Here is a 129188-nt window from a genome sequence, read left to right on the forward strand (position 1 = left end):
GGATTCTTGAATAATACGAAACATCAGCAATGATTTTGCAGAGGTAAGGTGTGGCTGCTGAGAAAGCTATCTTTAAAGTATAGATCTGGAGTGGTTACTAACACTTCCTTGTAATATCCTTCAAAAAGCCAGGAGTTGTTGCTCCGGTCATATTAAGATAGGAAGGATTTGTCAATGCAGTTATCTGGCATAAGATGGGTACCTAATTAATTGACTAGTTTCCAAAACTATATTTTCTCTTTGCCTGCAGATCCTACAGATATAATTATTTCCAAATGTATATATTCTATGTAGCTGGACTCTTAAGTCGGTATTCAACAGTTGTATAAGCTCCTTTTTATTAATATATAAAAAAACTTTCAGTGGCAAAGCAAAGCTCTTTGAGTGAGATGGGCAGTGATGAAATCTGAAAAATAAATAAATAAATAAAGCACCTTATGTATGCATATGTATATTTGTGAGTCAATGTACCCAAAGATGTACAGACATGTTATTTTCACATACAGTAGATTCTTAGAACAGAATAAAAGCAGAACCACACTCAGTGGGATTGAACTGCTGGGATAATTGGACTAGTCAATTACAACACATGTGGCAAACATATTATCCTCCAGATCCTGACCTGCAAATGACAGTAACTTCAGGATATCAGAGTGGGGAATACTAAAAGTTGTAATTCAGCAACATCTGGAGGACCACAGATTCCTCAATCCTGACTTCCTAAGATACAAAATATCAAATTAGATACTGCAATAGCTTATTTACAGATGCATCCAGGGATTTTACTTCAACCCTTGCTCTCATTTGCTGCAATGACCATTTTATCCTCCTAGTGTATCCCAGTGTCCATTCTGAAAAGACCAGAGTTTGCACATGAAATGCTAAGTTCCCTTTTATTCAAATTTAAATGTATTTGCATCTGAACCACAAGGCCTTTGGCTGGCTCCTGTTCATTGATAGCTTCCAGTGTGTCAGCTGTCCTGCCCACACATGAAGCTTATGTCTAAATACTTTGTTTACCAAGATTGAAGAGTGACTGCTAAATATAATTCTGCATACTTATGCATTGATTGCCACCATCTATTTCTAGGAGAAAATAAGATTGCTGTAATAATTATGCCTTATATCACTGTTCTATCAAACACTGAGCGATTAGAAACTGCAAACTCTATCGGGGCAAAATGTAAACATCTCTGTCATTATAAGAACTCCCAGTGCTGTTCACACAAATGAGTCACTTTTTTTGCAGATAAATACCAGGCATGTTTGCTGCTATTAAAAATGTTGCCTCCTTCAATTTTACAAAAACAAAAAACAAAATGGAGGATATGAAATGTTCTATTAAACACAGGAGAAAAAAGCAACACACAATCTTTTTCTACAAGTCAGGTGAATGAGGCATCTTTTTTGCTATGGCCAGTTTCTAAAATGAGATATCAACTAAATTTAGGAAATTAACATAGAGAGCTTGTTTACAAGTTCTTGATGATTTTTCAGCTTTCCTCAGTAAATCCTCTCCTCAAAACTCCAACTCTATTAAGTGCTAAAGTTATGAAACTGCTATCTTGTGGAAGTTGCCATGATCCCCCCAACAGATGTATACGTTATGCTAAGAAACAGTGGATAATCTTTTTCAGACTGACAGCAGGACTTTGCCTTTGTGTCCTGTCTCTGGGATGCAACTGGGGGCAGCATAACATCATTAGAATGAATAGGGACAAAGTTCTCAGTTCATTTTTTTCACATTTGGGGGATTTTAATAATTGAAATGGATACATCAAGCAGAATTAGTGCTTTGCTGTTTGGAATCCCTAAAGCATATAATATCAGTGAACACTTCACAAGGCATCCAGAGATTTTAAAGGGAAAAGTAGCACTAGGAAAGGGGTGGAATGGAATCCCTTAATTCCTCCCAACCTTCCATAAACAAAAAGCCAAAAAGTCAGCTTCACCCGATCGTTGGAGCTCTGAATGCTGCAAATGGAGTGCTAGATGAAAGACAAAAGCATCATTGTTCATTGCCCACCCTTAATGGATATTATTATTAGTTTATTCCATATTTATCTATTTATCTATTTATTTCAACTCCTGGTGGTGAACATAGGAGTACTCCTGCCTCCTATTTTCCCCACAACAACTCTGTGAAGTGGGTTGGGCTGAGAGTGATTGGCTCAGAATTACCCAGATGGCTTTCATGTACTATACTTTACTATACTTTCATATACTATGGTTTGCTTAGCTTTGGCTTAGTATGCTTTAAGGATGTCATCAATTATGGTTTATCAAATAAAACATGGTTAGAAAAATCACAATATATTGTGATATGGAAACTTAATCTATACAGGTACTGATGAATAAGTTTCCCTTGGCTTCCCTTTAGAATGATATGACAGTAGTCTTTCCCCAAGCTTAAATGATCCTTAGTTTGTTCTGACACTGTTGAAGGGCAGCATCAATATACGTAAAATCTGTCAAGCTTTGTCACTCAGTTCATTAGAAGGAAGATTGCAGTGGCAAGCAAGGCAGTAGAAACAGGATAAAGATCAAGAACAGGGCAGCATGTTTCAGGCTGATACGGTTCACTGCTAATTTAATGACTGATGGCAAGAACTTCAGCTCAGGAGTGAAGAAAGATCCAGACTGAAAGAACCATGTATACCCTATCCTGTCTGTACTCTACACCTGCTCTAGATAAAGACTTTTAAACAAGGAAAGAAAAAGATTATATTCAGTGGAGAGACAGAATTGTCTTCCTCCCTCCTTCTTTGGAATCATCTTAAAAGGAAAAATGCACCCGACCACGCTAAATAGCAAAACTTGGCCAGGAATGTAAGTTTTGTAGTTTTCTGTGCTTCCTGATTCTGTTAGTAGAGGGTTGAGAGTAAATACAAATCCCATGTTTTCAAATATTTGAATTTCCCTAATATATGAGTTCATCATTGCAGGTGTTATAACATGAGAAAACAGAGTCTTTTATACATAGTAAACTATCTCTGATTCATCCCATCATAGAATAGGTTAATATGTTGTGTGAAAACAGAAGTTACGGTCTACAAACCATAATGGCTAGATTCATGCAATATACTACAGTACATACTTCAAACTATGGCTTAGTGTGGTTTGTGAATTAGCTCTTCCTTTTCATTCACTTTGTATATAGGTGTTATTACAGCAAAATTGCATGTGTGCAGTGATGACACTGTGGAAATTCTGTCACAACATCTGGGACAAGAACATAGGTTGTGATTTTTACATCATACAATGAACTCATACACTGAATAATTTTGGCTCCCTATATTACAGCCTTGTGCATATCTCTTTAGAAGTAGTGTTTTGGGGGGTGGGTTACTTTAATAATTGGATTTCATGCTTATACAAAATTATTTCTTTATTTTTTGGTTAAAGGTAAAGGTTTCCCCTGCACAGTTGTGTCTGACTCTAGGGGGCGGTGCTCATCTCCATTTCTTAGCCGAAGAGCCAGCATTGTCTGAAGATGCTTCCACAGTCAAGTGGCTGGCATGACAGGCATGGAACACTGTTACCATCCCACTGAAGTGGCACCTATTTATCTACTTGCATTTGCATGCTTTTGAATTGCTAGCTTGGCAAGAGCTGGGGCGAGGGCAGGAGCTCACTCTGTCACGCAGGGCTAGGGTCTCGAACCGCCAAACTTGCGACCTTCCAATCAACAAGCCTGGTGTCTTAATCATTGAGCCATCGTGCCCCCTATTTTTTGGTTATTCCAGCACAAATAGCAAATGGATTTTCTCCCTATTAGTTGAATATTTACCAATTGCCACTAATTTTACCCAGATTCTAGTAGATTTTTAAAAATGTAATAGCAAGTATTACTTGCATAACATTTAAATAAAAGAAAAATATATGAAACCACTATCTGCTTTCTACAACTTTCTATATTTACATCTATAGTTAAATGAATGTAAATACTCTATAGCAGTGTTTTTCAACCTTGGGAACTTTAAGATGTGTGGACTTCAACTCCCAGAATTCTCCAGCCAGCATGTTGAAGTCACACATCATAAAGTTCCCAAGGTTGAGAAACATTGGTCTATAGTACAAACATGTGCTATATATTTTCATTAAGACAGGATAGGACCGTGTGTAGGCCTTAGCCAGAACCTCCACCACTTCTAGATTTGATTCTTCCTACTGCTGTGGACTTTGCTAGTTTCCTATTCTACATTAATAAGTTGCTAATGTGTATGAAGAAAGTACTACTTCTTTTCAGGTATTACCTTTGCATGTTCTATCTAATATTTGAAGAACCCTGAATGGCCCAATTATAATCATGCTGGTGGAGTGACTAAAGAGGTTGTGCCCATGTTTTCAGTTCAGTTGTTAGCAGAGGGTAACGGATCTCTGCACACAATTGTTTCCTGTAATGTAAGAGTTCCTGTACACGCACTCTAAGCAGGGAGACTCTTTAATTACTATTGTCACTAGCGTAACTTGTAGGCAGTAGGGGTTGCTGGTTGCTCCCACACTGAAACTGCAAGCATAATGCCTGAACAGGACTCTGGTGGAAATGATCTTCCAAGAGAGATTTTGTGGCCTTATGTGGTACTGATTTATTTACCATTCCCTTCCCTTGATTTTATCAGCACATTTAATTATTACCTATGTATTTTGAAATGTTTATTTGCATGGCTTTTTCACAGTTTCAACGTTTTATATTTTTTATTATAGTAAAATACTATTGTTTAATGAGCTTAATGGAGTTTAATGAGTTTAACTGAAAGGTTGTACAATCTCTTTCAGACAAGAACTTCTTCCTCTCAAGTGAGCATCATAGGGAAACTTTCTATACTTTGAACGCAGCTTTCATGGCTCATCTTTTTCCCCACATAGGTAACTAAAGAAGAGTAGTAATGAAGCAGCTGGGGCCATGATCACATTGTATAGACAATGCACACAATGACTGAATTTATGAAGAAAGTTCTATGCTATTTTCTAATCTGCTGACATTGGTTTCACGTCTTTCAAGAAGAACAGTACATTGTTTTTTGTTTATCTGGAAAGATATCAGTATGCATAAGTCTGGACTTTCATTTAGTTTTAGATCTGTCTGGGGTCCAATGATGAATAGTTAATTGACTTAATATAATATTACATCATACAAGGGTCTCTTGAAGGATTCATTACCCACAGATGCTCAATAACTGCCTTCCTGTAATTTATTATGGAAAACTGGGAAATGATATTAGGAATTAAAATCCATTTACAAATTGATATTATACCTAAAGCCCATCATACATTTCTATGCCTAAAAGTAAACAGGTTCCTTGCATGGGCTTCAGCTGTAACCTTAGGGGAAAAATGAAGCCCTCTGTAGTCTTCCCTGTTGGCTGTTTTGCTGATAATCTATGTAAAGAGTGCTGTATTATTATTTCCCTAACATGCTATTTGAAGAGAAAATGCAACAGATAATAAAACAGTGGATGTTTACCTATCCTTTAGATCAAACTATTCATTTGGTAACTGAGAAGTATTTAATTTCAGATGTTCCACTAATCTATTTAGTTTAAGATGATTTCCTTTTAATCTACCAGCATTACAATCCTGCAATCCAGGGAGATGTCTGTTAATACTGTAGAGGTTCAAAAGAAATACACTGAATCTGAATAATACAGCCTATAAATTGTGTGAGGGTGATGGTGGTGGTAGGAATTCTGCAATGCAGTTAAGAGCACAAATACTACTGCTCTTAAACAAGGTTGGTGGGTTGATCCCAATACAAGTGTTTATCCTCATAATGGCATTCTTATTGACTGTCCCTTCAGTAAAAAACAAATATGTTTTTATTCTGTCACATATTTTAATCAACTAGTGTGTTTATTTTTAAAATACTGCTGTTTCGAAACTTCTTTCCCCCCCGACTATTTAGGTGTTATATTTTAATTACTAGTTTTATAGTATACTTAATTGATTTTCTTCAGTTCCAAACCTCTCTGGAAAAATATTTTAAAGGATGGTATACAATTTTTATTTTAAAAAAAGTTTTTTTATATGAATTCTGTTGTTCTGTTTTGATATGAATTCTGTTATTAATACTGCTATTCATTTCTTCAGTCAAAGCATCTGTGCTAAGCAGGTTCATAAAACTGTGTTTCATAATCTATCTCACATGTTTTTTAGAACTTTCTGAAATTTCACTGGTCACTATTGCAGATACAGGAATTCTCATAGCACTAACCTGATTATTCTTTCTCCACTTTATTTTACCCATTTAAAGTTCCGGCAGCTTTCCAACAGTGCTGAATTCTTTTATTTTTTTCCCTTGCATTTTCAGGAATAACCATAAAACCACACAGCACTGTTAAATCACATTGTCACTCCAGGAACACCTAGAAACAATCTTCTTTTCTTCAAAAAGCCCAATTCCATTAAGAGAAAAAAAAAATAGTGCAGCTATTCCTATTGGCTGGATGCCTTGACTAGACATCCCAATTTATGCAGGTGTGAGTGGTCTATATATTTGCTGGCCTTATCACTGACACAAACAGTACAGAAATTTTTAAAATTAAAGTTAATTTAAAAAAAAACAATTTATGCTGTAATGCTCTATGCAAAGCTATACCTATGTTCCTGAGCTTTATAGAGTCATGGTAGCTATTTGGGTTGCAAGTTTTTGCGGAGTCCAGTAAATACTGCGATTTCTGCAGATGCCAGTACTTAGTTTACAGATAAATTGCTCCCTGTCTACAGGTAGGAAGAGAAGAACCTGAAGTCTGATAGTATTCAACCTACTTTCTCTTTCCACTGAGCACAAGAAAATTGCAGCCTACCAAAGGCAGAAAGATTATGCAGTAGTTATGCCAAGGCACACAGAGCCATTATTGACCAAAAGGTACCAATTAACTTGCAACCTTTACTCTTCCAAGTAGGAATGATATCACTATTATCACTATTATTATTTATTAATTTATAGTCCAAGATCACACCAACAAACACTAAATCATATACAACAATTAAAATGTATACATAAAAAAATTACATGAAAGCCCAAAACAATGAAAACTCTGAGGAAGGCACTAGTTGATTTCTATAAACTAAAGCTATAGACAGAAAATTTACAACTGCCCTAGCTACTTCAGAATTATCACTTAAAAGTAACCTAATAATCTCATCATGAGGCAGATTGAAATTTCTGATAACTAGACTTATGAATTCTGATCACAATTGCGTATATAGTGGACACTTAATAGAAAATAAGATACAGATTCAACCACTGTATTTGACAACCTGTCAGTTGTTGCCTTGATGGGTAACACATCAATATGGGTCAGAAAAAAAGCCTTTTATGCAGAACATAGAAACATATAAAACATATAAAAAATAATAGGGAGAATCCAGGAGGAGGAAGCAATTCTACTATAATAAAGATGAGAAATTTTGGCCCTAACTGCATATGTTTGAATTCTGTTAAGGTTTTATTAAGGCCTAAATAAAACTGGTACTGACAGATCACAATATGTCAGATCTTGGTCAATTTGCCTTTGTAAAATAGATGCAAATCTATCATTCAAGGTCCCCAAAAGAATTTGCTCCACCCAAGACCTTAAGTGACATAGTCTTGCACAGGCATCAAAAGAGATGCAACTGAATTCTAATTGCATTAGAGCATTGGAGAACGAGTGAGAAATGTGTGCTAATGTGTTTTTAGAAATTTAGATAGTATAGAATCAAAGACTGAGATCTTCTTTTAGATACACAACTGCATTCCATAGAGCATACCCAGACCTTTGGCCTTGAATAGCTTAATGGCAGTTGGGTGTCAGCTTTACAAGGTAGACCAGACTAGGATACCAAAGTCATGCATGCTAATACTACTATTATTATAAGGTTATAGTAACTGAATTGTGCAGGTCTGAATCTGCCTCCTCCCCTCTCTTTATTTTTGTGAGACTTTGGGAGGGTCTTGTCTGAGATGCTTATTCATATGCTTATTTATATTTCTGCCCAGATTCAGATGTTTTAATCTGACCATTTTCTTGGTTGTGGCTCTTCCTCCTGGTAATCAAAGTTATTCCTTCTGCCCATTAAATCAGGACCACATCGGGGTATTCAAAGGTAGCCAAGGGTTCCATGCCAACTTATGCTAAGCAAAGTGTTTGTTAGGCTCTCTAATGGTTTATTTCCAGAGAAAGATTCCCCAAATTCTCTGTCAAAACAGTTGAATGGAAAATACTGTGCTCATCTAGTGTCTACAAACAAAGACAGGTCCCTCAATTATAGAGGTAGAAAACCCAACAGCATTTCAATGCCCTGAGAACTCAAGTTCTGTAAAATTTCATTGCAGGTGTGTATGATCTAATAAACTACAAGCTTGCTGTTCAATATGAAATGGTGCTTCCAATAGCCATGATGATTATATGCACTTCCTGGACTAGAAGCAGCATTCTTCAGTTGTGTGGAAAAACAGCAGGGTATATCCACTCCACATCCTGCTTGTAGATCTATATAGTGAAATGAACTTACAGCAGCAGTTTGAGATGGGAGACTCTTTTTGTTTGTAGAATCTGGCTGAGAAACATACCAGTTGCTAGAGGTTGAGAGTTGGAAGCCTAAGGCAGACTGAAGAGCTTATCAAACCTAACTCTACTGAAAAATCTACACCTATTTACGTTTGCAGCTGGAGAGAGAAAAACTTTTTAAAGATTGTACAGTAATATGGGTATTACTTGTAAAAAGAGAAATATTGCTTTATTTGCAGAAGATCTGTGTCATATGTTTTCTATTTTAATTTAATTACCTGAAAATATATTTGGTATAATTGGTTATTTGGTTAATGTTCAAGTACTTCCTGGGACTTGGAGGGCAGTTGTAAGAGTTTCCCACTGACATTTTGCTAGCTGCTGGTAGAAAAAGAATGCTCCTCTAGCTAAGATTTTTTGCTGATCTAGCAGAGCTGGTTTTAGTATAGTATACCTGGGAGGCATTTTTAGTTCTTAGATTTTAACATACTGTAGCTAAGGGCAATCAAATGTGGTATAGTGGTTAAGATGTCATAGTTCTAAGAATTTTCAGATAGTACTATAATGGAACACGGACTGTAGGTGAGAGCCAGTTTGGTGTAAGGCAGCAGGTTAGAAATTGGGAGACCGTGAGTTCTAGTCCCACCTTAGGCACAAAGCCAGCAGAGTGACCTTGGGCCAGTCACTCTCTCTCAGCCCTAGGAAGCAGGAAATGGCAAACCACTTCTGAAATCTTGCCAAGAAAACTGCAGGGACTTGTCCAGGCAGGCACAATACACATACACACACATAAACACATACACACACATAAACACTCGAAGGCACAATACACATACACACACATAAACACGTACCCTGTAGATAGCAGAAATATAGGGAAACAGATTGAGAAAAGTTCATCTAAATGATATTGAACTAGGTAAATTGGCCTAAGGCTACTTCTTATGCCTTATTTTCAAGAGAGATGTATTATGTGAGATAACAAAATAAGTTACTATATATATACTGTAAAGATGGACCAATAAAATTCATAATTACATTAATACAGTCTAAACTTCACCCAACTCTTATTGTATAATTTCTAATGCCAACACTGTAGACAAGAACTATTACACATTTACAGTTTTATTTATGTTTACTTTAGTTTGTTAAAAATGCACTCCATGAGTATACGAAGCTTTTAAATAGGTAGGTCTATGTATTCATGGGATATAAAGATACATGTTGAACCATTTCAGGATAAGAGGCATTGCAATCTAAAATTAGTCCATTCTAATCCAAAAACTTTGGGCAGGGTACAACTAAGCAAGTATATAAAAAGCATTATTAAAATGAATCAACCCCCCCCCCCAATCAGCATTCACAATTAAATATGGTTAAAAGCACAATGCAATAAAGTTCTTTTAATTGCTTTATGGAACTCCAAGAAGCAGGACACTGCTCAAACCTCTGAGGAAAGCTTGGGTATGACTACAGAAAAGTCATACCCCATGTACTTCCTGCATGGCAGGGGGAATCTCACTAGGGTAGGCCCTCTTCAGATGTTCATCCCACACTGGGCATATTCCATTTTAGCAAGCAATGCCTGGTATATCTCTGTGCTATGTGGTATAAGGCTGTGTTGTTGTTGTGCTAGCAAAAGTGCTTTCTCCAAAGCTATTTTTAGCAAATCCATTGAACTTGGACTATGTTTCATTTGTGGATACAAAAGAGGTGGATGGATGATGTACTGCTGAAAAAAGTGAGGCTCTACCCACTGTGTGCCTGTTCTGCACCTGCTGGCTAAAGCTCTTGATTAGTGGTCCTAATGGAGGCAAGCTGGTGCTGGCATGACACCCACTTAACTTCCTTCCACATTCAATAGTCAAAGGTCTAGGAGCACTAGGAGGCTTTGGGATGGTCAGCTACAGTGCATGCTATGGGATACCCAGCCTTGTTCAGCCTGTGATGCAGGAGAATGCTTGGTTTGACCTTTTCTCTCAACACTTGCTGAAGAAAGCTCCTCCCAGCCTTTTTCATAGTGTGAGCTCTGCAAGGGAAAGCTAAGAGGGACTTTAAAGCAAACTGAAGTAACACGAAGTTTCACAAAGTAGCTCAAAGGTGGTGTTTCAGTTGACCAGACCTTCCAAGACTTTTGACAATTGTGGAATTTAGCTAGAATTTTGGCATCATCATGAAAGAATCCAAATAACAAGTACTTCAGTTGACTAAACCATCAAGAAGCATTTTAAGTGAATCAAACTTGATTTCAGGCTTTACAAAAGAAATAACAAAGTCAACTAATCTAGTCCAGAATGAGAGTATGATCATATTTAATTTTAAATAAGTATGATCATATTTAATTTTTTCTGAGTGCCATATCGAAGTATCTGCTAATAACATTACCTAGTACATGCCACCCCAGCCTGCATGTACTAGGTAATGTTATTAGCAGATACTTAGATATGACACTCAGGAAAAAAAATCTATATAATGTAAAATCAAGAATTTCTTCCCTTTTGTCTTAAGAGGATTTTCTACTCTGGGGATAGCCAACAGTAATTTTATTAGCAGTGCTTTGCAGACAGTGCATATATTTTCATGAATTAACTGTATGGTTAGCTGTTTTCAGTTTGTATCTTTTAGCTATCACTGTCTAGAAGTGAAAATAGGGCCTACTTACTACCACTGTGAAATCTATAGTAGAAAGTTCTTCAGTTCATAAGAGTGTTCCTGGGTCAGAAAAGATTTATTCAGTGTTCGATTTCTACAACTGCCAAGAGGCTGCCTTAAGTAGGACATGAGAAATAGGACACAGCAGCCTTCTGCTATTGGAAGTGAGACTGGATTCAGTATAGCACCATCCTCACCTGCTCATAGGTAACTTTTCACATGACCAATGATAATGACCAGTCTTTGGAAGTCTGCCAATTCAGTTCATCCTGAAATTTTTAGAAAAGCCAATTTTGCTCTGGGAATATTAATTTAGTGACATGGAGCTAATCATATCAGTAGCTCAGTGAACTCAGAGAGAATTTAATAAACCATGAATTAAGGCTTTTTAGTCTCTAGCTATTCTCCTTTTCCTCCTTTGGATCTTCAGAGATCTGGAATTTAATTTTTAGACAACTCTATATGCTAGGGAGAAGGGAGGCCTTACTGTGTGAATAGAATGTGTTTTTATATAGCAAGTCCCTGGAATAGTAAAAGAAATGAAAAAACAAAACTATACCTTAGTTTGAGATGTCATTGACTAGCTGTCAGTCACAGTATTGGACTAGGAGATCATTAAAGTTACTATCTAAATTTTTATCAGGCAGTAATCACAGTACAGATATTTCAAAATTTCTGAATAAAATAGAACAGTCCATTAAAGACAAATATCTAAAAATAATATCTATGCAGAAAAATGCATGCAGAGAGCATAAATGTTCATTGCTCTGTGAATCACGCAGCAAAAATTATGACTGTCTTTCTGTTTATCTGTCATAAATGATGCCCTCCAAGCTTTGGAGAGCAATGATGCATAGCAGGAACTCTAATCAAGCAGGGATTTTCCCATACAGCTTTTGTCAGATGTGTATTTGGCTTTCCTTGACAAGAATGAAAAAAAAAAAAAAAGAGCAGTGCCTAGACTAAAGCTTCTGCACTGATATGGGTTGATTAAAGATAGAACTTGTTGGATATATTTTTGAAATAGTATGCAGAGAGTATAATTCAGGAAGAGTACTTTTTTTTTTTTTTACTAAATTAAGTACAATTTAGTTTTGTGAAAAAAGTAACCAACAGAATTCTTGGTTTGGATGAAATGCAATAGTTGAATTAAAGTACTTTTGTGCTGCATCTATTTGTTTCTTTTGAATTCATCAATCACATATGCAGATGCTTCTGAGAGTTTTCTGGTAGAGGGACTTTTGGCTTTATTCTTATCAGTCCTATGACACTATTTCATTCACAAACTGACTTGGAACAGTGACCACCTTCAGTAGTGGCATTTTGTGAAACAATGAAAATGTGTTATAGTCTGGAAGCATATCATAATACCAGTGCTGCTCCTCCCAGCTAAAAAAAGCACAATCTTGCAAATATATAACCATTTAAATCCATATGAAAGTTCATAGCAATAAACCCTCTATGTACAAGGCTTCTTTTAATCCCTGCCAATATTTGTAAAGTGGCATCATACTGAGGTGTTATCTATTTTAGAAGTTTACGATGATCATGTTCTTCATGTAAAGATGTATTTGACCCTACCAATGATTTTTATTTTCTGTATGCAGAAATAAAACCAGGACGTTGACAGATAAATTGGATGGATTTCAAACATATTAACAGTGCAACGTAAGTTGAATGTATTTAAAACCTGTGTGCTTCTTTGAATTTTGAATTATTTTCTTGAAAAGCTTCTTGGTATTATGTGAATTATATACGTTTCTCTAAACATGTAATCACCGCTTTAAATTTTTTCCCTTAAGAAAAAGGAAATCTTGCTTCTGAAGAGGACAAATTGTAAGCAAAGCCATCACTCTTCAGAAAAAGAAGAGTCATTTGGGGAGTTGCAGTCAAAACAAGCAAAGAGAGGGCAAGCAGAAATGAAAAGTTTCATCAGAGGGTTTAGCTAGGGAGAAGAGCAGGGTCAGGAGCACACCAGCCAAAGACTAAAGCTGAAGTGAGCTTAGCTATTGGTGAGGAATCCAGTTCTCCAAGTTTTATGAAAGTATAACATGAGCTGTCTTTTAGGTCAAACTGTTTCTAAGATTACTTGGTTACAAACAATAGCTGGTATGATGATATAAAATGAATAAGGTAGAAGACAGTTTCCAGTTTATTATATAGTGTCAAATGTAAAACTATGGCCATAAGTCATGGGTTTTGTTCAGTGTCAATAGATCCTGGATTTCAGGGAGCAAGCCCATTTCCATGAAACCAAGGTGGCTGAATTAAAGATGCTTGGACAGCCAAAGACATACATTGATGAGGCAGTCCAGGGGGTGATGATTCATCCCACCCCCAGATTGACAGCCTCTTTACTGTCAGGGAGATCCTTAGGAAAGAAAGACATTATTTGGAAGATAAAATTGATGTTCTTGTGGGAGGGACTCATACTGAGAATATACTTCTGAGATAAAAAATGCTTTTGGCTGTGGTGAGTCTTTTGGCAGACAAGTAGGCCTGTGATGGGTGTGTAGACTGCATAGCAACTTGCTTGCCTGGTCTGAACTTTGTAGATATACTCCTAGATAGTGCTGGGATGAGATAGTAGTCATGGTCCATGCTGGCACCCATGATATTAAGGAATATAATAAGCTAGGTCTAGAAGCCAGAGTTATGCAAACAGATTGGCAACCAGGGCTGAAAAGGTAGTGTTCTAAGAAATATTGCCTGTTCCATGAATAGGGCTAGCTAAACATGCAAAGTGCAGGAGGTTCTCAATGTGTGGATGAGGCAGTGGTGTTAGGTGGATGGCCTTAGATCTGTCAGGAATCGGGGAACATTTTGGGACAAGCTAAACTTATAAACAAGAGATGGGGCTTCACTGAACTAAAATGGAATAAGTCTGCTGGTGCATAATAACAAGGAAGTGTCAGATTAGCTTTCAGACTGATCCTTGGGAAAAATCTGACATGTGCTGGAAAGAAAGAGGAGGAGGAAGAGGAGGAGAAGCAGAAGCAGCAGCTTTGATTTCACCTTGTTGTATATATAAGAATATAACATTATTCTAAATATCCTTATGCAGATAGAAGAAATGCAGTACAGGTTTACAACCACAATGATGCAAACACTGGCATTCTTCTACCTTGGCTCTCTTCTGTCTTCTCAGGCTGGTTAGTTGAATTACCAAGGAACTTGGTAACCATCTGATGATGTGCTTTGACTACATTTAAAACATTTATTAAAAACATATCTTATAAGGTGACTGCTACTACTTTATTAAGTAAAAGTGGATGAATTCATTAACCAAAGATCTTCCATCTTAGAAATTAGAAGCTCTGTATAAGGAAATGAAAATTTTTATGCATAAGGATAACAAAAAGGCACAAAGAACTGATTTTTGATGAGCTCTCTGACAAACTTTAAGCTCACTACCAAACTTAAGTGAACTTAAGCACTGTTGATGCTGTCTTTGTTTTACAAGTTTTCTTTGGTGAATGGAATGTCATAATCCAAACATCTTTCAACCACTCATAGGCATCTCTAGTGCACATGTGCATCATGCGCACACATAAAAATGAATCCAGGACAATTTTGGGAATTCTTATTTCGGTATATGGACCAGTTTCTATCATTTATAGCTGTATTACTTTCTGTTATTTATTATATGTTTATTAAATTTATACTCTGCCTTTCCTTCTGTAAAAATTTAGGTTAGCATACAGTATATCATAGCCATGCAATTTATCCTCACAATAACAACAATCCTGTGAGCTTCAAAAGTAGTTGACATTCCTAAGTTCTAGACCTTACTGGTTTTATTTGCCTATCACTCTTCGAAACAAAAGTAGTCCTGGGGCAGCTTACAAATACTTGAAAATCATGAACAAAGAATTTCAACTAAATGCAGTTAAGAATATTGTAATAGGTACTTAAAATAAATGTAGATTTCTAGATCATTATATTTGCTAATTGATAAGGCAATACTCAGCCATCATCCTTTGCATTAGTTGCCCACCTTGTTCTTCCTCTATCCATTTCCCCTTTAATTCTCTGTATTTACAGACCTGTAAGAGCAAACCTACCCTGTCCATCTGGTGAAGTGAGCTGCTGTTTGTAGAAGCTGATGCCCCAAAAAGGTGGATGGTCTTGATAGTGCTGCTTGTTTCCATGTCTAAAGATAATTAACATGCAGTCCATAATCATTTTTAAGCAGCACATGATAAGTAACAAAAATGAAAGTAATTAAAAGGCTCCATTTTTGTTAAAAAATTAATACCATATAAACCTACTAATGAACTAGAGAATAAAAATATCTGCCTAACACCAAAAAGACATTGAAATATTGAAAATAGGTTTACTCCCAGAAAATAACCAACTTACATAGGGTAAGTATGGCAACCATAACAGGGTTTTTGAAGATGATCTTACAGCTGAAGTAGCAACATACCAACATAATCCCCAAATTGTTAAGAACATTAAATGTATCAGCATCTTGAACTCAAATGAGAACAGTTATCACCCTTGTCAGACCTTCATTCTCTAACCATTGGAACAAGAAAAATTAGCACACTTTTCATTGTCATAATTTCAAGGAAAAGATGAAGAGGGCTAAATTTTCAGCGATCATGTAATTTTTAAAAAAATTATACATCTCAGCATGCACAAATATAAAAAAATCTGAAATTAATGTTGCTATTCAAGTTCAGATGTGAAGATTATTTCAGCTACTGATTTTTTTTAGCAGTACTTAAGTGACATTCAAGCAAGCATGAAAAACTGATTACAGTGATTGTAATCAGTGCTAATATGTGGTCTATTATGACAATGTTATATATTATAACCGATATCTCTTTGCACATCTATTTCTTCCAAGTGATTATATGCTTTTGGAAACCCAGTTTGGATTCTAAAACTTGTAGCTCTTGGTTAGGTTGCTGTAGAACAGACAGGGATGTTATCTAGCCAGTTAGGTCTAGTTGTAAATAATTAGTTAGAAAAAGTTAGCTTGAGGACATTTAACAGCCATGATGGGAAAAGTCAATCAAGAAAGACATCACACCATCCTTAAAGGGGGAGAGCAGTCTATAGTGGCAACTTCATCAGCATTCAGGGCTGAGTCATGCACCCCTGGCCAATATATTAATATACAGTAATAGCTTCCATTCTCACTTGTGGATGTGGCTTTGGCTGGTATGTTGCCTCATGTTTCCTTGTTTTGCCTGATGCTCTGTGAAGTGATGCACATTGGACTTAAATGGGGAGAAGTGATCGGAATTGTGGGTGCAGATGGGGGTTGGGGGAGAAGGACTAAATCAAGTGTCCAGGAGTCATGCAGAAAAGTGATGGTGAGAAGTCTGGGTGTCAAGACCTCCAGTGACAGAAGAACTGGGTACCCTCTGCTCTGTCTGAAATCCTATTTATGTTTTTCTGGGAGTAAATCCCATGACGCATCATGGGCTCTTTGAGTCAGAATTATCATTGGAATCCATTTTTGCCTAATTTAAATGATATGCTTGGGGAAAGGGCTGTGAAGCACTTTGGATCTGATTTGAAAAAGTGGCCAAATGCAGTACCTGTCTGCAGCTCTTTAAAGCAGCTGTGTCTGATGACAATTTAACACCCAAATAACTAGATATTTCTTTTAATTTGGACTGAACTCAGAACTAATTTTACTGAAGATTCTGCATGCATACAAATACAGCTATTAACTAAGCTCATTTCCTATCAGTGCTGATTACCACATCTGTTACAGAGTTAGTCTTTCATTTTATTTTTTACGTCCATCAGGCATTTGTAAATATAATCTGCTAAATCTTTCAGTAAGAAGTTCATCAGATTTGCTTTCCCCCTTTATCAAGGTATTTCTTCAGCAACCCACTAAATAATTTATACCACCTACTGAGCTGCTGAAGATGTGCAATTTGTTCTGCAATTTCATCACAATGACTTTCTGTGGAATCCTTCTCATTACCTTAGTATGGAGTGTATACGTCTCTTAATTATCTAAAGGACTTTAGGCTGAAGAGAACAACTTCTTGCTCCTCTCAGTGCTATGAGACCCTAAAATGTATTATAATTTGTTTTGATTTGATTCATCCCATACCTTTTCTTACCATTGTTTTAATGGTGTACCTATGTTTTCATTGTCTTCCAGTCAGAAAACAGGAAGCTGTGCATTGCATCCAAGCAGAGTACACTCAACCGACCAGGTCATATCCTAAACTGCAAACAACTTTAAAAGAATCACCAGCTTTAACAGATGGAGAAGACTATTAATGAATAATAAAGTTGCACTATTTCGTCAGACCCCTCTCCTTGAGGAATTAACAGTACATGCAAATCTAATCCTTTTAGATATGTCTCCATATTTAAGATTACAGATAAATAGTACTATTTCCAGCGGCTATGATTGCATTAGTTTCTTACTATTTTTTTCCTAATGGTTTATATATTTCGAAGTATATGATATAATACTGTTCTCAATCAAATCCATAGTTCTTTATTCACCTTCACCAGTCTCTGACAAAACCCCTTTTCAAAGATTTAGAAAGCCATTAAATACCTTTCTCTTTTTTATTAACCTTTTTAAAAAAAACTTGACAGGCTGGAGAACAGACAAGGTGAACACAAGTTTTGAAAACTGGTGAGAAAAAATGTAAAAGGGCAAATTCTGCAATTCATGAGTGCAAGCTTTATAAAACATTTCAAAAGTCAATTGGCTAAAATGGCACTTTTAAAGGCAGAATATAAATTATGAAAATTTTATCTTTGGTACTTGGTGCTGGAAAACCAGCCAGTTTTCTTGATTTCTGATTGCAAAGGACGTGTTACTAAAGTAAGAGTTTCACCCCTTCTCCCCAAACCCTTACTGAATATTAAAATGGTTGCAAAGATAGATGAAAAGCACTCATTTTTTCCCCAAAAGTACTTTAAAGAAATCTGTATATAAAACTCTGTGTCTAGAAAGATGAATATATTACACATGTTAAAACATTTTAGGATGAAGAGAAATTCCAATTTTTCAGTGGTTCTTTTTTTTACAAAAATAAGTAGTAAGGAAGTTTATTGTTGTAACCACAGGTCATAACATAATGCAATAAAATACGGTAGAATATAATAACAATAAAACAATAAAATGATGGAATTATAAAATTATAAAATAACAAAAGAAGCACTAAATATAATATAGGTTACAACAAAATAGAGCCAGAGCTACAACTAAGAACTTAAATATTTCTTCCTACAGTGAGAGCAGAGCAAAAGTAGCAACTTGGTTGCTAACAGTTGGAAACACATCTTCAAGAAGATAAATCAGTTTTTCAAGGTCAGAGCCCGTGAGTTCATCTGCCATTAATAATTTGGCCCTGATCTCATTGTAAATGGGGCAGTGGTGGACATAATGGATAACATCCTCCACTTGACCAATGCCACAAGGACAAAGGTATTGTTCGACAGGGAGCTTACAAAACCTCCCTTCGAGATATGTGGAGGACATGGTCTGCAGGCGAAGGGATGTTAAAGCCCTTCTCAGTGACACACTGGTTATGTTAACAGGTACTGGGAGAGGCTTCTGTGTTTTTTATAATGATGGTACCAGGATGAAAATTTGGATGATTATAGCGCAGTCTTTATTAGCATCCCTTTCAAAAAGCCAATATTTTCTCTATTCCAAGATCTAAGTTCTCCCAAAGACAGCAGGGAATACATTTGTAAAATGAGTGACAAAAGTTTAGTCCACTGATTTCCAGCTGTGTAATGGAGAAAACAGAGTTTGGCAAGATGGAATTCTTGAAGGCTTTCTAATTTCTTTAAGTGGCCCAACAATGCAAAGTCCCTTCCCTTCCTTATATTATTTCTTCTAGGATAACAGGTAGTAGTAAGTTGGGAGCTTAGCTCACTATTAATTGAACTAAAAATATGATATACTGTACATTGGAGTTGATTGCAATGCGAGATGCCTTTGATTCAGCATCTGTGGAGTATTTAAAAAAACAGTGATTTTCTCACTGAGATTAGGGCTCCATTTGAGATAATATTTAGCCTGGGTGATGCCATCAAAATTATAGTGCCTCACAGGGGATGGGGCCTTATAAGCCAGAAGGGTCAAAACCAAGGGTAGATGTTCTGTCTCTCTGTTCTATTGTGGACATCAAAGGAGCTAATCTGGGGAAGAAGTGCAGAAGAAACCAAGATGTAATCAATGACACTGGCTCCAAATTAGCTTAGAAAAGTACAATGCCCATTAGAACTGTCAAAATTGGAGCCATGGAAACTGTACAGCCTATATTTAAAGGCCAGATTAAGTAAGGAAACCCCTTTTTTGTTTTATAATTTGTCCATAGAGGACCAGGGCAAATACCATTCATCCTCTGGACTAAATTGCATCTTCCTAACATAACTGCTTATATCTTTGCAAATTCTGGCATGTCTGTCAGAAACATTTTTTTTTCAGTGGATCTCACTGCAAAGAAGAAGATTGGACTTGACCCTGGAAGCCTTTCATGGTCCTATTACTAGAATGTACAATACTGAAGTTAATAATTCTCTCTTTTTCTGAGAGTTCATTCTGCCTCTGCATGAATAGTTCTGACTAATGGGTCAATAGCTAGCAAGAACAATATGGAAAAAAATGATTGAAAAAAAATAAATGCTGTTGAATGATATTGTGATTTCCTAATTATCTCCAGGGGTTTTATATTCAAGTAAGGAGCATTACTTCAGCCAAAACATTAATATTCCATTAAACTATCAGGTGTCACTCAATACTGCATCCTGCTATTCTATTTCCCTACAAATCAGTTCCAGCTCCAAAACTACCATTATCTCCTTTGGGAAGATGTTTTGTTATTTAATTTATAAATAATTATAATTGTGATGGCCACTTACAGGTCTTAACAGGTGATGAAGTTCAGATAGGCAAACCCTCTTTTGTTTGTTTTCTTCTACTAGCATTCATTATTTTAGCCTTCCAAAATTCTTGTGAAATTAGCCAAGTAGAGAAACAACCACTCACTCAAAAATATTGTTTATGAGTGAGGAGGGATATGAAGCCAGATCTTCCTAGGTCCATCACTCTATGCACTGTATAACATAGGCTTAAACCAAAGATTCCTAAACATTGGAGAAAGTTAAATTCCCTAATGAATCCACTAGGTTTACTGTAAATTGCACCAAGATGCAACTGTAATTATAATGCGTACATAGCTTAATAAGAATACTAATCATGGATCCATTAATAATTTACAGTTTCTGATATAAACTCCAAAATTAGAATTCAGATTTTAGTGAAAAATAGTTAATGAAATACAAAGCATTTTATTTATATACCTGCTGGGCTATATTTAAGTAGAGGTATATAGTTTGAAGAACTATGACTAATATGTAAGCGTTCTATTCTTGGGCATTTAATTAAATGCTTTCATTAGAGAAGCTCTCAAATATACTTCTCTGACATACTTGCACACCTTTATCTAATGTTTTTTCATGTTCAATTTTTTCAGTAACTATGAAAAAGAACCATACTCAAAATTGGAAGTATTTTACTCTGGTTCTTTTCACCTTTTTTAAAATGACTCATTTTAATAAAATATAATGCTAATTTTAATCTTCAGTTGAGCACTAGTTTCCCACAATTTGTTGGTTGTTGTAGAGAAGTATGGAGATAGCCTTGAGGAATGAATTCAAGAGCAGTAAATAAACATCAGCTCAGCCCTGAGAAAGAGAAAGTGTGAGAAAGATTACCATCTTGATTCTGTCTGGTAGAACAAGGACCAGGGGGATACTCTGCCAGACTCTCAACTTTTTTTTAATATACCCTACAACAATAAAATTCCAGTAATCTCTGTGGTGTCTGTTTCCTGACCTGGCCTAGCTCAAAGGGCTGATAGTTCTGGCCATTTAGAAAGTTCACTAGTAACTAGTAGTTTACTATTTGGCAGTAATGAAATACTATAATTTTAGTAACCTGATGGAAAGGTAAAGATCACAGTTAACAGGTAAAACATTGCAAATACATGTATATGTGTATGTACAAATACCTGGTTTACAAAGTAGCATGAAAAAATAGAAAACAGTGGCATCTCATAGAACCTATCCATCAACCATTGAATGCTTCTTATTTATAACAGTTCTAAAAACAAAACAAAACTGATTTTAGGAAATGTGCTGGTAAATTCTGATGTTCCCAAAATAGGACAAGGAATGGCAGGGAATCAGATTTCAACTAAATATCAGGAAAAAAACTCTTAATGAAAGAGAAGTTTACTGAAACAGTGGATTATTTTTTAAATTGGCTTAATTGGCCATTTATCCAGAACACTACATTCCATCATCCTGTTTCGTAGATCTACATGGTGCAGTTAGTTAAATTATATGATTCTACAGTCTCTTTGAACTCAAGCACTAATATACAGTTACACAGAAATGTGAAGATGTTGCCGCAGCTTTATTTTCTCTTATTTTTAAATAAGTGCAGGCAATAGTATGGGTCCTCATGTGGAACATAGGGAACATTGTCTCCACTTCATTATAAATCTGGACTGAGATTTGGGATTCCAGTTTAGAGGGCTAAGAAATGATGTATTAAAACAAATAAATTACCTTTTGTCAAGTAAGTTGGAGTTACTGCATCCTTCCTCTGGACACTGCAGGTCCTTCCCTTAAAAGTTGCCATCTTGCAGGACCTAGAAAGTGTGCCTTTTCCATTGCAGCCCCTGCCCTATGGAACACCCTTCCCCTTGAGGTCCCGGAAGTCACTACCCTTTTAACCTTCCAGAAAGCATTAAGAGATGGCTTTCCACCAAGTGTTGAAGATAACGTGGAATCAGAGCGTTATGGCTGCACTGGGGATGTTTTGTTGTGGCACCAGGTTTTTCTGATCTTGTTTTTATTGGATTTTGTCTTTACCATTTGTACATATTGTTTTATCTTTTGGTTGTAAGCTGCCTAGGATTTGGTTTTAACATGGGTGGACATACAAATCTTTTAAATAAGTAAATAAATGGGTCATAATGGGAGGCACATTTAAAGCCTCTTCTCCTTGCTAGGTTTCCGGGCCACAGAAAGTGCTTTCACTAACTTCAGGTTTAAAAGGATACAATGCACACAATACAAACACACTAAGAGAAAGAGAGGGAGGTGTGGCCGCTCATCAAAATATTATAGTGTTTGAATCTGTGCCTCCATGAAATTAACATAAAATATGTGTGTGTAAGAGAGACAGAGAGAAAGAGAGGAGAGAGAGAGAGAACATGTTACCTACTGAGTGCTACTAATTGGGGAAACAGTAGAACCAGAACCCAGTGTCAGTTTAATTCAAATTCAGATATACAACATAGCATCTCCTTAAACACTCAGCTATGGGCAATCGTAACAATTAATAACAGTTACTGCTACTCACATTTTTTTACATTTTTGTCTCAAATCTGGCATTTTTTATTGCATAGATTATTTAATTATAACAAATTATAACAATTAAGTTCTTCCTTTCTTCGAGAAGACAATCACTATGCAGAGTAGGAGACAGGGATCCAAGAGGAACCATTCTACCTGCTTTCTTGTGTTGAAATCCTTACTGTATGTGTGTGGGTGACCTGGGGCAAGAGCTGTGTCCCATGTTTCAGGATAGATGGAAGCGTAATCGCACATAGAATTATATGAAACTCCCTTTCTCAAGCAACATTGAACCAAGTTACTTTACTATTTTGATGTAAATAGATTCATAGCTGCTCAAGGACATTTTGACATAGGTGTTCATTTTCTAATAAACATAAGCATTTAGCTATTTGGCTCTGTACAGATGTACTTTAATTTTTATAAAGCAGTTGATAGTGACTAGATGAATGGGTGCTATTTATTCATAAAAATGCTGCCGGATGCTGCATAATTATGAATAGCTATAGTGTTTATTTTAAAATGTTTGTAATGGAGCAAACCTTTAAAATAACTACTGCATATCTCTTTAATTATTTCAACAGTTCATAATTCAGAATCCTGAATCTGATACTTCCAATAGCATTTTTCTTATAATATGCAGCAGCTAACCTTTGTTTTAATAAAAAATCTCAAAGGGGAAAAAAAAAGACTGTAACTGCCCAGAGAATGCTGTGACTAGGCAATATAAAATTAAAATAAATGAACAAGTACTATTAAAAAAAAAAAAGTTAAGAGCCAGGCTGTAATGTGGACCTATTACTTCTGTTTCAACTGATAACATTACTTCTAATGAAATAGAGTCTCTTCTATCTATGACTGTCACAAACAGCAAATATTTGAATAATTTATACTTTATGTGCTTTAGTTAATTATTCATATTTATATATGAGAAAACTGACATATCGACGATGTCTTTGTTCTAATATTTAAATTCATACTTTGAACATTTTGGCAGATTAACTATGCCAAAATGATGATGGCGACCCTTGTTTGAGGTCTAGTATGTCTCTCAAGTTACATATTATCTGAATGCTATTTATTAAGCACCTGAAATCATTTGGAGAGATAATTGGATGATTGTATTTATTTCTCTATTTCATCTAAATCTAAGAAGCTGTTCAAGCTCCAGATCAATGACTAGATGAAGATTAGAAAGCTGAAGATTAGAAAGTTTATTCCAGACAAGATGTCAGTTGAAAAGGAGATAAAAGAACCAATATTCATCTTGTGCTAGATGTGATAATAATATTCTCCTTGAAGGCTCAGGTTTACAGTTTGGATGTGGGTCTTTATTGGCCAACATCTATCAGTGTTGGCCAGGAATGTATTCTTTGCAACTATGTTTAATATGTCAACTATAACCACTCCTGGAGATTACAGGCACCATGACATCTCATTAGGACTATTAATAACTGTTATATTGAAAAGAATGTTCAGAAGCATTATGCTGCAACCAGACAATTGATCAGTACATTAGTGCACTATTCCAATAATACAGCTTTTGATAGTGCTAGCATATCAGGCACTTTTATTTATTGATAGAATAAGTCTCAAAACTTGAGACATGTTAATCATTATTCATAAACAGTTCACAAATTCATCTTAAGTTGCAGCTAATATATGATAAAGAGTTATGGACAAACATTTTACTCTAATTTCATTGCTTTGGATTACAATATAAACTCTTCGTCTTCATTTGCAGTGACAAATTTCAATCCCTTCCCAATACATATCCCATTAAATAAGATTTCCCAATGCTCTTGATGTCTGTTACCAACCTATGTCAGGAACATGGATGTGTGAAATAACAAAAAAAGAGAGTTCTTTCCTTTCATATTTATGTGAAAACAATCTAAGAAACAAGGAGGTAAGGCTTGCAGGAAAGACAGAATGGCAGGCTGGGTCATTCCACAGCATAGATACAAGTCAGAGCTGAATAAGGTAGTCGTTTTCATGATCTATTGCTTTTATTAAAAATAAAGCATATTACAAACCATTAAATTACAAAATACAACTTTTCTATGGACTGCCACGCATTTCAACGTTTTTCTATGTTTGGGAAGCTGTCTAGAGCATTAAGGAGCAATGGCCCATGATAAACAGTGATATACTTCAAAGCACTCATTCTGCATTCAATATATCCTTGGGTTGGCTAATAATATTTACATGCAATTGTCTTACTACTCCATAATGTTGGTTTTGACATTGAGCTTGGCTCGGGTAAATCATTCTTCCATCAAATGGGAAACTGTTTTTCTTGTTAGAGACATATTGCACTGCAGTGAATAAATAGATTTTTTTTTAAAAAAAGAGCTTTCTCTAAATTTCAGCTCTGTTTCAGTATGTGATGAAAACTACAACTGAATATATATTCTAGAAAATTTTAGGATGAGTATGCATGAGCATTTGACAGCTTTTTTTTTTCTTGAAAGAGAAGCTCCATGTCCTATATTAAAAAGCTGCTTTTAAGAATTCCACTTTAAAAAAAAAGATGGTACTCCAGTTCAGCCTACTGTTTGAAGATAGCAGCAGTCTAGTAAGTCATCTTACTTGTATGTATGTAGAATTTAGGCTCTACCAATTATAGGAATGTATGATTAAGATGCATGAAAAAAAAGTAACAGAACACAGATAGTTGCACAATATAGAACAATTTTACATCAGAATTTTACATCTGACATACTTCTCTTTCATGAAGTGCTTCATTTCCTTGCATGCTTAACTTAACATCTCAAACCAAAATGATTAAAGTATATTGTAAAGCCTTGTTTTGTTCAAAGAGATTTTTTTTTTCATCTGCAGTGGATATTTTTAATCCTTCATTATCTGTTTAGTGTTACATGCTTAAAAAGAAAAGCAATCAGTACACCAAATCAAAATATGTGAAATGAAGCCAAGAATAAAATGAATTACTACTTATAGCACAGTTTCTAACACAGTATTTGGGGACTGCTGAATAATGCATATATAATGCAACACTACTTCTACAAAATAGAACCTCATTGTGTTTACATTAGAAATGCCATCATATGAGTTTTAAGTAATACTATGAAAAGTATCACTGAACACATTAGTCTGTTAGGAAAACAAGACAAATTAAATAGTTTTTTTTAAGTGTATAAAAGTTATCCAAATATGCTTTCACCTTTATTGTACTATGTGATTAAAAGTAGTAATAGTACTAATTTAATTTAGGTGGAATTTGTGGGTTTATACTTAAGTAATAGTTGATGGTTTCTTTAAAAATGATGTTTATATGTAAAAATAATGTTTACCTTATGTACTAATAGAGTGAAATTATAACTGGGATGCCATTTACAATATTATTCTAACAGTGGCTGCTTCACATTCAACCCTGAAGCAGTGCATAGGAAAAGGCATGCTCATTTTGTCATTTAGCTGACTCACCTGTGTGTGTGTGTGTGTGTGTGTGTGTGTGTGCAGGTAGATAAATAAAATAGAATATGCATCCTCAGAGAAGGCCATTTATGCTGCTTTATTGCTAGAGTAGTTATACTAATAATTTATTACTGAAAGCTTTACCATCTCCAGTGCATTCACAGAAAGAGAGGGAGGGAGACAGATAAAAAAGGGATACAATCCCCTTCTCTCCCAAAGTCTTTCAGTGACACTAAACACTGATGACAATTCTTCTCCTATGGCGCTCTAAGATCACACATCCCTTAGCCCCAAGATAGAGTTGCCTCACCACAGATTTCTTTCAGGCTTATATATCTAAACCTTTGATATAAACTTCGAGACAAATGGTTCTCAGAGTAACCAGTTTCTATATCTGCATATTAGCCATGAACATCTTCTATCCCTGAAAACTGAAAAGCTATCTCTTTCAGAAGTCTTTCTTCCCACAGGCTCTTTGTCCCTTTTGGTAGTTCTGTTCTTCCTCTAATCCAACTCTTTGACGAGACTTCTCTGTCTCCTCTTTTTTGCTAAAGGATACCCCTTTTGCGGGGATCCCTGTCCGTCAGTACCCATTTTGCCCCTCCCCCGCCCTCACTTTTGCATGTCTCTCTCTTGCTCTTCAGTAAAACAGCTCTGGCTCAGCCTTCTGTCAGTCTGGGAACTCCCCGACTGGCTGGGGGAAGTCCACTGTTTTGATTCTGTCTCCGCCTCCTTCCCTTCCCTTTCTAGCCTTGCTGTTGCCAGTGTTCAGGAATGTGGCGAATTGGCTTCTGGACAGAGAAGGAAAGAAGGGACAGAGGAAAACCTCAAAGTAGGTCTACTTTGCTGCGGCTTGCCTTTTCCCGATGCCCTTCTTCGGCTGCCTGGTCTTGCCCTCTGGGATTAGCCTCTCTCTTTAAATGCACAGTACAAACCTTGGCGAGCTGGTTGCCAACAACAACCCCAAAATGCACGACATCCCAGACGCCGGCGAATAGACCACCCTGGGAAAAGACGTCCTCGGTTTATACAGGTGCTGTCGATTGTCAGGGAGCTCTCCAGGGTTCTGAAAACTCGGCAGCTTCTCCAGCCGGAGTTCTCTTTCCGAACTCTCCAATCCTTCAGGAGATCCCCCCCTCCCCGTTTTTTGGATTCGCTTATGACTCGGACACGTTCTTTTGGGAGGAGGTTGTAAATACCTCTCCATACCATGGCCCAGATTAGATACCTGCGTGCTGCTGTCTCAGGATTCTATCTCTGGGAAGCTGCGGTGCTGCTCAGGTGAGTCTCCTTAATATCACCAGGTATGCTTTGGCTGATGTAAATGCTTGAGAAAAAAAGTAGGATGGTAGACTGAGCTGTAAAAATGCTTCTTTAATCCAATATCCCATAGACATTGTTTAGCAGAATGACTTGGTAGACACTGCAATACTGTTTTGTCTTAATCTCTTGCCCTAATATTTGGTTTGTTTGTTGGTAGTCCAATTGTTCTATCCTTGATTCAGATACCCTTATCTTTCCTGCATAAAACTCTCTATTCTCTTAAGGATCACTGCTTCACATTGTGTGTGTGTGTGGTGGTAGGGGGACCAACCCAAATGGAGCAAGGCATGACAAATATTCAAAAGAGACATAACTTTCATTCTCATATTCTTAGTCAGTATAACAAAAATATGAGTGTCAATCAGTACTCAAGGACTGATATTTGATACCAATGTCTAAATATTGTATATCCTGCAGTTTAAACTACATGATATACTGTTTTGATGAATATATAAGAATTACGGTGTCTCCCCCTAGACTGCCCTTCAAATTTACTTCACATAGAATAAATAAAACAAGAATAATTTTAATAAAAATATTTTGGGACATAAGACAATAATAACAAAATACAATTGAAGTTTCCCCATAAATCTTTTTTTTCCTATAAATATCTTCCCCAAACTGAGACATGATAGAACATAATACAAAAGCTTCCTTTTCATATTTGAATATATTATTAACTCTATTAGGTATCTTTAAATTTCTTGTGACTGACACCACAGTCATTTTAAACTAAGGTGTTTGGATTTAATTTTATTAAAATGAAATGGGACAAATTGGATTTTTTTAAAGGTTACCTTAAGTAATTTATGGAGGTATTACTGACCAATACAGCTCAAACATTACATTGTAAATGTTCAGTGATACGTAGGGTTTACAAATCATGCAGTATAAGGAATATCTTCCATGAAAATTATGTGCCATGCTGAGTTCTAGTTATTATTAATAATTTTACCAAGATACATGAAATATGAGTCTGTTGTGATGCTTTGTTTTCAAGAACTGATATATCTTGCATAACATATATGCATGGGTTACTGAAAGGAACATAATGGAAACTAAATAATAGTCTCTAACATGTACAAAAAATATAAATCGTGGCCAGTGGTAAGCCCTTTTAACAGGTACTCTTAACACTGAAAATTATTAGATTTTCACATACTGGGAGAGAAAAAACCTTCACATATGCTAATGCAAACAATGCAAATTATATACTTCTGTTAAAAAACCTGAACTGAAAAGTGTGTATTTAAATGTTTTCAGTCAAAAAGTTAAAAGTATAGTAATGATATCTGTAAAAGTGTTTCTGATTGCAAAAAGACTCCTCTGGTTGGATAGATGATTCTGTCCCTGAATGACAGCCAAAAATAAGAGAGTATGTCTCAAAGTGAGCATGTAATGATTTAGTTTCCTTGTATGGACTATGCAATGGTTTTTACTTTGATACATCTGTTGTCATTTAAACACTTCTACAACCAATTGACTTGTGTTTTATGTAAAAATGAGAAGGAAATAATATATTCTAAAAACAGTCCTGTTTATACTGTTTATTTGCATAGTGAAATAATCTTGTGGCTGTTTACCAAACATTACTAATCCTTATTGATGTCTTTAGATCCAGAAGTGTTCATTCTATATATTCTGATATTTAAGCAATAATTATATAGAACAAAATAAGATAAAACATGGCCCGTATATATAGTGGGGAGGAGCGGGAACAGTTTATACAAAACTGCAACAACAGCAACAACAAAAAATCAAGTGATAGCATTGGGTATACATAAGCAAGCCTTAGGGATGGAAATGTTATGAGCTTTTCCCTCTTATAATTTGGGAGCTTAATTGAAATAGTTATTTTTTAATCTTTGGCACTAAATTGTGTGGTATTATTTTTATTATAGCTATTATAAGTTTTAATATAATTTATCCAAATGGGGTATGCAACCTGCTCAGAGTAAGTTTCCATACCCATAGCCCTGTAAGTAAACAAATAAAATAAATGTTTATACAGAAATATCTAATGGCTTATTCACTCAACTAGTGTGTGGTAACTTGATAGTGCTCAATAAAAGATACTTGAAAAACAACATCAGCATCATCAAAGCATGCAGAAGTGAAGGAAATATCATAGTACTGCATTACAAGGTTTTTGTAAATCACTACAGTAAAAGATTGTTAAGACAAATAAGAACCCACAATGAAATGTTTTCAGTCAAAAATTTAAAAATATAGTACATGTTGCTTCTGTGCAGGATTCCAGCTACTCTGCAATCTTTCCACTCTGTTATGTTTTGTTTTGAATTCTATTTTAAAGGCTTTTTAGTAATTAGGATAGACAGTCATGCCCAATATCTGTTATATTAATAGTATTGATATTTCTATTGATTCTTTGCATTTTTTTCTTCTCAGAAAATATCATGGGGAGGGCATCAAAAGGTATGGATACAAGTCTATTTTAGTGCACTCAGAGCTTCTAAAGAGCTCGTCTATAGCAATCCAGACAATCAGATAAAACATTCCTCCACAGTGATATGTGGGACCACAGGTTAATGTTCAGAGTAATTTTCAGGTTCTTCTAACTGTTGCACCGCTCCATATGTTGCTGAATTGCACTTATAGAATGCATCATCACTAGTCATGCTGGTTGTAGTTGTAGTTCGAGCTGTAGTTCAGCAATATCTGTAGTGTCACAGGTTCCTTGCCTCTAGTTTGTGGAAGAGAAGTTTCTTAACCTTATATTTCTACCTAGAATCCTAAATCCCCTCTCCCTATGATGTTCAGACTGTTTTGGACTTCAGGGATTTAATAGCTCCTCCTGTATAGCTGCCCTTAATATGTGAATACGCTAGCAATTATGCAGGAATGACTGGTTTTCTCTGACTGGTCTGTTTCACTACTGGGCTAAAATAGACAACATACTGAATTAATCTATTGGATGAGATCCTAAACTACATTAGTCACCCATTAATTTCATCAAAATTGATATAATTAATTAGTTATGTTTAACTTTATTTCAATGGAACCAAAAGTGTGAGTAACATTATTTAAATACAATCTGTACTATATATGTTAAGAATTTCTAATCAGTGGTTTTTGAATGAAGAACAGGCTGGTACATCACAGTAAAAATGCTGGTATTGCCAATATTCTTCATATAAATATATTATTCCCCTTATCTTACCCACAATATTTGTATGGGTGTTATAGAATACAATAATATTGTCATTTAACATGCAATGCTGCTTTCTTATCATGACTTGACAATGCCTTTCCTGTGTGTTGCAGTAAATAATCATCATTTTTTCTCTGCTCAAAACTGTCAGGCTAGAGCTATTTTTTGATCCTGAAGCCAAGAGTCAAGAAACGATGTACAAAACCTCTTTATTCATTTCATGTTCTATTCATTTTGATGTTTTTTTTTAGATTGCATTCTTTTCTCTGAAGGTTGGCATCCTAAAAAAACATAGATGATAGTATAACTGATTTCATGATAGAATGGTGCTGCTCTGTGTCCATACATGAATGCGAAGATCTCTGTTCAAACTGATGAGTACTATAGATCAAAGAAGATATATTCATGTTCATAGAGAGAACTGACTCTGTTAAACTTTTGTGTCAAACACTTGATATTTTCACTTTCCATGCCACTCTAAAGGTCTTATGACATTAATAGTTATATGGTGTATTTTCATTCATAGCATGCACAAAACCTGTCTTTCTGCTTGTTTACTTGTGGGAATAAATGGATCATTTAAAAAATTGACCTTCCTATATTGCATAGATTATAAGAGCATGTAGCCCATTATTATCCACCCTGACTGACTCACCTAAAGTGATTCACCTTAATAGGGACTGGTGGGACTACAGTAGGAATGTGGAGAGCATTTCATAGATGCTTTCTCAAAATATCTGCCCTGCGGGGAAGAACTTGAATGATGCTGGTCACACAATATTTATGTACCAGAAAGCAAACTTGTATGGACTTTCTACTCATCCTTCATCTCCTGTTTATCCCTACAATAAAGATGACATCAGAAATTGATGCTAGCTCCCTGCCTTTTCTCTGGGCACATTGGTACTCAGATATCATATTGCCACTCCTTTTGCAGCATTTCAAGGAGAAGCCTTTTGTAGGCCCTCTGTTCCATTTAGCATGAGCTGACTAACTCCATTTTTCAGGCAAGATGTATGTTGCCAACAACTTCCAGTATCTTTGTAAGGTATAAGAAATACATTTTTTTCTGTCAGTCATTTTTGAATCACCAGGCAACAATGAATATCCTCTAGATAATAAAGTAATCTTTAAAATATATTAATTGAACAAAAAAAGAGCCAGAGCCAGGCATGGGGGTTTCCTAAAACAGAGCATCTTTTTGCATGAAATGCCAAAGAAAACTATAAAATACCTCCAGATCCTCTGTATTATGAAATCAAGCATAAAAATGTAGAAATAACTTTTGAAGTCTTCTTTCCTTGAGGTTTAGAAAGCAGGAGTGATCATTCTTCTCCATTCGTCATGGTAATATCCTAATAAATTCTTTATGACTATTTGTATTGGTTTGTTTCATGTTCTGTTAAAATGATTCAAAAGGGATGCCTGCCTGCCTGATATTTGCATGTGCTGCTTTTGTATTTAAAGGAACTAGCTGGTTTAACCATTATAGGTGGCAGCTGTATTTCTATACATAGATTATTTACTGCCGGAGTTTCCAGATACAGACTCTCTGTCAATCATTACTACTGAAACTAAGGATCTGTAAAATCTGTAAAATGAGGAACATGGTCTCCCATAATATGCTATAGTCATGCAATTTTCTACTTGTAATTACTATATGTAAACAGCCTCTTACTCACTTTGAAAGTCTCTTAGGTTTTTTGAATAACCCCGTTCAAAACTTTCATGGATTGTAAAACTTGTTTGATACAATTTGTCCTCCACTTTCTACCTCTTTTTCATTACCCTGTAGGAGGAACTCAGGATAGCAGTCAGTGGGAAGCTCCAGTGAACACAGGAAAGCTTAGTGGGCCTTTATGTGCATTATGTTCCAAGCATCTATCCCAACAGGATTCTAAAAAGCCCAGAAACTCAGCACTATGTACTAATACTGTTGATGAAAGTAGAAGTTTCTTGCTGACTGGGTCTTAAGATTTCCAGACAGTTCTTTTCTATGCCCTGCCAATATTTGAGCTGCATTAATAGCCTGGGGAAAATAGTATTCTTGAGAACACATATATCCTTTGGAACTCTTCCTGTCTAAGGACCCATCTAACCTCCTTAATCTTGATCTTTGTTAATAGGCAAAAATGTACCATATAACTCATTCATTGATTTCATTTATTGAGCTTCCCAATTTGGTCTTATATTGGACTATGAGAAAGGGCCAATAGAGGCAGGATGAGTCAGGATTTCCAAATTCTAAATTTACAAGTACAATTTGTCTTTACTTAAAATAAAGTTTTAGGTGTAGAATTTCAAATGAAAAAATAAGCAAGGTATTTTTATAAGAAACTATAATGAAGCCTATAAAGTTATTTCTAGAAGACAAATTAAAATTGGCTTTCTATTTATACTTCACACCCCATGCTTATTTTCTCACTGCCAGCCACACATAATATGCCAATCAAACTGAGGTGAACAACAAGTAGAAGGAAGTCATACTGGGGATATTAATGTTACTCTGCACAAAGTCTATCTACAAGTTAAACCAAATAACAAGAACTGGAAGCTGAGAACTCCCAGCTTTTCTTAATTGTTACTGGATTTTGGAATTGTTAGTTATCCTTTTTTTAAAAAAAAATGCAAATTAAGTAATTGAGTCAGGTGTGCATACATATCACTATAGTATATATGCTTTAATAGAAAATACATACAACAGTGAAATAATCATATACAGGGTTTTTTATTCCATTATTAATTATTCTAAAAATGTCTGTTTTAACACTAGAATGTATGCAGAAGGGATACGCTATGTGCCTTTGATAACTGTACCATTATCAATTATCTGTATAATTATCTCATAGTCCACTTTATGAATAATTCAATACAGTTTAGGAATTGAAAAACATATATCCCACATATGTAAAAGTAAATTGTTATTTCAAATTCAGAAAGGTAATAATAAAGTGGCAGCAAAGAAGAACAGTATTCCGTTTTGCAAAAGGTTATTCAGCCATAGATTTGTAAAATATAACCTGCCCACCTTACAACATAGGCAACCAGGAATGTCGTTAAGATAATGAAATCTACATTGTGATGTCATAATGCAAGTTCTACTCATGGAACACATATGTGTCCTGACGTAGGTACAACATGATGAACCATTTGTTATTTGTCTCCATCCCCATTAAAGTTCAAGGACAGATACAAATATATATTCAGCCTCAGAACTGACATACTCTTTAATATGCATTCGTCCCATTCTTAAGTCAACAGAAAATTATTATGACATCAATCACACTGTCCTAACAGCCAGGAACCACGTTGAGACAAGGAACTGGTCTCTAATGTTTTATTGCTTGTACATAACAGGAATCCTAACAAACTGAAGAAGTGTGGGAAAAACCCAGACATATAAACCCCAAAGGGTTAAGGCGGTCCCGATCTGTGTCTCTTTGAATGGCTGCCCAATTCCTCAGTGCTACGCATGCGCTTAACAGTCTGGATGGGAGCCTCCTGCTCGCCATCCTTACTCATGACACACACTTTCTCCAGAACCAAACTTTACTGTACCAGCAATGAAGCCAAGCAGTGGTGTTGTCATTACTATTTTTAAGGTAAGACACAATTGGGCAGTGATTGGTGGATTCTATGCCACCTTTTCTCCTACCACCCAGCATTACCTATCAGCAGGATCAACACCTATCACTCTCCAGAATTTGTGGTGGAATAGGGCTTGAAGAATTCTGGATTCTGTTATTTTGTGGGGAGGGTTATGCCACAGAATTTTCAGTAATTTGAGATCAAAAATCTTATTGTGGGAAACCAATAACCCAAATCACAATTACAACACACCCACCTACCCACTCCCACAACCAAGTAATAAAGTCCTTCTCAGGATCCCCACTTTGACATTGAACAAACAAACAAAAGTTCTTCAGAGTATTGGATTATAAAAACAAACAAATAAATACACAAAAGAGGTTTTGCAAGCCAGGTGACTGGCACTGGTTTTGTTTATAGCCAGATTTAGAATGAGAACAGAATGGCTGTTGCTTAGTCTCGGGCTTAATTCCTGGCCTGCCCAGTGATGCCTGGGAAAATCTCCTGGCTAAAACTTACTTAGGGAGGGACCAGGGGTCTAGCTCACTAGAAGTCCACATCCTTTTCTCCAATTCTAGCAAAGAGGATCCTTTTCCTGACCAGGAACTTTCCAGTCTTGTTTTTTCTTGCATGCAAACACACACACACACACACACCGTTTGAGTTTTCTGTTAATTGAGTCATGGCCACTGAAGACAAGATAAATATGATGGTCACCTATGAGGATGATTAGAATGGTAAGAGACCTAAAGATAAGTTTGTGTAGGCAGGAGATAGAGCAGACTTTTTCCCAGTAATGTCAAAAGACCAGGTTGGAAATTGCAAAGAAATATGGGCTCAATATTAAGAAACATTTTATGATGGCAATAAAAGAGACTATTTGGGGAAATGATGAACAATCCCGACAGTCTTTAAGCAGAGATTAGCAATCTGTCTGTCAGGAACACTGCATTTATATCTTAACTTCTCTTGTGCTGATTGGGTTACCTTATTCCCTCCCCCAACCTAAAGTGGGAAAAAAGGATAGCTGCCTCAGAGCAGTTCTCTTGACCTTTAACCTTTCTTAAAGCTGCACTGAACAGTAGTAGATCCCTGATATTGCCTGCAGACTCTGTGAAAGGAAATGCCTTCATCATCTTGATGAGGAAAAGATCTATTTTATGTTAGACCAGTGATTACCACTTCTCCAAGGTCTAGCAAGATGCTTGTTTAACTTAATGTTTGTAGAAGAGAAAGGTTCCCACTTATACTTCACTGTCCAATGGTTTAATATCTATTCTGAAAAACTCTTTGATTATAAATATTTTGACTTGTTCATATAAGATGCAGGAGAGCTTACAAGCTTTGCAGTATACATTTTACAATAATTACAAACAGCTTAAGTACTACCAAATAAAAATATTTTGTGCATGGCTTTGTTTTACCATTTCTTTCAGTAAGATGTCTAGGGAACAAAAGTGGCAAATATGATGAATATCTTTATAAATGGGAATGTCTGACTTAAAAATACATATATGCCATTTTGTTTTTCCAGTAAATAAGGTATTTCCCCAGTTTTTTTATATACTACCATAATGACATAAAAGCCGTTTCTACCTTTAATACAGTAAAATATACTGTAGATGTTGAAGTATTTTCACATGATAAATAAATAATTATGTCTAATTTTGCACAGGCAGCCCAACTCCATAACTCTCCTATCATAAACATCAATTACATGGAACCATTCAGGCCATTGATTTTAAATGCATGTATAGTGCAAGAATCCCAGTTAAAGGATTGCAGACCAAAAGCAATTTAGCCTCTGCTTGAACACATCCACTGACAAGGAACCCATCACCACTCTGGCTCATTGGTTTTACTATTAAAATACACACTGATTTCTGGTAATTTTCCCATCATTTTCAAGGTCCTTACAAATTTATTTATGATTTGCTCCAGAATCTTTCCCAGTCTTAATATCAGACTGATTAGTCTGTAATTTGCTGGAACTTCCCTTTTTGCAAATAGGGGCAACGTTTGTTGTCCTCCGCTACAAAATAGTGCTTTTTTCCACCTTTTGACATAGAAAGTAATAGGATCATGTTGTAACTAGAAGTTTGTGGATTATGTGGTAGAATACTGGGTTCCAACACAATTAAATACAGCTCAACCAAACATGTTAATTCTCCTCACATATATTTGTTAACCTGAAAATGTAATTGAGCTAGAATAAATTGTATAGCAATTGCGCACTAAGGTGTTTTTATTGCACCAAGTAGTTAGCCAAGTAGTTAACATAACCTGGTAAGACAGTCTTGTGTGAAAAAGAATATTTTTCCAGTAGCATGATTTTCAGATTCAATACAAGAATATTTAGATTAAGAAAAAGAAGCCTCCTAAGTACTACAAAAAGATATAGAATCAAAGCATGGAATCCTTGGGTTTGGATTTAAATAGAAGTTAAAGGGACATTGACTTTACTGGGAATGTTAGACAGCAAAAAGCAGATGTTACAAATGTGTGTCTCAAAATGTGAGGATCAGTACGATTCCCTTCAGCATCTCAAAGAAACAAAGTATGGTTCCTTGATGTTAAGTTCTACACAGAGACATGTGGTACTTAAATCATTACATTTAAAATAAAATACAATAGCTTTACAGAGATCATGTAGTGTCTACTCTAAATGCTTATTCTAATGGTAAGGAGGGAGAGAGAGACAGAGAGTGTGTATTAATGTAAAAACTTAATCCATAAAGAGATCATAAATAGGTATAGAGGCCATAGGTTTCATGTTTTGGGATAAGAATACACTGGCCATATAATTGATTCAAATGAGTGAGACCATGTTTCAGGGAGGTGGTTGTTTATATTTCTGGAGGTTGGTTCTTTTTTTAAAAAAAAAAGTCTATGTAAGATATTCAGGGATCATAGAACAGCTTTTACTGAGTTTCCTATGTCAAATTGTAGAAAAGTGCCTTGAGAACCACATGTGGTCTAAGATTGTCTCCCTGTAATATACAGTGGATAAATTCCTATATTCACATTTTTTTAAAAAAGTGGCATAATAAGTTTTACTGTTAATTTGTTTATGAATAATGGTGATTGCTTACTAAAAATAATCCCAAAGTTAAAGTACATAAAAACAAAAACAATAAAACCAAATAAAAAGAATAACAGCAGCACTGAAAGAATGCAAAAAATATCTCACTTTGAATTGAAAAACTTACCTGGATAAACAAATTAGTTTTTGGTGGTGCTGGAATCTGTCAGGCTCAGTGTTGACTATAACTGAACAGGGAGGAAGTCTATACTGGAAAAACTCTTTTGGATTGCTGCATAACAAATTGCTTCCACATGTGCCACCATCAAGATGGGGCATCTAGTCGATCTTGATGGGAAAAATCCAATTATTGTTATTAAAACAAAGGAAAAATAGCTTTAGTTCAAATAGTCTAAAATTCTAGAATCAAATTCCATCAATCTTTTATTTCATAAGATTTATGTCTTGCTCTGCATTTCAAAATATTCAGTCCCATTCCATCATGGTTTCTGGAGTTTTTCAAGCAGTCTATACCATTTCCCAAATCTATAGATTTCTTTTCCTTTAAAAATATCAGATATACTTGGTTCTTAGTACTGCTGAATCCATTACATTTGTCCTACACTTACGATAATATAGCAAAGTCTACAATATGTGAATTTATTTCTTTATAGATACTGTTATATCATTATGTGTTCTACATGTGTGGCCTTGTATTTTTATTATTTCAAATGAAAATAACATTGTATAAGGAGAAAGTGCTCACTATTCCCACTCCAAGAATAGAGATTTTTCTTAGGCTTCCAGAAAGTTATAAAGCTTTCTCTCTATGTATCTCTGTATGTAGAAGTATTGGTATTCTGCTTTTCTGTTGATGAGGCTTTGAAACAGTTATACATAAAAAAAATTACATGCTCAGTGTAAATCCTGTTTACTGCACACGGGTTCCTCTAGCTGCTCTTGGCCACTACAAAGTAGTATACTGCTGGATTTACATGCCTTTTCTCTGAGCCAACATGCTTCTTCATCTTAAAGCTACCAGATCTGTGCTGCAAAACTCCAGACAGCCATTAAATGTCAATAAAAAAGCTGTAGATCTGGTAGCTTATTGCTTACATTTTTATTATTCAGTCACACTAAAGCTCCAAGCTAGGGGCTAGAATTGTACTAAATTTAATATTTAGTTTTTATTAGCTGTTTGTGCTTTAATGAACAATATTTAAATTTGTTGAAAGGACTAATTAAGCACAAATCATTCCATGCTGCTCAGGGAATAGGCATCTAGTACATACTGTGATGATGGGAAAAGTAAGAAAACATGCATTGCAGTGTCACAAGGCAAACCTTGGCCATTTGTACTTTCACTCCACTGTTACGTATACATACCTAAGTGATAGGTTTTGTATCATGACAAACTTTTACATATTTCATCATTGCTTCCCCATGTCCTCTGGATGCTTGTTATGTATGATGGAGAACAACTGGTTGAACCAAAACTAAATATGTTTACTTTTGTTAGTTCCTAGATGTTTTCTTCTGAAAGGAGTCTGGTTTATATGATTCAGTCCTTTTATTGGACTCAGGGACTTTTTCTTGTTGAGCCCCATATGTTCACTTGCTTTCTGTTCTAACTTTGGTAAATATTTTTAAACATTTCAGTAAAGCTTGTAAAACTTGGCAGCTTTTTCCTATTTGCATCTAACTATGGCATGAATAGGCCAAGTAATGTGTTTTTCTTTCATGTCCCCATGATATTGTCTTCATCTCATCTCCACTCATACCTGAGGCAACTTAAAGTCATACATAGTTGTTCTGGTGTTAAAGTAGTGTTCTCCCTTTAAAAAGACAAAAAGTCATGGGTGCAATCACAGTCAGGTGACCCCTAGGAAGTAGGATCATCCTGACACCTACTGGCCGGATACGGTATGGGCAGATCCCTCCTCTTCCTGGAATTGTCATACAGGGTCTTCTGCTTTGGGCAGCGGGAAAGTACCTGTTTTCCCATTCCTGCCAGATCACCAAGCCGATCCCAGGATCAGGATCAACCTGAATATCAGCTGACCAGCAGTAGCAATGGGAGACTTTTATAACAGAACTCTCCCTGTGTATGTCAAAAGTTGTTAGGGATGCTTTTGGAAACAGATTTATCATCTTCTGGAATAGCACAAAACCTTTTCTAAAGAGCCCAACTATGTGAACAAATAGAGAACAAAATTGCTTGTCCTAGAGATGGCACCAATACATTAAGCTTTGCTTAAGAATTTGCAAAGATGCAGGAAGACTTCTGGTGAGGACATGGTAAGATGGATATCTCTGACAGAGTGGAGATGGCATTGCAATGAGATCAGCAGCCAATGTCATTTTTTTTGGCTGGCCAAACTTCTCCAGATAAAGGAAAGATCATGAGATCACCTACATGTACTCCAGACAACTGGTCCTCATGAGTAAACTGCAGGAACTGAGGTTCCTCATGAGTGGAGTGGCTGGGAGTTGAGGGATTTCCATCTAAGTTAACACAACCTCAGTGTAGCCTTATGGACAAAACTCTGCTGATCCTCATTTCTTAATCACTTTTGGAAATTTGTTTTTAACTGCTTTTCAACTATTAAGAACCTTCCAATTGAGAAGTTTGATAACATGCACAGGATGACTTCACTTTAATCCTTAGTGAAAGAAGTTTTAAAGAGAAGTTTAAGGACATAAAAAATTCATAAGCGACAAAAGGGTGATTAGAATGTTGATTTTGGAAAGTTATAAACAGATTAAGGGTTCTGATAGATTTGAAACAAGATTTTGAAATTGATTGTGGGAATCTTACCCATGGGAAAATGCTGTTGTTTGGACTTTTTGAAAGAAAACATGGTAAGATGGGAATTTGAATATCAGTCACTAGAGGGAGCCAGAGCAATTAAAGATTACAATTAAAAGAGAAGAACATTTAATTTGACTTATTAATACAGAATGGAGCAAAATACATAGACATTAGATGCATTTGAAGTTATTTGTGAGCAGTGGACATAGAAGTTAATTTTAAAAATATCTCCATTATAGATAAATGGTTTTTAAGAGATGTTGTGAAAAAGGAACAAGTTTTGCTGGATGGGACTGGGTCTGATTTGAAAGTGGATCTGAAAATGTCAGGCTGCAAAAGAAAAAGAAGGATAGAAAAAGAAGCTATATTGGATATACAAATGAAACCAGCTGGTATCTTAATAACTGAAAGGGATTTACAAGTGGCAACCCAAAAGAGTGACTTGGATAATTTTCTTGTATTGGATTTACAAAAAAACATCTGTCAGAGTTTTGAAGGATGTTGTGAGAAGGGACAAAGAAAAAAGAAAAAGAAAACAAGCTCCAGGACATTATTCAAAGGGATTAAAGATTAAGATTGTAAAAAATAAAAGGAAGGAATCTAAAGTGGGTTTATTTGATCAAGGTTAAAGTAGATATGTTGGCCATTTCTGATAACCCTTAATGGACTTTTGCTGACCAAGACTAAATGACAAGGTTAGAAGGATCTGTTTATAGATATGAGATGAGATACAGGATAAAGAGATTTTTCATTGCATTTTAAGAGAAGGTGATAACTTGTTAAAATTGTTTGTTTGCTTGTTTATCATATTTATATAACCACCCATCTCACATAAAAATGACTCTGGGTGCCATACATCACTTAATCAGAAAACAATAAATACATAACAAACAGTCAGTCACAATTTAAAAAATAACCAGAAAAAGGGCCACAAAACAAGAGGGGATGATATTAACCACCGTAAGGGAGCCATCACAAAATTGCCCCAGCCCCCTGGGGCCCCCCAGGCCCGATGACATAGACAGATCTTGAGAGACTTGTGGAATGTCAAGAGGGATGGAGATAATCTCACTTCTGGGGGAAGAAGATACCACAAGGCAGGCACCACAGCAGAGAAGGCCTACCTCCTGGGACCCGCCAAATGTAATTCCCTGGCAGATGGGAGCCACAGCAGGCCTTCTCTGCCAGACCTGATGGGACACACAGATGTAATCGGGAGAGGCAGGCCCTCAGATAACCTTAAAGGTCAAAACCAACACCTTGAATTGGGCCAGGAAGCAAACTGGCAACCAGTGCAGCTCACAGAGCAGAGGTATATAACATGTACCACTCTAGGAGCACAGATATTGTGATGAAGGGGGAAGTTACTTCTTTATATATTTCTTTTCTTTTTCCTTGTTATATTTTTACCTGTTTTCTCTTTTTTTTTCACTTTCTCTTTTTTGTATTCTTTATTATTTTCTTATTTTCTGTAGTTTGTCTTAATTTTTATCTCTTTAACTATAATGCTAAATAAAATTATTATAAAAAAAAGAACTTGCAAAGATGAATATAACCATGCAAGGAACAAAAAATGCCAAACAAACAGGCAGGTTATGGAAAAGGCAGAGGGACATGAAATCAGATAGTTAATATAATGTAAAATTGCTGGGAGGAGCAAGAGAGTTTAAGAAGAGTTATATTTTTCTTTATTGATTATAACAAGGTCTTTGTGTAGATCATGCCTGAATGTGGACTATATAATGATGATCATGCTAGAACATCTTACTTTTCTTTTGAGAAACCTTTACAATGAATTAGAAGCTAAATAAGACTTGCATTTGGAGAAACAGAGAATTCAAAATAGAAAAAAGAGTGAAACAATGTTGTCTATTGTCACCATATCTGTGTAACTTTGTTTGTTTATTATTAGCAAGTAGAAACAGGCTTATGCAATGTGAGGAGAAGGTAGACTAGAAGTTTGAGGGAAGTAGATAAAGGGAAAAACAATGGAAAGGGACAGGACTTCCATCCACCTTCAGCAAAATAGCGGATATCGAGGATGAGTGAGATGGAAGGCATTTTACAATGGAAGCACCAGGAGCTGCACCTATGACATTTAGTTTACTAATTGTGTCAACTACACATAGTCACAGTTGCTAAAGAAGCATACACTTGCTAATGAGCAAGTTTCAAATTCCACAGTTCTAAGTTGCTAAGAGCTGCTCAGAAGTTTATTGCTGACTTTCTTTTAGCCCCTATATCCAGCTTCCATAGTCTTTGGTCATAGGTCTAGTTATTGATGATTTTTGCTTTGTATGTTACAGACAGTTTTCTGTTTGGGATTTCCTTTTCTTTTTATAATATATAGCATACTTTTGTTGGAATTATCAGGGGTCAACTCAGCATTGTCTCACAAGCATAGTAAGAGGGTTTATCTGGTAGGTGTGTCTCTATTGTGCTTGTAGGATGTCATGTGAGTCACCTGATTTCCTCTTCCTCCTCCTCCTTGAGTCTGTGGGATTCACAGTCTCCATTTTTACCTCGTGGGCAGACATGCAAGCAGGAAGGCTTGCAGCCCCCCCCCCCCTTTACCATCTTGCTTGCACACAGACTTTCTATTCCACATAGAAAGCCAAGAACCAGTGATGATTAAGTGCTTTCTACTATGAACCTGCCTGTATCCAGATCTACTGAATAAAGTAAGCTATCTCTATCTTTTCTCCATATAACTACAGTGTAAAGACTGAATTTATTTCTGAATGTAATTAAGCTTAATGTGCAAGTTCTCTTTTTGGTTCACGCTTCTACTCTGCAAGATTGCTGTTAGCTGCTTGGAGTTCTTTTATTAACATTTAAAAACTCCATCAACATTTCCCTTTTACTTTCTTACATAGGCACTTTGCATAGTTACACAAGGCTAATAGAAGATGAACAAGCTAAGGCTGTTAGATCTGAGCTGTAAAAATATAGAAGGATTACTAGATGGCAGCTAAAAATGACAACCTTCCTGTTAAGGTTAAAGGTGTATAGTGGCCGACTGAATTTTCATAAATATTAGGTTTATTTTTGTAATTTTGGTACTTTATGACAATGTTGAATATGGCAATCTTTAATATGTTATGATTGAATTCAAGCCATTTCACATTTTGCTGTATCCATTTATTCCTAAAATAAATGGAACTTGTGAAGAGCCAAATCCACACTGTAACTGAGTGTGTGTAGTGTAGTGGGAATTAAAAAACAAACTTTTTTTTTAAAGAATAGCTTTTTAAAACTAGTTAAAAAATAACATTATTCATGTTCTTTTCTATACATGTATATTTTCTGCACATAACTGCAACCACTCATCAAGAATAACCACAAAAAATTGATCTGTAAGAAGAATGCAGGTTGAATTGTTAGCTGTTAAATCTGCTACAGACATTTCAAATATCTCTACATCTTTCTGATGCCTTGATCTAAATTGGTATTTTTCAACTGTCTCATTATACTTAAGAATGCAATACTTGAACTTACTACTAATGCTTCATAATTATTTTCTCTCCAGCAACTCAAATAATTTTACAGGTTCAGAATACCAGACCCTGCCACATTAAAAAAATCTGCTGTTTTCTGAATCTATTAATCAACTGACTTCTTACATAAATATATGTAATTCTTGCTTAAAGCTTTTATAGACCTCAGCAGCTCTATGTAAGAGAAACATGAAACGCATGCCATTAGAGTTAATAGAACAAAATCTCATTTTACATATTAAAAACTATAAGATTAAAAGATTTATTTTTATAATGTAGATTCCTAAGGCCACCTAACTCAACAGTGATGCTGGGCAGAGTACGAATTAAAAAAAAAGAGTAGGTGAAACCAGAAAAGGTAAAAGATTTTCATAATGAGGAGAACAGACATAAACTAACTCAACATGGTTCAGCCCAGATAGACATTCAAAACCTGAGGAAAACTTCAGGTTTTCAAGATGTGTTTAAAGGACAGCAGAGCCAAGGATGTTCAAATCTCAGATGACCTAGGCACAAGTGACAACCTGCCCCTTGAATTGCACCTGAAAACTCATTGGTAACCTAAAAGTGTTACAGGGACATTTTTTTTTTCACAAAACAAGAATGAAAATGGTCAAAAAATACAGAAGAAAAATCCAGCACATGATAATTGTGGCTCTTTGGGGTTAGCTTTGAACCTGATACTGAACTGAAATGATAAAACCTTAAACTTGGCTTACAAAGATACAATTTCTGAGACCTGGAAATGTTGGTATGATTACACTATGATGAAAATTTTGCTTGCTTTTAGTTTGGTGGCCACCAAGGAAACTGACAGTGCAAGATCCCGTAGTATGCCAATGTCTCCTTCAGATTTTCTGGATAAATTAATGGGAAGAATGTCTGGCTATGATGCAAGAATCAGACCAAACTTCAAAGGTAATTTAACCTTCTGGGTTATTTATTTAATTCTAATGTTTTCATTTGTGCCAAAAGTTGCTTCTAAATTACTTTCTTAGAGAGTAAGTTTAGCTAATAATTTAGATTATTGCCTTGATTCTTCACATTTGACTAAAAAACTATTTCTATCCTTACTGAAATTGGGAAAGAATTTGCAAGGGAGAGGTTTAATTGAACAGGAAGCATATTTTTTATATTTTTTAAAGGAATACAGCTAATACTGAATTCAAAAAAAATGCTTAAGAAATTGTTTTTGAAAGGAGGGTTTGGATACATATGAAACTAGGATTTTTAAAACTATGTTAAATAAGCCATCATTTTTGTTCATCAATAAGACTAACTTGCTGAGGTAGGAACACACATTCTGTTAATCCAGCAACAATTTAATAACCAACATATTATTACAGTGTAAGCTGGGGCCCTTTGCAGCTATTAAAATCTATTTTTATAATTAAATTAACAACTTTTTTATATATTAGTAGTATGTAACACAACCAAAACGATGAATAGATATACAATGAAAACAAATGCATCATACTGAAATTAAAAATGAAATGTCTTTTATTTCTTTATTCCTTTTATAGACTCCAGGTGAATTCCTTTTTTTAAAAAAAATTCCTATGCATTTTTTTTTTATTTTCATTTTATTGACAACCATATTGTATTTTTCTAGAATTTCACATCCATTTTGTGAATTTATACGGTATTTATACCCATTATTATTATTGCTTTGATCTTTATCCTTATTGTGCTGGGTTCTATGTTGGTTTATAAAAAATCTAGATAAATAGATAAACTCTATAAATTTATTACATTTTGACTGATATGTACACTATCCAGAAAGCTGCATTATTGTTCAAAGCTGGAAGTACAATCTGTCATGGAAGGTCAAGATTGCATGGCATTTAAATCAAAAAAGGAAAGGTATTCCTAAAACTGATGCTAGAATAAGAAAATACAAGATTCCTTTGCATCCTGTAATCTCTGACAAAAAAATAAAATAACTTTCACATTGTTCTATGAATCATGTTCCAAACTGGTTTCAATCAGAATGGTCAAGTGTCCAAAAGCAGACTTATTGGGGCTAAGACCCCTGCTGCTAAAGAATGGAAATAAATCATGGTTTTTAAAATTAATTGTGGTAGAAAGGAAACTGGCAATTTTCTCTAACCAGCAAAGGGTATAAATTATTTAATAATCTAGTCCTTATATATGCAAGTGTGTTTATCATGCTAACTCTGGGGTTCCAATTTTTAATAGCTACATAGCAGGCAGTTAAATCATGCTTCCCTTTATGTTGAGAATGTAGTGTGGATGTGTGGATGAGAAGTGCTTCTATTGTTTAAAATATATAAGAGATGGAATACAAATAACATGAGTTTTTTCAGGATTTTTGGTTTCTTCGCACAAATCAAATCAAGTTTATTACAGCCCTAAGTGTCATGAGTAAGGATGGCGAGCAGGGGGCTCCCTTCCAGACTGTTAAGCGCATGCGTAGCACTGAGGAATTGGTGAGCCATTCCAAGAGGCACAGATTGGGACCGCCTTAACCTGCGGGGTTTATATGGCTGGGTTTTCCCACGTTTGTTCAGTTTATTAGGATTACTGTTATGTATTAGCAATAAAACATTAGAGACCAGTTCCCTGTCTCAGAGTGTTTCCTGGGAGTCAGGACACTAAGGCTAGATACAATCAAAGTATCTAGTAATAACAGTAATATATACAGTATATGTGCACACACACAATACACACACACACACACCACACACACACACACACACACACACACCCCACTGGTCTAGTGGTTAATGCGCTGGGCTATAAACCAGGAGACTTGTGAGTTCTAGTCCTGTCTTAGACATGAAAGACAGCTGGGTGACCTTGGGCCAGTCACTCTCTCTCAGCCCAACCCACCTCACGGGGTTGTTGTTGTTGGAAAAATAGGAGGAGGAAGGAGTATTAGGTATGCTCACCACCTTGTGTTATTTATAAAAAATAATAAAGGTGGGATTAAAATAAAATAAAATAATAAAATAAAATAAATACCCTCTATATACTCTATATGTACCATATATACAGTATATAACAGAAAAACAATAAGTATAAGATCTAAAAATAATTAAGAATAAAAATACTAAAATAAATCAAAATAAAATACTTTTTAAAGAAAGCCTAAACCTAAGCAATGGTGCACAAAACTGGGCAATGTGGGAGGATATTTTCGAGTCCTTGTAGCATTAAATAGAAATCACACTCCCTACCTGGAAATTTCTTCAAAATCGGATATATAAGGGTCTGTCTAGTGTCTTATATAGGGAACAGTATAACAACATATGGCTTAGATTTTCTATTGAGCCCTTACCACATGGACATAACCAAAGGTGCAAGAATACCCTTAAGACGTCCAAAAAGGGACGTCTGAGGGCAGACAGTCCAGCCTGGCTAAGGTTTTCTCCCTCATACTTGCTTTTACTGTGCTGTCGTTAGTGGATAAAGTAAAATGGAGAAAAAGAATTGCATAGACCCAGAATGCAATAGGAGAAATTATGTGGAGGTACTTAAGGGCCTTAAAGGAATGCTCCAAGCCTATTGGAGTCTCATAAAGACTTTGATAGAATCAACATCAAATATGAGAAGGTGGAAATAATTTAACTAAGACTATACATTTGTGGGCAGGCTGATCTACTTCAGCATGCTTCCTTACATATAAATCCTAATTACAAAGAGAATATAGCTTTCCAAATACACTAGAAGAGAAAAGAAGAATAGGGAAGAGAAATATAGGAAAACAATATTTTGAAATCTTCACACAGAAGAAAGCAGAAGTTAGAAATACCTAAGGCGACCGAATATTTTTACTGTGTGTCTACAGTTCAGATAACAAATAACTATTTGACTTAAGCAGTGTGGTCTAGCATGCCAAAATGATTTTAAATTTCTTTAAACAATTCCTTATGATGATTAGATCATAAGGCTTAGAATTGAACTAAACTGCTTCATATGAAGACCAACTCAGCAAATCACACAATTACTGTGGATACACGATACGTAACAATGGGAGTACCCATGTGCTGCTGTAGTGATCCTCAGACTATTAGATAATAAGTTGGGATGCACATGAACTTCCACAATTACTTAAGATGAAAGATACTTCTAATATTGCTTTATAATTTCAGATCTGTATTATCTTCTTAACTACTTTTATTTCCCTACACTGCCTCTGCCATGACATAAGCTGTTATTTATTTATCATTGTTATCTCATCAGCACATAAACTTCCAAACCAATCTAATGTAAACCTGAACAGAAGATTATTTCGAGCAAATAATTTCCCCTACATTTCTTTGTGCTTTTAAAAACATCTCAGAGAGGAGGATATTAACAGAAAGCTTAAGTCTTAGTGATTCATTTAGTGATTGGATTCTGGAGCTTAGAATATACACCGTACAATCACCCCAATCTACTATATTACAATGTGGAATGGGACAGACATTTACCCATTAGTGGATTTTGCAACATCAAAAAAGTCAGGACATTGTTCGATTTTTGGGGGGTGATTTTTTTTTAAAAAATTATTCTAATTTGAAAATTCTGTGTCCCTATTCTTGTGGCACAATTGGCCAATATTCCAATTGGTTACGGAGTTTGATCTATAAAATTCTATTCAAATTAGCCAACTACAAAGGGCAAGCTTCTTGTTGAAGGTTTGTGCTGGTTTGCAATTACCATAAGAGCTAGTATTGCCAAATATCTTTGGGGGCTGTACAGCAAAACAAACTTTCAAAAGATAAATCTAGGAAGTCTTCCTGCTTTTCAAATTTAGAAACAAATATATGTTATATGTAAAAGATGTCTGTTGCATGTATCCCACGTACTGAAGTAATATTTGGATTTCATCACTCTAAATCCCTCTCAAGTTTATCAAGGGCCTTAGAAGCTTTGTAAATTCTTCACAGATTCTGAAATATAGGGGTGGAAAAATTCAAAAATCCCCTGACTTTTCATGTAAGAAAACACCAGAGTGAATGGATAAAAAGGAAGGTTTACTTTGTGAGTAATAACCATCACTTCCAAACAGAAAGAGGATTTTTTTCTGGGTTTCCAGTTGCAAATTAAATAAAATAATGACATGTTTCATTCCCTTTTCTCTTCTCCTTCCTAGTTCTTTTTGTTTTGGACCATCACTGCTAACCATGTATTCTGAAGGTTTGGGACTTTTCTTATTTTTAGCAGTAGTGGATGTGTATATGTAATTTGGATCAGAGTTCTTTGGAATTGAGTGGCTAATACATTTACAACAACAACAGCAACAACAACGACAGCATATACTACTACTTACAGGCAAACACCACAAACGAAGTAATGTACAGAATATATCATGCTCCAGTATATACTGTGGATTCATGTATCAATATCATGGTGCTGTACTTTCAGTAAAGCAAAATCAAAAATACTTTGAAAACATTTCAAACTGTTTTTGATTATTCTGCAAATTAAAAATCATGTTTTCTTTCTTGCCTAGAGAAAATTATTTTCTTTCCTTTTTTACATGTACACAGACACACACACAGCAGGGGAGGAAGTATAGAATTGTGAAATAGAAACTGTAGATGTACAATCCCCTTATACCTATTTAACTAGATTTTCCTAATTTTGCATCTCCAGAAAATGGACAAACATGCCAGTTAACTGTATTTAATTCTACTTCCAAATCATTCATTCATTAATATCTATAGCACATTTTGACAGAAAATGGGGGGGGGAGGAATAAATATCCTCCCATCTCTCTCTCTCTCTCTTTCTCTCTGTTGCCTTCGAGTCAGTTTTGACTCCTGCCGACTGCCAGGACAGGTCCTTGCAGTTTTCTTGGCAGGATTTTGGGAGTGGTTTGTCATTGGCTCCTTCCTAGGGCTAATTGGGAATAACTGGTGCAAGGTTATCCAGCTAGCTTCATGCCTAAAGCAGAACTTCCAGTCTCCCAGATTCTAGCCTGATGCCTTAATCACTACACCAAACTGGCTCACAAAAATATCCCCTCTATTCCTGTAAATGTTCAAATTATATTGATTTTTTGAAATAAATAAAAACATGAAAATTATGGCAATTTCTTTTTTTCCCAGTTGTAGTTAGTGGTATTTCACAAGTACTTTGGTGCCAGTTAAGCAGAAAGCAGAAAACAAATAAGCAAAGTGTTACAGTTACAGTATATATCCATAGTGTTAAAAATCTGTAATAGAAAAAAATTGTTGCGGGAATTATATATATGCAGCTAATTAAATTAACTCTAGTTTTTAATTTTGTTTAAGTTTAATCAAAATTAAAAAGGAAGTCACCATGTTGCAAAATAAAACATCAGCCTTCAGATTTTTTTTAAAATTTACAATAGGCCCCAAGGCTATTAGATTTTATTTTTTAAAAAAAGAATGGCTACAGCATTTTTTATTAGTATGTACCATTTATCACCACAAAAGAGGAAAAAGGCTGTAGGCTGATAGCAGGTATCCTGTAAGGATGGAGAAAATGGCAGAAAGCAAGGTTTCTTTCTAGTGAATTAGTGTTTTGTGACTGGCCATATCAATTGGGCAAATATTTCAGCAATGGGATATGCTCATGCACACATAAAACATGAAATAAATACTAAGAAAGGCAACAAATGATTAGATGATTATCTTCATTTCTCTAAGACACAATGAAGCATTTGGGAAGATTTAGACATCAGAACAGAATAATGGATTTAACTACAAGGAGGCATGTTTCAATTGAATATTAAATAACAATTTATCACTAAAACAATTACCCAGAAAAGTGGTGAATTCCCTTTCACTGGTATGTTCAAATCATTTGTTGGGAATATTTTAATTTTTATTTGTGCACTGAACAAACTATGATATAATCAGCTTTTCAACAGAAGAGTTTTTGCCTCTCTAAATATTTGCTGTTACAGAATAAAGCTTGTGTGGATCATGATACCAACATGAAAATCCCCTCATAACTTGTCAGAATTATACAATATGATTAGATTAACTAAAGGAATAGCTTTGTTGAAATAATGTCACTTTTAGTCATTGTGCTGTAAGATTGCATTGTCCATTGTATCTCTGAAAGTGACAATCAACTACTGAACATTGTAAGTTGCATAAAATTATATTTTCTGAAAGCATCCAAATATTTGATTCAGCTCTCATGAATTCTTTATTGTTTATAAACAATATTTTCTAGCAGTTTGGACAATTGCTAATGGAAGTCAAGAATTATCAGCATCAACCAAATAGACATACCACCAAGCCAGTATAATATTCTATATTCAAATAGTACCCCTGTTCCTCAAAATACTTTTATTTTCCATTGAAATTTAACCTGTTAATATATTTTGAAAATAGCACAAACTTTCATTTCATGTAGACATTAATTTCTTTATGCCTTACTGTTTTGTAGGGCCTCCAGTAAATGTTACATGCAACATCTTCATTAATAGTTTTGGATCCATTGCAGAAACAACGATGGTAAGATGCTCTTTACTGAAAACATTTAAAATTCAACATATCTGAACTGCAATTGTGCACCTAGTTTGTTTTCTATTCTTTTCTTTACCTGATCATCAATCATTCCTAGAAGCATATCGCTTTTTGTACAACACTAATATAAAACTATACCTTCTCTTCTTCTGTAGCTGTCTTCTATTTATTGTTAAATCTGAACTTATTTATTTATTTATTCTATTTTATACTATTTCCTATTATTGTTAATCTAACCCTTGATATCTTCAATTCTGTCTGTCCATTCCATGTCTGATTCTATTGCTTGTTTTTATATATACGTAACACTTCCCTCCAAGGTCTGAAATAATCCCATGGTTTAAAATGAGTAAGTGTGGCAGTTAAGTTAGATTCCTCCCCCAATCTGAATGCTTCAGAATAATGGATTTCTGGCTGTATGCAGTGTTCTGTTGATCTTTTCCCATCCTCTCCTTGGGGCCTCCTACTGTCCCTTTCCATAAGCTTTATTTATTCAAGATTACCATCTCACCTGACCTGAATCTCCTGCTTTAATTAAGGTTCCTCTGTGTATATTTATTGTTTGCTATCATGTCCATATACTTTCTAAGTCTCTCTGTTCTTTCATAGATATCCTGGGTTTTTTTTTCCTTCCCTATTTGTTTGTGTCATTATTTATTTATTTTGTGGGCCACCAAATCCAGATGACTCTGGGTGGCCTACAAAATAAATAAATAAAAATTAAATGAACAATTCCAGAAAAAGAATAACTCCATAAGCAACTTGCCTGAAGGAACAAAACCATTCTTCCATACACCCCTCTAGCTTAAAGTAGCCCATCCAACCATCTTAACCCAAGACCTAGCAGAAGCGCTAGTTTTTTAAAGAACACTGGGAAGTGGGCAAAATCTCCAAAGGGATGTTATTCCAAAAGGCAGACACAGCAACATTGATTAAGCAACATGACATTGCTTAATCAATGGGTCCTAAAGCAAGTTGACTCTGTTGGGAGTGCACAGACAGGCAAACGCTATGGGAAACAGATAGCTAGGCCCTATGTCTTGTAGGGTTTTATAGGTAATAACCAGGACTTCGAATTGCCCCAGAAGCCAACTGGTAAAGTGTGTGCTTACATAGCAGGAATTTTATATGGGCATAGCGAGGCTTGCCCATCCAGTAGTGATTGAAACAATAGCCAAATCCATAGATAAAAGTATACTTGTAGTTCTTATTCATTCATTCGTTTTAATGCTGAAAAAGAGCAAATCTAAACTCATTGATTTTCAAATCTAAACACATTGATTTGCTTCTGTCACATAAATAAATGAAGAAATCTTTTAAGAAGAATCGTATTTGAACTCTACATCCATTGGATCTGGCACCGTATGGAACCTATTTGGGGAAAGTTTATACAGGGTCATTGCTGACCTATAAGGCACCTTTATGCAAAATGTTTTGCTCCCCTCCCCTTAATAATTTTGTTTGCTAATTTTTTTATTGAGGAACAGCACAGCAGTTAAGATTAGAAGGGAAGTTTGGAATAAGCTTTAACTTAGAGAACCAATGGAAAGATGGATGGTGTTGTTTTGTCGCTGCATAGAAGCAGACTTGGTGCAGCTTGGCACAGCAAATGGTACTATTTTCTACCCTGTACCCACTTAATTTGGTAGTTAAGCCCCACTGTGTATATATGCACTGGACTGAATTTTTAAATACAATAAACAGATCACACTTTTCAATAATAAGGTGCTGTTACTTTATTTACTTTAGTTAAACAGCAAAGTTGGCATATGCCTTTTTGTGAATGTTTAAAGGCTTAGAATATGAATTCTCCAAATGCATGTTTGGAGCAGACACAGAGCTGGCATCATTTTTCTTGATTAATAAATTATGCCACAAGACTTTGTAGAGCAGACACAAACAGGCTTTAAAACATGCAGGTTTTCCTAGACTGAGCAATGTTAAATGTTTCTTTTTCTTTCCTTTTAAAAAATTTCCAGTTACTTGTTCGCATCAGGAAAAACTGGCAATGATAAATTGTCCTGAAAAAGGTTGTATTGCTATTATCATTCAGAATTTGTAAAAATAAAGGAACTTTAGTATTGATACCATCTGAAACTATTGTAGTTTAGACTAAAAAAATAGGCTCCAATAGTTTCAGATCATATCAGTACTAAAGTTCCTTTTTTACAAATTCTGAATGATAATAGCAGTACAAAGCAATATAATACAGTCAAGGATTAGTACACAATTTGTTCAGTCTTTGTACAATAGCCCTTCTGCATGCATCTCTTTAAAAATAAAGTCATATATAGTAGCACCTATTTATTCCTGTATTGATTATTGACAATATAAATGTATAAAACACCATATTTGATGATAACCACACAGAGGCTGCACTAAGTACTATGTGTAAGAACCAGCTCAAGGCCTTTGCAAACATATTGACTGAAAACTAATTTATAACCCCATTTGAATTTAGAATTTCCACTTAGCATAGGTTTCCCATTCACTCCAGGAGAGGAGCAATTTTCAATCTGCATTCTTTTGTCTAGAGTGAACCTTAGTGAAATGAACTGAGATAATTTTTTTTCAACAAGTTTTAATGAGAGACATATTCAGAATACTATTACATAGATAAAAGAGAAGAGAAGCTGCAAGGAGGACTCACATTTTAAATTTAGTAGATTGGGGGGAAAAGTCTTTCCTATATGGGAAAGGTATTCCTTTTGAAATAGTCAAAATTGTCCATGCAGAGTGGAAGTAATTAGAGCAATACACTGGCAGGAAATAATCCTTGTGTTTGTTTAAGGTAGCAACGAACTCAAAGAAAGCTTTCTTTTTAAAATTTGATTAGATCTGTAGCATTACATTATCCCAGTCACTACATGGTTTCTAGAATTTTCAAGGAATCAATAATAATAATAATAATAATAATTTATTAAACTGAAATGCTGCCCATCTCTCAGTGACTCTTGGTGGTTTACAGTAAACAAAGATATTACAATAAAATCAATAAAAGATAAAAGATACAGTAAAGATAATTGATGACAAGTGCAATAGACCAGATGGAATGAAGTGAGGGGTCTCAGTCTTCCTTGACAAAGAACTGGGTGAAGATCCAGGTCTTCATGGCTCTTCTAAAGAACAGCAGACCAGGGCCATCCTGATCTCAGAAGGAACCTTGTTCCAAAGGCAAGTGCTGCTTCAGAGAGGGCACACTTCTGGGGTCCCTATAGAAGACATTATTTAATTGAATGAACCCAGAGTGCACCAACCCTGCAGGATCAAATCGGCCAAGCAGATGTTATGGGAGATAGGTGGTCTGTCAAGTAATGAGGCCCTATGTTATGTATGGCTTTGTAGGTAACAACCAACACCTTGAATTACACCCAGAAGCAAACTGGCAACCAGTGCAGCTTGCAAAGCAGAGATGTCACATGAGCATACCAATGCTTATTATTATTGCTGTTATTATTATTTAAAACACTACTGCCTGCAGTCCCACATTCTGGACCACTTGATGATTCTGGATGGTCTTCAAGGACACCCCATGTATAGTGTGTTGCAGTAGTCAAGTCATGAGGTGACAAGGGCATAAGTGACCATTGTAAAGTTCTCCTGATCTAGGAAAAGGTGCAGCTGGCACACCAGATGGAATTGTGTAGAGGCCTTTCTGGCCATAGAATAAAAGGACAAAGAAAGTATAGTCAGATAAAATGGACTTAAGCAATGATGCACAGAATTTAAGAGAAGAATAGCAGTAAAAAGCCTTAAAGAAGGTAGTAAAAAGCCTTAAAGATTAGGCTGCCATATTTAGCCTGCAAAAATCTGGAAAACCACCTAATGGCAGCAAAGAAATATAGAAAGCTGTATCAAATATTATTTATTTATTTAATTTATATGGCCACCCAACTCAGAGACACACAGGGATTCCAGGTGCCTTACAAAATTAAAATCCACAATATAAAAAACCCACTGACCCTCTCCTCCCCACAGCAGATGCAAACACAATCAATATTTATTTATTAAGGAAGACTCTGTATGTACAGCTAATTCAATGGAGCACCCTCAGGCTCTGAATGACTCTTTCCTAGAGAAGGGGGCATTTCTATCCTCTCCTGGAATGTTGCAGGATGGAAGGCAAAGATGTCAGATGTTGCATTTCTGGAATATATTTCTTCCTTTGATATTCTTTTGTTTCAGGAAACATGGGCTAGGGAGGACCTGTTACTACCTGGATATACCCCTTTTCTTTGAATGCAATTCCCAGTATAAAAAAGGATAGACCATTAGGTGGCCTGAGTTCTATGGTTTCTGTTAAACTCAATGTCCCAATATGTATGCTGGAGTCTTGTTCAAATATGGCTCTAACACTCCTGCTTAGATTTAAACTGTACACTGTACTACTTGTTAATGTATACTTCCCCCCCAGTTTGTGGGCATAGGGAAATACATAATTTGTGGGATCAGTTTGATACTTATGTAAACTGGTTATCATGTCAATAGCCAGATTGCTGGTGATTTTAATGCACGTATTGGCCAGTCTGATGCTTCCCTGAAAACTCATTTTAAGTGGCCAATGCCCCCTAAAATTGATGCAGGCTATTTATCAGCCAGACAATCTAAAGACCAAAAATGTAATATTGCAGGATTTCATTTGGCTCAATTTGTGGACAGTTTAGATCTATTATACTTAATGGCACTGTCAGGGATGACGTAAAAGGGGAGTTTACTTTCTGGTGCCCAAACGGGGCCAGTGTAGTTGATTATATTATGATTTCCTGGAACTTTGTACATCATATAACTTACTTTTATATTGGTACTCGCCCTGATAGTGACCACTTTCCACTAATTCATCTTTTTGATTTTAAAATAAAACTTGAACCATTAGAAGTAGCCTATTGCCCCATTGACATTACAATGAAGGGGCAAGTACAAAATAAATGGTCTCAAGATTTGGCTAAAATTATGACTGTAATTTTGACCTCAGAGCCCCTGTTACAAATGCATACCCAAATTTGCTCATCTGATCATACGAACAGGCAATATTACTGTGGCAATCAATTATTGTTAACCTTCAAGCCTCCTTGGCAAGACTCACAACAGCAAATTGTGTTTATGCACATAAAAAAATCTAAATCTTGGTATGATAATGACTGCATTAAAGCTAAAAAGGCTCTCTTAAATGCAATAACTACCTTTTGCCATGAGAATTCTACAAATGCCTTAAAATTACTTAAGACTCAAAAAAAAGTATAAAGATCTCCTAAAGATAAAAAAAATGACAGGCTATAAGACAGAATTGGAGTAATTTAATTTTAGCAGCGAAGCTTAAGAATTCCACCTGATTCTGGTGTTTAATAAATCAGGCACTTACAGATAGACATTATGGCCCTATTACACAAATATCTGGGACGCGGTGGCGCTGCGGGTTAAACCGCTGAGCTGTCGATCGGAAGGTCGGCGGTTCGAAACCGCGCGGCGGGGTGAGCTCCCGTTGCTCGTCCCAGCTTCTGCACACCAAGCAGTTCGAAAACATGCAAATGTGAGTAGATTAATTGGTACCGCTTCGGCGGGAAGGTAACGGCGTTCCGTGAGTCATGCTGGCCACATGACCCGGAAGTGTCCTATGGACAACGCCGGCTCCAAGGCTTTGAAACGGAGATGAGCACCGCCCCCTAGAGTCGGACACGACTGGACTTTACGTCAAGGGAAACCTTTACCTTTACCTACACAAATATCTGCAGATAAATGGGATGATCATTTTAAGAACATATTTAAAAGGGAATCTGCTGTAATTGCAGATGTGATCCCCTCCTGTAACGACCTCCCGGATTGGCCGCCAGTATCCATAGCTGAGGTTAAAGATCTCATTGCCCAACTAAAACCAGGTAAAGCATCTGGAGGTGATTTTATCCCCCCAGAATTAATAAGGGAAAATAAAGACTGGTGGGCCCCAGTTCTGGCCACCTTGTTCAAACACATTAATAACACAGGACATTTCCCATTGGACTGGAATCAGGCCATCGTTGTACCAATATACAAAAATAAAGGAAATAGACTTGACCCTACAGATTATAGGGTCCCTATCAGTTTATTAAACACAATAAATAAACTTTATGCCAGATTTTTATATTCAAAGTTAGTGGATTGGGTACAAAATGAAAATATTATTGCAGGCCAGATTTAGAGAGGAACGTTCAACGCTAGACCATTGTTTGGTCCTTCACCATCTGGCAGAAAAATATTCCTCCCCCTCTCATGGTTCCCTTTTTGCAATCTTTGTTGATTTTAAGTCAGCTTTTGACCTAATATCAAGAGAGAGATTGTGGGATATCCTGAGACATTCCACGATTGATAAAAGGCTGCTAGCTCTTATTCAGTTGCTTTATTCAAATACCTCCCTGAAAATTAGATGCACCCCCTGGGGACATTTATCTAAAGCTGTCCAAACTTATGGAGGTGTAAAACAAGGTTGCATATTAGCTCCATTGCTTTTCAATTTGTATCTAAATCCAATAATTCAAGCACTTGCTGTTCCAGCCCATCATCCACCTATTTTAGCTGATTGTGCAATTCCAGCGTTATTGCATGCCGATGATGTAGTCATTATGTCTACCTCATAAGTGGGAATGAGAAAAGCACTTAGGGCACTAGCTTTATTTTGCACAGATCAAAAACTTTCAATAAATTATGAGAAAACGAAAGTTTTAGTTTTTGCCCAACATCAATATAAGGTTCACAAATGGCAAATAAATGGGACTCCAACTGAATAGGTGCACACCTATAAATACCTTGGAGTGCAGTTCCATGCTTCCTTTCCTGGAACGCTCATTTTCTATACTGGGCAAGTGTTGCACAGCATACTGCATCAGCTATTATAAGATTCTATTATTCCAAAGGAGCCATTATATTCCTGCAGCTTGCAAGGTCTTTCAGGCTAAGGTAGTCCCTCAGCTTCTCTGTGGCTCTCAGATCAGCTCCTTTGCTAAGCTCAATTCTATTGAAACTATCCAGAATAAGTTTATTAGAATCTTATTGATGGCACCAAAATGTATTAAAAATGCTATCCTTAGGGAAGAAATAGGTATAGTCTCATTGGATGGTAGAGCATGGTTCTTTCTTTTGTTCTTCTGGTTAAAGCTAATTAGCCCCACTAATATTTAGAGATCATTTGAAGTCATCTTGGCTAAAAAAAGCCTTAGACAAAATTAAATTGTTGGGCTTCTCTAGAGAAAGTCTGTGCTCATTAGGATATGACAACGCTAGAACCACCCTGAAACAACGAATTTGGGATATAGATCTACAAACAAATTTAAGTAAGGTGCTATACCCCAATATCTGCCAATTGCTTCTGGAAGGGTTCATTCCAGCTTCTTATCTATCATCTATCATAATTTTGAAGTTTCGTAAAGCTTTTACTTTAGCCAAGCTGGTGCATTACCCTCAGCAGTCCTTTTTGGACATTTTAAGGGTACTCCCATGCACCTTCGGCTATGTCCATGTGGAGACGGTTCAATAGAAACCCTAAGCCATATGCTATTATACTGATCCCTATATAAGGACTCTAGACAGAGCCTTATATATATCCATTACTGAAGAAATTTCCAGGTAGGGAGAGTGATTTCTACCTAATGCTACTTCTTTCAGATAAGGACCTGAAAATATCCCAGGTTGCCCAGTTTTGTGCTACCATTTGCACAATACACCACACCATCACTTAGATTTGAAATTTTTAACACAGTATTTTATTTCAATTCATTTAGTATTTTTATTTTAAACAAATTTTGGATCATAGTATATTGATTGCTTTTGTTTTTTACATACATATATGTATTAATGTAAGATTGTTATTATGTATAGTTTATTGTGTCTGGCCTTAGGGCTGTAATAACTGTGATTGATTGATATTTATTTATTTAAATAAAAATTTAATTATGGTCTTAGAAAAGGTATCTGTTGAGATTCTGGTGTTTGGTAATAAAATCAAAATGTTTGAACATTTTATTCTATTAGAAAATTTAAAAAATGTCACTAATAACATTTTGATATTGTGGAAAAGATCTATACATTAGAGAATATGTTCCCTATCTACCCAATATTGTTATATTCAGTATATAATAGCAAAGAACAATTTAACACTGCACACATTTAAGCAAAAGTGCTAAGACTTCCTTGTACAGTACTCAGCCTCCTTGCTTCCTCTGTTTTCCTTTTATAGGCAATTCTTCAAGGGATACAAATGGATTATTTATAACTAAGGAATATTAACTTTCCCTTCTTATGTAATTAAATGCAGTACACTTTCATATCCTTCAGACTATTTTAATTGAAAAGCAACATTTGTGTTCCATTATTTTCAAGGGCCTATAATTTTTTTTTCTGCCAGCAATGTGAGTTTTACCAATGACACTGGAGAAATAAACATTCTCCTGCCTGAGACTATTCTAACTGCATAAAAAAAAAGTTTTAAATTCATGAAACACAGAATTCCATTATTATTATTATTATTATTATTATCTCCATTTACTACTTGGACAGTGGACATCAGCAAAGTTAACAAAGGGAGTAAATGGCCATTGTATCTATTGTGCATTTTTCAGGTCCTAATTTGTTTAGCTTCAACCTGAAATAGAAACTGCACTTTTCCTTTGGAGTTCTACTAGCCTGAACAATTTACATAGGAAATATTATTTAAATGCTTGTTATTATTGTTTCTTTTTTTCTCTATGTACAAGTTTCAAATAGGCAGAATATAAATGTTTTAAATAAATAAAGCATACTACTAAAGTCTGATGTTTCATATGAAGAATCCTCCAGATATAAAATAAGTGTCTCCTATCCCATCTACCACTTAGCCATTTTTGGCTAATCTCCAAAAGCTAAGCAGGATCAGACCTGGTTAGTGATTAGGTAGGACAACACCAAGAAATCTCAGGGCTCTAACTAAACTGGGATGAAAAACATTTCCCAGAAGAATGCAATGAGAAACCACTTCTATATTGTTTCTTGTTTCCAAGAAAACTGTCTTGGAAACGACTTCATGTCCATGCAGTTACCAGAAATTGCATTCAACTTGACTGCCCCTCTTTTTTTCAAGCAACTATGTCTCATGTGGTTATGAATTCACTATGTTTTTAATCATAGTGGCCAGTTCTTCCAAATTCAGTTTTAATAGTTACTTTTTTAAAAAAAAAATGGAGATCAGTATGTGTTTACCCAATTCTGAACAACAGTAATAAACTTGGAAATCCAGGGGATGTTGGTAATTGTGCTTAAGTAGCTAAAATTCTGTTTTGAAAAAAAAATCAAAATCAAATAAAAATCAAATAAAAAATTATCACAACCAAATCTGTGATAACTGTGAGACAAAAGTGGAAAGAGAAAATATGGGAAAGGGGCAGAAAAGGTTAATTTAAGAGTCAACTCAGCAGCAAAACTTATTGTTTGATGCATGGAAATCCAATTTTCCCTGAAAATGAAATAAGGCAAGAACTTTTTGTTTTGTGAGTTTGACCAAATTAATATAGTTATTATGAATTACCCTATATTATCCAAACCTATCTCGCCAGCTTTAGCTATGCTCACTAGGAATTTATGGAAATGAAAAATATCTTCAGAGAGATTTTGTTTTCAAGTGAGAACAGACACAATTTTACAATAGAACTGAATATAAAAAGTGAGCAATTAGCAGGCCTGTAATGCTGAATGGCTTAAAGGTGCATACCTAATCTTGAATAGGTCACTGAACATATATTGTCAAGAACAGCAGGTCATATCTAAACTCTTAAATGTTCAACTGTCAATGAACATCATTAGAGACTTTATTTCAGAAAGTGCCAACATTGCCAGAAGGATTTTGATTCTGCCTTCATGACTCACTAAGCAGTCTCTATGGTTAGAGAGGCTGTCAGAATTTATCAGGTGAATGATCTCTCTAATATAGAGAAGAAAATTGAGGGCTGGAGAAGAAAGGACTTTTTGTTTTTAAAGTCTTAAAATATATATATTTAAATGGAATATCTAAATATAGCTATTACATTAACACCTGCTTTAAGACATATTCCTCAATTTTTTTTTAAACAGTGGATAACAGCAATAGCTTCATATACTACCTTGAGACAAACATGTTGTTCTTGTACTTCACCATCAGTATTTCATCTATCTACATAATTATTGCTATATGAACTTACAAATATATGTTCATGCATATACACAATCTCATTCTCTTTCTCCAATATATACTGTATGTGTGTGAGTTTATATGTCTGTCTGTCTGTCTATCATATATAATGGGTTTGACTTACTCACAAATACTTTTTTAAAGTACTTGTATATCTCATATATACTTGCAGATAAGCTCATTGCTGATAAGCTGACCCTTGAATTTTTAACCAAAATACCATGAAAACCGCATCTTCCACATATAACCCAATTGCAAAAATTAAAACATACAGAAATTTTGAGGGTGGCTTATTCACAGGTGGTTCATTTTTCATCATATGTTGGTTAAAAATTTGAGGGTCAGCTTGTCTGCAGATGGATTCTGGATTTACCTGTGTTTCACGGTAGCACATGTTGCCTCTGAGTTTTGTTCTGCTAAGTTTTATTTTGCCAACCTCTGGAGCCCACTCTGACCTAATGGCTGAAAAAATGTGCTTATAATTCTGCCATTTTGAGCAGGAACTAACCAAGAGCAGCATTAAACCTAAACTAGGCATAGGCATAAAGGAACTTTAAAAGCAAAGAGACATTCTCTCCCCACCTCTCAAGAAATGAAAAAACAAAAATCTCAGCCTTTGCATTTCCATCACAGTTTTGTCCACTGCATTCCTTTGGCTCTTCTCAAATCTCAAGTGCAGACTCAACTTCCAAAATGTTGCCCACCCCTGTAGTAAAAACCAAAAGGTTGAAAGCATTTGTGGAAAAGATACATTTATATACCCTTTACAAAAAGTAATGGTAAAGTCTGTGTAGAGTCAAAGTCAACTCCTGATGACTACATAGACATATTCATGTTGTTTTCTGGTGAACAGGATGGAAGTGACTTTCATATTACTTTCTCCTGGGATTCTGTTTTTTCTTCCTGAATTCCCAGTCTAATCCACAGCATGAGATTTCCTGGTGGTCTCCATTCCAAGTACTGCCACTGATCTGATTCTGCCTAGCTTTTTTTCCCCAGAGCAGCTAAGTTCAGATGCCACCTTAACAAGCAAATGTATAAATTATCTCCACCAATCAAGAACAATGAATAAAACTGTGGACACAAAACTAGACCCCTGCCATATGTCCTGATCCCTTTTTTTGCACAGGGTCATAATCTACAAACAATTCTTTACATTCCAAAGTTATGGAAACAGAGAAAGCCAGCTTGTTCTAACTAGACTATTTCTTTTGCACAAGGCCAAAAAATACTAGCTGCCCAATAGGAAGAAGCTGGATGATGCTATTTTATCTTATATGTTGATTGATTATATGCCATCAAGTCAGTGCGTCACTTAGTGACTAAATAAATTTTATCTATGATTGATTATATTAAGATATAATAATTAAAAGCAAGTTATGAATTAATATGAATGTCTATAATAATTTATACAATAAGGAAACACAGTTGAAAAGGTTTTGCAAATGGACAACCAATTATATATGCAATGTTTAAAATAGCCTATTCTGCTTAATTTGGAAAAAAAAGTTATTGGTTCATTTCATTTTAACCTGTTTTTCTTCCAAGCAGCTTCCCCTACTGCACACACTCATGCGTTCACATTTTGAGGTAGGTTATGATTCTAAGTGGCTTAAAGTGGCAAATTTCTGAAATCAGTCAGTGTAACTTCTCCTTCTCTTTACACTCCTCCTTCTCCTCCCTTGACATGATATTCCAAAAAAACAAACAAACAGTGAAATAGTTGATAGCTGTTGTAATTTGAACCTAGAGCTCTGCACTCCTAGTCACTTATTATATCACTGGAAATCATATCCATGATTTTCACCCTTGAAGAAAACCCAGCAACTGTCCAGCTATCAAGCATATTTTTGTTACCTGTCCAAAATTTATTTCCAAAGTCTTCATTAAGAACTTCATACACACCCAAACATACACACACATATATAAAAAGAGAATGGACTTATAACTAAACTAAAATTAGGCTTGCCTGATTGTAGCTTTGTGTGTTGCATGAACCCAGAAAAATCTAGTTATTTTAGTAAATGATGGTTAAGCAAATTAATGGCTTGGAACAATATCTGAACCTAATCAACTTCTCTATTAATTTAAGAAGGTAGACTTTACTTCTTTCTGATAAATGCAAAGTGAGTACAGAAGAGAAGAGTGAATGTAAAGTTTATTTAATAATCTCTTTACAGGAACATGAAATTACTGTAAATATTCTGCTCTGTGTTTATACAAAACAATTCATTTGTAAAACATTTAGACAATATGTTCTCTAGCATTTGAGAAGTTGCTTCTGTACAGATTCCTGGGGAAAATGGAGATCAGTATGTGCTCATTCAGTGTGGTTAGATTTCATACAGTAATATGCTAAATAATTTGGTTTCAGTAATCAGACAAAGCTAATGAAATATATATTGTTCTCTTAAATGAATCAATAAAAATTGCTATCCAGTTTTCATTTTTTGCTTTTTCTTTAGGATTATCGAGTGAACATCTTTCTTCGTCAGAACTGGAATGATCCACGCCTTGCTTATAGTGAATATCCAGATGACTCTTTAGATTTAGATCCATCCATGCTAGATTCAATCTGGAAACCTGATTTATTTTTTGCCAATGAAAAGGGTGCCAACTTTCATGAAGTAACAACTGACAACAAATTGCTACGGATTTTTAAAAATGGAAATGTTCTTTATTCTATCAGGTAAATTGCTTAGTGCAGGAATATGAAGTTATGGCACAGTTTCTGGATAATCTAAATTCCATTTAAGCATAATGATTGCTGCTTTTATAGATTGTAGATTGTTCACATTGATGGATATAAGAATAAAACTTGTTCTATAAGATATAAAATGATCTGTGCAATTAATGAAGATTGATTCAAATGCCATAAGTTATATGAAAACTGTAATTGACCCCAAAAATCTTATTGCCAATTTTAGTTTTGAAAGCAAAAAGGCAGAGCTTTGCTCAAGATAAAAAATTTACTGATTCCACCTTTCAGCTAACAGAGTAAAACTTAGGTATAGGAGGAATATCTTGTGATAATAAAAGTAATAGTTCTTATACTGTTGTTCTTGGAAAAATGGGACAGTTTTTCTTCATTAACTTGTGTAATCATGCTATAAACAAGAATCACACATGTGTATCCCAGCAACCATCAGCATTTCTTTTATACCACCACAATACCCTATAGTGGGTGCAGCCACAGTATTCAGAATTTTCTACATTTTTTTGGAAGGGGGTGATAAGGGGCAAAAGCCTTGGTAGGCAAAAGCCTTAGTAGGGGTTTTTAAAGTCTCAAAATTCCCTCAGCTCTTCCCTTAAAGAGTTCCTGTCTTTCAGTTGTCATACAAAACCAATTTGCATACTCCTGCAGTAAGCCATCTATATTTGTGGCTAAACAGCCTGCAATTTAACTACATACAATATTTAAAAGTTCTTTCTTTTCCCTAAATATTCCATAGCTTCACTGGATACATGAAGTTATAATTTATTATCATACAAGACCTTGAAGAATACACATGTTGTAGATTGGGTTGTAGTGTAAAACCCACATTGACTCTGAATAAAGGTTTAATACTCCTGTGCCTGTTCAAAGATATTTATTTTTTCAAAATGTATCTGGATTTGACTTTCTAATCATTTGTTCTTTATACTGTATTTACTCTATTCTCTGTCAAAATTCTTCCAGATTTTTAAGTCTACAGTGAACAGAGGATAACAATGCAACTCTTATTTGAAATGAAGAATTGATTTTCTTTATAGCAGAAATGGTTCAGATGGCTTTTATTTGAAAGACTGAATAAGTTGTTTTAGTAATAATTTCACAAACCTCTAAGAGAGATACAGAGAAAAAAAATGAATTTGAACAATTGTAGTATCATGCTGCAACATAACAAAATTGAAAAAAGAAAGTCTGACTACTTTCCAAATGCACTGTATATAGGATTAGGTTATAATGTACGATATTGCTTAACATATACACAAATCATTTACAGTATGATAATACTGTAAAAATATAATAGCCCAGGCATGTTTATTCATAAATAAGCTTCACTGATTTCATGAGGTTTGTTTCCAAGAAAAGTTGATAGAATTGCAGTTTTAAAATCAGTTCCAAGCACTTAGAGACTAATATAAACTCCACTTTTTATTATTCTTTGAGCACCTAAATGAATTTTAGCTTATTATTTTATATTCATTATACACATATGCTGGATTTTCCACTTTTCCTGTTAATGGTAGATAAGGAAATGTATGTGAGAAAAATATTCTTTTTGCCCTATTTGCTTTGCATTCTTTCAGGCTGACTTTAATACTTTCCTGTCCAATGGATCTCAAAAATTTTCCAATGGATGTCCAAACCTGTATAATGCAACTGGAAAGTTGTAAGTATAAAATTAATACATTCATAGAAAAAACTTACGTGATGCAGCATCTACTATTATTTGTGATAATATGAACTTTCACGTGCAGGAAATTTCTTTTTCCATGTTCAAATTATCCTCCTACAACTCCCAGGATTCCAAGCCAGGGAGGTAAGGAATTGGGTAAGTTGAAGTCTCAGTGCATTTAGTGGTCACTCAATTGGGGAATAATGACTAGAAAGACCAAACGTTAGAGATTACATAATACAAATTATTCCGGCTGTTAATCCTATTTATAAGCTACTATCTAGATGTATTGCCTTATACATCAGTGCAGTACATCTTGATTATGATCACTAACCAGAGTAGCATACAATTTTGTAGTAGGATCTATAAATTAGAAATGGAAATATATAAACATCACTGATTAAATTAGGAGGGGAAATAGTAAGAAAGAGAACTAAAAAGTGAAATATTTAAGATTAAATCACTACATTATAAAATTACTTCACAAAGGTATGAAACTGGCCAAATAGCACCACATGATTCACAACTTCTACTGATCTAGAATGGCAGGGACAACACGTCTCTGTGAAGTGAATACACCAATATCTCCTTCCCAGTAAGGCTGAAGACAATGTATTAAAACATGGTATGCATTATTTTCTGTTTGGCAACTTCATTGGCAAAGCTAATGAACGCAAGGCTGTTATAGATGGCCTAATATTTTGGCCCTTCACCTTTAAAATCTTCTTCCAAGTTGAGTAACTGCTATCTAATAGTGTCAATGGTCTGAGACTTCATGGAATAATGCCAGTTTAAGCCAGTATGTGCTCTTATCCAAACTCATGCTTATGCTGAACTATTTCTTGGCCTTTTTGCTAAGACGAAGTATAGCATCTCTTGATAATTTAAAACTTGTGGAGAAGGGTGACATGAGATGTTCATATAAACCCAATTAATGAAATTTTAGCACACCTGTTTTGCAGCAATGCCGACAGAAGAATGTTATGCCTAGCTTTAAAGAATGCTTTTCTCAGCTTGGGAAGAGCAGGGCCACAACTGGTGGGGGGGCAACCGGGGCATGTGCCCCAGGTGCTGTGCTGGTGGGACACCAAAATGAGTGCTGGAGGGGTGCCAAAATGAGTGCTTGGGGGTGCCAAAATGAGTGCAGAATCCATGTTTGCCCTGGGTGACACAGACCCTAGTTGCGGCCCTGAATAAGAGTGCATAAAGAATGTGCTGGTTCCCATATAATTTAACAACCCAAATTCACTTATTCTGGGCCAACCTATTTACCTTAGCCTGATGCTCCATATCATTCAGTCTTTGGCTCAGTGTTTTCATAGCCTAATCGTATTCTAATAGCATCAGAAATGGTGGCTAAAAGCCATATGATGCAAGCGTCTGCTGTACCAGCAATTTCCAACTAGAGGGAACGGTGGCAAGCCTATTGGGAAAATCAGTATTTTCAGCCAATAATTTGCCATCAAACTCCAAATTCATACCTGAATTTTAAGCATTCCTGTCTCCAGACTAAACTCGGGTAATGTCTGTCTTATTAGGAAAGCAAGCATGGCTCTCAAGAATTTTGTTTGCACTAACTCCAGTTTGTCCTTCTTGGTGTAAATTGCCATCTGCACCCCAGATTTTGGATTTGGGCCAAAAATTTGGTCTCAGAAAGGTTTAATGCAGTTGGTATTAGTTGTCCACCTTTAGTATAGAAGAAGCACTTAATAGCAGTTCTTGATCTGGAGGCTAGCTGTTCTGCATAATCAGGATGTAAGCTCAAGGTCCCTTTGGAGTAGAAAATCAGCCCAAGACAGTTGAAGGTCAATCCTATTTTCCTCTATTTCCTCCAGTTTTGCTGTTTTGCCCTCCTGGAAAAAAACCAGGATTTTTTAAATTTGGATTTTGCTTGCTATAATGAAGTATTGCTGTTATTGTTCTTTTAATTCCAATAGGAGTTTGTGATATAATATAGCAACTGTAGCATCTGTGTAAGCAAGTATGGGGACCTTATACCCTGTGTCATGTTCACCGTTCCGGTGTTTGTCTACATCGTAACGGTTCGCTTGCCAAGGTGCTGATACGTGTCCAGGCTGGGAGGGTGCTGCTGAGAGCCTTGTACAGGAGACGTGCTGGACTGTGCCAGGAGGAATGTGTTTAGGCTATCTTTGAAATGTCAAGGTCTTTTTTGCCCGTTGATCAGCAGAGCTCGTTAGGAGCACCTGGGAATGTGGGGCGAACTGTATGTGAGGGAGGGGGTGGGTTGCTGTTTGCAAAGACGCTATTTAGCTTGAGTTTAGGCGCGCTTTTCTCATTCTCAGCTTTTTACCTGTTTGCACTCTTTTCTAAATAAATCCAGAACCTGAATTGCCATTTTAAGTCTGAGAGTTTTATTTAGAGTAAGGCAATCATCACACCCTGTTATTTTGGAAGCATGAAAAATAGGATGATATAGAATATTCACCATAGAATTAACACATTAAACAAAGACTGCGCTAGGATATATCCCTGATGAATTCCGTTTTGCATGGATATGGTGCCAGAGGGGGACTCAGGTGAGTTACACCTAACTCATAGAAAAGTGGTTGAAAATAAATTCTGTAGAAAAAGGAGGCACCTATCAATAAATGTGTTTCTAAGTTTTTCCTAAAGGACAATTCTAGATATTGAATGAAAGGTAGATTTAAAATCTTAAAAGACTACATACAGGGAGGATTTCATTTTCTGAGCATAGTTTTGTATATGTTGGTAAAAAATGAAAATATGATCTTTCGTTGACCTCCATTCTCTAAAACCTGGTTGTTTATGCCCAGTTATATTTTCTATTCAATCTTGTAAGTTGTGATTCAAGTGTTTATAGTTTGCTAACCATACTCAAAATGCTAATGGGTGTATAATTCATCAGGCATTCTTGTTGGTATGATTATTGTGAGCCCCTAGTCTTTTGGAAAATGGTGAGTTTGATCAATAAATGTAAATAGGGATGTGAGGAGAGACACCCACAAGTTTGAATTTATTTTTATTGTCTAAGGTAGGACATAGTCAAAACATGGGACCTTATCATCCTCTAAGGACTTAATTAATTGAGTTACCTCTGACACTGGAACTGGAGTGTCAGAGACTGGAGACTGGAGTGTCAGAGTCATATGCATGTGTGAGAATCTTAATGTTGCATGAAGATGAATGAACAAATGAATGAATATTAATTAATGTTGTCCAAACAGACTGAAACAAGCAAACTGGTTTCAAAAACAACAACAGCAACAACCCTACTCTTAACCCTAACATCCACTTGTTTTTCATTTATTCACAGTGTAATTAAGGTCATACTTAAAGAATCTAGAATAGAGTTAGTTTAAGGACTGTTAACCTTTAGACAGAACATCACGTTTTTGCTTCTCCTAAAGGCATGCTGTTAAGTTGCGGTGCTGGGCGGTAGTATAAGTAGTATGGTCAACAAAGTGGTGATATTTTTAAACACAGCAGGATGCCTGGAGATTCACTTAGTTTCAGTCATAAAACAAACTACTTTGGAACATGTGCCTAAATAGTAAATTGTAAAAAATTAAATAGAAGAGAAGCAGAACTTAAATAAGGGATTGTGAATTAGAGAACTATAGAGCAAGAATTTAATCAAATTGAGTTTTTTGTGAATAATTGCTTACAGTATAAAAACACTATATTATCTCTCATTATATACTTGGTGTACATGACTAAGCAAAGTCAAAGAGATGATATATAGTTATTTAAAAGAAATGTTGGCAAGCCTGAATGCTGTAGAAACATAAAGAATTAAAAAATAAAGCTAAAAACAAAAATCTAAAAAAACTCTAAAATAAAAAAATAGAAAAATAAAAAAAAATATCCATCTTGGCTAGTATCTTAGATCTCTCCCCAACAAATAAGATCTGCACCACTTGGATTTTATATTTTATATCTATTTTATCTTGTTATTTATCTATTTATATTGTAATTTATATGTTTTAATTTTGATCTTATTGTAAACCTCCCAGAGTCCCCTTTTCAGGAGAAATGGGCAGTGATAGAAATTTGAAAATTAATTAATTAAATAAATAAAACAAAACAAAACAAAACAAAAAACAGCCCAGACACATAGAGCTAGACATACATGTTTAGTGATTCCTGCTACCCTACAGATCAGACTGATCCCGAAATATATTTGCAGTCTTTATGGGATTCTAGTTGCCAAAGGCAACTGCACTGAACCCTCCATTACATACAGTGTGGTGGAAAACTCATCCAAGAATTTCTGGACAGAATCCAAACAATTGTTTATTCCCCAGAATAGAAGGTTACAGTAAGTCACTGGTTTCTTCCAGACAAAAAGCCTCAAGGTTTCATGGATCTTATATGGACTATTGAGCAAAGACAATTCAAGCATGTGAAAAGCTAGTAAGACTTCTCATCCCAAAGAAAAATTACTTTTCAATTGATACAGCTATATGTTAAGAAAAAGAGGCATAAGCATTCATCAAAGTGTGAGGACAAAGCAGTAGAATATAAAATAATACACAGAATCATTAGAGTCTATCATTAGAATCTCATACAATTCATATATTATTTAAGTCCTGCCTCCACATCCCACCCCATTTTTATTTGTTCAATGGAGAACATGTGGTATATTGGGACATCATGGTAGCATGGTGACCATTCACCTTTTGGGACAGACAGGAAATACATACATATACATATACATATACATGTATATATATATATATATATTTATACATATATTTATATTTTAATGGTAAATTATATGATAATTATATGATATAATTATAAATTATAATACATATAAATAAATACATATTTTAATGATAAATTAGGTGGATATGTTTTTAGTGTCATTTTATTGTAAACCACCCAGAGTCCCCCATTGGGAGAGATGGGCGGTGACATAAATTTAATAATAAATAAATAAATATAGCAACAAGTGAATAGCAGTGCTACCAGATGTAACATTCACACAGATATGTGTTAATGAGAACCATTTTTTCCCCAGGTTCTTCACTTAGGAATGGAGAAATAAATCACCTTCCCTTTGCAACTTGTACACAGAAAAAAAATTAAAAAAAAAAAACAAGAAAAAAGCCTAGACTTTTTTTGAGTCAACAAGATGCTTCAAAGAAGAGCTCTTGGCAAGCTTTTCCCCATCGCTCTTAATGCCCAGGATGACTTCATAGTTCTGACAACATCACCTTAGGCCAATATTTTTTGGCTACATATGCCACTGTTTTACCAAGAGCCAGTGATCAGCAATGTAAATGGGGCAGATGTAAACACAATCTTAGGTGAAAAGGTCAGCCTTGGGCCCTTTTTAATATTATTTTTATTCCACATTGCTACTAGAATTGCTATGCACAGGATGTAATTAAAGGCACCATTGAAGGCACTCATTTATTCCTGCAAAGTGGGATCCTTTTCCAGCTAGACATGCCTGCTAGATTCCTTCTAGTGCATAATGCCATCAGCTTTATTACATAAGGCAACTTTTTCATGTAATCAATGTTTCTGACTTCCTAACTTGATCACAGTTTAAGTTTGCACAAACCTTGATCCAAACTGAGGGTGCAATTTAGAGAGTGGGGCAGCAAATCATATAACAGCAGATATGCTCTGTTCTCTCAACCTGACCCACACTCGGTTAACATTCACACTACTGATGGCAAATTCTTACAATCAGGGCTCAGGGGTATGCTGAACATCTACAACTCACCATGAGAAATTATTTAATTTTCTCATTACATTTTCCAATAGTCTTGGGAATGGACTGGCTATAGATTCTTAAGCCTTGTATTCATTGGGACGAGGGAGACATCACTTTTGATTCCCTTAGCTTCAAATTTCCATCATCCATAAATGTCAGCTTTTATTACATAGGCAAGAATGAACCACTTAAGCAAGCTCACAAGAAATCCAAGAACTATAGATAAGAAAGACTTATAAAAGAAAGCAAAACCTCCATTATTATATAAACTACCAAGACAAATGGCCTAATCTGTGGTTGAGTTTACTATAATCATGTCTCGATTTAGATGTTGTCACTTCAGTTTACCCAGGGATATTTATTTGTCTGCTTCTGGGTCCAATTGTTCAATACATGTCTGCTTCCAGGTCCAATTCAAGGTGTTGGTTATCACCTTTAAAGCCCTACATGGCATGGGACCAGGTTACCTGCAGGACCGCCTCTTCCCCATCACATCAGCCTGCCCCACCCGATCATGCAGAGAGGGCATGTTACAGACCCTGTCTGTAAGAGAACTTTGTTTAGCGGGGTCCAGGAAGTGGGCCTTCTCTGCAGTAGCGCCCACCCTGTGGAACATGCTGCCCCTGGAGGTGAGATTAGCCCCATTGCTCCTGGCCTTCTGGAGAAGCCTGAAGACTTGGCTCTGTCGCCTTGCTTGGGGTGGAGAGGGAAGTAGTTCCACATGGGGATGGCTGGTATCTTAGACCACTCCTCCCACATAAGGACTGCATCAGATTCTTCTGCCACTTGGATTATACTCTGATTTTTATTTTTACCCTTATTTTTATATCTATTTATTAAGAGTAATGATATATTTATATATTGTATTTTATATTGTATGTTTGTTGTTTTAACTGATTATTTATTGTAAACCGCCCAGAGTCCCCTGATGGGAGGAGATGGGCGGGGACAAATTTAATAAATAGATAAATAAATCTTACACCTGCTGTCAAACACTTCCTAGCCATCCTCAAATCAAATCAAGTTGTAAGTTCTTCCCGCTCTGCTGAGTCATGCTGGAGTTTCATTTCTCTGATTTCAGCACAGTAAGTTTCCAATTCCTCCTCTGACTCGGAAATAGTTTCACTTTCTGGGTCAGAGGCAAGCTTGGTTCTGACAGTGCTTAGCATTAAAAAAAACTCTTCTTAATGCAGCCCTCTCCCATTCTAGAGAACTTCCATTTTGTCCAGTAATTTCAATCTACTAGATATGTCCTTAAGAATTGCCTGCATCATGACATATCCTCCTAGAGGTATTCTGTTGATTATCATCATCAGTAAGTCCCAGTTATCATTATGGGAGTTCATGTCTAGCTTCCTACGAGTTTTCACCCATCCACATAACTGTCCACCAAACAACAACTTTACGGTCTGAAGGTTCAATTTTTTTTTTCCTCTCCTCCTTCTGTTGTAGGTATCCTTCATTTTATAGTTTGGGAGATACAGTTAGTAGTAATTCTGTGGCCTAGGCATATTTCCTCTGAGAGTTTCTGTAGAAATTATTTTATTTTTTTAGTTCATTTTCTCTATTTTTTCATACTCTTTCACTTTTATAACTAAATTTTGTACTAATTATTTCTGAATGACTATGACTCCAGCTATAGTCATAATATACAGTATATATATAAAAAATCCCTTCTCACCCCAATGGGTGGTATGTGTCTTCCTCAATCTCAGGTCCTCTACCAAAAGCCTGGGGATTTGAGGGTTCTATGCAGTATCCTAGCTGTTCCTAGCACTGCACTCTTCTGGACACAACTTGCTCTCACAACTTCATATATCTTATGTCTTCATAATTTATTTCTGAATTATGGGTTTTTCTTGTGTTTGGAGAAAAAAGCCATTGCTGTTAATTTGTTCGCTATCTGATATAACAACAATTATTTGCATTTGTAATCAATGACTTATTTTAAGTAAACTGAATTAAAGAAAATCAGTGTAACTCAGGGGTTACTGAGTATCTTTGAATAGCAGCTCAGCCTTAAAGTTCTGGTATGGCTTACTTGTTCTGTGCTTTCCTTTTCTGGTTCTTTGGATGGCCTGGAACTATCAACTCAAAACACTGCAGCTATTCTACACACTACTGATGCCTTAATAAACTGAAATAGGAAATGAACATGACTTTTCACTATTATAACATACAAATGCCACTTTTCCTTGCCACTCCTCCTAGATAAGCTTACAAGTATTCCATAAATTTTAAAGTCAGTTTTGCTGACTTCCTTTCCATATACTTTTGCTTTCTACCACTTTAAGTAGCTTAGTGTCATCCATAAACTTGGCCAGCTCACTGCTTACTCTTAAGGCAAGTTGATTAATGAACAAGCTAAAAAACACCAGTTTCAAGACAAATCCTTATGAAATTCCACTTCTTACTTCTTTCCATTGACAAAATTGTCCATTAATTCCTACTCTGTGTGTTCTGCTTTTAACCAGTTAATAATCCATCAAGTGATAGGCCCCATTATTCCATAACTTCTAAGTTTACTCAAGAGCCTTTGATAAAGAAGGTTGTCCAAAAGGCTTTTTGAAAATCCAAGTTTACATTGTTGATAAGGTCAACTGCAACATTTCTGTTGATCTTTTGAAAAAAACAAAACTCATCTTCAAAAAGATTGGTAAGGAAGGATTTACCTTTGTAGAATTCATGCTGCTTTTCCTTCAGCAAGATTTGTTGCTCTTTGTGCCTAGTGTTTTTTTCTTCTTTGAGTGCCAGTTCTACCCTTTTGTCTGGAACAAACATCAAGCTGACTGGCTCATGATTACCTGGATTCCCTTGGAACCCCTTTGAGATGAATATAAGTGCATTTCTCACAAAGCTGTCCATATAATGAAAATTCAGGGAGGAGGGAGAGTAGGAAAGCTGTAGCTTTGTAACGAAAAGTTATTCTAACCAGAATGAGTAGATTCACAAGTACTTTCTAATTGCAATGAGGGTGGGGGTGGAGGTGGAGGTGGGGGGAAGAGATGTTGAACCAGGGTACTACATAACTCTTCCATTATGTAGTATTCTTTGGAATTTTTTTATAGGAGCAGAAATGTTAAAGTATGTTGATGGAGTCAGATGAATGAAAATTGTATGGTTTTTGTTGCTGTTGCAACAACAAAAGCTGAAGCATGTAAAGCATTATGAAACTTTACTTGCTTCATCCTTAATAGAATACTTAATACATTCTTAATAGAATACTATTAAGTACTAGAGAAAAGAAAACCAGACAACTCACTGGAAGCACTAATAACAAAATTAAAATTTAATTATTTTGTACATATAATGTGAAGTCAAGAGATATTGAAAATACCCTGATGCTTGGAAAATGGTAAGCAACTGAAAGAAAGGCTGACAGAAGATGAAGTGGCCAGAAGAGGTGTTTGCAAGAAGATGTGAAAGGCATTTCTAGGACATTTTTAAAGCAAATTCTGTTTTCCCTTTTGTGGTTGTTTTGCAACATAGTTTGCTGTGTACTTGTATTATATGTACATCAATGCAAAACCCAACCAGCTGGTAAAGTTTTTGTCTTGTTCCACATATTCTTTCAGAAGAACAGGGCAATTTCTTCTGTCTCTTTATATCTGAGGAAAACATCTAGCTTATCACTGGGCTTCATACAAAATAAGGAAATAGGAGCGATCTGAATGGCAGCTGTTGTCATCCAGTTCTTTCTGACTCAGTGGAATCATTTCTCCAGGACTGTCTGTCAGTAACTGTTTCACTGAGCACTTTCAGGCTTATACTTGTGAGATTATCTGGCCACTTCATCTTCTGTCAGCCTTTCTTTCAGTTGCTTACCATTTTCCAAGCATCAGGGTATTTTCAATATCTCTTGACTTCACATTATATGTACAAAATAATTAAGCTTTAATTTTGTTATTAGTGCTTCCAGTGAGTTGTCTGGTTTTCTTTTCTCTAGTACTGATTTTTTTTTCTGCTATTCAAGTTATTCTCAACAATTTTCTCCAGCACCACAATTCAAACACATCATTTTTTTTTGTTCAGACTTTCTGATGATCCAATTTTCACAACTATATATTATAACTGATAAAATCATAGCTTTGAAAATACATATCATTTTTGTCAGTATGATGTCTTTGCACTTTAATATTTTGTTTAGATTGATCATAGCCTTTTTTTTCCCCATGAAGCAGAGACTCTTTTTCAGCTACAGTCACCATCCCCCTATGAATTTTTAAGCCTAGCAAGAGAAAGTTTAGGAAGATTCTTCAACTTTTCCTTTGTCTCTTTACTGGGTTGGCATTCCTTCTTGACAAAGTCTTAGTTATTTTATAATACTGAGCAGCAGACCCAGCTTTTGTACTTGCTTCTTCCACCTTCAACAAGAAATTTCTTGAGTCTTCCTCACTCCCAGTTATCACTGCAGTACAATTAACATATCTGAGGTTGTGTTGTTTCTTGCAGCAATTTTAATTTCAATTTTTCCTAATCCAGCATTTTGATATATGTTGCATGTAAGTTAAATAAATAAGGTGATTATATCCAGATTGATACAATCCTTTCCCAATTTTGAACACATTAGTTGCTCCATAGCCCTTTCTAATAATTGCTTTCTAGCCATTATACAAATTCTTCAACAGACAGATGGCCAGGTACACCCACATTTCTAAGGGATATCTACAATGTGTTGTGGTCTGTACCTTCCAAAGCCTCTGTATAAGTATTAAAGTAAAAATGGGCATCTTTCTGAAGCTTCCTTGGGTTTACTATTGTCCATTGGAAGTTAGCAAAAATATTGGAAGCCCCTACCTGCTCTCACTTCAGCTCGTACAACTGGCTGTTTTGGTTCCATTTATTGCTGAGATCTAGACTGCAAAACCTTGAGCATTATCTTACTACCACATGTGACAAGTGCAATCATTTGGTAGTTTCATCCTTCCTTAGCACTGCCTTTTTTTTTGGTTTTGGAATATAAATTGATCCTTTCTAGTCTTGGAGGCATTGCTACAATTTTCATACTTGCCTACAAACTGCAGGTAGTACTTTAATTGCATCATTGGTACTATGTTTGCTTTTTTTGCCACAGTCATTCTACTTCTATTTGCAGGCCTTTGTATTTTGTTATTTTCTTCAGTTCTTTCTCTTCTAGTCTGCTGTTTCCGTGTATTACAATGTCCACTCTCCAGACTTTTTTGTCTTTCTTATCAACAATTGTTAAGTCTGGGGTGTTGTGTAACAGATGCTTGTTTATTTGAATTCTAAAATCCCAGAGCATTTCAGCATCTTCATTTTCTATTACTTTGTCTATTTTGTGATCCCACCAGTTCTTGCCTGCAGGCAAGTGGTGTTTCTTGCAGATATTCCAATGCACCATTGCTTCTACTTCATCATGCCATTGTTTCTAATCAATCTGTATGCTCTTGCAGCAGCTAACTAGGTGGACCACTGTTTCTTCAGCTTCTTTGCAGAGATGGCATTTGCTATCTGTTGCTGTCTTCTCAGTTCTGGCTTTATATGCATTTGTTCTTAAGTCTTGGTCTTGTGCAGCCAGAATTAGCCCCTCTGTCCCTTTATTCAACTTTCCTGCCCTTAGCCATTGCCAGGTCTTACTGTTACCTGTTTTACCTGCTAGTTTTTTTGTTTTTTTTAATGTACTGACCATATAATACTTTGTCTTGCCATGTCTCTTTTCAATTCTTCATTTGGTCTTTATAATTTATTTATTTATTTATTCATCAAATTTTGTCACTGCCCATCTCCCCGCAAAGACTCTGGGTGGTTTACAATAAACCTTTCTTATAGGCCAGTGTGGTTTCTTTGGTATTCTGTAAACCTTCATGGTTTACTAGCTTCAGTGCATCTTCTTCACTGTCCTTCAGGAATTCTTCTAGTGCTCTTTTTCCTTTTTCAATTGTCTGGTGTACTTGCAACATTCCACGCCCACCTATACGCCTTGGTAAATAGAGTCTGTCAATATTGCTTTGGGGATGAAGGGCATGATTCCTTATCATTATTTTCTTGGTCATCCTATCCAAGGCTTCTAGTACAGCTTGAGTCCAGTCCACTATTCGAGCTGTATATCTAGTGACTGGAATTGCCCAGGTGTTCATGACCTTGATGGTATTTCTGCCACTGAGTTAGGACTTTAAGATCTTCTTCAGTCTTCTGATGTATTCATTACTAATCTTCTTCTTGACTTCAGTGTGCTTGATGTTGTCAGCCTGAAGGATACCCAGGTATTTGTAGTGATCTTTTTCATCCAGACTCTTGATGTTATTTCCATAGGGCATCTTGATTCCTTCAGGTTTCACTGTTTTTCCCCTGTTGATGATAAGGATGGCACATCTGTCCAGTCCAAACTCTACTGCAATATCTTGGCTGTATATTTGGACAATGTTGAGCAGCGATTCCATTTCAGATGGTGTTTCTCCATATAGCTTCATATCATCCATGTAAAGGAGGTGGGATAGCCTGGCAGATGTTTTTGATTTTGGATAGGCATGGCCTGATTTGTTCAGTATTGTTGACAGAGGAATCAATGAAATGACAAACAATAGTGGTGATAGTAAGTCTGCTTGAAAGATTCCTCTCTTGAGGTTAACCTCTCCCAGTCTATCACCACTGATTGGCAACTGTGTCTTCCATTGTACCATTGATCTTAGCACAAAGTTTCTGATGTTCTATTGACTCCTGTTATTTCTAGGCCCTTGATTATCCAGTCATGTGTTAGGGAGTTGAATGCCTTATTGTAACCAATCCAAGCTACATTCAAGTTGGTCTTCCTTCTCTTGGAGTTTCCAAGACCATCTTATCAATTAGGAGCTGATCTTTTACCCCTCTGCTGTTTAGGCAGTTTCCTTTCTGGTCAGATGAAAATAGTTTTTTTTCAACTAAATGCTGTTGGACTGCATCAGCTACCACACCAGTTAGCAATTTGAAAATTGTTAATAAGCAAGTAATTGGCCTGTATGGTGCTGCCCCTTTTGTTGGATTTTTCATTATCAGGTAGGTTTTGCCAGATGTTAACCGATCTTCAATTTTACCTCCTTGAAGTATGGTGTTAAACTGTTTGGCAATAAGTGGGTGCAAACCAGTCAGATGTTCCAAACAAAAACCATGCAGTTCATCTTCACCTGGTGCTGACCAAGTCTTGATCTTCCTTGCCCTTGTCTCCACCAATTCTACTGTTATTACAAGTTTTTTTTTCATTTCAACTTCTTTTTTTTTCTCCACTCCTATATGCAGGCTGCATTCTTGTTGTATTTCTTTGAGTTGTCCCATTGCTGTGCCCAGAACTTCACTGTTTCTTATCAGGTGGTGGCTGGTCCATTGTAGTCTCTCCATTGATGGATTGGTAGAAATGTTTCTGATTTGACTGAAATTGGAGATTCTTTTTTTTTTTAACAAGAATTTTATTAAGTTTGAAGCAAAGACAAAAACTACAAAAAAGTAAAAAAAACACTAAAAAAACTAAAAAAGAGTGAAACACAAGAAAAAGAATTTTTAAAGATTACATAAAGAAGTGATTTCTGACTTTCAACAACAAGAATATACAGCAATTTCCATAATCAATCTTTCTGTTCATTACAATAAAAATCATTTTTTTATATTTTATATTATATATATATATATATATATATATATATATGCAATATATGTAAATAAAAACATATAAATTGTCTACTTTTATAATTAATAATACTTCAATGATCTTAACCCTTTTAAACCTAAAAAACAACAATTATTGTTATACCTTATAGATACCTTATAAATCTTAAAAATCAAACAAACCATTAAAAAAGTCCAATAAATCTTAATCCAAATCATTAAAGAGAAATGAAATCATAAAAGCCTCATTGTCAATCCAATTAAACATTCTTAATTTTTACCCCACTTTGAAATATACCAAGACATTTACATATCTCCATATTACACACTGTTGGAGGAAAATTCTGAGAGTGCCTTGGACTGCAAGAAGATCAAACCAGTCCATCCTCCAGGAAATAAAGCCAGACTGCTCACTTGAGGGAATGATATTAAAGGCAAAACTGAAATACTTTGGCCACATCATGAGAAGACAGGACACCCTGGAGAAGATGCTGATGCTAGGGAGAGTGGAGGGCAAAAGGAAGAGGGGCCGACCAAGGGCAAGATGGATAGATGATATTCTAGAGGTGACGGACTTGTCCCTTGGGGAGCTGGGGGTGTTGACAACTGACAGGAAGCTCTGGCATGGGCTGGTCCGTGAAGTCACGAAGAGTCGGAAGCGACTAAATGAATAAACAACAACATATTACACACAAGGAATTTTTCATACAGAAATCAAACCACCCAAGTGCCCCCCTTAGAAGCTCAGATTTCTCAGCAAAAAACCTCCAACAAAACACAAGTTCTTTCCCATAACATTCCCTTAAAAAAAAAAAAAAAAACTCCCTTTGTGGTTTGCAGTTCGGGCTGTTCTTTTAACTCCTTCACCAACCAGAATGTAGTCTTCATCTGGCATTTCAACAAAGGCATCAATCTCACTATCAGTAAAATCATCACTTCCATCTTCTTACATAACTTTCTCAGCAAGATGGCACATTTTAAAGCAAATATTTTTGACAATGTCCCAAATATCTTGCAAAATAGCTTGACAGGAATCTGACAAAATCTGTTTGCAGATCTGCTTAAGCTCATAATGGAACTCTGAGAAGATCTCCTTGAAATCCTGCATGTTTCAGGCAGTAGATTATGGTGCCCCCTAGATACTTGACTCCCAAAGATAGGAGTTAATGAGTTAATGGAAATTTTCTGAATGAAATTGAGACAAGGGAAAGTGTGCTAACAAGCAGCTCTTAGGGAAAATGAACAGAGGCTGGAGATTCAAAACAGCAGATTCAACATGTAGGAAAATATTAAATCCTTCAAATTCAGTACAAAAATAATAGCAGGGAGGCAATTATTTATTCTCAATACTCCTTGATCTTTAAATGGGGAAACAAGTCAAAACTTTAAAAGATTTTTAAAATTTAATCCAGAAATAACAATAAGCATTAAGAGAGTCCACTACTTCTTGCTGTAGAAAGCCTCTCTTAGGGTACATAAGCTTAAAAAATATATAAATTAGGTGGTTTAGAAATGGGGTGACTCGACCTAATGTCCATTTAAGGCTGCAGTGTGGCATGGAAATGGTGACGTCCCCACCTTCCATTGTCTCTTACTAGATCGTCATGAATACTGTTTGTGATTCTCTGATGGTGTTCTGGAGGGCAAATGGGATGATTCTGAGCTTTTTCTTTATTCAGGAAAAAGCCTACCTGAGCCCCAAAAAAAGCCTCCACTGTCAGTTCTGTCTGCAAACCCCACGGACAGTTGTTTAGTCAGCCACGTTCCCACCGGAAGTCCCCTGAAATTGGAGATTCTGCCTGTAGTGTGTAATTCAAGCTTTGTATCTGCTGATTTTCTTGGCTAGGCTGCTATTTGCTGCTTTATTATTTCCAGTGCTTCCTTGATCTTCCTTGTCTCTAGGTGGTATTTCTGGATCAGGTATTCTTTGGTCTACTTCTTCAGCTTCTTTTCTTTCATCTGCTCAGTGATAGCTGCAGCTGTGCTGTACATCAGTTGGTTTGTTTCTTGCAGTGAGATGGTGCTTGTATTTGATATTACAGTATTGGCATCTTTTAATACTTGTGCTACCTGTTTTTTTGTAACAAGCTTAAATGCAGGTAACCTTATTCTGTTGTTTTTGTGCTGTTCTAGATACTCAGTAATTCTTCATTTCAGTTCCTCTTGTTTTTCAGTTAGAGGACTTTGTTCTTTCTGAGGAGAAGGTAGAGGAGAGGGTGCCTGGTTTGGGAATGAGAACAGTTCAATAGCAATGCTGGCTTCCTCCCCTACTGACTCCCCCTGGTTTGTCTCTGCTGTCTGAGCTACCTCTGGCAAGGCTTCGATTTCTTTGCCCTGGGTAGACCTTTGCAGTTCTTCCAATTCTACTTCTGTGAATAATTTATTTTGTATTATAAATCAACAGTGATCTCTAGCCTCTGTTCTGTTATTTCTGATTCTGGATGTTGTTCTTTCCAGAACTGATGCATTCTTTTCAGATAGTCTCTTCTCATTGGACTTGATTTGTAATAGCAAATCATTATTTGTTTTCAGTCTTTGCATATTTGCGATGGGTAAGCAACTTTTCTTCCAGTAGTCCTGCAGTTGCTGGCCCTGGTTGCTCAGCCAACTGTCCTGAGTCCTGTGGCCCACTTGTCACCAGATGTCCAGGAACTCCAACACCTAGTGCAGCCCTTGACCCAGGCAACCAATCCAGTATATGTTTCTGTAAGTTACATCTCACCATATTGTTTATGGGAGAGACACTCTTCATCTGGCTCCTCTGATGAGACCTGTCCAGTATGGTTGAACCTCTGGCCTAGTTCTCATCTTCCTCAGAGCATGCAAGCCGCACAACCATGTCAAGGTACTGTCTCGCTGGGGGTTGTTGTAGTAGTTGTTGTTGCTTCTATCTATCTATCTATCTATCTATCTATCCCCACAACAACCCTGTGAGGTATATTGGGCTGAGAGAAAGGGACTGCCCCACAACTGGCTTTCATGCCTTAGGAAGGCTTAGAACTCCTGGTTTCTAGGCCAGCATCTTCACCACTACACCAAACTGGCCCTCTGCAATTCCTGCAGCTTTTGTTGTTAGCAATATTTTATAGAGCCCATTTAATGTCACTTTCAGAATACCAGGTCTAGTTCAGTGATTTAGAACTTTGTCTTCTACTTTTAGGGAAACTGTGATCCCTATTAGCAAAAATCACCTAGATGCAGTTCAGAATTCATCCCAAAATAATGCACATCTCTAACTTAATCAGCTTTTAAGATTAATGGACTGTTAGCCTTGAATTGGTCTAATGATAATTAGATTTTACATGTGTTGCCATCACAATAATGCTACCTTTCTAGTTGGATCAGATTGCTATTAAGTATATAATAAAGTTACTGGCATATTACCTCCACCAAGGTAAAAGCTTGTCTTTTTATAAATCAGAATTAACATAGCAAATAATATTACATGACTGGTACAGAATCTGGGTTTTCTATCTATATATCACTACAAAAATTCATACACTTCAAGTCATAATTTCTATATGTAAATGATAGAAATGTGTATTTGACAACAAGATTCTTTTTTATATTTGATCCTGCCTTGTTTAATTTGGATAAACATTTTGCACTAAATGAATGTAATTTTCATTCAACATTTTTTACTTTCTTTCCTAGTTGGTTATACAATGAATGATCTTGTATTTGAATGGCAAGAAAATGGTGCTGTACAAGTAGCTGAAGGACTCACTTTGCCACAGTTTTTATTGAAGGAAGATAAAGATCTTTGTTACTGCACCAAATACTACAACACAGGTGGGGAAACTATTCAATGTTTTGACAATTGAAAGAACATTTCTAGCTCTTTGTTCTCCAACAATATATTCGAAAATGTAGTTAATCACAGAGCAGTAATGATTCTTGGGCCAGGAAATATTTACATGTAGGAGAAGAGTTTTATAATAGACATCATGGCTGTCACCATTGACTGGCAACTGGATGGGTGATAACATTAACTATGAAATATTCGACCACAACAATCCAGTACAGTGAAAGCAAGAAAGTCCAGGCACATTTTTTTGTGTTAAATTTGTACAGTTTAGAGAATTTGCATGAGGGAAAACAAAATTAGGCAAAACATTATAGGCTGGGTTCTTGAGAGTCCTGTTTTTTAGCATTTTGAAGGGTTTTGTCCTCAGTTTCAAATACATGATTCTTTTTACTGGGAAACTTTTAATTTTATTTTTTAATTTGCTACCTCCAGATTCAGGGACTCTAAAGGAAATCATAGTGAGTAAATAACAATATTTTTAAACCATTGGAGAATGCTGATTTAGAAAAAGAGCTTTCTAATTTCTATGTCATTATGAGGCAGTAATGATTCCGCTGCTGCTCTCCTATGTTTTTTGCCTTATTTTTCACACACACATGTTTTAGATCTGGACTGCTGCTGGATATTTATCAAAACAGGAAATCAAGCATCTTTATGTCCACTGGGAACAGCTGTGCTTCTGCCATTGTTGATTAAAGAAAATGATCATAGTGTAATACATAGGAATAGTAACATGTTGATTAGTGTCCTGTTTTCAAAGAAACTCACCAAATTATTGAGTTATATTTTGCATGTATTTTTGCATTCCTTTTGTTTGTTGTTAGCATCAACAGATGTAAAGTGAGTTTTAGGCAGCCAATTATTAATTATCAACATTATTACTGAAGTGGATCCATCTTTAATTAGGTTTATAGTAAACCCCTTAAAATTAATATTATTTGATTTAAAGTTATTTAAATGGATACATTTTATATAAAATTAAATCTGGAACCATCCTGGAAATCCTTGTGGAATCTTCTGCCTTGTATGTCTAACCTTGGGCACTGTGTAGAATTTAGTTATACTTAGGGTGCTTACACAGAGTTTGACCGTTATAAGCATGCAGTTTGTTTGTGTTACTCCAGGCAAGAATGGCTTAATCACATTGACTGAAATTCACAAGCAGGTCATTAAATGCTCTATCTTTTTATTTCCAGGATTCTGCATGAGAATTATAGGAGTTGTAGAGTAGAGATACAATAAAAAAAATCAATAAACATATGAACAATTAGCGAGCGATGTTATAACACAACATTAGAAGCAAATGTAGTTGACGTTACTTTGTCATTGCATCAAGTACAGCTGATAAAGAAATATGACTGGTTCCTCTAACAGTTCTTCTCTGCTATAACTAGGCAAATTTACCTGCATCGAAGTTCGATTCCATCTTGAAAGGCAGATGGGATATTATCTCATTCAAATGTATATTCCCAGTCTCTTGATTGTCATTCTGTCATGGGTGTCATTTTGGATCAATATGGATGCAGCTCCAGCCAGAGTGGCCCTAGGTATAACAACTGTACTTACTATGACAACACAGAGTTCAGGATCACGGGCTTCACTCCCAAAGGTAAGCACTTTTGAATTATTTTATATTTTATTTTATATTATTTTATTTTTGATTTTTTTTATCCCACCTCTATTATTTTTTATAAATAACTGAAGGTGGCAAACATACCTACCACTCCTTCCTCCTATTTTCCCCACAACTACCATCCTGTGAGGTGAGTTGGGTTGATTCGTTGATCATGGAGAATTATCTCTCACACAAAGCCATTAAAACTGTTCTTCTTATACTGTAATATCTATATCGAAATTAATTGGATATGGAAAGGTAAAAGAACCGATTGACATCTTACAAGTTATATATTTTTTCTAAATAAGGCATATTGTTGCTGCAGGTTTTACAATACAGTATGGATTACTACTTTATTTTTGTAATATGGCTCTGTATTTCTTTCTATAATGTTAGCTATTATTGAGAAGTAGCCTTAGCCAAGCCATTTCATATCCATTGCCATAAAAAAAAATAAGTTATTACTAAAAAAAAAGTTTTAAAAAGTAAATTGCTTTATTTCATTTTATAGAGAACATATGGCAGTTATGTCAACTTAATTTTTGTATCTGATAATTCTTGTACTGTGTAGAATGATGCAAGACATAAAACATCATAAATTAATACCAAGAATTCAGTTATTGTCAAAGTTTGTTCCCTTTCACTATGAATAAACTCTGGTGATTACTTCAGGTGATCTAGCATATTTCTGCCTAATATTTCTGGTAAGGTCTTAAGATTTTTACTCTGAGGGTAAAAGGCCTTTCCAACAATATTGCTTTTATGATGTATCCATTTTTCTCTTTTACCCTTTTAATGTAGCTAACTCTTACTATGATTTGAGGAGGCATATTTTCTTCCTTTGACATTTGGAGACATCACGCCTCCTATCTATGTTTTTATACCAACAATCTTCTACTCTGTACTATCTATAGGTATCATATGTCAAGGCTATTGACATCTGGATGGCTGTTTGCCTGCTTTTTGTGTTCTCAGCACTTCTTGAATACGCAGCTGTAAATTTTGTGTCAAGACAACATAAAGAACTTTTGAGATTTCACCGAAAGAGGAAGAAGAATAAGGTAAATATGACAAACACAGATTAGAGAAATATAAACAGCAAGAAAATTCTGACAGTTTTATAACCATTATTCTAGAAAGGTAGGTAGGTAGATTGTTCTAAAGTGACTTGTGTTAACAACATGTTGATCTAGAATGACATTTTCATAAGGTCAGCACAAAGCATATGTAATTCACAATTTCTTTTTTTAGATGTTCTTATCCTGCCTTTATTATTTTTATAAATAACTCAAGGTGGCAAACATACCTAGTACCCCTTCCTCCTCCTATTTTCCCCACAACAACAACCCTGTGAGGTGAGTTGGACTGAGATTGACTGGCTGTCCCAAAGTCGCCCAGCCAGCTTTCATGACTAAGGTGGGACTAGAACTCACTGTCTCCTAGTTTCTAGCCTGGCGCCTTTACCACTAGACCAAACTGGCTCTCTTTCCTGTGATGTCTTCAAAGTGAGGATTTAAAAGGATTTAAGTGAAGAGTTGCTTAATTCTGTAAGCCACCCTGGGTTACTATATGCAAGTTGGGTGGCCTTATAAATCTGTTTATAAATAAACAAACAAACAGATTGCTTTGTTATGGAAACTGATGATTTGAGATATTTTAACATTATTTTCTATAATTATCCTATGGAAGAAAAATGATAAATACATTTAACTTAAATTTTAAAAAGGCAAGCTTACTTCATAATGTATATCTATTTTTATGTGGCAAGAGTTTTTTTTTCCAGATCAAATAGGTGCTGCAAGCATGTGAGCTACTTTACAAAAGTTCAGTTTATAGATTCGAAACTATTTATCAGAATTCATTTTAAACAGTGGTGTAATAAACTGGAAATAGGTCTATGTGCTATTGACAAATAACAATGGGATAGCAGTAGGCAAGATATCAAAGAATATCATTGTACAATGGGAATTATAAGTGCCATGGTTCATTTTATCGCAACTTGGGGCAGAGGATATGCAAGGGGAAATAATGTGTGGATGTAGAAGATTTCTCCACATTAAAACAATTTTTTTCTGATTCTGTAGTAAGCATTTTAATGTAAGGAAGATCTAGAGAATTAATTTTATCCTAAACAACATCTACAACCCTTATGCATTAAATAATGAGATTTCTGCATACTGAACTTCTGTGAAGTTTATAAGCTTTTAGAATGGAGATGTCAAAATAAACAAGGATTATATCTGGATTATAAAGTGCCAAAGTCAAGCTGCAGCAATGACTTTGTATGGATGATGCTTCTTTGAAATTCTAAGCCGTATTTTTCTTTCCCTCAGACTGAGCTCATTACATGGCATGGGTACAGATTATTTATGCCTCATATTGCATTACTTCTCATTTGAAGTACTGCATACAGTTAAGCCCATTTTCCTTTTGCACATACAACTACTGGATTTACAGTATATTAAATATTAAATCACAGCAATGAAAAGGCTCTTCAATATTTACAGATGGTTGGCTGATTTAAACAGCTTGCTGATTTGAAGGAATATGTGTAGTTCCTTAGTATTATAATTTACTATGCTCCACTTGCACATCTATACTGACAATCTTTTTAAAAGATTAGCATACTCTGCTCCGGTCCCATACTCAATATTCAGATGGTAATATTTGTCCATCTGCTGCTGAAGTGACTAAACAGATTCCCTCAGATCCACTTCTATGCAAAGTGCACAAATGCACTCAACACATTACACACATTAAATCAAAATGATTTAATATGGTCTGAGTCATTTATACCATTTCTCATCTTTACAACCTGTGCATTCCTCAGTGGTGACTGGTGATTGTGAGGTAGATTTTAACATTTTCACCAATAGTATCCTACTACTGATACCTTTACCTTAAATATTATTCAAGCAGGTACTTCAGGATGCTCCCAAATAAAACTTGTATTTTACTATTATCTTCTTTCAGCAAAGGTTTTTCAACTTCCCAGTCTCAAATAAAGCCCCAGAATTTATTTCAGGTTTCCATCCAAGTATTATACGAGCCTGACACACTTAGCATCTAAGCCCAGACAAGACCAGCCCTATACTACCAACTGCAGGATCAGTAATGGAATTATTATTGTACTAACTATGGTTAAGAGACCATTGTGAATAATAAAAAGCATAATGGCTAAGCAACATCTTCAAATTTAATACAGTACCACTACAGTAAATTCTTTGGGAATGGTGCTTGCTATAGCAATAGAGTAAAAATGCTATATTACACCAAGATTGCCTTGCCTGCTGGGCTGGGCACCCAATTGAAGATAATTATAATAGTCAATATTCTTTGCGGAGTTGACATTAAGTCAGGACTGTTCTATGATTTTAAAAACAAATGCCTGTTATGAAGTACAACAAAAGCACATTTGTTAAAAGAAAAACAATTTTCAGTTGTATAATAAGCATTCACTTTATTCTCATTTTGTATGTCTGTGATTCATATCTATTCATTAGTAACCCGTGCTTGCTTGTCTGTCTGTCTGTCCATTCATTCAAAACATTTATATTGCTTTCCAACTCAACTACATGACTGTAGGTGGTAAATCACTAAACAAAAATACAAAAGTAAAATAACACATAAAATTATTAATGTCATGCTCACTTTAAATGTCTTTCCATAAAAGTGTTTTGTATGCTTGCTGCTGCTAGCCACACATGTGAATTGCTATATTAAGGTTACACTATTTTTTTTTTAATTGGTTTGGCTCCATCTGCAGGTTTTCAAAGCAATTTTCTATATGGCTGTATTCATTTGACTGTGTGATATAAAACATTTTTAATCAAGCTCAATTGTGGATAACTCATTGAGATATATATGCAAAAATCTCCTAAAAACAGTGGCTCTTTAAGAATATAACATACTGTATGTCATGAAGAAATGGTATGGCAAACTCTCTTATGTGATGACTTGCCAAAATTAAAATGCAAATTGGCCCATCATTAAACTAGAATCAGAATAATGGAGTTTGAAATGGGCATTTAGGTGATCCAGTCCTGCTCAGTGTAGGAATCTAAATTAAAATGTCTCTAGCAGATGGCTATTTTAGCCTTTTTTGAACACATTCAGTGAAAGGAAATTTACTACCTCTCTAAGTGATTGGTTCCATTGACAAATACTTTTTACTATACAGAAGTTTTTTCTAACACCCAATGGAATCTGACTTCCTGTAATTTAAATGAACTATTATGTATCTTGCACTCTGAAATGAGAGAGTATGTCTTGATGGGACATCCTTTTACCTAGGTATAATAGCCTTATTGCATTGCCCAGGCCCTACCCAGCTCTACCCTTCTCTTTTAAATTTCTGTTCATATGACTCATTTGCTAGTCACCTCTGAACTTGTTCCAACTTATCTAGACAAAGGTGGAATCTGACAAAAGCAGAATGCAGTAAAACTATCATTTCCCATATTTTAGAAACAATTTCTTTCTAAGCAGCCTAAAATAGGATTTACCTTTTCTATAGCCACATCACATTGCTGGGTCATATTCACATTCCAAGATCTTTTCCTCACATTTAGTGACCAAGTAGTATCAGCCCTTCAAGGCAGGCCAGGTCAAGAAACAGAATCAATACTGGAACTCTATTGATATGGAATTTTGAAAGCTTGATAGCATTTTCTCTTCTATCCTTCTTATATGGTAGAGTCAGTTTCCACTTCTTTCTAATGTTCTCTTCCTTTCTCTGCCTTAATTACCATGTTGCTAACTGCTCCAAGGTTATCTCTGTAGTTCTCTATACCAGGTATCTCCCTCACTTTCATTTAAAGCCCACATAGTATATGTTTGGGAGTGGGATCTGGGACACCAGAAGCAAGTTGACCTTCAGCATGAGAATTTACTAGGTGACTCTGGTTATTTTTCCAGGTTGTTGTGAGAAAAAAATGGGTGGAGGACTACTCTGCAGGCATCTTGAGCTCCTAGAGAAAAGGTGGGAATAGAAATCTCATGACTAAATACAAATTAATAACATATTAAAAAAACCAGACCTCTAGTAGCCCAATTCCAGCACCGTTTAGGTACTCCTCCTCCAATGGAAGAAGCACATAAACTACATTCTGCCTATATCATATTTAGCTAAAACCAGCACAACTATTTTTAGGTGGATATACTGTATGATAACCTTCTAAAGCATTAATAGTTCTTCATAATCTTAAGGAAGAATCAGACTTTTAAAAAATAGTTCTTTAATAGGTAGGAACAAATCTGCATTTTAAAATCACAGAACTGTGACCAAACTGGAAATAAGAGCAGCATAGCAGCTGGTATTATCATTAACACAGATGCAGCTGGGGGGTAAGAGTTGAGGAGATGGAAGCAACAGAGTGGCATACAGCCAGGGATATCTGCAGTGTGGTGGGAAAAAGTCTCACAGTAATGGCTACAACTGTGCAATTGAAGCTCTGCTGGTTTTTTATGTGTACTGCATGGAAGATACACATAAAAAATAGGAGGAGCTTCAGTGCACTGTCATAGCCTCTATTTTCACTTTTTTTACCACAACTTGCAGACATCCCTGTCTATAAATTTTGTTTAAATGCCGTATCTACTTGAAAAGAAAATGACTCTGAATTTAAAATGATTCCATCCCATAAAGGAAGAGCGGGCATTCAAAAATAGTATAAAACTATACAAAATCTTGGGCAATGCCCAGTGCCTTATGCTTTTTAAACTTTTGTTTTTTGACATGTCTATTATTTTATATCTTTATTGTACACTGCCCAGAGTCACTTCTTGTGAGATGAGTGGCCATATAAATTTGATGAAAAAATGTTCATCCTGCTAACTCTGACACTGATTCTTGAGATTCTTTTTCTTAAAAGTGTGCATTTGACACATTTGTGTTTTAATGTTTTATTCCTTTGATATACAAAAAAGAGATTGAAAAAAGAATACAACAAAAACAGAAAAAGAGGTATTAAAATATATTACTCATAAAGAAAACAATTCAGCTCAGTTTTTAAACACATCATCAAACTAGTAGTCCAATTTCCACTTTGGGCACACAGAATAATATTGAGCAGTCATTCCATTACATCAATAGAAAACCAGTTTATAATCAGAAAGCAAATACTTATTTTTGATCCAAGATTGCACACCAGGGGTCACACCAACTTTCTGACATTGCCATATTTTCTGCCAGGCCCCATTCTCAGTAAATCTGTAATTTTTCAGAGAATGATAAAATCCAAATTTGTGGCATATAATTCAAAGTGTATTTGAATTTAAGAAGATCCAGTATGGATCTTCTTTAACACCATATTAACAAACTTAAGGATATTAAACCAAAATGAGGCACTAGAAGGAAAAGTTCATTTCATATGAGTAAGTGTACATCACCCATTTGTATATGTGACAAACTTGTATACATATCTGATTATATGTAGGTGTGTGTATATCTTCCAGAAACTATATATTAATTTGCTGGAAAATAATTGATTTCCCTATATGCCAATAAACATTCTTTCTCACATACAAAAACCACACACATATGTACACAAGTAGATATATTTTTCTCATTTTCTTGCAGAAAAAAAAGAAGGAAACAAAAACAGGTTGGTGATGGAGTAAGGGAAAAGAGTAACTAACTGCACATGGAGAGAAGGAAAAGAGAAATAGGGAAATCTATAAAAGTAAGAGGATAACTGGGATGTAAGAGTAAGAGATAACAGGAAGGGGGTGGAAAAAAAGACAGAGACACCCTATTTAGGACATTCAAAAGAAAACTAAATTAAATTTAGCAGCCAAGCAACAGCTAATCTTCAAGCTAATATTTTAAGGCATTTTCCACACTTTGCAGCAGCAATGTTTTTGTTTTCAGCAGCTTCTTTATTTTTTTTATGAGGGATAACCATCTTTCCTCAATTATATTGTTTAGAAAAGGAAATCTTATTTTCTTATTAGCACAGGGTTTGTTATTAAATGAAGACGTGGCATAAATGTTTAGGTTCAAGAATCTCTATTCATGCTGTGCTTTTTTTACAGGATGATGACATAAGGGAGAATCGGTTCAGTTTCACGGGCTATGGAATGGGACCACCATGTATACAAGCAAAAGATGGAGTGGTTCCAAAGAGGCCCAATAATCCAGTTCAGTCTGCATCACTTAGTCCTGAAGAAATGAGGAAGGTATTCATTGATCGAGCCAAGAAAATTGATACTGTATCCAGAGCCTGTTTTCCTTTAGCCTTTCTTATATTCAACATTTTTTACTGGGTTATCTATAAAATTGTTAGGCATGAGGACATTCACCAAAAACAAGATTAAGGTTTTCACTTTTCAACAGTTCTGTTTTTGATTACAGTGGTACAAATCAGTATCGAAATACTTCTTAGTGCACAAGAGCTTGGTGGGAAAAAAACAAAAAACAAAATACTTATTTGACTTGCTATGCAAAGTCACAATGATATAGGGAAAAAAAGACATCCAGTGAAGATACAGCATAATCTACCACAGTATTTCTACTTGTTATTAACTTTAATTTTGCGAAGTAAATGACAATGCTGTTATGGAAAATTTTACTGCCAATCTTTCTATATATTGTTACATAATGATATAGTATTCTTTGAAGTCCTTGTTATAATTTTTAAATCAGCTGTATTTTTTTAATCTATGAAAAGAAAGTCCCCAAAGTCCTTAGATAAGTGCCATGTAATCAAGCATCCCTTAAATTTTATAAGTGAACACTATTTTGAGTCTTGAGTCTGAAAAACATGAACTATTTTAAGTAACGAGGCTTGTTTTCTAGATTTAAGGACACTGCCAATAGCTTTTGTATTAAACACAGGATGCATTTTAGATAGTACACTGAAAACAGAAGCTGCATACAAGTACTTCATAATGATGCAATCCACAAATCACTTATTCTGTGAGATTATACTGATGCTTCCATTAATGTGTCAGTCCTATTGTGGAAAAGATAGGCAATTGCCAGCCATATCACAAATATGACTGATAACTGATTTCAGATATAAGATTTTTGAGTATACTGTATACAAAAAGATTGGTTATGTCAATGCATATTATTCAGTACAGTGTTAGCAATTTAGATCTTTCATTGAAGCTGGAGGCTGGGGGAAAGAGAAGACAGCAGCCAAGAAAATGAGAAAGTGTAAACCTTTCATGTTATCCTTATAAAATCACAGTTAAAAAGTTATAAATTTTAAAAATGTATTTATTATTTGGCAGTGCAGCACTTCCAGTTCAGGCCAATACCTTTCAACAACAATCTTATCACTGCAATTTGTGACATAGTTTTGACAAATAAACTGGCCCTAGTGCAACCTCATGGCTCTATCTATTTTTGTATATGAGGCCAGCTTTACCCAGGCATTTAGTAAACACCCATGGAAAATAATATTGGTCTGAGAATGTTAAACATGCTTAAAACTATTCAAATTATAGGTAATTTATAAACAATTAATTATATGATATGCCTACTTACTGAGAATTTAGTGCACTTGGAATCAAATAAACTTCTTTTGAGGTAAATATATTTAAAATCAGCCGGATCCACCATTTATTGGCAAGTCTAATAATAAATACTTAACTACTTTTTGAACAATTTTTTCCAGCATATTTCAGGATAACAAGATGTTCCTAACAAATCTGTGTGTATTGGCTGAGAGAAGGACACAATCATCTACATAAAATGGTGTTTGAAGATCATATTGGTATATTTTTAATCCAATATTTGCCCCTTGAAAATATAAAAAACCTCTGTCAAAAGCTAATAGGTTCTTTTTTTTTTCAGTACTGAAACTTAAGTGGATGGATCTCCAACCAATGTTTGTTGGAAACATTAAAACATTTGTTTGACCAAAAATGCTTTCTTAGATTAAAAAATACCCTAATGATAGATTTCAGGGATATTTTATATCCTTTTGTTGTTTATTCGTTCAGTCACTTCCGACTCTTCATGACTTCATGGACCAACCCACACCAGAGCTTCCTGTCGGTCATCAACACCCCCAGCTCCCCCAGGGATGAGTCTGTCACCTCTAGAATATCATCTATCCATCTTGCCCTTGGTCGGCCCCTCTTCTTTCACTGCCTCTATGTTTTCTCCCTCTATTTGCCAGTTATCAATCAAGCTGGTTGCCATAATCTTGGTTTTTTTGAGGTTTAGCTGCAAGCCAGCTTTTGCACTTTCTTCTTTCACCTTCATCATAAGGCTCCTCAGTTCCTCTTCACTTTCAGCCATCAAAGTGGTACCTTCTGCATATCTGAGATTGTTAATGTTTCTTCCAGCGATTTTAACTCCAGCCTTGGATTCCCCAAGCCTAGCATGTTGCATGATGTGTTCTGCATACAAGTTGAATAGGTAGGGTGAGAGTATACAGCCCTGCCGTACTCCTTTCCCGATCTTAAACCAGTCCGTTGTTCCATGGTCTGTTCTTACTGTTGCTACTTGGTCGTTATACAGATTCCTCAGGAGGCAGACAAGATGACTTGGTATCCCCATACCAATAAGAACTTGCCACAATTTGTTATGGTCCACACAGTCATAGAATAGTCAATAAAACAGAAATAGATGTTTTTCTGAAACTCCCTGGCTTTTTCCATTATCCAGCGGATATTGGCAATTTGGTCCCTAGTTCCTCTGCCTTTTCTAAACCCAGCTTGTACATCTTGCAATTCTCACTCCGTAAATTGCTGAAGTCTACCTTGCAGGATTTGAGCATTACCTTACTGGCATGTGAAATGAGTGCCACTGTTCGATAGTTTGAACATTCCTTAGTGTTTTCCTTTTTTGGTATGGGGATATAAGTTTTTTCCAATCTGATGGCCATTCTTGTGTTTTCCAAATTTGCTGGCATATAGCATGCATTACCTTGACAGCATCATCCTGCAAGATTTTGAACAGTTCAGCTGGGATACCATCATCTCCTGCTGCCTTGTTATTAGCAATGCTTCTTAAGGCCCATTCAACCTCACTCTTCGGGATGTCTGGCTCTAGCTCACTGACCACACCATCAAAGCTATCCCCGATATTGTTATTCTTCCTTTATAGGTCTTCCATATGTTCTTGCCACCTTTTCTTGATCTCTTCCTTTTCTGTTAGGTCCTTGCCATCTTTGTTTTTGATCATACCCATTTTGGCCTGGAATTTACCGATGTTTCTAATTTTCTGGAAGAGGTTTCTTGTCCTTCCTATTCTATTCTCTTCTTCCACTTCCACACATTACTTATTTAAAAATAATTCCTTATCGCTTCCGGCTAACCTCTGGAATTTTGCATTTAATTGAGCATATCTCCCCCTATCACTGTTGCCTTTTGCTTTCCTTCTTTCTTGGGTTACTTCCAGTGTCTCAGCAGACAGCCATTTTGCCTTCTTGGTTTTCTCTTTCTGTGGGATGTATTTTGTTGAGCCTCCTGAACAATGTTGCGAACTTCTGTCCATAGTTCTTCCAGGACCCTATCTACTAAGTCCAGTCTCTTAAATCTATTCTTCGCCTCCACTGCATATTCCTTAGGAATATTAGTGAGCTCTAGCTGATCTGTGGGTCTTCCCTAATCTGTTTAGTCCAATCCTAAATTGTGCAATAAGAAGTTCGTGATCTGAACTACAGTCAGGTCCGGGTCTTGTTTTTACCAACTGTATAGATGTCTGCCACCTTTGGCTGCAAAGGATGTAGTCAATCTGATTTCGGTTTCGGTGTTGTCCATCTGGTGAAGTCCATGTATAAAGCCATCTCTTAGGTTGTTGGAAGAGAGTGTTTGTTATGCAGAGTGAGTTGTCTTGGCAAAATACTATTAGCCTATGTCCTGCTTCGTTCTGTTCTCCCAGGCCATGCTTACCTGTAATTCCAGGTGTCATTTGACTGCCCACCTTAGCATTCCAGTCTCCTGTGATGAAAATAATGTCTCTTTTAGGCATGTTGTCCAGTAGGTGCTGCAGATCCTCATAGAACTGATCTACTTCAGCTTCTTCAGCATCTGTGGTTGGAGCGTTTATTTGGATCACTGTGATGTTAGATGGCTTGCCCTGAATTCGAATTGAGATCATTCTGTCGTTTTTTGGATTGTATCCAAGCACTGCTTTAGCCACTTTACTATTAATTATGAAGGCTACTCCATTTCTTCTGTGGTCCTCTTGTCCACAGTAGTAGATCTGGTGGTCATTTGATGTGAAGTGGCCCATTCCAGTCCATTTCAGTTCACTGACACCCAAAATGTCTATGTTTAATCTTGACATCTCACCAATAACCACATCCAATTTGCCCTGGCTCATAGATCTTACATTCCAGGTTCCAATGGTGTGTTGATCCTTAGAACATTGGATTCACCATTTACCGCCAGCACCGTTAGCCGCTAGCTGTCCTTTCAGCTTTGAGCTAGCTGTGTCATAACATCTAGGACTAGTTGAAATCATCCTCTGTTCCTCCCCAGTAGCATTTTGACCAACTTCCGACCTGGGGGCCTCATCTTCCGATGGTATACCGACATACCTCTGGTTGTACTGATCCATTTAGTTTTCACGGCAAGAATACTGAGTGGGTTGCCATTACCTTCCCCAGGGATCGCATTTAGTCTGACCTCTCTGTCATGACCTTCCTGTCTTGGGTGGCCCTTCACGGTTTAGCTCATGGCGTCATTGAGGTGCTCAAGCTCCAGCACCACGACAAGGTAACAATCCTTTGCTGAAGCCATTCATGTGTATTCCAGCCTTATTTAAACTGGCAACCTTCAGACATGTTGTAGTGTAACGCTCAAAATTACTAACCATCATAACCAATATATCTTTATGGACATGACCATATGAGATCATTGCTGTGACATTTGGTTTTATAATTGTATTTTAACCATATGGTCTGTCTGGACCTCCTGTCTGGACAACTGCAATGTGCTGTACATGGGGCTGCCCTTGAAGAGCATTCATAAACTTCAACAGGTCAGAATGCAGCAGCATGGATAGTAAGTGGCACACGTAACACTGTATCCAGGTGCAATTCAAGGTGCTGGTTGTCACCTTTAAAACCATTCATGGCTTGGGACTGGGTTACTTAAGGGACTGTCACTCCCCAGTTGTTTCTACCTGTCTGATCCAGTTGGACAGGATGGGTGTACTTCGGGTCCCACTGGCTAAGGAATGCTGGTTGGCGGGGTTGGTGGGGCCTGGAATGGAACATTCTCCCTCCAGGGATCAGGATGGCCCCAACCCCACTGGGTCTTCGTAAGTCCTTAAACACCTGGCTCTGTGCCCGGGTGTGCGCCCCCATGTGTGTGCAGGGACCCCTTTTGTGTCTGAGTCATTATGGTGGGTGATTTATTCTTGGCTGCTATGTATTTTAATTTTTGCATTATTTTAATTGGTTTTATTTTTTAAATAAAATTTAAATTTAAATCTGAAAATATAAAGTCAGAGCCCACAATAAATACATTTTATGTGCAAATTCTGCCCATGGTGTCATTTTACTCATACATAATTTTATGTACCACCTCCTTTTATGATTCTAGGTAGCTTACAATAAAATAAAAGCAAACAGACCATATCATATTAAAAGAACCCCGAGAAACATAGCACATGATGAGGCCTCTGAACTAGATAACATATACTTGATAGAAGCTGTTGCTTCCATTATATTGTATCCTCTGCCTTCCAGCTCCACTGGAAAAGCACAGTCTTCATTGCTTTCCAGAATAATAGCCAGGAAGGGGTGATACTAAACTCAGGAGCAAGCTGTTTCAAAGTGAGGAGGCTGTTACCAGGAATGCCTTTTCTGGATCCCTCTTCTTGATTTCTCATGGGGTAATGATTCTTAACCTGCTTCCTTGGCACATAGGAAGTTGGGGGAAGAATTTACCTAAGTTAGATGATCCAAAGGTTAATAAGAAATATTTTCAATGAATATAAAATCTACTAGATTAAATTCAAATTAATTTTTATTATTATCTTATTCTTATTTTAATCTAACATATACCACAAAAAAGCCTGTCATTTAAAGTACAACAAAGTATTGTGTTTAAAGCTGCAGTTCTTTATATTATTCATATTTAATATTGCTCTGTAAACTGGTGTGTGCAGGTAAGCATCCCATCTTTATCCCCATCAGCATTTTTAATTTCTTGCAATTAAATCCCAAGGAAAGATATTGTGAGGGAACTTCTCCCATCAAGATTTTCCACATCAAAAACATTAGCAGGCAGGGAGTTGTAGCATAATGGAGTATAGCAGTATATTTCAATAGAAAATAACAGAAAATGACACATACTATCAATTAATGATAGTAAAGAGAGATCAGACAAAGAGATTCAGAAGAACTCTGAGGTTGAGGATAAAAAGAAGGAGTTTCTTACTCACCAGAGAAGTACCTTTTTAGAAAACTCAGACAGATTTGGGACAATATTGTTTTTAATGAGGATAATTATGATTTTATTTGTGTCCTTTCAAATAGTAGCTTGAAATGAAACTGCAAATTAAGTTAGGGTAAAATGAAAATATGTGCAAACAGATTCCATTTGTTACATGGGAGCTGCTTTTTCACTGAAAAATGGTTGCAGCAGCCAAAGTGTGTGTTGTATAGTGGCCTGTACACTGTTATTGGCTTGGATGGTTCCCAAAAAGAGAAGAGACTGAAGGAAGCATTTGGGTCAAAGGCTGTAAAATGATGCTCATTCTGTTCTCTTGATATGCTTCAATCTTACTGCATTTCTTTTTTGCCATCTCCATAGAATATGCAAAAGCCTTGGACCCTGAATTTGCAACTATTTGTGGAAAAAACTGACTAACATAGCATATCACATTTTAGGATGTTTACGTGTGAACTACATTACAAAGTTGTGCCATAAGCTTTTAATATGAAGTTTAAACATGAAATACAGTAGCTTGTGTGATAGTGAGCTTCACTAACAGCTTCCTCAAAATGTGACAACCAAACCAACCAGCCAACCAAACAAAATGGATATAATAGTGTATTCATTATGTCTGTAATATCTTTCTGTGAATTCTGTCTGGACAAGAACAAATACTAGCTTATGTCTAGAAGTATTTCATTTCAGTAAAATCCAATGGAAATGTTGTGCATGAATTTGATTAATTTTTCTTTCTTGTATTATTTCTATATTCTGCACTACTGTGAACATGTTCTGCTGACAGAGGTGTTAAGATGTATGCAGCCTATGATGTTCATTTAATTGTAAATATTTTGTTCTTAAACAAGAATAAAAGCCACATTTTTTCATGATTTTACTCAGTCTGTCACTGAGGGCCCAGGTAGTCATAAGAAAAATTATTGTTTAATGCTTGCCTGCTAGCAGATAATATTAGGTGCTTGTGGTTAAGTTTCAAGAGGATGTGGGTCGAACAGCAGGTATCTGACAGTAGGAGGAAAGTCTGCTGTACTTGGAAAAGGGGGAAGAAGACTGGTTTTGAGGTATTCAAAACCCACAGAGTGACCTTGTTATGGGACCACTGCTGACCTAGCTGTAACCTTAGCATAGTAGAATGCACACCCCTAAGGTGGGGGTTTTAGAAAACATAGAACATGCTAAGGAATATTATGGCATAGTATGTAGTATGTAAGGTTACTGCACAAGTGCTAAAAGAAAAGTAAAGAGATTTTGTTGCCTTTATTTCCTTGCTAGAAAATGTATAAAAGAGAAGTCAGGTGTATTGTTTGGGGGTCTAGCACTTGAGCAGGAGACCTCTCTTGTTGCTGTGCACAGAAATAAAAGAGAACAGAGGACCTTCCCACCTTGGTGTGGTTTATTGGGTGACAACTCGTGCCGAGTCACAGGCCTTTTTGGCCAACATCACCACCATTTTAGGCACTGGCTACAAAATGTCAGAAGTATAATATCCGAAAGGGAAAACTGTGGTCCCTGTGGGTGGTAATATCTAATTCAGTGCTGAAGCAGGTTTAGCACGAAATTTTGAGGAAACCAAATGCTAAGAAAATAAAGAACATTTTAAGAGATGGATTTGAAGTCTTGGATGAAGATTTAGAGAATCCTATTATTATTATTCCTGCATCATTCCAGATATAAAATATTGTCTGGAACATCTAGACAATAAAAGATTCAAAGACATTAAATTTACTGTCACCATGATCCATGACCTGTTACCATGACAGTCCAAGAATTTCTATCATTATTTATAATCAGATAGTCCAGCCAAACCTCTATCAAATTATCTCTCTGAAAACTGGGAGAATGTAAAATTCTTGACAATTAAAGGGCAAATGTTCTCATCTTAAACTAGCATAAAACATAGGAACCAACAAACTACTGATCAGTCAGTGCTGCATTGATAACTGGGACATCATTAGAGTAGATCATGAAAGAACTGATTTGCAAGCATGTTAAAGCACTAATTACTAAAAGTCCACATTTCGTTTGTTAAGAATTAGTCTTGTCAGGCTTAACTTATTTCATGTTTTGATCAGATAACTTCCTTCACAGATGATGAAAAAGCTGTGGATGTAATATATGTGACTTCAGCAAAGTATTTTCCAAAGTAGCCCATAACGTTCTGCTTAGCCAGCTAGTTACATAGGGATGATGATGTATGTCTACAGCACAGGTGGCTCAAAAACCACAGTAAAAGAGTGCTTATATTATGGTTCATCATCAAACATGTTACTGTATTTCAATCCTTACTCTTTAAAGTCTATATTAATAATTTGGATGAAGAGAGGGAGAGAATACTTATCAAAACTGCAGCTAATATAATTTTGCAGAAAAGCTGCAAAACTGCAGCTAATATAATTTTGCAGGCCAATACTCTAGAACAGGGGTCAGCAAACCACAGCCTACAGGCCAAATCCAACTGCCACCTGTTTCTGCACAGCTGGTAAGCGAAGTATGGATGGGTATGCGGGCAGCAGATTACCAGGCCCAAGCCTCAGACAAGCTCCCAGAGAGAGAAGTAGGGCCGAGGGCCAGGGCTGGGGCATCCTGGGCAGCAGTGGCTTATCAGCTGCCAGAAGGATAAATTAACAAAATAGACAAACATATTCACAAAAACATTTCCTTAGACCTTTCTTTATGTTACTACTGGTATTCTGTAGCAAACTCACAAGTCACATTTTGAAGAGCAGTTTGATATTTTGGCTAAAGAATACTCAAGGTGGACAACTCACTGAAATACACTTGAGAAGACGTTCAGGGGTTTTGACGGACAGTGGAAATAATAGACATATTTCCTAAGAAAACAGTAAAATGTCATACTCCTCTATGTGTTTGTTTGTGTGTGAGAGAGAGAGGAGACAGAGAGATAGGTCATTTATAAAATCATAGCTACAGGACTTTACCCAGGCCTTCCAAGTGTGAATATTATATGTTGTGTGTTTGTGTAAGTGTATATGTGTTGTTTCCTTCTCCTAATCTATTTCTAAATATTTTCATATTGAATATTTTCATTATTGTAATTTTACACTATTCATTTTTTTTCCTTTTGGTGCAGTGTACACTGCTGCAAAACATTTGAGCTATTGGAACCAACAAAAAATAGAATAATAAATAAATACAAGATATTGATATAGTGCCAGTGAAATCAAAAGGGGGAGGAACAATTAGCATTATGGGGTTACTGTCACTCAATTTTTATTTATTTATATAAAACATTTTTAAGCCCAATCTTTGGAGAAAAGTGATTTAATATTTTGCATACAAGAAGTGATTTTTAAAAAAGTTTTAGCTTTTTTACCTTTTTTTGCAGATTGGTCCTTCTTTAAACATCAGTGTGCTGAAAAGATTAATAAATATTGGCAAAACTTTATATACCTTAGAATTATTCACAAACAATTCACTGTTCATATAATTATACATAGATCTTACTTGTGTACTTCCTTATATGGATAAAACAGAGCTCAGAACACTCATCTAATGTTTTTTTGACCCAACAGTCCTAAATTGCTATATTGCATAAAAACTTCAAGAACTATGTACAGTATCAGACTTTTAAATATTTAATGGGGTATTGATGGATTACTTTTTATAAGTAATTTTTCACATATTCACTTTCAAAGATGCTAACTTCAGATAATGACAACACTAATGTATTAGGTGCTTTGCTGACCACATCATCTACAAATGCTAAAGCATGAGTAAAATGACAAAGAATCAAAATGCAAGACCTAACTACAAATACTCCAACTTTTGACAATGCAAGATGCCTTTTTGAAAGTGTTCCTGCTTTTAGGAGTGGGTGAATGTTTTCATTTATGTTGCTCCCAATCTATGAAATGCATTCTTTCTCATCTCTTAAGCCATGGCTTAAAATGTTAATGACTTTGGTTTTGTATTTTTCTTTTCAATACATTTAAAATATATTCATTGTCTTGGTTTTGTATTTTATATATTTTTTTATGTTTATCACTTAGGGCATTTTAGAAATTGAAAGCTGAGATAGTTTATTTATTTATGTCAATTTATATGACATCTCATCAATGCCCATCTCATCAATGTGATTCTGGTTGACTTTAGTTTATTGTTACCGTAATAAACCTGCCAAGAAAGATGAGATATGATGTTATTTCAGTACAGTAGTACAATACAGTAACAGCAACAGGGATTGGCCCAAACCAGATATATCAGAAATATAAACTTCCATTTTTTAAGTATACTCCTAATAAAATGCCTGTTTCTGGGTCCAATTGGGGAAAATGTTTCCTGATGCTCTTCCTAATAGATCACAGATACCTTGAAGATATTTTTCAGAATGTACTGAATAATTATTAAAACAATAGATTATTTTGATTAAAAATTTGATCCACAACTAGGAGAAAATTACAATTGTATTTCAGCTATGTTTTCTTTCATTAAACCTATCACAGACTACTTTGGCTTAATTACATTTGGTAGACTAAGTGTCATTAGATATTACATAGGAGACCTGTTGTTGGATCTCCAGACAGAATATATCTTAGAAGAGGAATCATATTGTATGCGGTCATATTGGGCCATTGGATTTCTTCTTAGTAGCTCCAGGGGTAATTTATATTGCAGCTGGCTCATTGATCACTTCTTCATATTATGATTTAAATTTGATCTAAATTTAGATATGCACAGCCCTGCTGATGTTTTTCATGAAAGTAATTGATGCTGAGATATCAAAGCCCATATCTCTTTCACAACAATAATTTGGTCCTTTGACAGAACACAGCAATTGTAAACAATGATATAATATGACATTTACAACCTTGGTATAATTCCAACTATGCTTTCTGAAAGCATTTTGAATACTCTATTACATTTATATCTGTAGACCTGAGAAAAAATCAACTACAATTTTCAGGAGGTGGCTGTATTTAGCTGGCCTTGACTGATCTCAAAAAAAGCAAACTGAGTAAATTAAGATGTTATGAGAGATTACCAGGAAACCTCAGGATTGTAGGATAAACCGGAAGGTTACAAAACATCCAGAAGAAGACAATGATAAACTGCTTCCATATTGCTGCCAAGAAAACTACATGGACATGCCCATGTTGTCATCAGGAGTAAATACTTTTTAAACCAAGTATGATCAATCCTATCATAATGTACAACGAAGAGTAAACTAGTTGTGAACTGATTTTATTTAATATAAATGTATATTTAAGCACACAAAAAGATTCCAACAATTTCATAACTTTCCATATATACATTGCTGTGCCATATTTGCTTCAAGACTATTAACTGCAGTTAGTTCATATGTACACATTACATGAATCAGATATATCTGATCCTTCCTCCTGCCCTTCCCAAGTTATCCCTTCTGAAAATGTCAGTTTATGACATTTTAAAAAAAATTAAAGCTATACTTGCCAGTACAGAACTAAATGCACCACAAGATGGCTCTCTTTCATTATCCCTTAGAGGATAGTTCTATTCAACAATTTTAAAGTATCTTACTATACTCATGATGAAAACATCTGGCTGAAAAGGTAAATCTGCATGCCAAAGCAAACTGCACACTTAATTTGAGGTTCCTATTTGTCTACAACCGGCTTCAGCTCAACCACCAAAAAGATAAGCCACTTTAGCAAGACATTGCCTTCTTGCATGCATATCTCTTCTTGCATTCTAGCCTTAGTAAATTTATCAGGCACACTTGCCTAATGATGCAATCAGAAAATTTCAGCAGGAATGCCTCTTTAATTATGCACAATGTTGTCTTAGAATGAGCTGAAGTGACTCACTAAAAATGGCATGGTACCAAGGGGAAACACACTGGCTTAATCAAAAGTTCTTAGAAATCAGAAAACAAAGAAAACATTTCAGTGGATTAACAGCATAATCTGACACATGTCAGCTCAAAACTATGTCCATTTGCTTTTAATTGACCCAACTCTAACTGTGTTTATAGAATTGCAACCTTGGGGTATAATCACATAACCAATTCTTAACATTTGCTTATGTTGTTAATAATAATAGGTTAGACCTTGCCATGTCATACTCAGAAAAGATATATTGAAATTAATAGAACTTGCTGGTCATGTCTAAAGTACATTTGATTTTAATTAGTGTTCTCTAAATATGAGTAAGCAACACATGGTTTATTATCTCCTTCAAGCTAAATCATGTTATTGGGTAAATATATAAGGAGATGCACTTTTATTTTATCATTCTAAATATCTGTACCTGATGTAGCCCACAGTTTTACTGATACTTAACTATAGTACAATAATTCCTTGACATTAGCAATTTTCCCCTCTGTACCCATGACACTGCCTTTATCTCATCTCCAATCCATGACTGAGACAGAATTCAGATGTCCTTAGTTAAAATGGTATTAAAGTAATATCTTCTCCCTTATTCTGGCACTGTCCAAAGGCCTCAAGGTATGTAAAATCTGTTAGGCTTTGTGACACAGTACTATTTAAAGAAGTCAGGTGACTGGCAACAATGGTGAGATAGGGATTTGGCAATGAAATGTCATATTGGTATAGTATTCTTCCAACTCAAAAAGGCTGGATAGCACTATAAATCAGTATTAAGGAAAGAACCATAAAGTAGACATTTGAAAACTTGAGAACTAGTGTGGCATAATGCTTAAAGGGAGATTAGGAATGGGAGATCCAGCTCCTAGTCCACTCTCCGCCATGAAAACTCACTGATTGACTTTGAGCCAGTCTCTTAGCCCAATCTATTTCATAGTGTTATTGTCAGCACCTGCTCATTCAAGCATTCACACACACACAGTCAAGAAACTGGATTTCTCTGAACTGTTTTATTGAAGCTTAATGAACGGTACAGAAGGCAAGCTGCAAATAAAGATTCCTGCCAAAACCTACTTTAAACTACATTCCCTTAGCTAGTCCCCTTTCCCACAAAGCATGTCACTCCCCCTCCCATCCAGATGGTATTCCTGTCGTATCTCAACCTCGCATCCTTGATGTGCTCATAGCCAAAACAACCCCTTATGTTCCAACTTCACACACACCCTCCCATCTTCCTCCCATCCTGAAACCTTTGAGAATGACACGATGGGAGATGCTCTGATAAGGGTTTCTGTGAAACCCTTGATCAGGGAATCTGACATACTGCCCCCCCAAGACAGACTAAAACTTAATCAAGCAATTGTTAATCAGACTAAAACTTAATCAAGCAATTGTTAATCAACTGAAATAATAAAACTAAGCAGGAGAAGGCTTAGAAGGATACTTAGCATGAAACTTTCTGGTCCATAGAGAAGCATTAACATGACATGCTTTAACCCACTCAGGATCTGGAAAATGTTTCCATTGAATTAAGTATTGTAAAGTTTTGTGAAAGAAACAAGAGTCCAGAATGTCTTTAACTTCAAAGTGTTGGTGGCCATCGATCATGATGAGTGGAGGGGTTACTGCAGGCCGGTGCCACTTAGAATGGTCCAGTGCAGGTTTAAGCAAGCTGCAATGAAAAACAGGGTGAAGTCTTTTTAGGGTGGGGGGTAATTGCAATTGAACAGTCACAGAGTTAATAATCTTAGTAATGGGAAATGGTCCAACAAACTTGCGAGCAAGCTTCCTGGAAGGTTGTTGGGAGTGCAAGAATTTGGTGGAAAGGTAAACAAGCTCCCCCACTTTGAAATTCCATTCAGGGCATCTGTGGTGGTCAGCGAATCTTTTCTGAGTCTCATGAGTGTGATCCAGTGCCTGACAGATGACAGGCCAGTTAGTGGAGATTTGTGCAGCCCAGTCTGCCATGGAAGAGTCAGGCAAGGACTGCAGCTGGAGCTCAGGTATAGGAACAAAGTCCTGGCCATAAACAAAGTGGAAAGGAGAAAAGCCAGTGCTTTGGTGAACAGCATTATTGTAAGCAACCTCAGAAAAAGGGAGAAGGTCAACCCAATCGTCTTGTTAAAAACTAATGTAGCAGTGTAAGAATTGCTCTAGAGTAGATTGAGCTCATTCAGTAGCTCCATCAGTGGCCGGATGGCTAGATGAGCTGAGAGATTGTCAGAATAAATCAAAATGTCATCTAGGTAAACCAGGACCCCCTTGTACAAATGCTCATGAAGAACTTCATTGATATATTGCATAACGACACCAGGAGCCCCTGCCAACCCAAATGGGAGAACCTTGTATTGATAGGAACCAAGAGGGCAGTTAAACGCCGTTTTCCATTCATCCCCTACCAAATGCGAATTCGGAAATAGGCTTCTCTGAGGTCAAGTTTGGTGAACAAACTTGGAGATGTGCAAAAGCATGTCTTTCATTAGGGGGAGGGGGTATTGATTTGTAATTGAGATGGCATTTATTCCCCGGTACTCTGTACAAAGTCTCAACTAACCATCTTTTTTCGCCTGAAAAAGCACAGGGGCAGCCAAAGGCGAATTGGCAGGATCAATGAACCCCCTCTCCAAGTTTTTGTCAATGAATTCCCTTAGGACGTTTTTTTCAGTCTCTGACATGGCATACATTTTGGGCTTTGGGAGTTTAGCCTTTGGGTCTATTTCAATGGCACAGTCAGTTTTTCTATGAGGAGGCAAGAGATCGCACTCTTTCTCATCGAAGACATCAATAAAGTCTGCATATTCAGGTGGAATGCCAGATTGTGGTAAAACTTCAGGCGAGGGGGAGTGGTTAAGAAGGGTTCCAGCCACCTCCCCCTCCCCCCCGGTTGGAGTACCGAAAAAAGGTTGCCAACTCCATTGTTAAACAGTAATGCACCTGAGTCCCAATCGATCTGTGGCTTTCTGCTTTTTAGCCATGGGAGTCCCAGTACGATGGAGTAGTTGGCAATAGGGGCTACAATGAACTGTAAGGTTTCCTTATGCCCCCCCAGCTGCATGGCTAAAGTCTCTGTCCTGAATTCCACGGGACCCCTGTGGGCAACTGAACCATCCATCTTTGTGAAAATAATAGGATTTTTTAGTCTCTTGGTTTTTAGACTCAGAGTGTCAAGGAGGGCAGGGTGTATTAAACATTTGGTGCACCCAAAGTCTAACATTGCAGTCAAAATGGCTTTGTGCCTGGTTCTTAAGTTTTTTAACTCTACGTTCACCAGTAAGGTGGGACAATCATCACTCACCAAAGGGTCTTCCTTGTCATCAATGTCAGAAGTAGGTGCTCTGTGCCCTGGAGTTGCCACCTGCTTGCAGGCATGATTTAGAACAGGTGAAACTTGTTTCCCGCCGGCTCCAGGACTTCTTGTTTGGAGTCTTCTCCGGAGTCTGGTTGAGCTTCCATTTCGGGTTCTTTTCGAGCCAGCATGCTTGCAGCTGCTGCCTTGTGTCTGGGTGGTGGGGTTTTAGTTGGTTTAGTTGCTCCTTCCATGGTTTCTGGGCATTCGGCTGCTCTGTGTGTGTCCTTCCCACACTTGAAATAGGCGCTTTTCTTTCCGTTTTTGTCTTTTCGATCCTCCCTCTCACGGAAAGGTCTTTGCTGGGCAAAAGGAAATTGACTTGGCGCCACTGTATTTTTTCCCATTGCTTGAGCTTGAAGCTGCCGGCAGAATCGGTACTGGGTGTTCTCTACCTCACCTGCAAGGCAGATCCAATCTTTCAGAGTGGGGGGGGGGTCTCCACGGCAAAGCGCCCACCTAAGGATTTCTGGCTGCAATCCCCCCTTAAAGTAGTCAATCTTAGTGATTTCAGACCAGTCCATAACTTTTCCATCAAGGGCTTTGAACTCCATGGCATACTCCACCACAGTTCGCCCCCCTTGCCTAAGCTGTTGAATGCCAGTTTTTGCTCTCATCTTATCCAGTGGGTCCTCGAAACGGTCCCTCAGGGCTTTCATGAACTCCTGCAGGCTACCCAGTTCTGGGGCACTCGCATCATGCAACTGCACAAACCACTCAGCAGCTGGCTCTCTGAGCTTGGCACCCACTTGGCTAACTTTCTTGTACTCCATGGGGAAACAGGACCCATACTCTCTCATGTATATGGAAATGGTGGTCAGGAAAAACACCAACTGTCTTGGGTTGCTATCAGACTTGACCTGTATATCCTTTGGGGCTGAGCCCTGGGTTGCCCCATTGGCTAGCGCTCTCCCTCCATCTCCTTGGCTCTCTGGGTGGCCTCCATTCCGCCTGCGTCTCACTGGCGATTCAAAATCCCTGGTTGGGGTTAGGGTACGCCATCTCCCTTCCCCGATTGGCAACTCTGCTCTCAACAGCTGAGTCAAGATTTCTGCCAAAGGGTATGCCATGGTCTCTAGAGTTCTCGATACCTGCTGCAAGACCACTTCCATGGCAGACATCCTAGCTTCCAGATTGCGGATGTCTTGGGGAATTCCATTAGGATCTGGAATGGTTCCATGTGACCCCGGGCTTCGCACTATTATTTGTGCATCCACAGGTAGAGGAGGCCTTGCCTCGCCTTCCCTGGCACCTACCTGGGAAGGTGCCGCCTGTGGTTCTTCAATAATAATGCTCAGCGTCTGGGGTTCTTTCATGAAATTTAGGGAGTGGAGGGCACTTTCCAACTCCATCTGGTTGAGCCGGGTTTCCACCTCACACTCGCTGTCTCTGCTCCCTGAACTCTCCTCCGTCTCAATTTTTTATTTTGCCACTTTAGCATACAGCACAGTTCTCTCCGAGGATGGCAGAGGCGATGGCTGCTTCGCCTGGGACTTCCCGTGCTTAGGCATAGTTCATCGACTCTCAGCTGATTGCTTGCTCAGGAAGAGTTTTCGAATTATGGATTCGCAGCTTAATGTCAGCACCTGCTCATTCAAGCATTCACACACACACAGTCAAGAAACTGGATTTCTTTGAACTGTTTTATTGAAGCGTAATGAACGGTACAGAAGGCAAGCTGCAAATAAAGAATTCCTGCCAAAACCTACTTTAAACTGCATTCCCTCAGCTAGTCCCCTTTCCCATGAAGCATGTCACTCCCCCTCCCATCCAGATGGTATTCCTGTCATATCTCAACCTCGCATCCTTGATGTGCTCATAGCCAAAACAACCCCTTACGTTCCAAGTTCACACACCCCCTCCCATCTTCCTCCCATCCTGCAACCCTTGAGAATGACATGATGGGAGATGTCCTGATAAGGGTTTCTGTGAAACCCTTGATCTGGGAATCTGACAGTTAGCTTTGCTGCATTAATGTAAGTACATATGAAATGTTGAACAATCAACTACTGCTAACTTGCAATAAAATTGTTTTAAAAGCTTTTCTAAAATATATATAGAAAAGAAAAAACTATATGCTACAAAAGCAAATTATAAGGAATCTCAATACAGTCCAGTTTAAAGAAATGTTATTTAGAAGTGTCTTTTTATATCTCTATGTGAATTCCAGGTTTTAGAACAGACTAGTCACTATGAAGGGATGGCAAGTGTAAAAAAAAATTATCCTTGTTTTTTTGTTACCTTTATGTCACTTAGTTTCTCCAACAAGGCAACAGCCAAAAGGAGTATACTAGTTCTTTCATATACAGTAGCTATTTTTTTTAGTGTTTCCTATATTGTAAAGTTTTGAGTCAACATAATCAGTATTAAACCACTGCAAACTAGATCCTTTTGTTTTCCTAAGAAATTAATGGAAGGTTGGCCTACCAGATGTGGACTGCAGAAAAAGAGAGCCAGAAAATTCTGACTCTGGTGGTCATCTGGAGTTTTACAGGTCTTTTTGCTTCCCCTCCTTCTTTTTATTGCCATCCACAGGTGGAAAAAAAAAAAGACCAGGGAGAGAAGTAATGATCCTGGTTCCCTTACTGCCAGTTCTCTGATTCCATGGGATCAGAAGACACACTGCCCCATTCTGCCCCCATGAAAAGAAAAATGACGGGAACATAAGGGGAGCAACTGGGTTCTTCTCTCCCCCTACCTCTCTTGTCTGTATGGCAGGAAAGCAAGGGAGAACAGCTCCTTTTCTGCCAGTTCTCCAATCTTCAAAGTGATCCCTATTCCTTCCCCATTCTGCTTTTCTCCTTCCTGCGGGTTCTTAGTGTGGATAGAACCCCTTCCCTACTTTTTGCCAAGGAACAGTAGTGGGTGGAAGTGAGATCAGCACGTCTTCAAGCCAGCATCAGTTTTTGCCAGCAAGTACCTTGGATAACAACATTTCAATGCTTACATGCAGGAAAGCACACTGTGTCGTAAAAAAAATTGGAATATGTCAAAACAAGATTTATATATCCAAAATAGGAGCAATATTGTGCCCCACCTATGTTAAGGACACATTAATCATTCACAGAGAGATGATTTTTGAACTGTTGACTATCAACTTCTATGAATGGAAATTAAGGTCAGATATCCTAGGTATGTATTTAGGTAAGTATGTAAAAAGGTTTTGTTGAAACATGCCCAGAGAATAAAGCTGCTACAAAGGAACATTAAGGTCACAGTGGAGTTATATACAGAAATGTGTACATTGTGTTTTGTAGGTGAAAAGGAGACTATAATCAACAGAAAAATCATCACTCATATTAGGCTTTCTACTTAACTGACTTGAATAAAAACACATTGCCTTGCTTAACTGGATGTCAGTGGGGATTCACCTAACGTTCAAGGACAAATATTGTTCTGTTTACATAATAGAAACATTTAAACTTGTTTTCCATGTTAAGTTAAGAGGAATGTTGAAATGACATCTGCAAATCAATTCACTGAGAATTTCTAAGGCTGTCTTTACACTTAATGCTAAGCCATAAGAGGTAGTCATTATACTATGACTCAAAGGGGGAGGTGCAAAATCACATCTGAAAAAGTAATGGATAAATTTGATTTCATTTCATTTAAAATGAAATATCATGAATATGATTACACTCTGTGCACATATACTTCTTCATTCTGTCACATTAAAAGCCAGCTAAGTGGCAGTTCCCAGCTAACCTTGTCCAAATTTGGAAATCTAAGCAAGATTTCACCTAGTTCACACTTTAAACAGGAGACCATTTGGGGTTGTAGGTTAGATTAAGAAGTAAAAAAACCATCTCAGAAGGCAATGGAGACTACATGCAGGACATGTCGCTTTGTGCTGATTCTGCAACTATAAACTCCCCTATTGTTTAGCATCATGTGTGATTCAGACCCATACCTGCTGAATTGCTTGTAATTTAGATGCTGATGATGAGAAAAAGAAGGAAGGCATGGATGAGAAGATACAGTAGAGACATTATATACAGGTTTTGTGTTTGCTTTTTTAAAGTTCAGGTGGCAAAGAAAATGGTGTACATGATTTCACTAATTAGAGGAGATAGAACTGTTCTTGGGGGAAAATACTGTGTGTCTATGAAGTTACTATGTTCATTTAAACAGAACACCGCAGACGTCATCTTACAAAGACTAGATCTGACTTGGCTCAAGGGCTATTTTATTTACAGTCATACCGTAATGTAAGCCCTCTGATCTTCCAGCCACTTCGGGTGTTGATTTGCTTTAATACTTCAGATCACATGACAGAGATGATTACAAAATCTAGTACAGAGTGCATTTGTGGGCGGCAGCAAAAACAGGGCAGCCAAAAGCTAACAGAATTAACTAATGTTTCTCCTAATATTATGTCAGAAACATCTAACACTGAACAGCATAAGAAAAATGCTGAAGTCCTGGTTTCTGTAAATGACTCAACTTGGATGATTCACTGGCTTTTGCTTGTGAAATCATAACATGGCAAAACATACTAATTGTCCCCTTCTCTTTAGTGTATCAGCAGAAATTTAATCAGTGTCAACACTTACTGTGCTTTTTAGCCTAAGCTGCACCTAAAAAAAACTTTCAGTTTCATCTCCTTGTCAGTTTGAACAGTCCAACAGAGTTCTTCTCCTGGTGCTTCTCAACTCTTTCTCTCTGTGTTGGGCTGCAAATGTGAAAGAGTAGTTCAGATATATAACAATGTGAAGAATCCTTGGGAACTATGTTGGGGTCAGACTAAGTAGTTAAGTTGCAGGTGCTTATCCATAAAATAAAATTAACTTTGTAGCTGATAGGCACAAATGTCCTTTCACAGGTTTCATCAGCTCTGTTGGCAAGGAAACTGGGGAATCAATTTTTCTAAATATCTCCAGGGGAAGGAGAAATCTTCAACAGCTTCTCAAGAGCAGGACTCCTTGTTAGCAGAGATGGTACTACCCCTGCAACTGAAAAAGAAAAAAAAAACTAAAATAATCTGGAATCAAAGTGAATCATTGAAATCATGCAAGAGAATTCATCTCCCTAATACGAGATATATATTATGTAGCTTTAAATAAAATACAGTTAAATTTCAGTATAAGAGGCAGTTTTCCCCAAATAATCTTCCAGTAAGTTAATCATGAAAAAATCAGAAATAATAAAACGTGTACTTTGGAAGAGAAAAAGCCTTAATAAGTAGGTACTTTATATTTCTATATAAAACAAACTTCATTGTGTTTTCACCCCTACAGTTACTTAGTTTTAAAATGTGTAAAAGGTTTAATAACTTTGCCCTAAAGATATAGAATTATTACACTCTATTCTAGCACTTGCTTTAAAGAGTTGCTTCATATCAACTTTGAATAAAGGTTCAATAGGTGAAAAGACAAAGGGATTTAATGATTTTTTTTCTTCTTGATTTTTACTTGCAAGTTGGGTCAGATGATATAGAAAACAAAGGTTTAATTAGCCTTTCAGAGAAGTTTATTTATTTACTTATTATTTAAATTTATATCACCTCCCAACTCCCCTAATGGAAGACTCTGGTTGCTCTGTAAATCCCAAAACTGTTAGTCGGTGTGGGAATTCTGGGAGTTACATTGCCTTTCTCTTGGGCTTATCAGAACCACACTCAAACTTCTGCTCCAAACTGAAATGAGATATTTATATACAGTAATATGCTGAAAGTTAAGAAGAGAAAGGTGGAATAGGCACTCTACCCAAAAAAAGGGAGAAATAAATAGTAAGTAATTTACTATGCTATGGTAACACTTGGAAATAATTTATTCAACTACTGGCATCAAAGGGAGAATAACAGCAAGTTAAGATAAGCTGGACACAGTGGTCAAAGTGACTGAATTGGCCACTGTGACAAGAAGTGAAGAATCATAAATTCCACATTTATGCTTGTAGCAAGGGTACAATGGGGAAAGTGGTTCCCTCCTTCCTATTTACCAGTCAGGTATGCAGCAGGAAAATCTTGTTTCTCATTTCCTCAGGCTTTTAGGTGGGCTACAGAAAGCTCTTATCACATTTGGGACCAAGAAGTCAAAACTAGTAAACCATAAATGAAGCAGGAGAACTTTGAGCACCTCTGACCGAGTAGCTATAGCAAGAGCTTTTGTGAGCCTTTGAAAATTTTCAGTGATGCACTCAAGGCAAGTTATGGATGACTGCCAATGTAGGGAGAGATGCCTGAAGTTATAAACACACTCAATCAGCAAGGCACTTCTCATCAAGGCTTTTTTTTTAAGCCTATCATATTTAAACTTGGGACACAGTCCAACAAATAGCTTGGCACAAAAATCAATGGGTTTAACTGTGCCTTAGCCTTGGTATTTGTTCTCAAGGCATAAAATGGCTTTTGCTTAAGTCACATTTGAAGTACAAATAATTGTTTACATTTTGTATATTTCACATCTGTGTGAACAATACTGAGATTTTAATGTAAACAGAGGCAATATAAAGATCGAAGACTCCCTAATGTTCTTGTATTTAAAGCAGCTAAAGGGAAAGGGGCAATTGGGGGTTTTGGACCACAACACTGATAGAAAGGTTGATCTTTCTTTCCCAGCATTTCTCTATCCTTCTTTTTTCTCCTCTCTTTTCAATCTCAGAGTGTTTAGCTTTAAAGGAAAAGAAAAGGGTTACTTGGACTAGTGCCCCTTCCCCTTTTTAGCTACTAATAACATCAATTTCAGAGGCAGCTATGCAGCAAATAAGTTTTATAAGCAGGATGTAGCAGGTTTTATATACAACTAAACCTGTGTCTAAACCTACTTTAGATGGCCTGTTGTGCTACTTCAGCCATGAAACAAGCAACAAACTTTTTGGTTTACCAAGTCGTTCCTCCATTTTACAATTTAAAGCTGTTTTTTATCAACACAACAAAAGGCAGTTTGTTATTTTGATCACACCTCAGACTTTCTTAACTCAAGATACTAAGGTGATCAAAGAATAACAAGTAGTTCTTCTTTCCTAATATAAAGCACATGCACATTTACTCTGAAATAATTACAATTCCATTATAGATAAAAAAAAACTAGTTAGGAGAAAGACAGAGAAATAGAGAGAGATAAGTAGATAGGTAATATACAGACAAAAAAACAAAAACATGGTTTTAAGTAGGATTCTAAAATATTTTTAAAAATAGCGAAAAAATACTATTATAAACTGTAGGAGAGCCAAATATGTCTATTTTAGCAGGGGTCCACATGGCATCTGTTTGATTTTGTTGTCCATCGTCTTCCACTATCGAGATGGACATTTTGTGAGGCCACAGACATTGGTCCCCAAACTGAGTCCTGGCTGTGTCACTTTTTAGAAAAATAATTGGTATTGTCCCAGTAACATGAAAGAGCTAATATCCTTCTTTCCTCAGTAATATAGCAAGAGTCCAAACTGGAGGGGGTGGGTGGAAGGATGTCTTGTTCATAACAAAACAAAAATATCCTGAGAGATCTAACTTGGGGCTTACCATACTAATACCACATGTTCTTTCTCTTTTCTTGGCATTTTTACATTTTATGCCTCTGTAGTTATTGCAGTTGTTAATGGAGAAAAGTATCTTTGAAATGAATTTGTAACAATTTCTAAGTAAATAGAAACTTGTCTCAAATACTACACACACACACACACCCCGCACACAGAAACATTTCTATTTAAATCATTGCTGTGAGGTTGTCCTAACCCTATCTCCAGGAATCACACTAATGGAAACTTTCCGTTGACATCTCAATGGTGATAGATACCATATGCTTCAAACTGTATTTAGATATCACAGTTACACGGTCATTTGGAACTGCTGACATGCTCAAACCAGTTCTGTGTTAAATGTGCCAAAATTAATGATTATATTGTTTGAGCCAAAGCAACTTCCTTTCCAATAACTTTTATGAAAAGCAATACTTCATTTTCTCAGCTGTTTCCATTATTGAATAAAATACAGGTGTGTAATCCAGTGCATGCTCTTCTCACTCATATTTGCTCAGATGAAAGATTCACAAACTAAGTTGCCAGATTCTGTGACTGGAGCTGAGGCCACTAAAGAAAACTGGTAGTTCAGGAACAGTGTTTGATTTTGGGGAGTGAGGACTGCTCAAGTGCATGATTTCTGCTGACTGCTCCTCTTGAATCAGTGCCATTATGTGAGAATAAGCCCATTTATAATCATCTATCCAAGTAACACACACAATGGTTTTCAACAGTACCTTTATAAATACATTTAAGACATTGGTATCATGCTTTTCAGGGGACGCGGTGGCGCTGCGGGTTAAACCGCTGAACTGTCGATCGGAAGGTCGGCGGTTCGAAACCGCGCGGCGGGGTGAGCTCCCGTTGCTAGTCCCAGCTCCTGCACACCAAGCAGTTCGAAAACATGCAAATGTGAGTAGATTAATTGGTACCGCTTCGGCGGGAAGGTAACAGCGTTCCGTGAGTCATGCTGGCCACATGACCCGGAAGTGTCTGCGGACAACGCCGGCTCTAAAGGCTTAGAAACGGAGATGAGCACCGCCCCCTAGAGTCGGACACGACTGGACTTTACGTCAAGGGAAACCTTTACCTTTACCTTATCATGCTTTTCAATTTCAAGTCAAATTTCATAAAGCCATTCTAGGCAAATAAATGATAAAAGTAATATTAAAAAGCACCAGAATGCTGAAATAGCAATAATATTTTAAAGTGTACAATGTATTAGTTTCCCATATCATTATATATATGGTTAAAATATATTTATTTATTTATTTATTTATTATCTGCATTTGTATGCTGCTTATTCTTTGTGACTCTAGGCAGGATACTATATAAAAAAACCAATAACTTATATGAAAAACAAAACATAAATAAAAGAAATACACTTCATATAAGCTATTGATACCTTTGGGAATTTTTCTACCCAAATATCTTCTTTAAAAAACTGTTTCTCTATACTTATTTTTATATGCAACATAATTTAAATGCAGCATTGATTTCTAAGATCACACTTCAATATTAACACTGCAGTCTTGTGCATGTTTATTTTTGAATATTCACTCATTTCAATATGGTGAAAAGCCTTAAGCCTGAACCTTCTATAATCATGAAAATGTGGGAAGTTCTTTGGTACAACAAAGCTATATCTAACCACTGGTGTTATAAAATTAAAAGGTAATTCCTGCTTTTGCATGTGAAATATGATGGCATTTTTAATACAGTCATTTCTTTTTAAAAATACAAATGACAGTTCAGCAGATAAAGAGAAACTAGTATAGTACTCAGCTTACTAGGAGTGAAAATGTAAAGATGATTGTTGAGGATTGTTTGTTCCAGTGGCAATGGGAATACTTGTATTCTGAGAAAAGATGGATCCATAAACAGAAGAAAAAACAACTCTTCATATAGAGCTAATGCTTTTATGTCCAGAAGACTAGATATAATGTATTTCTAGAGATCCAACTTTCAATACCAATAGAATGTTGATGTAGTTCAATAGCTAAATTATGAACTATAAATAGCCAATAATAAAGGCTACCAAATATCTTGATAATTTTGTACAACCTTTCCTCCTTCGTAAGCTATCAGGTCAAATGTAGCACAAAGGAATTGTTCCTGTACATGGATCCCAGATGTTTCTGATTTTTATTAAATCATTCCACAATAAAAGTTTTATTCCAATGGTTATAGAAAAGCTGCCATTAGAAAGTGCAGGTTTTAGACATAATCTGCAACTGCTAATTGAATGCACAACATACTGAATGATGACTTCTAGAAGGCAGATAGTGTGTACCCAATTTAGTCTCTGAAATCAGCATCTCTAGGAGAACTCTGGATTATTACAATGATTATAAGGTTGAGCAACACATTTACTGACTTGATTTAAAAATACCATGTATTTAGAAGACTTAGAATTTCATACAAAATATGAGATAGATAATACTACAATTACAGTATTATAAGAATTACAAAGAATCAGCACTATTATATGTCACTTAAAGTATATTTGAACAGCAATTCCTTACTCATATGGCTCAGCCTTGCTTGATCTAATATAATCTAATCTAGACAGTTTGAAAGACTGAACTGAAAGGAACAAGATGTCCTTCAGCAGGAAGGAATGAAAGCATTACATTTAGGGCAAACACAAGGTGGGGACTGATGGCTTGCAAGCACTACGCTGGAGAAGGACATGGGTGTGGTCACTAGTTACAAGCTAAACATAACTCAAGAGTGTAACAACTGCTAGTTCTGGATTTCATGGAAGCATCCCCCTCTACTCTGTACTGATGAGATCACACTTGAAGTACTGTGTATAATTCTGGGCACCACTTTTCCATAAGGCTATTGATAAGTTAGAACAGCGTCAGAGAATGACAACAAAGATGATACAGGGATTTAAGGACATGCCTTATGAGGACAGGGTTCTGTACAATCTTCAGAAAAAGACTAATGAAAGTCGTGATATGAGTCCTCAGGTTCATAATATGGTGCCATATTAAAAATGATCAGAAACTATTTTCCATAGCCACAGAAACTAGAACAAGTACCAATAGCATAAGTTACAGCTACATAGATTTTGTTTAACTAAAAGGAAAAAAAATGATGGTAAGGTGTGTATAACAGTGGAACAGTCTACCTACAAATGCAGGTTTTTATGGAGGTTTTTAGAAGATGGTGGTTTAACTAGTTTTTCTGTAGTTTACAAAGGTTTGGACTTGTGGACTTTAAAAAGGGGTGGCAAATGTTTTATTATAAAGTAAGGGTGGAATTTGGAATAGTCATTTTAAATCAGTTATATTACAATGATTATTTTAAGGGTTTTTCTCAACTACAAATAGAATTTTATGTCTCTAATTCATAACAGTGGCTCAATTCAAATATCCTGATGGCTCAATCTAGACCAGATGCTTTGTCTGCTTCTAAGAAACCTGATATTATTTCATTCTAAAACTAAATCCACATTGTATTTACATTTTTTTTTTAAAAAAGAAAAATTTCAAAGTTGATATTAATGACATTTATTGCTCAAGGACTAAAAAAAAATGGAAGATTAACTAATGGAACATCAATGGTTGCAATTCATAAAAAATGTTAAAGCAGTTACTTAAGATTAAAATAGATTTATCAAAAGATTCTATTTTGAGTCTACTAATAATGTATTTGAAAGGATTGACATTAGATTATCTCTGTTGCAATGTAAAAAATTTGAGAGGTCATTGACTTACAGTATATGATCTGGCCTTGTGAGTCACTGACATTGTTCTGGAATAATATTTTAACATGCATGAGCAGATTTATGGGGATTTTGTTTTTTAGTTTTTAGTTAATGTTATGTTAAATTATATCCCTAAACCCTGGAATATGACTATTTTTGAGGAATTATGGCTATACTGGGCATGAGGTAGTAATAAGATGATTATTTTGAGAAAGAGATGTGTACTCTATCTGTTTTTGAAAAGACAATTTTATCTACAAATAAAAAGTTATCTTTGGCACAGATTTTACAATAGTATTATCTATTTATTTTGTATCTATTTTTATAATCTAATATTTTTTAAAAAATATTTAATATTCAATGCATATGTGATATGGTTAGATAGTTTGTAATTCTTTTCCTTTATTTAATTTGCTATTGCTTTGTTTTTTAATTTTTTTAATCTGCAAGATTCATAGAAGGTCAAGCTGGTTACTTTTCTGCAGAAAATAGTTAGTTTATCTTATCTGAAGTATTCCTAAAATGTAGAAAAGTGTCCCCCAAATCTTCTGCAATATAAAAATTATCACTGATGGCAGAAAAAAAAAAAAACTAAAATAAAATGGACTAGTGAAGGGCTGTTGATTAAAAATTACAACCAGTTTCTCAACATCTCCCAGAAAGCTGGCAAAGTTTATGATTTAGCATTCAATTCTGTACTAAAGCTCTGTTGAGCCAAGTCTTGAATAACTCAGTAGTACTGCATGGTAAGAAATACAGTATATTATTTCACAAAAGCATTGAGGATCAATTGTTACAATTAACATGTCCTAAATTCAGTGTTTTCTTGATGGCATTCCATAGTTTTAAAGAATGACTTGTCAAATGGAGCTTTAATGGAGCTTTAAATTGTGCAAGAGAAATGAATAAATTACACATTCTATACATTTCTGCATGGACAAGAATTTGAAATGCATAGGCAAATCTCCTGTTTTTATCAAATAGCATCTAGGCCTTCTACTCCTAAAAGAATTGACAGGTTCTGATTTGTAACTTGCTTCCCCAAATAATGCAATTTTAATTTATAATGAATTTAAACAATAACAAAGTTCTCTTTATCAGACAGTTTCTTTTAAAACAAGCTTGCATTATCAGCTCCTGAAAAAAACATTTGATAAATTGCTTCTTTATTATGTTCTGGTGAGTATTTTTGTACTTTTGCTTGTTCCTAACTTCAGTTTACTTTGGAGATTTTGCAAATGAGAACACTGATAACACTGGCTGAAGCTGGGAGCCAGACTCATATCACTTTCTCATGCTACTTTACTAATTAACTCTCATTAGAGGGTTGACATAATCATCCTTTTTCTTTCTTATTCAATTATACTGCTGTGCAAAACTTTGAAATGACTTGTGGAATCATTCTACAAAATCTCCCCTTCTTTCTAAACATAAAGTGGCAGCATTGCTTCTCATTTCCTTGAGCTCTTTGCTTGTGCAGTATTTTTTCTAGCTGAAAGAGGATTCTGCACATGAACAAAAGCCTCTTCTGATTCCTCCAACCAACTGGTGGAAGTTCTAGAAAAGGCTTTTATCCATGGACAACAGAAGCACAAAAACTCACATCAAGATCTCAGTGTGAGCAATGGGATTGCTGGATTGCAACAATATAATGGAAGTAAATTATTTGCTTTCAGTAACTTCTATGTCATATTTAAAATAAAGGTGATATTGAATTTTTCATGGCAGCAGTACTGAAGAATACATTTAATATTAAGAGAAGGTTGTTTTCTTCATAAAAAATCCTCACTCTTTTGTTTGTTTATTTATTTACTAAGATAATTATATACTGGCCCCAATCTCATGATTCTCGGTCGTGTCGTAAGAATATCAGCAGACCTTGTAACTGTGATATCAACTATACCATATGAACAATGACCTCAATAAAATAAAAACAATAAAAGATGGCTATCATCCTTCCCTGCTAGGCCTTACAGTCATTCAGGCCTGCTTGGAAATGAAAATTTCAAACTCTATAAGAGGGGACGAACAAATATATCACCAACAGCAGCATGTTCTATAGAGTTGGGGTCACAGTTGAAAAAGACTGGCCCACATCCCCCTCACTTCATGTGGTACCTGGAGAAGACCTCTCTTGATTACTGGACTAGACAGCAGACCTCATCAAAAAAGTTGAGGTGGCATCCACAGTGGTGGAACTGAAGCTCTGCCTGGTTTTTATGTATAAAAATGGACCATCCATACATTGCACCATCATGGCCACCATCTTGACTTTTTTAAACCATACCCTGTGGCCATTCCTGCTGGACAGATAGACTGAATGTGGATCAGGTGGTACCTAAGATAACTGTATAGAGTTTATAGGTTAAAAACCAACGTTCTGAATTGGATTTGGTAGCTGATTGGCAGCCAGTGCAGCAACCAAATAATGTTATTTTGTAATGGCTGTATCTAACTGCCAGCACTCTGCTGCATTACATATTAGCTATAGCTTCCAAGTCATCTTCAAAATCAGCCCCACGTGGAATACACTGCAGTAGTCTAACTATACAGTAATAAGAGCCTAAGTCGCTCTCACCCATGACTTTTAATTTCTGTAGAAAGCAAACATATTATCATTGCTTTTACTTAGCGATATTGGCAACTACTATTAAAGGAAGGACTAGGCAAGGCACATTTCTTCCTTTTTTTCTTCCTCACTAAGTACATCTTAAGAAGGAATAATCAACATGCCTATTAATAGCAGAAAGTAATGCCTTGTGTTTTGACAAACATTAGCTTCTGCTGAGTATGATTTTTTGGGGGTTCTGGCCCATCCCCTTTCCATGAAGTGAAAATGAATTCTATTAGGTTCATTTCTGCATTTCTTTTTAGAATGAATGCAAATTACGTTAAATTCACTCACAGCATCAAAAAAAAGTTCTGCACCAAAAAATAAGGTTTCTGGCTGCATTTTTCTCACAGGGATATAAATTACTTCTCTTTCAGCAAAAGATAACAAACATTGGAGAACTAAGTCAGATTTTGAAAAAGGAAACTATCTCTTGTTGCTCATTGGGTGTCTCATATGATTAATGAAATTTAGAATAAGCTCAGCAATCATTTATTCCTATTTTAATTATTTATAATACTTCTTTTTCAGCTTCCTACTTAAAGAAATACAAAGGCAGCAAAGAATATTTTTAAAATATTTAAAACATAATTATATTCATAATATATAATTCTGGTATAGTGTCCTTATTGTAATCAACTTTGAGACATCTAATAGGAAATAGTGTATAAGTGTTTTAGCAAGTAAATAAGTATATATGTAAATAAACAAGTGAAGGATATATGTATGCAGTTCTGCTACATCATGTGTAAGCTTCACCCACAAATGGTTGTCAAACAGTTATTGCAGTTAGGGGATAATTTTACTTAGTTTTATAGAATGTATTTTTATTGGCCAATGACTGAAATAAAGTTTCTGTCTAAATAAACAAGTGAATAAAATTGACTCTAATCCTGCACCAGGTTTTTACTTATAGTTATGTTTTGAAATGTCCTGCTTTTGGGCTTTGTGGATGCATCTGTGGCGAGCTATGATACAGAATGGGTCTCTGGCCTGATCCAATAAATGTTTTTATGTCAACACAAATTCAAGTAAATTGTTCAGTAAAAGGCATACACTGTGCTTGATGCTATCTAAGACTTTTAAAGAGCTCTAACAGTGTTGCCTAGCATCTCGTGATATAACAATATAAACATTTGCATTTCAAGATCCTCTGTTTTACTTTTGACGTACTAGGCAAGGCTAATATGTTTACTGCGACTTTGCCAATAGAAATCAAACATGCTACCTATGATGTTGCCAACCAAAACCAAATAAAAACTGTGAAAAACATAGGCTTACCTTACAGTATATGAGTAATGCAGAAAAAAAAATCCACCAATTTAGGGTGACAAATGTATCTCAACAGATCTTGTTTCATTTTTTTCTGATGTTTCTGTTCTAACCACTCTCTGATAAATAGTCTTAGCAGCAAACTATCAGAATAACTGTCTTCAGCTATTCCACAATTAGCTGACTACAGAGAAACCCTGTGGAGATAACTAAGCAGCCCTTTATATAAAGTTTCTTGCATGCAGTTCTGCTTATAGTAGTAATGTATCTTAGTGCTGCTTAGTGCAATAGGATTATAATTGCTTTGATTAAAATATATGCATTACAGATGCATGTATTGAGTTATGACCACAATTGGGACCAGAACTTCCATTGCTAAGTGAGGCAGTTATTAAGTGACTCTGTGGTCATTAAACAAATCTGGCTTTCCCCATTGACTTTGCTTGTCATAAGTTGTCTGGAAAGGTCACAAATGGAGCTCATGTGACCCCAGGATGCTGCAACTGTTGTAAATTCATAAATACATGCCAGTTGCCAAGTGCTTGAATTTTTATCAAGGGAACACAAGGACACTACGATGGTCATAAGTGCAAGAAGTGGTCATAAGTCACTTCTTTCAGCACTGTTGTAACTTCGAATGGTCGCTAAACAAATAGTCATAAATTGAGAACTACCTGTTGTTTTTGCTGCAGCAGAGAATTACAACTTTCAACAGTACATTTTCTAACAGGTTCTTTATTTTTAATCATTGCCTACCTAATAATTTTTAGTAAAGCTGAATATAAATAGGGTTGGTTTGTTTTTATACTGTGAATATCTTCTGATATCTTCCACGTAACTGTTAAATTTTAAAATCTTTAATAAAAATAAAGCTTTTTTTCATCTATACCAACCTTTCCACTGTTAGACTACTTTCTTTAACAAGGCTGAGCAGCATATAATCATAGTTGTCCTCAGCAAACCAGGATTCTATAAAAATACCATGGTCAAACTCCACCCTTATGTACTTTTACCCCAACATCTGATGGAAGTAATTAAGTCACAATTTTTGTGACATTATGAAATCCACCTTCTGCTCAATTTAGGACAAGTAACTTTTTAAATAGACACATGAGAAATTGCATATATAAGATTATTTATTTCTTTATTCCATTCGTGTGCATTCCAGCCTTAATTAAAGTGGCAACCTTCATACATGTTGTAGTGCAACTCTCAAAATTACTAACCATCATAACCAATATATCTTTATGGACATGACCATATGAGATCATTGCTGTGACATTTGGTTTTATAATTGTATTTTAACCATATGGTCTGTCTGGACCTCCTGTCTGGACAACTGCAATGTGCTGTACATGGGGCTGCCCTTGAAGAGCATTCATAAACTTCAACAGGTCAGAATGCAGCAGCATGGATAGTAAGTGGCACACATAACACTGTATCCAGGTGCAATTCAAGGTGCTGGTTGTCACCTTTAAAACCATTCATGGCTTGGGACTGGGTTACTTAAGGGACTGTCACTCCCCAGTTGTTTCTACCTGTCTGATCCAGTTGGACAGGATGGGTGTACTTCGGGTCCCACTGGCTAAGGAATGCTGGTTGGCGGGGTTGGTGGGGCCTGGAATGGAACATTCTCCCTCCAGGGATCAGGATGGCCCCAACCCCACTGGGTCTTCGTAAGTCCTTAAACACCTGGCTCTGTGCCCGGGTGTGCGCCCCCATGTGTGTGCAGGGACCCCTTTTGTGTCTGAGTCATTATGGTGGGTGATTTATTCTTGGCTGCTATGTATTTTAATTTTTGCATTATTTTAATTGGTTTTATTTTTTAAATAAAATTTAAATTTAAATCTGAAAATATAAAGTCAGAGCCCACAATAAATACATTTTATGTGCAAATTCTGCCCATGGTGTCATTTTACTCATACATAATTTTATGTACCACCTCCTTTTATGATTCTAGGTAGCTTACAATAAAATAAAAGCAAACAGACCATATCATATTAAAAGAACCCCGAGAAACATAGCACATGATGAGGCCTCTGAACTAGATAACATATACTTGATAGAAGCTGTTGCTTCCATTATATTGTATCCTCTGCCTTCCAGCTCCACTGGAAAAGCACAGTCTTCATTGCTTTCCAGAATAATAGCCAGGAAGGGGTGATACTAAACTCAGGAGCAAGCTGTTTCAAAGTGAGGAGGCTGTTACCAGGAATGCCTTTTCTGGATCCCTCTTCTTGATTTCTCATGGGGTAATGAGAAATCACCCATTTTGTGATTGAGTCATTATGGTGGGTGATGTATTCTTGGCTGCTATATATTTTAATTTTTGTATTATTTTAATTGTTTTTATTTTTTTTAAAAAAATTGTTTTTCTCCCAGAATCACTTGGTGAGATGAGCAGCTGTACAAATTAAATAATTAAATAAATAAATAATATTCCTGAGATATGGAATATCAGGCACTTGGATTAATTTTCAGTTGGCATATAAGCTAAGTAAATAAATAAATTTCTTTATTCTTACTTCTCTCCCCTCATTAATTTTTCTTGTTCTTTAGCTCAAAGTAACTGCCTAGAGCTTTCTCATCTGTGTGTGACTGTGACTGGCAACTTTTTTTCAAAGACTCCAGTTCCACCTCTATTCTATTTGCAAATGTTCAGTTTTCTTTATAGCAATTAAATTCAAACCAGGAGTTTCTTGTGTTACTATGATCAGCTTTACTGCAACTCAGAGTTTAATTGCTGGAGTGGTGACCATAAGAGTTATGGCTTTTATCTATGGACTGTATATGAGTGGGATGGTGGGAGTATAGAGAACCAGGAGTTAAGGTAAATGAATTAATTGGAATGTTTGGGTTATCTTACAAGATGGAAATGGGATTTTCATTTGCTATTTTGGGTGAGAGCAAGGAAAATGGCCAAGAGTTAAGGAAACACAGAAAACATTTTTAATGTAACTAAATCAATGGGGGTAGATTGGATGCTTGTCATGATTTTGAGTAGGAGAAGACAAACAAGTCATCATGAAATTGGCAGCATGCTAATTTGATAAATAAATAAATAAGTCAGGAGATACTAGTGGAACTATTTCAATTAACTGTATGCCTTGATGGCAAAGATATCAGTAGAGTGTTTATTTGTTTGTTTATCATGAGGAAAAAGGGACCGGAGAGAGTAGTATAGTCCTACTTTTTCATGTTGGGTTATTGTTTGCTGAATGTATTATCCAAGCCACTCTAAAATATGGTTCCTAAAAATAGAAAAAAAAAATGAACACCCAAGTTTATAAATTCAATTGGCTAAATTCCGTATTAAAAACAGGTCAGCACTGCTGCAGCCTTCAAATGACCTTACAAAGAATGAACCTGCATTTTTTAAGATTACCCTTTTAGTTGAAACTGTATTAACAATTCTTAGTGATACTGTAATAGTTTAATGCGGTTTTTCTCATTTTACACCAGTTTTATGCCTAGAAAGATCATCAGAGCTCTGAAAAAGCATAGCTCACCTTGTATTTTATAAGTTATAAGAAATACACTTCTAGAATATTATATGTCAATGAGTTTGTTCTGAATTTTGCAGCAGTAGGAAAGTTCAGATGGATTAGTTCAGATGTATGCAGTGTAGAGGCCTGATTATCCAGAATCCTCAATTGAACCTAAATGCCACATACGTACTGTAAACTTTGTAGCTTTCCTACAATAATCTTTGAATATGCTTATATGTCTTCAACCGACTTGAGAAAATATTTTATTTCTAAGATGTAGGTTTAATTCCTTAGACAAATCAATGAGCTATAGCACAACTCTCAGTTAGCTAGACAACCAGCCAATAATCATGCATCTAGGAAAATAGGATTATTTATTGTAGAATATTGATTTTGGTGAGCCTAAATTGAAATACATCTGCAAATATACAGTTTTAATCATAGTTTACCATGTTGACTTAAAGCTTGCCTAAGGGCCGGTTAACATGTCTGAGCAGCCTTCCCCCATTCTCTGCCCTCTCCCCCAAAAGATTTGGACAACTACAGGTCTCTGCAGTTTTCATGTTTTGCAGATTAGAATCTGCTAGTAAAATTCCGTAATACTGGTTATGTGTTGGCAAAATAATAAATTCAGTAATATTTTAAGCATGAATATCTTCAGACTGGAGAGTTTGGGGTAGTGTTGTTTGGTAATACAAGGTTTCAAAAGTGAGATCAAAATGCAAAGCAGTGTAGTTCCAGCAAGACTATGAGTAACTTTGTTGCATCCAAAATACATCTGCTTTATTTTAACCTGAAGTAGTCCCCAGAGTTGAGAGTTTCATTTGTTGTTAATTCGTTCAGTTGCTTCCGACTCTTCGTGACTTCATGGACCAGCACACGCCAGATTTTCCTGTCGGTCGTCAACACCCCCAGCTCCCCCAGGGACGAGTCCGTCACCTCTAGAATATCATCTATCCATCTTGCCCTTGGTCAGCCCCTCTTCCTTTTGCCGTCCACTCTCCCTAGCATCAGCATCTTCTCCAGGGTGTCCTGTCTTCTCATTATGTGGCCAAAGTATTTCAGTTTTGCCTTTAATATCATTCCCTCAAGTGAGCAGTCTGGCTTTATTTCCTGGAGGATGGACTGGTTTGATCTTCTTGCAGTCCAAGGCACTCTCAGAATTTTCCTCCAACACCACAGTTCAAAAGCATCTATCTTCCTTCGCTCAGCCTTCCTTATGGTCCAGCTCTCGGAGCCATATGTTACTACTGGGAATACCATCGCTTTAACTATGCGGACCTTTGTTGTCAGTGTGATGTCTCTGCTCTTAACTATTTTATCAAGATTTCTCATTGCTCTTCTCCCAAGGATTAAATGTCTTCTGATTTCCTGACTGCAGTCAGTATCTGCAGTAATCTTCGCACCTAGAAATACAAAGTCTTTCACTGCTTCTACATTTTCTCCCTCTATTTGCCAGTTATCAATCAAGCTGGTTGCCATAATCTTGGTTTTTTTGAGGTTTAGCTGCAAACCAGCTTTTGCACTTTCTTCTTTCACCTTCATCATAAGGCTCCTCAGTTCCTCTTCACTTTCAGCCATCAAAGTGGTATCATCTGTATATCTGAGATCGCTAATGTTTCTTCCAGTGATTTTAACTCCAGCCTTGGATTCCTCAAGCCCAGCATGTCACATGATGTGTTCTGCATACAAGTTGAATAGGTAGGGTGAGAGTATACAGCCCTGCCGTACTCCTTTCCCAATCTTAAACCAGTCTGTTGTTCCATGGTCTGTTCTTACTGTTGCTACTTGGTCATTATACAGATTCCACAGGAGGCATACAAGATGACTTGGTATCCCCATACTGCTAAGAACTTGCCCCAATTTGTTATGGTACATACAGTCAAAGGCTTTAGAATAGTCAATAAAACACAAATAGATGTTTTTCTGAAACTCCCTGGCTTTTTCCATTATCCATAGGATATTGGCAATTTGGTCCCCAGTTCCTCTGCCTTTTCTAAACCCAGCTTGTACATCTGGCAATTCTTGCTCCATGAATTTCTGAAGTCTACCTTGCAGGATGTTGAGCATTACCTTATCTTACAGATTCCTCAGGAGGCAAACAAGATGGATCTTGAGCATTACCTTACTGGCATGTGAAATGAGTGCCACTGTTCAATAGTTTGAACATTTTCTTTAGTGTTTCCCTTTTTTGGTATGGGGATATAAATTGATTTTTTCCAATCTGTTGGCCATTCTTGTGTTTTCCAAATTTGCTGGCCTATAGCATGCATAACCTTGACAGCATCATCCTGCAAGATTTTGAACAGTTCACCTGGCATGCTGTCATCTCCTGCTTCCTTGGTATTAGCAATGCTTCTTAAGGCCCATTCAACCTCACTCTTCAGGATGTCTGGCTCTAGCTCACTGACCACACCGTCAAACCTATCCCTGATATTGTTATCCTTCCTATACAGGTCTTCCGTATATTCTTGCCACCTTTTCTTGATCTCTTCTTCTTCTGTTAGGTCCTTGCCATCTTTGTTTTTGATCATGCCCATTTTTGCCTGGAATTTACCTCCAATGTTTCTAATTTTCTGGAAGAGGTCTCTTGTCCTTTCTATTCTATTGCCTTCTTCCACTTCCGTGCATTGCTTGTTTAAAAATAATTCCTTATCTCTTCTGGTTAACCTCCGGAACTTGCATTTAATTGAGCATATCTCCCCTAATCACTGTTGCCTTTTGCTTTCCTTCTTTCTTGGGCTACTTCCAGTGTCTCAGCAGACAGCCATTTTGCCTTCTTGGTTTTCTCTTTCTTTGGGATGTCTTTTGTTGCCGCCTCCTGAACAGGCCATGCTTACCTGTAATTCCAGGTGTCATTTGACTGTCCACCTTAGCATTCCAGTCTCCTGTGATGAAAATAACATCTCTTTTAGGCGTGTTGTCCAGTAGGTGCTGCAGTTCCTCATAGAACTGCTCTACTTCAGCTTCTTCAGCATCTGTGGTTGGGGCATTTATTTGGATCACTGTGATGTTAGATGGCTTGCCCTGAATTTGAATTGAGATCATTCTATCATTTTTTGGATTGTATCCAAGCACTGCTTTAGCCACTTTACTATTAATTATGAAGGCTACTCCATTTATTCTGTGGTCCTCTTGTCCATAGTAGTAGATCTGGTGGTCATTTGATGTGAAGTGGCCCATTCCAGTCCATTTCAGTTCACTGACGCCCAAAATGTCTATCTTGAATCTTGACATCTCACCAATAACCACATCCAATTTTCCCTGGCTCATAGATCTTACATTCCAGGTTCCGATGGTGCGTTCATCCTTAGAATATCGGATTCGCCATTCACCACCAGCACCGTGAGCCGCTAGCCATCCTTTCAGCTTTGAGCCAGCTGTTTCATCACATCTAGGACTAGTTGAACTCATCCTCTGTTCCTCCCCAGTAGCATTTTGACCAACTTCCGACCTGGGAGTCTCATCTTCCGATGGTATACTGACATATATCTGGTTGTACTGATCCATTTAGTTTTCACGACAAGAATACTGAGGTGGGTTGCCATTACCTTCCCCATGGATCGCATTTAGTCTGACATCTCTGTCATGACCTTCCCTTCTTGGGTGGCCCTTCACGGTTTAGCTCATGGCATCATTGAGGTGCTCAAGCTCCAGCACCATGACAAGGTAACTATCCTTTGCTGAAGGAGAGTTTCATACAGGGAAAAATATTGTTTAATTGTAATTATCTGCCCCAAATATTTCTTTACAATAGATAGATAGATAGTATATGAGTGATCTATCAATATTTTTTACATGGTTAAAAATAATATTTTGACTGAAAGATTGAGCAAATATTAAGTCCCATGTTCTCTTTTTTCCCCCTCTGGCAATTTCTCCCAACGTGTGCTCTAGATATGTTGGGCTTCAACTCAATTGAACCCTGCCATATCACCAACCATTCCCAACATACTGTAAATACAGTATTCTTTTTAGTTTGTCTTTGAGCATAAAA

General features: G+C 36.2%; 1 protein-coding gene across 1 annotated transcript; it reads left to right on the forward strand.

The window, feature by feature from the left end:
* Window positions 1-27156: 27156 nt before the first annotated feature.
* Window positions 27157-91422, forward strand: GLRA3 (glycine receptor alpha 3; the record flags this gene model as incomplete). The annotated part of the gene is made up of 9 exons (XM_063310513.1): window positions 27157-27242; window positions 44166-44293; window positions 50750-50817; window positions 63460-63683; window positions 65288-65370; window positions 82337-82474; window positions 83885-84099; window positions 85020-85166; window positions 91141-91422. Coding segments are annotated over 9 exons (1371 nt in total), but the record flags the coding sequence as incomplete, so codon positions are not given.
* Between the last annotated feature and the right edge of the window lie 37766 nt (window positions 91423-129188).

The sequence above is a fragment of the Candoia aspera genome, chromosome 8 (assembly GCF_035149785.1).
Source record: "Candoia aspera isolate rCanAsp1 chromosome 8, rCanAsp1.hap2, whole genome shotgun sequence".
NCBI lineage: Eukaryota > Metazoa > Chordata > Lepidosauria > Squamata > Boidae > Candoia > Candoia aspera.